The sequence below is a fragment of the Carcharhinus amblyrhynchos genome, chromosome 27, assembly GCF_965287045.1.
Source record: "Carcharhinus amblyrhynchos chromosome 27, sCarAmb.v2.hapA, whole genome shotgun sequence".
Taxonomy (NCBI): Eukaryota; Metazoa; Chordata; class Chondrichthyes; order Carcharhiniformes; family Carcharhinidae; genus Carcharhinus; species Carcharhinus amblyrhynchos.
This window is the reverse complement of record NC_137350.1, coordinates 24,419,863-24,564,041: the sequence shown is the minus strand read 5'-3', so window position 1 is coordinate 24,564,041 and position 144,179 is coordinate 24,419,863. Positions and strand designations below refer to the sequence as shown.

Sequence of the window (144,179 nt, the reverse complement as noted above, 5' to 3'; positions counted from 1 at the left end):
TGAATACTTCGATTTGCTTGCTGGTATCACTGTTGCTGCACAGAGGACAACCCCTTGCCTTGGTGCCAGCTTTAAACTCAATTGGGATAGGAGAACTGTATAGACCAGAGGTCTTGGTGAGCGGCTTTCTTCAAGGTCAGCAGCAAGGATCACCGTTTTGCTGCTGATCACAAAATGCAGGCCAATATTTATCTATTGCATGCAAGGTGTCATGGTGAATGTTTAATGGAAACATTTTTTGATAGCATTGTAAATGGAGGAAAGCACATAATCATGATCTTATTTCCATAATTTCTGTCATAAGATTGTTTCTAACTCTTCGTAACTTCTCTGCGCCTGCCATTTTGCCTGCTTCTGCAGGATCGTGTTGTTCCATGACCTGTCTTGCTCCTGATATCATTTGCTTTCCAGGATTCAGTGCAATGCCTTCCTTTCTCACTTCCCAGTGGGAAGAAATGTAAGATAAGCACGCTATTAGTTCTATTTATACACGTCAATGCTTGTATTAGTGGAAACTATTCTTATCTAATTTTTTCTATCACCTGTGACCATGGTGTATCTACAAACCTCAAACCAGACAGGGAAAAGGGTTCTCCTGTCGTGGCATTTTATAATTAGAAGAATGAGGGGAGATCTGATTGAGGTACACAAGATGATAAAAGGTATGGATAAAGTAGACGTGGAGCAGATGCTTCCTCTTGTGGGGCATTCTAGGATGAGAGGTCACAGTCTTAGGATAAGGGTAGCAAATTTAAAACAGAGTTGAGGAGAAACTACTTTTCCCAAAGCGTTGTGAATCTGTGGAATTTGCTACCCCTAAGTGCGGTGGATGCTATGACATGAGTAAATTTAAGGAGGAGTTACACAAATTTTGATTGGTAATAGGTTGAAAGATTATGGGGAGGAGGCAGGAAAAAGGAGATGAGGAGCTTATCAGCCATGATTGAATGGCGAAGCTGACTCGGGCCGAATGACCTAATTCTGCTCCTATATGTTATGAACCTAAGAACATACTGAGCATACATGTAGCTTCATGATCCCCAAGAAGAATGAAAGACAAATAATAAAAAAAAGTCATGATAAGGTAAAGCAATTGCTATTATAAAATCATAGAATCCCTACTGTGCAGAAGAAGGCTATTTGGCCCATCATGTCTGGCCCATCATGTCTGCACCAACCACAATCCCACGCAAGCCCTATTCCTGTAACCTCACAGCTTTACCCTGCTAATCCTTCCAACACTAGGGTCAATTTAGCATGGCCAATCCACCTAACCTACACATCTGTGGAGTGAGAGGGGAAACCGGAGCACCCAGAGGAAGCCCACGCAGACACGGGGAGAATGTGCAAACTCCATACAGACAGTGACCCAAGCTGGGAATCGAACCCCGGTCCCTGGCGCTGTGAGGCAGCAGTGCTAAACACTGCCATCATGCCGCCCTATAAAGTACTTTTTCTATGAATGACCATATTTGTTTCAAATAATACTAGTTGTGCTCTAGATTCTGAGTGAGCACCAGTTTCATGTACTAGAACTGACTTCCTGATTAAAAGACGGGTACGATATATTGAAGGAAAATGTTGTCGTGTTGCAGAGGAGTTGGAATCGTTGTGAATCTAATGTTGGCTGTGCTTACAAGGTGATAGTTGACTGTACCACATTATGTGAGGGAAGCAAGCTTACTTATAAAACACTGGAGTTTCTACTTGGTTCCCAGGTATCAACCTTATCTATCTAGGCCCAATCAGCATATTTAACGCGGAATTTAAAATGTAAGTGAGTCACACAAATAGACATCGATGCTTGAATTTTCACAACCTTTTACAGTCCCAGCCATAAAACAGATCCAGGTAAGGAGGCTGAATTTCAGCTGATTGCACCTATCCTGGGGTGCCCACCACAATACTCCTGGAATTTTGGACACATGGCTTCTGTAGTCACATTCCTTCATTGTTAATGCCTTGCAGAGTCAGTGACCAACAGTTAATTGAAACCTAATTCATGCTAGTACCTTAAAGTCAGTTCCCAGATCTCCGTATCTTTTGTCAATTCAATAGGCTTGTTTCCGTGCTGTATTGCTGTATGACTCTATGAATGTGTTCAAATTCAGCCACTTAATCTGTCCTTGGCACATATGCCCTGTGATGAAACACACACTGGTTTGTTCAGTTTCTTCCTTTGAAGAAATTTTCAGTCAGTTATTTCTGTTTAGTAATCCTGTTCAGTAACCCACTAATATATTCCAGTTAATAATCGATCATGATTGATAATGCTGCTTGATTTCACTCATTTGTGGAAAATTCTATGTTTGGGCTTATGAATGGAAGCCGTTCTTCTGTGAATGTTGCTGCCAAGGCCAGAATATTTTGCCCACCCATAATTGTCCTTAACCACCTTCTTGAAGCCCTGCACTTCTTCTTGTGTAAATACACCCACTGTATTGTTAGGAAGTGAGCTCCAGGTTTTTGTCTCAGTGACTGAAGGAGCGGTAACAGTTAGAACATAGAAAAACTACAGCACAAACAGGCCCTTTGGCCCACAAGTTGCGCCGAACATTTCCCTCCCTACTAGGCTTACTTGCAACCCTCTATCTTACTAAGTCCCATGTACTCATCTCTTAAAAGATCCTATCGAATCTGCCTCCACCACCACCGCCGGCAGTTGATTCCACGCACCCACCACCCTCTGAGTGAAAAACTTACCCTTGACATCTCCTCTGTACCTACTCCCCAGCATCCTAAACCTGTGTCCTTTTGTGGCAGCCATTTCAGCCCTGGGAAAAAGCCTCTGAGAATCCACTCGATCAATACCTCTCAACATCTTATACACCTCTATCAGGTCACCTCTTATCCTTCGTCTCTCTAAGGAGAAAAGACTGAGCTCTCTCGACCTATCTTCATAAGGCATGCCACCCAATCCAGGCAATATCCTTGTAAATCTCCTCTGCACCCTTTCAATGGCTTCCACATCCTTCCTGTAATGAGGCGACCAGGGTCTTTTATAGCTGCATCATTATCTCCCGACTCCTAAACTCAATTCCTCGATTGATGAAGGCCAATACACCATACGCCTTCTTAACCACATTCTCTATCTGTGAAGCCGATTTGAGAGTCCTATGAACCCGGACCCCAAGATCCTTCTGATCTTCCACATTGCCAAGAGTCTTACCCTTAATATTATATTCCGTCATCCTATTTGACCTGCCAAAATGAACCACCACACACTTATCCGGGTTGAAGTCCATCTGCCACTTCTCCGCCCAGCCTTGCATCCTGTCTGTGTCTCGTTGCAACTTTTGACATCCCTCCAAACTATCCACCACACCTCCAACCTTTGTGTCATTAACAAACTTACCAACACATCACTCCACTTCCTCATCCAGGTCATTTATAAAAATCACAAGAGCAAGGGTCCCAGAACTCCACTGGGGACCGACCTTCATGCAGAAAAAGACCCATCTACAACCACGCTTTGCCTTCTGTGGGCAAGCCAGTTCTGGATCCACAAAGCAATGTCCCCTTGGATCCCATGCCCCCTCACTTTCTCAATAAGCCTTGCATGTGGGACCTTAAGCTATGTGGCTTTGAGGGGAACTTGCAGATGAATTTTTGATGTGTCTGCTGCCCTTGTCCTCTTTAGTGGTGGAAGTCATGAGTGTATGATGCTCTTCAAGGAGGCTTGATGAATTGCTGCAGTGCATTTTGTAGATGGTATACACTGAACCATTGCGTGTGGTGGTGAAGAGAGTGAATATTTCACGTAGTAAACGTGGTACTGATCAAGGGGGCTGCTTTGTCTCGCATGCTGTTGAGCTTAAGTGTTGTCGGAATAGCATTCATCCATCACCCTCTTGACTTGTGCCTTGTGGATGGTGGGCAGGCTTTGGAGAGGCAGGAGGTGAATTACTCACTGCAGAATTCCCAGCATCGGAACTGCTCTTGTAGCCACAATATTTATGTGACTGGTCCAGTTCAGTTTCTGATCATTGATGGGGGGTATTCACTGATGGTCATGCCATTGAATGTCAAGGGGGTGATGGTTAGATTCTCCTCTTGTTGGAGAGGGTTGCTGCCTTTAGGCTGTTGCTTACCAGTTATCAGCCCAAGTCTGATCATTGTCCAGGTCTTCCCACACAAGGACAGGGACAGCTTCAGCATCTGAAACACTGAACACTATAACCATCAGCAAAACATCCCCATTGGAAAGAAGATCAAAGTCAGTTGGGCTTGACTTCATAGAAATTGACATTTTGAGCACATTTTCCTGATTTTCCCCAGGCCCGACTATTTGACCATTGCTCCGAATGCTTCCCTCGGAAAGTACTGGGGCAAAGGGGTGAGTTGACAGGTTCCAGGAACTGTTAAAAAGATTGCTGTTTGCCCATTAACTTTTGTCTTTTTTTGAATAAAATATTTATTTTGAATCAAGGGTAAGCTAGTTTAACACATTGGACTTTAAAAGCCATGTTACAGCAGATCTTTCGATGAAATGTGGTCCTATGTTGTAGATGCGAGCCAACAGTTTCTCATCAGGCCTCAAACAGGCACACTTCAATTGCTCTGTGGAATTGTTATTGATAACATAAGATACAAGAGCTCTATGATCCTTTTACACAGTCTGCCTGCAAAGCATCGACCTATGTTGTCAATGTACATTGAAAAAGGAACGCAGAGTGAGTCTTCCATACTTGATAACATGAACTCTAGTACTTAAAGAGCTGCTACTCGAGCATTGTTGTGTTGAGAAGAATATTAAAAATCACAATCGGTTTTTGAAAGACCCAAGAAGAAGACATCTTAAGGTAATGGCAGTTGAGGTCAACTTACTGTGTTTGTATGACTCCATGTAAAAGGGGAAATTGGGTGAAACATACACAAGTTCTGCATCTTTGTTAAGTAGATGCTGCTTTGTCTGAGGCCTGGTAGTCCTCCATTTTTGGCTAACTATTTTTCTGGCTGTCCTTTCCTCTCTTATTCACTTGGCCATTCAGTACATGTCACCGTGAGTTTCAAAGGCCTCTGAATTAAATTTTCAGTTGCTTTTCTGCATATTGCTCTCTTGATTCTAATAATGAATTTGGGGGAAGTCAAAGGGCATGGAATGCCTTAGGATAAGGATTTAACAAGTTACATCTGATTCATGTTTAGGATCAGTTTAAAAATTCATAATATTTTAGTTAACTTATTAGAATCAGGAAACCTGTGATGAGAGGTAATTCCTTCATGGAATCTGGGTATCACTGGCAAAGCAAGCATTTATTGCCCATCCCTAATTCCCCTGGAAAAAGTGGCGGTGAACTCCCTTCTTAAACTACTGCAGTTCATTCAACTCCTACAGTGTTGTTAGGGAGAACGTTCCTGAATTTTAAACCAGTGACGACAAAGTAACAAAGATATATTTCCAAGGAAGAATGGTGTGTGACTTGGAGGTGGTGGTGTTCCTTTAGGTCTGCTGCTCTTAGCCGTCTTTGTGATTGTAGAAACATTAATTTCATCAAAGGTTAATTTAAAATCAATCTCTAACACAGCCAAGGACCAATTTGAGGCAAGTGTTTGCAGTCAATCACTTATCCCAGTAAAATGCTTCAATATATAAAAAAAATGATTAGAGCAAAGCAAAGTAACACGTTGATCATTTGATTTGGGTCTTTATGTTATCAGGATTCAAAGTTTAACAATCATTAGAGCTTATTCATTGTATGGATGACATACAACATTGGATCTTTCTTAAACCTTGCTAATCTACATCTCAGTTCAGTTCACTTCTTTGAGTTCTGTAGCTGGTAGCCACTTTGAGATTTGTCTGCCAGGTGCACGTCATGAAGTTTGGAGATTGATGGCAATCTTGTGAAAGAATGGCAGAGTTTCTCGTCAGGTTTGAGTGGAACTGCCAATAAAACTTTGGCAAATTGCTGCAGCTGGTCTTGTGGATGGCACCTGATGCAGCTCTGGTGGATGGGACGTCCAAGTAGTGGGTTGCTTTGTCCAGGATGGAACTGAACTTCTTGAGTGTTGTTGAAACTTCACTCATCCTGGCAAGTAGAGAGTATTCTATTATACTCCAGACATGCACTTGGTTGATGGTGGAAAGATTTTGAGGTTTCAAGTGATGAATCTCACACTGAACACTAAGCCATTGTAGTGGTAGTATTTATGTGATGGGTCCAGTTATGTGTCTCACCAATGGTGACGCCCCAGAACATGTTTGATAATACCGTAAGTGCATAAAAGCTGCATTAGGTTAAATATAAAAGTTCTTTGTGAGCACAAAATCTGTAACTGATATAGTGTGGATTTTCACTCCTTTGTCTTCTTTCATAGAAACATCCATTTACCAAGTATTCATTTGCTGAATTAACTCTGCTTATTTTGATAGGAAGTCCCCATGAAAAAGGGCAATATTGAACTAGCCAATCTTCTCATGCTAGAAAGACTAGCTAAGGTAATGGCTCCTACTCCAGGTGGACCAAGTTGGAAGGACTATGAATCAAAAACGTAGGACATTGTTTTACATTGCTTCTCTCAATATGCACTAAATTAGCAGAAAATTATTATTGTTTTCATTCTTTGATATTTAAATTTTTTGAAAGTACTTGCTGATGTTCTTTTTAAACATGATTCATTGCCAATCGGCTGCTGGCAGTAACAAAATTCAAAATAATAGAGTTTATTTTTCCAGTTTATTAATTCATGTAACGTAGGTATCACTGGCAAAGCTAGTATTTATCGTCCATCCCTAAGTGCCCTTAAGAAGATGGTGATGAGCCACTTTATTAAACCACTGTAGTCAATATGGTAGAGGTAACCCAAAATACTGTGGGGGAGTTCTGGGATATTGACCCAGCATTGAGACCTGTTTCCAGGTCAGGATGGTGTGGTGACTTGCAGGGAAACTGAGAGGTAGTGGTATTTTCTTGCATCCACTGCCTTTGTCCTTCCAGGTGGTAGAAGTCACAAGTTTGAAAGGTGCTATTGAAGAAACCTTGGCAAGTTGCTACAGTGCATATTGTAGATGGCACAAAGTGCAACTCCAGTGGGCCAGAGGCTGAGGCAGGGAATGTGTAGAATTGTGACGGTGGATATAGTGGCAACCAAGCAAACTGCTTTGTCCTGGGAGATGTTGTGCTTCTTGAGTGTTGTTGGATCTGCATTCATCCAGGCAAATGTTGAGCAATTCATTACGCTCCTGACTTGTGTCTCATAAGTGGTGAAAAGGATTTGGGGACTCAGAGGATGAATCACTGTCTGCACTATTTGTGAGGCTGATCTAGTTAAGGTTCTGGTCAGTGATGGCCCCCAGGATGTGAACATAAGAAATAGGAGCAGGAGTAGGCCATCTAGCCCTTCGAGCCTGCCCCGCCATTCAATAAGATCATGGCTGATCTGTCGTGGCTCAGTTCCACATTCCCGCCCTCTCCCCATAACCCTTAATCCCCTCGCTTATCAAAAACCCATCAATCTGCGTCTTAAAAATATTTAGTGAGGCAGCCTCCACCACCTCAGCGGGCAGAGAATTCCAGAGATTCACCACCCTTTGAGTGAAGAAGTTCCTCCTTAACTCTGTTCTAAACCACCCCCCCTTTATCTTGAGGCTGTGCCCCCTAGTCCTACTGTCCTTTCTGAGCGGGAAGAGTCTCTCCACCTCTATCCTATCCATCCCATTCATCATCTTATACGTCTCAATGAGATCTCCCCTCATTCTTCTAAACTCTAACGAGTACAAGCCTAGTTTATTCAGCCTCTCCTCATAGCTCAACCCCCTCAACTCCGGTATCAGCCTAGTAAACCTCCTCTGCACTCCCTCCAAGGCCAAGATATCCTTGCGTAAGTACGGCGACCAAAACTGCACACAGTACTCCAGCTGCGGCCTCACCAATGCCCTATACAGCTGCAGCAAGACCTCCCTACTTCTATATTCAATCCCCCTTGCTATGAAGGCCAGCATCCCATTAGCCTTCCTGACCACCTGCTGCACCTGCAGGCTGGGTTTTTGCGACTCATGCACAAGGACCCCGAGGTCCCTCTGCACCGTCGCCTGCTGCAGTTTTTCGCCACGTAAGTAATAGTCCTTCCTACCATTATTCTTACCAAAGTGGACCACCTCGCACTTGCCAACATTAAATTCCATTTGCCATTTCCTGGCCCATTCACCCAGCCTATCTAGATCCTTCTGCAGACTCTCCACCCTCCGCGCAATTTGCCGTTCCACCAATCTTGGTGTCATCAGCAAATTTCGACACCATACACTCAGTTCCCTCCTCCAGATCATCTATATAAATGGTAAATAGCTGAGGCCCCAGCACCGACCCCTGGGGCACTCCACTAGTCACCAACCGCCAATCCGAATAGCCCCCATTAACTCCCGCTCTCTGCCTCCTATTTGACAACCAATCCTCTATCCACGCTAACACCCTACCCCCAACTCCATGCCCCCTTACCTTCTGCAATAACCTCTTGTGAGGTACCTTGTCAAACGCCTTCTGAAAATCAAGAAAGACCACATCCACCAGCTCTCCTCTATCCACCACCCTAGACACATCCTCATAGAACTCCAATAAATTTGTCAGACACGACTTCCCCTTAACGAAACCGTGCTGCGTCTGCTCTATCAAGCAATTCCCCTCAAGATGCCTTGCTATTTCCTCCTTGATGACGGATTCTAACATTTTACCTACAACAGATGTTAAACTAACCGGCCTATAATTCCCTGCCTTTTGCCTGGCACCCTTCTTAAACAACGGCGTAACATTAGCCGCTTTCAAATCTTCTGCCACTTCCCTGGAATCCAGCGACGGCTGGAAAATAACCACCAAGGCATCCACTATCACCTCCGCCATTTCTTTCAGAACCCTCGGATGCATTCCATCCGGTCCTGGGGACTTGTCCACAATCAGTGGGGTACTGGGCAATGGTAATGCCATTAACTGTAATGGGGAAATAACTAGACTCTTCCTTGTTGGAATTGGTTATTGTCTGGAACTTGTCACATTTGAACCCAAACCTGAATATTGACAAAATCTTGCTACATGTGGACACAAATGACAAATTTTGAATGAAGATGAATATTGTCATCAACATCCCCACTTCTGACCTTGTAAGAAATAGGAGTTGTAACAGACCATTTAACTCTTCAAGCTTCATATCATTTGTGAGTGATTGAATCAAGCAAAGGCATTCAATGAGATGCTGCAGAATATGGAATTGGGGAAGTGAAATATACAATCAAAAATATACACAGCTAGTACAAGTGAAGTCAGTCACAACCAGAATAAATCCAGTAAGTATCCCATTGATCATGCAATCTTCGCAACATAAGCAGTATTCCAGAAAGATCCTGTTCCATATTTGAGTTTCTTCACCCTGATTGTAATATACATTTATTATTTTTATTCTTTGTTGCCCATCCCAAATTTTCCTTGAAGTATATGGTTCACTACAGGATCTGGAGTCACATGTAGTGTTAAGGATGATAGATTCCCTTCCCCTGAAGGACATTAGAAAACCAAATTTTTTTTTTCAACAATTGAAGGTATTTTTATGATTACTAGCTTTATATTCCTGATTTATTAATTAAATTTAAATTCCATCAGTTGCCGTGGTAGGATTTGAACTGTTGTCTCCAGACTCTTGTCTGGACCTCTGGATTACTAGTTCAGTCATGATGTGGGTATGCCGGCGTTGGACTGGCGTAAACACAGTAAAAAGTCTGACAACACCAGGTTTTAGTCCAACCTATTTATTTGATAATATACTCACAAGCTTTCGGGGTTAGCCCCTTCGTCAGGTGAATGGAGAGTTCTGGCCTCAGACAGAGCTGTCTGTGCTTTATATGCTCTGTCTGAGGCCAGAACTCTCCATTCACCTGACGAAGGGGCTAACCCCGAAAGCTTGTGAGTATATTATCAAATAAATAGGTTGGACTAAAACCTGGTGTTGTCAGACTTTTTACTGTGTTTACTAGTTCAGTGACAATACCACTATACCACTATCACCTCCTGTGGTAATATTTGCAATATCAGGTTCCTGGAGGTGTTCACAAATGTAAAGGGTCTTACTAGAGTGTATGAGAAGAAGAGTCATTCACAAGAAGGTACAGATTTAAGATAATTCTAAAAACAATGAAAGATGTGGAAAATATTTGATACAAGTTACAATTTAGAAGGATGGTGGAAACAGAACAATTACTTCCAAAACTATATTTGACCAATATTTGAAAAGGAACAAAATGCAGGGCTGTAGGGAAAGGGTAAGCATGTAACAGTAATTACATAGCTCTTTCAGTGGATAGATTTAATGGTCCAAATGGCCTCTTGAATTGTATTAATCTATAAGACTTCTTCTGACCTTAGATATATTCAACTCCTTCCTTCAGCACTTTTGTAGCATGCTATCATTGCCCATCAGAAAGACAAAACATTTGACTTCCTGGTCATTATATTGATTTGTAACCTCTCATGAGAAGATCATCAATTGGGCCATCATAGTCACATGCTCATTGACTTTTTTTTGTCCCCCTGTCCCTTGATGCTTTCTCCAATGACTGGTCTATGTTTGGCAGATGTCATACAACCATTGTCCATCATTCACACTGGATACCAATGTATTACACCCAATGCCCCCAGTTGTTTATTGGAGAAAATGGATGAATTTGCTTTTGTTTTTGCCCCACCAATTCATTTCCCAGCACTGCCGTTGGGGGTCTCCTCCACCACCTCTCCCACTTGCCGCTTCCATGACCCAACAGCTTGTTGTTTCCTCTCCTTCCCCAACTTTCTCACTTGTCATTTCCCTGACCCTCCTCACTGCCCCTTCCTCAACCCTCCCCTCAACAATTCACCGACCAACCCACTCCATCCCTCCTTTTCCGAGCCCTCGATCACAGCGTAACTTGGCTAATGTGAAACTGAACTGTTTCATGGACTGAAAAATATCCAGGGCTGGTTCTGAAGAGAAAGGTCTGTGTTTCAGAATTTGAATGTTAGAATGCAGATAATTCCCTTGTGTAATTTTTATTCAGTTACTATGTGAGCTTTCTTACAATGTAATGTGTAGAGTAATGGGTTAATGGTTCTGTTAATGAGACCATGCTACCACTCTGATGGAAATTAAAGCCACCCATTGAAGCCAAACTGTTGGCCATAATTATTTCAGGAATTGTTGCCACTGCAAATGTTCATATCCCCCAGTTAAATATTTGAGACTGTCGATATAGGTTGATTGAAGTGCTCAAATCTCTGGTGTGGAATAACAAGTAAAAGGGTAATTGTTAGCCTTGTCATATGTTATTCCCATTCATGTCACACATTAGAGTGTAATCTTCCATTTAGGATACATGGAAACTACCTGAGTTTAGATGTAGCGGCATTAACATATAAAACTCTGTTTCTCTTTCCACAGATGCTGCCAGACCTGCTGAGTGGTCCTAGTGTTTTCTGTTTTTTATTTTATATTTGTATAAAGTGTTAAGAGAAAATCTGAATATTTATTAAGTGTTATAGTATACCAAAGAATCTGATAAAAGGCAACATTTGATTAGGAAGGCAAATGTATTGATATTTGTTGCAAGAGGAATGGAATATAGAAGTAGGGAAGTTTTATTACAGCTTTGCAGGGTCTTGATGAGACCACATCAGGAGTAATGCTTGCAGTCTGGTCTCCTTATCTAAAGAAAAATATATGATTGCTTTAGGAGTAGTTCACTTTAGAGAAGATTCACTGGACTCATTCCTGGGACAAAAGGTTGTCTTATGAAGAAAGGTTGAACAGGTTAGGCCTTACCCATTGGAATTTAGAAGCATGAGAGATAATCTTGTTGAAACATGTAGGCTGAATTCTCTGACCTCACCCGCGGCTGGAATTCTCCGATCCTGCTGCAGTGATGGAGTTTTGGCTGAACACCAAATTATCTGTTCTCGCTGGCAACGTTGGTGGGGGGAGATTGAAGAATTCCAGCCATAATATCCGATAGGGTGGATACAGAGAGAATGTTTCCTCTTGTGTGAAGGGCAACTAAAACTAGGAAGTGCAGTTTAAAAATAAGAGATCTGTCTTATAAGATGGAGACGAGCCCCAAAAAAAGCCATTTCTCGCAAAGGGTTGTTAGTTGTGGAATTTTCTTCCCCAGAATGTGGTGGAGGATTCTTTTAATCAGGGACGAGTTAGATAAATCCTTGTTATACAAAGGAATCAAGGTGCAGACAGGAAAGTGGAGCTGAAACCACAGCCAGATCAACCTTGATCTTATTGAATGATGGAGCAGGCTTGAAGAGCCAAATGGCCTACTTCTTCCCCTGTGTTCCCATGGTCAAAAATCATTGCACTTTGCACAGTGGTATGCTATCAGGTGTTGGCAATGGGCCGAAACATTAATGTGCAATAATATATGTATCAGACTCACTTTGAGAGGGGTATTAACTTGTTTGCTGAACACAAACTGCAAAGACCAACTCAAGAGGTTACTTCATTTGTGATTCTGGGTGATTGTCTTATAACAGTGTTAGATGTTCAGTTTGGATTTTAGGAGCTCCACATATTACTTTGTAAGTTGAAAAATGGCTATTTTAATAAATCACGACTTGAATTGTATGAAAATAAATGAAAATGGTTTACTGTAATTTATAACATTAAAACAATCACAAATAAGCTATTTCCAATATCAAAGCTTCCCTTTATTATATACCCGACAATGGTGCATTCTTCATAAACATTTGTGTATCACATCTTTGTTTATAAAAGCTGCATGTTGATTAGGATAGTGAAGACGACAGGGCTATATTTCCATGACGTCACTGAACTGTGTTATTTAACCACATCATTTCCTTTAGTTATGGGACGACTCAACGATCGACGGAGTTACCTAGCATTCCCAAGGACAGGGGTGGAATGAGACAGAAGAAACAAAAATATAGCACAGGTGACCAGAATGAAAAGTGGAAGGTACGGTCCACCTCTTTTTTGCATGTAGTTCTTCTTCAATTTTGACCTCTCTCCTTCACTGAAGCTCGTGACTGGGTGTAACTCTTTAAGAACCTGAAGTCCTTTGGTGTCTTGTTTCTTGTTTGTGAGCCTAAGGGTTGTGTGTCATGGTCTATTACAACATGGCTATATCACAGCTTTAAAGAAAGTTTATTTATTAGTCACAAATAGGCTTACATTCACACTGTGATGAAGATACTGTGAAAATCCTCTATTCCTAAATTCCGGTGCCTGTTCAAGTCCACACAGAGAATTTAGCACGGCCAATCAACACAACCCGCACATCTTTGGACTGTGGGAGGAAACCAGAGCACCCAGAGGAAACCCATGCAGACATGGGGGGAGAATGTGAAAACTCCGCACAGACAGTGGTGACCCAAGCCAGGAATCAAACCCGTGTCCCTGGTGCTGAGAGGCAGCAGTGCTAACCACTGTCACCATGCTGCTGTGGTGTATTAGAGCTAAGCTATACCCTGTCTTTAGTAAATGTTCAAATGTACAATCTGTAACAGCGACCACTGAACAACAAGTAGATTTGAAAGCTATGGTGAGTTTTATTAGTTGGTGCGGAACTAAGTAATCAATTAAACATTATTTTGAAGCATAAATCCTCTCTGATGCCATCTGCAAAGTGAACTTGCTATTTTGTAGATATATAGATTTTTTTAATTAATCAAGTCGAATATTCTTTTCCAGGACATCAACCAAAAGCTCCCTCCTGTCGCCGCAAACCGTAGGAAAAGTGAAAACTAAAAGGTCAACATTAAGGATTTGATAAGCTGGAGTGATAGTACAGTGACAGACATTTGCTGCTATTGGAAGTGCACTATTTACATTCTGTGATGATCATTGTGCCTGTTTCTCTGTGGGGTAAATAAACTGCAGTTAATAAAACTGTTCACTATTGTGATTAAGTTGTCTTTGTGTTCAGTGCCATTTATAGAATCAATCAAACACATTTGTCTTTTCCACTTTTAAATTGGGAAGGGACTAATTTGGGCAACAGTTATACAAGAACAAAGTATTGCAGATGCTGGAAATCTGAAACAGAACCAGAAAATGATAGAAACGTTCAGCAGGCCAGAGAACATATATGGAAACAGAGTAAAGTTAGGATGTCAACAATTTTATGTAATCGGAATGGGAGAGGGAGATGGATGAAAAAGAATGAAAGAGAAGTTCTGTGATAGAGTGGAACTCGAGAGACTAAATGACAAAAGAGTTGATGGTGGAGAAACAAAGGGAGTGCTAATGGGATAGATAAAGAAACAATCGATGTGCCTAGATCCCAGAGGGCCGAAACAAGGGGAAAAACAAGACTACAACTGAAACCAGCAAAGAGATGGAAGCCAGAAATGTAATCAAAAATTATGGTCTGATATTGTTGAATTCAATGTTGAGTTTGAAAGGTTGTGGAGTGCCTAATTGAAGGTGAGATGCTGTTTCTTGAGCTTGTGTTGAGCTTAATTGGAACACTGCTGGAAGCTGAGTGGTCAGCATGACAGCAAGGAGGATTATTAAAATGACAAGCAAATGGAGACCCATTGTTATGCATGCAGACTGAAGGGACGTGTTCCATAGAACAGTCTTCAGGTTATTTGGATAATGTGTCAAAAGGGCTCAACAACAAGTTGTATTTCTAGCACATCTTCAAGGTTAGGAAGCATTCCAGAGCATTTCACAGTATAATATGACACCAGGCCAAAGAAGGAGCTATTAGTACAAGTGTTGAACTTTTTGAATATTGAAGCTACATTCATCTAGGCAAGTGGAGAATATTCCATCATACTCCTGACTTGTGTTTTGTAAATGGTCAACAGACTTTTGGGAATCAGGAGGTCAGTTATAGTTGCAGAATTCCCAGCCTCTGACCTGCTCTTGTAGCTGTTTATATGACTAGCTGAGGTCAGTTTCTGGTCACTGGCATCCCCAGGGTATTGATAGTGGGGTATTTAGCAATGGTAATGCCAATGAGCGTCAAGGGAAAATGGTTAGATTTTCTCCTGTTGCTGAAGATTATTGCCTGGCATTTGAGGCACGAATGTCATTTGCCACATAGCAAGAGCCCAGCCAGAATATAGTCCAGGTCTTGCTGCATTTGGACATGTTCTGTTCGGTAACTGAGGAGTTGTGAATTGTGCTACAATAAACAACAATCAGCAAACATTCCCACTTCTGACCTTGTGATGGAGGGAAAGTCATTGGTGAAGCAGTTGAAGATGGTTGAGCCTAGGACACTACATAAGAAACATAAGAAACATAAGAAATAGGAGCAGGAGTAGGCCATCTAGCCCTTCGAGCCTGCCCCGCCATTCAATAAGATCATGGCTGATCTGTTGTGGCTCAGTTCCACTTTCCCGCCCTCTCCCCATAACCCTTAATCCCCTCTCTTATCAAGAACCCATCAACCCGCTTCTTAAAAATATTTAGCGAGGCAGCCTCCACCACTTCAACGGGCAGAGAATTCCAGAGATTCACCACCCTTTGAGTGAAGAAGTTCCTCCTCAACTCCGTTCTAAACCGCCTCCCCTTTATCTTGAGGCTGTGCCCCCTAGTCCTACTGTCTTTTTTGAGTGGGAAGAGTCTCTCCACCTCTATCCTATCCATCCCATTCATCATCTTATACGTCTCAATGAGATCTCCCCTCATTCTTCTAAACTCTAACGAGTACAAGCCTAGTTTATTCAGCCTCTCCTCATAGCTCAATCCCCTCAACTCCGGTATCAGCCTAGTAAACCTCCTCTGCACTCCCTCCAGGGCCAAAATATCCTTGCGCAGGTGCGGCGCCCAAAACTGCACACAGTACTCCAGCTGCGGCCTCACCAATGCCCTATACAGCTGAAGAACCCTGTAGTAATATCCAGGGACTGGGATGATTGACCTTCAACCACTGCAACAGTGTTCCTTTGTTCTAGTTATGAGTCCGACCAGTGGAGAATTTCCCTTGATTCCCAATGCCTGCTCCTTGATGCCATATCCGGTCAAATGCTGCCTTGATATCAAAGGCTGTCACCATCACCTCTGGAGTTAAACTCTTTCGTTTATGTTTGGCCAAGGCTGTGATGAGGTTAGGCCCTGGCAGAACCCAAACTGAGTGTCAGTGAGCAGGTGATTCCTTAGTAAATGCCTTTCCATAATTTTGTTGATGATTGAGAGCAGACTGAAGGGGTTGTATTTAACTGGGTTGGATTTGTCGTGCTTTTTGTGAATAGGACAGACCTGTGCAATTTTCTATACTGCCAGATACATGCCAGTGTTGTACTTGTACAAAGCAGCTTGGCTAGCAGTGCAGCTAGTTCTGAAGTGCAACTGTTCAGTCCTATTGCCAGATTGTTGCCAGGACCCATAACCTTTGCAGTACCCAGCACTTCCAGCCATTTCTTTATCACATGGAGTGAATCACATTAACTGAAGACTAGTCTTTGTGATGACGGGGAACTTGTGCCATGATCCATCTTGGTCTCCACCCATTCGGCTGAATATTATGCAAATATCAAAAAATGTAAACTGACCACCTAACTTTCAGGAAATATTTAAATTGATGATTTAAGTGTAGAAATTGCTCTTTATTTTGAACATTGATTAACAAGTCTGGATAAAATTTCTGAATTAGCAACTTCCGCATCCCAATCAAACTGAACTAATGATCCTCTTCATCATAAAGGCCATCCACATAATATCATCTACCCTCTCCCAGCTCAGCCATTGAAGCACTCATCTTTTGTCATCCCTAGGCTTGACTATTCCATTACTTCTCTTGCTGATTTTAAAACCTCCCACAAATCTCAAATTATCCCAAACTCTGGTAACTGTATTCCATCTTGCCCCAAGTCTCTCTCACTTACCAACCCTTTCCTCACTGACCTACATCAGCTCCTGGTTCTCAAATTATAATTGTCATTCATCTTTAAATTCCTTCAAAACTTCCCTCTTAGAACCATAGAACCACAGAATCCCTGCAATGTAGAAAGAGGCCAACTGGCCCATCGAGTCTGCACCAACTCTTCAAACAAGCATCTTACACGAGCCTACCTTCTACTTTATCCCAGTAACCCTGCGCATTTATCATAGCTAATACATCTAACCTACACATCTTGGGACACTAAGGGGATATTTAGCATATCCAATCCACGTAACCCACACATCTTTGGACTGAGAGAGAAAACTGGAACACCTGGAAGAAACCCACACAGACATGGGGAGAACATGCAAACTCCACACAGACAGTCACCCAAGACTGGAATTGAATTCAGGTCTCTGGTGCTGAGAAGCAGCAGCACTAACCACTGTGCCACCATTCTTACCGAATGTTGTAATTTTTTTCCAACCTTGTTAATCTCCTGTACACTCAGTCCCTCTGACTCCAGTCTTGTGTGTATTTTGTCTTTGCTGCAGCATTGTGGATATGTTGGGATGGCGGAATGTAGGGACATCAGTCACAATGAGCCCTCAATCTAAAATTCCTTTCTTAAATTCTGCCCATTTAATTCCTCACCTTTTAGATGCTTCTTAAAATTCTCAGCTTTGACCAAACATTTGGACACCCCCACCTGCTACAATTTCCACTTCAATACCTATTTTTTGACACTGTTATTTTGGGACTTGTTCTGTGTTTAAAGTTCCTATATAAATGCACACTACAGTTCCTCTACTTATCTCATGTTCTTGCCAAGTCTTGCAGTATTTCAGTTTCTTCTACCATTCAGATCGAATATTAAAGAGAGTTTGCTCAGGTAATTCAAATTGAAAGTGAAAAGTTTTTTTTCTCAGTTGCACTACTCACCATCCTGTTATTGCTTAAAAATATAAAATCCCTACGGTGCCGAAAGAGGCTATTCAGCCTATCGTGTCTGCACTGACCACAGTCCGACCCAGGCCATATTCCGTAACCCCCCACATTTACCCTGCTAATCCCCCTGACGCTAGGATCAATTTAGCATAGCTAATCTACCTAACCCACACATCTTTGGAGCGTGGGAGGAAACTGGAGCATCTGAAGGAAACCCACACAGACACGGGGAGAACATGCAAAGTCCACACAGACAGTGACCTGAGGCTGGAATTGAACCTGCGTCCCTGGTGCTGTGAGGCAGCAGTCCTAACCACTGTGCTACTCTGAAATATGATATGGATTTTTGCTGGGATGATCTCATTGGATCATGCAGGAATTGATAGTGCAGGCATTGAACATGTGCAAATTGGAGTCAGTGGCACCTTGGGTCAGGTTAGGAGATGATATTTAAAAGGATCTTGAGATGCTTTCAGGGGATGCAGTGTGGAAGTTTTAAGAATTCATTTTCTTGCTTCCCCTAGAGCTTTTTTATTTTCAAAGAATTTAAAAGCATGGAGTTCCTGCTATACGTTCTCCACTTGCATCGTCTACTAACTGACACTTCTGGTTCTCTCTGTGCTACATAAAAAATAGAACTTTCCATTAACTTGCTGCAAAACACTCTTTTTGACTTCATCTCTGAGCTACCATCAGTAAATCATTAAACTGTTCAATGGGAGCATGGCTTTGGCTGGTATTTCTCCGATCTCCTGATAATGAAGAGGTGATCCAGAAAATCTCACACTCCCCTTGCCACTTCTAAGATAAAGGCAAAATATCGTGGATGCTGGAATCTGAAACAAAAACAGAAAACACTGGAAAACAGCAGGTCTGGCCGTATCTGTGGAGAGAAAATAGAGCCAACGTTTCGAGTCCGGATGATCCTTTGTCAAAGCATTTTTTAAAATTCATTTGTGGAACAAGGGCATCGCTTACAGGCCAGCATTTATTGATAGAGTCATCTGGACTCAACATCAGCTCTTTTCTCTCCTTACAAATGCCGCCAGACCTGCTGAGATTGTCCAGCATTTTCTCTTTTGGTTTTGTTGTCCATTCTGGTTGCCCGAGGGCAATTGAGAGTCAACCATATTGCTATGGCTCTGGAGCCACATGTAGGCCAGACCAGGTAAGGATGGCAAAGATGGGTTTTTCTGACAATCAACAATGGTTTCATAGTCATCAGTCGATTCTTAATTCCAGATATTTTTTATTGAATTCAAATTCTGCCATCTGCCGTGGCAGGATTTGACCCTGGGTCCCCAGAACATTAGCTGAGTTTCTGGATTAATAGTTAGGAATGATACCATTAGGCCATTACCTCCCTTGAATGAAGGTCCTGACAAAGGGTCATCCAGACTTGAAACATTAGTTCTACTCTCTCTCCACAGATGCTGTGAGACATGCTGAGACTTTTCAGCATTTTCTGCTGGTGGCCACCCCAACCCCCCAGATGTTTATAGCATCAGTGAAAATTGACCCAGGCAGCAAAATTGTTATTTCAAATATCATAGAAGTACTAATTCTAATAAAACTCTTCCCAATAGCCCTGCAATGCAGGAGGATCTTGAGAGAAGAGCATTTCTATCAAGTATCTCCTTTAGTAAAAACATTTCACTTTGTGCCATAGTATTTTAATGTAAGTGCAGTCATGGAATATCACTGGTAATTTAGTGTTGGGAGTTACACGCCAATTACAGTTCTTCAGATTTATTTGAAAGAAGGTATGCTAGCTAGAGAGTTCAGCAGGCACCAGGTTGGACTTTGATGTGATAGATGATATCGTGATTATTCAAGCTCTAATACACTTCCAAGGTAATCAACGTGAAGGGCCACTTACCAATCTTTGCCATCTATTGTGAGGACACATGCTGCTGCTAGCAATATGTCTGCATGGGAGTGATTGGGAAGCCAGCTAAATATGAGAGAGTGCTAGATCTAGAAGACGTGTAACATCTCATTTCTGAGCTGCCATCCAATGCAGATAATTTACTTAGCATTTTGAGCCACTTTATGGAGAGAATTCAAATGCTTTAAATTGAAAGAATGTACACGTTGATGGCCAGCACAATGCTTAGCACTGCTGCCTCACAGCACCAGGGACCGGGGTTACATTCACGGATTGAGTCACTGTCTGTGCAGAATCTGTATGTTCTTCCCATGTCTGCATGGGTTTCCTCCAGGTGCTCCAGTCTCCTTCTACAGTCCGGTTAGGTGCATTGGCCATGATAAATTCTCCCTCTGTATACCCAAACTCCCAGCCACCTGACAAAGGGACAGGCTGTCCCAAAGCTTGAGGCTTTTGCTACAAATAAACCTGTTTGGACTTTAAACTGGTGATGTGGGATTTCTTTGTGTTTTACCCAAACAAATACAGGATTGTGTGACTAAGGGATTCATAGTAACTTCCTTGCAGTGTTAAGGTAAGCCTACTTGTAACATTAATAAATAAACTTAAACTAATATCCAGCCCGCAACGCATCATGAAGTGTTAGTGTGTTTTATTGCATTTTCAGAATACTCTGAGTGACATGGTGGCACAGTAGTTCGCACTGCTGCTTCACAGCACCAGGGACCCAGGTTCGATTCCTGGCTTGGGTCACTGTCTATGTGGGGTCTACATGTTCTCCCCGTGTCTGCTCCGGTTTCCTCCCACAATCTAAAGATGTGCGGGTTAGGTGGATTGGCCATGCTAAATTGCCCCTTTGTGTCAAAGGAACTAGCTAGGGTAAATGCATGGGGTTATGGGGATAGGACTTGGGTGGGATTGTGATCGGTGCAGACTTGATAGGCCGAGTAGCCTCCTGCATTGTAGGGATTCCAGAACGCTTCACAAGCAATTAATTATTTTTGAAGGCATTTTCAGGTAAGTGATGTTGGTAGCTAATGTAATTGTACTCTATTGCTTCACACAAGAAGTGAATAACATAAAGGTTCTGTTAAGTTGTTCTGTTTGTGCTGGACAGATCAGTTCTAACCATCCACTCTGTGAATATACAACAGGAACTTTTACATGCATTACAGTCGAGGGGCATAACCTCCAATAGAATAGTGCAGCACTTTCTCCAGTCCTGTCCTGTCTTATATCAGTCTAGGCTACTCAAATCCTGGTGTGAAGCCCAATGCACAATATTCTGCCTGAGAGGTGAGAGTGCAAGTGATTGAAATATTCCCGAGGTTAAAAATAATTGTGTTGTTGTGATATCTAAATGAATTTCATTTGACTAAAACCTAACTGGCAATGACGCTTGCATGCTGTGATTATCAACACAGCTAGGCTCTCAAATGTAAACAGTTTATTTAAATATGTCTTAAGTGCATCACAAATATATATTTATGACATCGGTGTTTCATATTCAAGTAAGCTGTGCCAGTAACAAGTACATATTGAGCTTAACAAATAAATTACATGAGCACTTTGGACAGCAAACAGTGAGGGTGAGTATTTTTCTATATGAAATAACCAACTCTAGTTACTTTGTTATAAGTTCCTTATTTTGTACAGTGTGGTTCCTTTAATAAGACCAAAATAAACCCATATCAGTTATAGATGCACTCAATGTTCTTTGGCAGGGCTATATTGAAGGAGTGGCTCTCTTAACTGGCCATTCCGTTGGCCTACTTCCAGATCAGCTCCCATTTTCCTGTCAGTTTTCTTTCTCATCCTCCTCCTGTCCCAAATGTTGACTCCCTGATGAAGAAGATGTTTATCGTCCTCATCCTTCGGTATCTCATCCCAAGTGGGCAATCTTCATGTCCAGTTGAGCAAAACTACTTGAGAACAAGTGGCATGATAGACAAGATTGATCATTTCTCCAGCAGCAGATCATGTTCTCACCTAACATGTCCACATACACATTTCCATTGAGAATTATTGACTAGCAATCTAACGTTGGAACCCTGTCTGACTTATCCCTCCAGAATTTTGTGGAACTCGGGTTAGATTTTACTATTGCCACTAGTATGGCTCAGATCAGAATCTCCAATGTACTCTATTGTTTTGTTCCTAAGTGATCCATGACCTCCTTGAATAACTTTGAGATAAAATTTGATCCTTGATCTGATCGTATTTCTGTGGGTAGTCGATATCTGGTAAAAAATTGAAGTAACTCCTCTACATTCCTTTTAGCTGTAATATGAAATGGAGTGGCCTCTAGAAACCTAGTAGACACATCCATTATAGTCAAAAGATACCGATTCCTCCTCTCTGTTTTAGGGAGGGGTCCTATGCATTCAATCAAGACCCTTGTAAAAGGTTCTTCAAATGCTGGAATGGGTATTAAGGGTACTGGTTTTATCACTGCTTGAGGTTTCTCTATTAGTTGGCATGTGACGTGCTGGACAAAATTTAACTACATCTTTATGCAGTCCAGGCCAATAAAATGTTTTTGTATTTTAGTTTGAATTTTCCTTACTCCCAGATGACTTCCTACTGGTACCTCGTGCTATTTGCAACACCTCCTATCTATACCCTATCGGCAATGCCGCTGGATGAACTTCTGCCCACTTTTCGTCCATCTGAATATGTAAAGGTCTCCATTTCCTCATTAAGACATAATTTTTAAGATAATAACATTCTGATATGTTATTACCTTAAAAATGATGTGTTAATGAGCATTCTAGTATACATTCAGATCCCTCTTCCGTGTATGCTTTCTGATACATCTGTTTTATTTCTATACTTTTCTGTTATAACTTTGCCAACGTTTCCAAACTAAAAATATCCACCTCATCCTCCTCCCGTTCATGTTCTTTTCTAACCCTCCAATCAAAAATCGTTTCTGATAATTGAACTTTCTTATCTTCACGCTTTGATTTCTCCTCTTGTCTTAACATGTGACCTTGTTACTACACACACACAGGAAAAATCCCAGGATATGCTTCCTTCAACAATTCAGTTGTTTGATTCTCCACTAGCTTTTCAACCACAGTAGCATCACGCTCTCTGATCCAGTTATCGTTACCCAAGATAACCTGTATTCCTGGACAGGACGCTTTCTCTATTACTCCTACTACCACTTCACCACCCTTCACTGGACTCTCCAACCTTACCTTGTATAATGGAACACTGCTGTTCTTGAATTCCACATATTACCACCTTTTCTGGCAATACTCCTTCCAGACTACATAACTTCTCATCTCATCTCTTACCATCAAAGGTTGACTTGCTCCCGTATTTCTTAAAATTTTAACTTCTTTACTTACTCCTGCTGGTGCACATGAGTAGACTTTACCCTCGCAAATAAATTCTTTAAAGAGATCTGGCACTTTCTTATCAATCAGCTCCTGCCAGGCTGTATATTCTTTTGCACTTCTTCCATTTCAATTGGATTTTCATTTACCACTTTAACAAACTCCAGTCGCTTATCCTGTTTTACCACATCAGTCTTCCCAGTGCTTTTCTTAAACTACTAACACTGAGAATAATTTATTACAGTGAAAACATCTGAGGCTTTTCATTTTTCTTCCACTCTCCTGTATTCCTTTTTAACCTGAGATACAATGTCTTTGTCATCTCCCACAAGATCTCCTTTACCTTTGCTACCTGAGAATTTCTCTTTTCCCCAATTACTATCCCTCATGGGCTGAAACTCATGTTGGAAACCAAACTTTGATTTATTAACTAATTCATAATCATCTGCCATTTCCGCTGCTAATCTCGCAGTTTTAATCCTCCGTTCTTCCACATGCGTTCTCACAACAGCAGGAAGTGAATTTTTAAACTCTTCCGAAATAATGATTTCTCTAAGAGCTTCATACGTCTGGTCTATTTTCAAAGCCCTATCCACCTATCAAAATTATTCTGTTTGATCCTTTCAAATTCTATGTATATTTTATCCGGTTCTTTCCGTAGATTTCTAAACCTTTGTCTGTAGGCTTCAGGCACTAATTCATATACACCTAAGGTGGATTTTTTCACCTCCTCATACTTCCCAGGTATCTCCTCTGATAGTGATGCAAACATCTCACTAGCTCTACCTACAGTAAGTAGTCTCATAACACTAGGTTAAAGTTTAACAGGTTTATTTTGTAACACAAGTTTTTAGAGAGCTGCTCCTTCATCAGGTGACTCACCTGATTAGGAGCAGCAGTCTGAAAGCTCGTGCTACCAAATAAACCTGTTGGATTTTAACCTGGTGTTGTAAGACTACTTACTGTGCCTACACCAGTCCAATGCCAGCTGTCATAGCACCCCCTACCAACTTTGTTTGAATCAGTAATACGCACATGGTCGGTGGCCATTTCATTTGTTTAGCCACTTTCTGAAATGAAATGAAAAAAAATCTTCTAAATCCTTCTCATCAAACCTTGGCAACCCTTGAACATATTTAAATAGATCCTCAACAAACCTTTGACTATGAAGTTGTTTTTCCTTCTCACTGTCCACATCACTATACTCAATGTATACTTTTCCCTTTACCTCCGCCGATTTAAACTGAATTCACTTTTTATTGCCAGTTTCTGAAGTTCAAATTTTCTGTCTCTTTTTCCCTTGCCTGCAATTCAAGGAGTCTGATTTCCTTCGCTTTTTGTTTCTCCCTTTCTCTGCCACAACAGCCTCCCTTTTGCCTTTTCTGCTGCAATTGCATCCCTTTTTTTGGCTTTTTGTTCTGCCTGGGCTATACTTTTTCTTTCGCTACTCTCTCTCTTTCCTTTATTTCGAATTCAAGCTGTTTTAATTGTTTTTCATGTTCAAACTGTTTCATTTGTAATTGAACTCTAGCCATTTCCAATGATTCTGATTGTTTCTGGCTGTTTTAAATACTGAACTATCACCACAATTATCTCCCCTTTCCATACACTGTCAGGCAATGTCAACTGCAATGTTTTTGCCAATTCCAAAAGCTTTGTTTTTGTCACCTTTTGCAAACTACCTTGTATGACTTCCTTTACCCTCAAAGACTACCAAGCCTCTGAAAGAGCTATTATTCCACAAGACATTCCCTATTTAAATATGAATACAACACCTGAAAAGCAAACACCATTATGCTCACCACTCACTGTCTTTGAGTTCAATAATCCCAAATCAATGAAGAAATATAAATTTTAAATCCGCAAGTGCCCCCAGTTGTTACGGTTCAGGTCAGAAACTCCAATGTCTTCTATGGAGCCCACTTGGATCATAACTTTTTCATCTTGAATTTGGCTAGGATAAGCATGAAATGTTTCACTTCAGGTGTGATTCAAAAGGCACACTAGGGAATTTTTATCAATCAAAGTTTAGTTAAGAATATAGTTAATATGCATAGTAAGAAAATTAGCAAGAACTTTTATCAATTACAAACAAGAAATAAAACAACCACTATAATGTATAACCCTGACATTTCAGAATCCATTTCAGTTCTCCCCAAGACAGAGTGAACTGCAAAACTGATTATAACAACTGCGCTTAAAAACAGATCCCTACCTATGGACCTCTGTCCAAATCAACATCACAGCTTATATATAACATGAAAGAGCAGGTCAGAATTTTAACGAACAGTCCAGTAAGATATCTAATGTGTTCCAATCAAACCAAAACCCCTGCCATAGACCAAACCCTTTAAACGGGTTCAATGCAGCACAGACCACTGCTCACATGATAATGGAAATTGAGTCCTTTGGTTGACGTTTGCAGTTCTCTAAGAACATAAGAAATAGGAGCAGGAGTAGGCCATCTAGCCCTTCGAGCCTGCCCCACCATTCAACAAGATCATGGCTGATCGGAAGTGGATCAATTCCACTTTCCCCTTCTCCCCATAACCCTTAATTCCCTTGTCTATCAGAAACCTATCTACCCGTGACTTAAATATATTCAGTGAGGTAGCCTCCACCACTTCAATGGGCAGAGAATTCCAGACACTCACCACCCTTTGAGTGAAGACGTTCCTCCTCAACTCCGATCTAAACTGCAGCCCCCCCCCCCACCTATTTTGAGGCTGTGCCCTCTAGTTCTGCTATCCTTTCTAAGCGGGAAGAATCTCTCTACCTCTACCCTATCTAGCCCCTTCATTATCTTGTAAGTCTCTATAAGATCCCCCTCAGCCTTCTAAACTTTAACGAGTACAGACCCAATCTATTCAATCTCTACTCATAGGCTAACCTCCTCATCTCCGGTATCAGCCTAGTGAAACTCCTCTGCACTCCCTCCAAGGCCTTTCGCAAATGCGGCGACCAAAACTGCACACAGTACTCCAGTTGCGGCCTCACCAGTGCCCTGTACAGTTACAGCAAGACCTCCTTGCTTTTATATTCTATCCCCCTCACTATGAAGGCCAACATTCCATTCGCCTTCTTGATCACCTGCTGCACCTGCAGACTGGGTTTTTGCAATTCGTGCACAAGGACCCCCAGGTCCCTCTGCACCAGAGCATGCTGCAGCTTTTCACCCTTTAAATAATAATCTTTCCGACTATTATTTCTACCAAAGTGGATAACCTCACATTTGCTAATGTTTTCCCCATCTGCTAGGTCCTCGCCCACTCACTCAGCCTATCCACATCTCTCTGCAGACTTTTCGTGCCTTCCACATAATTTGCTTTTCCACTCATCTTCATGTCAACAGCAAATTTCGTTACCCTACACTCAGCCCCCTCCTCCAGATCGTCTAAGTAAATGGTAAACAGTTGAGGCCCCAGCACCGATCCCTGCAGCACTCCACTAGTCACCAACTGCCAACCAGAATAGCACCCATTGATTCCAACTCTTAGACAACCAATCCTCTATCCACGCTAACACCTTACCCCCAACTCCGTGCACCCTAACCTTTTGCAGCAACCTTTTGTGAGGCACCTTATCAAACGCCTTCTGGACATCTAAAAACACCACATCCACCGGTTCCCCTCTGTCTACCGCACCAGTCACATCCTCATAGAAGTCCAATAAATTAATTAAACACTACTTCCCCTTCACAAATCCGTGCTCCGTCTGCTTGATCAAACCGTTCTTTTCTAGTTGCCTCACCGTTTCTTCTTTGATGACGGATTCTAGTATTTTTCCAACTACGCAAGTTAAACTAACCAGCCTATGATTCCCTGCCTTTTGTCTGCCACCTTTTTTTAAACAGCGGCGTAACATTAGCCGTTTTCCAATCTTCCGGCACTTCTCCAGAGTCCAGCAAATTTTGATAAATAATAACTAAGGCATCTGCTATCACCTCTGCCATTTCTTTCAGAATCCTGGGATGCATTTCATCCAGTCCTGGGGACTTGTCTACCTTCAGTTCCATTAGTCTATCAAGCACTACCTCTCTAGTGACAGTAATTGCATTAAGGATCTCATCTCCTACCACCCTTCTATCTTTAATTTTCGGTAAGCTATTTGTGTCTTCCTCCGTGAAGATCGACACAAAAAACTTATTTAAATCCTCAGCCATTTCCTTGTCACCCACAGCTAAATCCCACCCCCCCTCATCCCCCAAGGGTCCAACATTCAGTCTAGCCAGTCTCTTCTTTATATATTTGTAAGAACTTTTACAATCATTCTTTATTTTTAGAACTACTTTAGCTTCATACTCTATCTTTCCTATCTGGATTCACTCCGAACAGTTTGAAGACAAGACAGCTTCCCAAAACACCAGAGAGACTGGTTCAGTGCCCAACAACAACAGATTTTTACCCTTCAGGAAAACAAGATCTTATTTTTAGCTAACCGGCAACAGCAGATTCTTTCCTACAGGAAGGCAAAACCTTGCTTTAAGCTCACCAGCAGAATTTCCAAATAGGGAGAGGGAAACTTATTTTCAGCTTGCTATCCTGTTAAAACTCAACTGCAGCTCAGAACTGAAAATGAAACCGTAAACTCACTGGGAAAAAAACCGTCCAAAAACACTTGACCGTCCTCTTAACAATGCAGGATCATAAAACCAACCCCAGAGTTAACGTAAACAACCCTACTTAAACCACTTAAGTATCAATAAAAGGATTCATCGTAGTCAGCCTGACAACATAATAACATCAGCTGAGACTGTGAGCTGAGGAACACTGACTGTGAGAGCTGCAGAGATCATGATTTTAAAAAAATCTCTTAAAGGTACACAAATGTCACACTACAATTACCCCAGTGATTCTATTCAATTCCCCTCAGAGTATGGGCTGCTACAATTGACTTCAGGGCCAATAGGCTAAGGAGGGACAAGATGGCCAATGGGATCAGATCACAACTGAGCGCCTGCAGAGATCAGATATGTTGTTTTACCATCATTATCAACGACCTGGACAAAGCCAATGTGGGAGCTGGTTGAAAGTTTGTTGCTGATGCAAAGATGAGTGCAGCTTTAAGGACATGAAGTGAGAAAAATCAATTGGAGGCAGATCACGGGGGTGGGGAGGGGGGGTTGGTGGGGGGAAGAGATTTTACCACCTTGCACAGGCAAGGCTCATAAAATCCTGCCCGAGGCCGACAGGGAATTCCAATCTGCGAGTCTCTCGAGCCCCAATTCTGGGATGAGCAAGGCAGTAAAATTCCGGCCCTAGAATCAATAGGGGACCCTTATCTGTCAGAGATCATCAATCAAGTAGGGAGGAACTCCAAGCATGTGTACATCAAACAAAGTTGTGTCAGCTCAAAGGTGCTGAACAGGAGAGAAATGTGTGGATCGTTATATTAATTATTGAAGATTTCTCCATGTGTTAAAAAAAGCATTAGGACATATTGCCTGGACAAAAACAAAACAAAAAGAAGTACTATTCTGACTTTGTTAAAGGATACACAGGCAGTCGTACAGCGGTTTTGTGCAGGACCAATGTTTAGGAGACTTTACTTTGAATCCCATCACCAACTGAGGAACTTAAATTCCATCTACAAAATGAATCTGGAATAAAAAGCTGGCCTCAGTAATGGTGAACACAAAGCTATTAAATTGTCATTAAAACCCATCAGGTTAAGGAAGGAAATCTGCCACTGTTACCTGAGCTGACCGACATTTGATTCCAGATCCAAAGCAATGTGACTGACTCTTACCTGCCCTCTGAAAAAGCCTAGGCAGCCATTCAGTTGTATTAAGCCGCAACAAAAATAATTGAATAAGAATAAAACTGGATAGACCATCCACCATTGACTGAGATGCTGGGTTTAACAAAGGCATACCCAGTCCAGTCGACCGTACAATGTTCTCCTCATTAGATCTGGAGGTTTGTGCCAAAATTGGTCAACCAGTGAAGATGCAACCCAGAATAATATGCATGCTAAACAGCAGATACTGCTTGCTCTAGACACAGGTAAGTGATCCCACAAGCTATAGATCAAACCAAAACTCTGTAGTTCTACTGCATCCAGTCATGAATGGGACTAGACAATTAACAATTAACAGGGGGAAGTGACACCACAATCATCTTCATCCCCAGTGATGGATGGAGTCCAACAAGTCAGTGCCAAAGACAAGGCTTTGCAACAATCTTCAGCCAGAAGTGCAGATTGGGTGATGAATCCCAATCTTTTCCTGAAATGCCCGACATCACAGATACCAGTCTTTAGTCAATTCACTTCACTCCATTTGATATCAAGAAATAGCTGAAAGCACTGAGTGCATAAAAAGTTTTGGGCCCTGTTAACATTATCAACTGGCACTTACACACGAATAGCCTGCTCACTAAAGCTCAGTTTGGGTTCTGCCTGGAGCACTCAGTTGACCTCATTAAAGCTTTGGATCTAACATGGACTAAAGTGCTGAATTCTAGAGGTGAGTTGAAAGCAATTATTCTTGACATCAAGGTAGCATTTGACTGAAGTGTGGCATGGAGATGCAGCATCCGTGAGACTGAAAACTATGTGGATAGCATGTTTCTGGATGTGGTCACCTAGCAACTAAAGATGTGCAGGCAGAGAGGGAACAGCTACACAATCAAGAATAATCAAGCAGGTAGTGTTTGACGCCCCGGGGTGATCCTATTCTGCAATCACTATTTTCTTTGGAAAACTGGTGAAGGTGATGTTCCTTACGGGTGCTACAGCTGGAGCCAGGTCCACAGCCATGTGCTGGCATGGCTGTATGTGATAGAAGGAGGGGGATTGGGAGATCAGTGGTGATAAGGGATTCTATAGTTTGGGGAACTGTTGGGTCTTTCTATGGCTGCAGATGTGAATCTTGGATGGTCTGTTTACCCCTCTGGTGTTAGGGTCCAGGATGTCACTGAGCAACAGCAGTGCGTTCTAAGGGACGAGAGTGAACAGGCAAGTGTTAGCAGAACAAGCTGCCTTTAAGGAAAAGATGATTTAGGCCCAGGTGGACTAATTACCTGCATTTTAACTGCCCAGACTCCACAAGACTGAATGGAGAATGGATGCTAAACACAGGGCCAATTTATTATTGATACAGTAGTTACAATGAGTGCAAAGCAACCACATATTCAGTTTCAACAATTTTTGAGTTTAGTGAGTGACTTCCTAAAATACCTTTGTTGTCTTTAGCAGAATTGCTCAACAGCCCTCCACAGGGATCTTACATCAGGGTGTCCACAGTACAGTTGCAGAAGTGAGGAGATCCTAAGGTGACTACATTTTTAGAATTTCAATAATCGTTTGCTTAAAGTGGGGTTTTGTTATAAAATTTAGATTGGCCACAATCTGGCGCTAAAAATATAATTAGTTTGATCATCACTTTGATTTCATTGCAGGGAAAGAAAGCATTAATGTTGGTACTTCTCATTGCAGACATCATAATTATTTTAGTGAAAGTTAGAGTCATACCACCTAACTCAGAATTACAGAAATGTTACAATGCAGAAGAAAGCCATTCAGTCCACCATGTCTGCATTGGCCCTCCAAATAAGCATTATGGCCTGGTGTCATTCTCCTGCCTTTTTCCCGTAATCCTGCACATTGTTTCTATTCAAGTAATCATCTAATGCTGTCTTAAATGCCTCAATTGAACCTACCTCACCACCCTCCCAGGCGTTCCAGACCCCAAACCATTTGTTGTGTGACATCACCTTGTTTTTTCATGTCACATTTTCTTCTTATATCTGCACCCTCTCATTCTCGATCCTTTTACGAGCAGGGACAGTTTCTCCCTATGTAGTCTGTCCAGCCCCCTCATAATTTTGAATCTCTATCAAATCTTTCCAAGCTTTTATAAAATGCTGTATGACTTCTGCTACTTTTCCTGTGCAAATACATTTCATTATTTGTCTGAGGGTTTGGCGTAGACCATTTAGGACAGGGATGAGGAGACATTTCTTCACCCAAAGAGTGGTGAACCTGTGGAATTCATTCCCATAGGAAGTAGTTAATACTAAAACATTGAATGTATTCAAGAGGGGGCTAGGTATAGCCTTTGGAGCAAATGGGATTAGAGGTTATGGAGAGAAAACAGGATTAGGCAATTGAGTTGGACGATCAGCTATGATCGTGATGAATGGAGGAGCAGGCTCGAAGGGCCAAATGGCCTCCTCCTTCTTCTGTGTTTCTATTTCCACAAAGAACCCATTAGGAGGCAATGTGCTTATTAATACTGGCTACTTTGATCAATGCATGTGACAGCACATTTTAACTAGAAATTTAAGTGCACTACTGAAGCACTTTGTCAGGACCATATACCGTGTGTGAAATGTTTATCAGTGCTGCTTTGTGAGTGAACTATTTGAAGATTAGACTGATTATATTCCTCATTCTTACAGCAATAGAAATGATTGACAACAGACCATCAACATTTGTAAAGCGACAAGGAAAATCTCTTCGGATTTTACAGGTGAAATTTTCATGTTCGTGACCGAAAAAGTAAAATTTATGGAATGGTTCTCTTTCTGCCCAGCTGTGGAGGTGATGCCACAGTATTACAATAAATAAACACTATTTTCACTGATGGTTATTGAAGGCAGGTTATTTGATCTGGCATTTTATAAAAATGATCTTCTTTTTGCAAATTCATTGATTGATTTTTACAATGTTTGATTCATTGTGCACATTGCTTACAGTAGCTTAGAGATTGGTCATGCAATGGCAAATTTTCCAGTACTGTATCCTCTCTGAAGTCTCCAAATTGGCAGTCAGGAGGTGAATACATTTCCAAATGAGAGTGCGCTGTCTGTCATATTTAAGCAAACAATGTATCATTCAAAGCTGGGTAGCACGGTGGCACAGTGGTTAGCACTGTTGCCTCACAGCGCCAGGGACCCGGGTTCAATTCTGGCCTTGGGTGACTGTCTGTGTGGAATCTGCACATTCTCCCCGTGTCTGTGTGGGTTTCCTCTGGATGCTCCGGTTTCCTCCCACAGTCCAAAGATGTGCAGGTTAGGTGGGTTGGCCATGCTAAATTGCCCCTTAGTGTCAGGGGGATTAGCAGGGTAAATACATGGAGTTACAGGGATGGGGTGTGGGTAGAATTACTGCCGGTGCAGGCTCATTGGGCCAAGTGGTCTCCTTCTGCACTGAGCTATGATTCTAGATACTATGGGCCCTATTTTCCCACTTTGATTCTAAATGCTGGGGGGTCTTGAAACTGGGAGTGTTTCAGATCTGATTTTTAGATCCATTCTCAGGCGGTCCCATTGGCACTCTGCCTGAAGAAGTATCAGTGAGTCCGAATTATGCTGAACAGCCTATTGGTGGGGCTTAACCACCCAAAATCTTGCAGCTCCAATCAAAGCCTCCAACTGCGCAAGCACAGTAAAACAAAATGATAGAATGCTTCTCCCTTGCCACATCCCTCCTGGGCTAGATAATGCCCCCACAGACATCATCCCACCCCCAGAACATTACTGACTCCCCTATCCCCCAACTCCCCCACTACCCAGGCTGATCACAGGTCCCTCCCCATCCTTGCCCCCACTAATCTCAAGTAGAGAGCCATCGGATCCACATCCCCCCCCTTCCTCGCCGATCACAGACAGAGTGGCAGTGGACTCCCTTTCCCTCCACTGATCTCATGCAGAGTGGCAGCACACCCCGCTCCCCCCTTTTCCCCCTACAGATCTCGGACAGAATGGCAGCGGACCCCCCCCTTCTCCCCACCGATTTCAGGCAGAGTAGCAGCAGAACCTCCCCCACTGGCACCGATCTCAAATAGAGAGCCATTGGACGCTTGGCACCTACCTCCTCACTAACTGTTGCGCCCGAATCGGACTTTTATGCGACATGGCTGTTTCGTGCCAATTCTGAATGGGCAAACACGGTGGTAAAGGGGGAAGTGCTGGTAAAGTTGGGCAAGCAGCTCAACTTAAATGCATGCAAGTGCGGAGGCGGGCACTGATTGTGCTACTCGCCTCACGCCCGACTTTACCAAGTTTTCACGCCCAAAAACAGGCACAACAGTGTCTGATTGAGGGACCCAGCAGTAGAAATTGCCATAAGCCACCACCTTGCCCTTGTTGCTGACCCCTTTTGCCACCCTACCTCTCATGAATGAGCCCCTTCCTGACATCACTCACCTGGACCTGCGTCCCTCCATGGTCTGTCATCATGGATAATAATTCATAGCAGCCATCTCCACCACACCCACCGCACCCCCCCCCACCACTACCCCCACTCCCACCACAATCCCTATTGCTCATTGCCCCCTCCGCCAGGAAGGAAAAGACAAATCAGACTAACATTCTTTTCCTCCAGTGTTCCAATTTAAAGTATACAAGATGAGTCCAGTCCTTTCAATTTTACTTTTTTTTAATGGTTCCCTGGAGAGCTTCCAGGGTCCTTGATCCCAGTGATCGGATGGGGTGGGGGGGATTGGCAGAGCTGTTGGGTGGGTGGGGTGGGTGTGGAGGCTCACTGTTGAGCTAATAGGTGCCCCGGTGGCAGAAAATGCAGCGGGTCTTTTCAAGAAGTGATGCGGGTGTCTTGTTAGCTCTCTAGCTGGTGGCTGTGTTCTCCATTGCTGCTCCTAGAATTAGGCCCAATAACATTTTCTCTCATGATTTCTGCCTGATCACTTGAGCATTTCCAGCATTTTCTGTTTGTTTCTCTTCCAAATTTCCAGCATCTGCAGTGTTTTGCTTCTGTAAGACTGGGGTCAATGTTCCCATCGGCGTAGCTGTTTTAAGATTCCAATGGGAAAAGGCTCTTTGGTTCATGAAGCTGTAAGATAACAGTATAGATCATAGAGTCTGCTCTGCTTTTCACAATATGTATTTGTGACCTGTCAGTTAGAAACAACTTCTATTGAATAACTAGATCATTGAAACATGGGGTGTTGACAAAGATAATGATATGAAAGTAAATCAGGAAACTGAGAGAATGGATATATATCTAAATGAGTGAAAAATAAACTTAAGGCAAATATATAAAAACAAATGTACTGAAGAGGTGATAAATGTTAGGTGTAATTTATGGGGTAATGCAAACAACTTTATTAGGCACGTTCGATATTTAGCCACATCAGAAAATTAAGATCATAGAAGGCTGTTCTTTGGATTGAATTTCCTTTTCTTGTCTTTGTTTTTTCTTGTGTTAATATTCATAGAATTATGGAATCCCCACAGTGCAGAAGGAGGCCATTCAGCCCATCAAGCCTGCAACATCAACAATCTCACCCCAGTCCCTATCTCCATAACCTCACATATTTACCTCACTAATCCCCCAAACCTACACATGTTGGGACACAGGAGGCAATTTAACATGGCTAATCCTCCTAACCCGCACATCTTTGGACTGCGGGAAGAAGCCAGAGCACCCGGAGGAAACTCATGCAGGCACCTATGTGCAAACTCCACACAGACAGTCACCTGAGGCCAGAATTGAACCTGGGTCCCTGGCGTTGTGAGACAGCCGTGCTAACCACTGTGCTATCATGCCACTGTTGACTTTATATTTTCATAAGTGACCTTTCATATGGAGAGTGAACTACATTTGAGGAATGAAGCGTCTTATACATAATTGTAGCTAATTTGCCTTAAAGTTTGAACCCAACTGATAAGTGTTTAATTTTTTCCTTTTGTTGTAGCTAGAAAAAGAGAAAGAAGAAATTAAAAAAGATAATCTGAAGATGGTACACAAACTGTTCCAACTAATGTACACTCCATCGGTCGTAGATTGCTGGAATAACATAAAGCGTGAAAAACATGGAAGGTATGTCAATTGCTCTGATTCACTTCTTTATCATTACCTCAATTAACAAAGTTTATTATTCTCCAGTTGAGTTTGTAATGGCTGTAAAGGGTTAAATGGAAGTCAGCCAGGATTTCAAGATTGTTGTTTATTCCAAATTTAGTGATGAGTCATGAGTAATGAGTGACGAGCCAGGAGCACTTACTGCAACTTTAAGCACCCAAGCGGCTGCCCATTTTCTTTCTGTTTTTAATGGTTGGAAAATTATGGATAGTGCATGCTTGAGTTTGCAATGCAGGTAAAGTGCTTTCACTGCACCAAGTTGTCTCAAACAATGGAACTAACGTGAGGAGCCCTGAGAATCACAGATTCCCTACAGAGCAGAAAGAGGCCATTCGGCCCATCGAGCCTGCACCGACAACAATCCCATCCTACTCCCATATTTACCCTGCTAATCCCCCTGATACTAAGAGGCAATTTAGCATGACCAATCCGCCTAACCTGGACATCTTTGGACCATGGGAGGAAACTGAAGCACTCAGAGGAAACCCATGCAGAGACAGGGAGAACATGCAAACTCCACACAATCAGTCATCCAAGGCTGGAATTGAAACCTGGTCTCTGGCGCTGTGAGGCAGCAGTGCTAACCACTGTGCCACTGCGTTGCCCGTGTTCCATCAAACCGGCATGTCCATTTAATTGATGAAAGTGTATCTTTAAAACGTACGTATAAACAAATTTTGCTGGTACTTCTAAGTTTATTATACCTGATGAAGCACCTTCTTACAGTTCACACAGGAACAAAAGAAATTACAGACTGAGAGAAATTGCAGCTGAAAACTTGAATTTTGCAAAACGTCTGCACGCCATTGTACAGGAACCAGGAAGATACTATTTTGATGTTGTGACACAAAAGGTAGTGCCTTATGTCACTAAAAAATCATTGCTGTGCTATATGTAGTCATTATTTAACTCACATATTTTAAGGTACTTGAAATTAACACAGAGGATCCCCTCTCAAATTATCTTGATTTATAAGTCTCCAAACTAATGTTAACAAGCTGCCTGTGAAAATTATTGCTTTTCACAGTTTGTGCTCTGAGAGTAAAGAGTATGAGGCATTCCTTAGTTGAACCATGGGAATCTGCTAAGGAGAAAAGTACAGCTATCCAGCTATAATGTACTTCACTCTCTCTGGAGAAAACCAGATGAAGATATTTGGAGTTTCAGACAATGTCTTTATGACAAACTATAACATAGGCTGGACCCAGTGCTCTAACTTAGTGGTTCACCAGGGAGAGCATTGATTCAAAAACTAGTTTCTAGTTAAGATTCAGTTACAAGAAATTAGCATATATACCAATCAAAAGATGTGCATTAGCGCAGGCGTTTATCTATATCCACTCACAATTATTGATTAAGTTTACAACATGTGCAAATACAATTGACCAATTACGACATGTGCACATCTACTTGATTAAAATATCCAATCAGTGTAAGGACCATGCATGTTATTTATTCTGATTTACTACCAGCTACAATTGAGTTTTCACATCACAACGTGTGTCTGGCTTGTGGAGATCAATTATGTTCTCTTGTCCAGTTTTCCTAGTGCTTAATGCATTCCATAATGTTATTTCCCTGAATTATCTCTGAACAATTTAGCTGTCAGAGTAGGTGCTAGAACAACCCCACATTAGGCCTTGAGATCTAGCACCTATGAAGCCCTGCCTGGAACTAGCGCCTGGCTGATTGTATCTTTGAGGTGCCTCCTTGCAGCTGACAACTTGCCTCTTACAGACTGAAGATTTTCAAACCTTTTAGTAAATAGCAGAGATGATAAACATATATTTGAGTTTTAAATTACTTTTTTTGATATAATGCCCAACATCTGCTTCCCCCACTGTTTAAAATCAATATCTGAAGCTATCTACGCTGCATATATGTGGTCACCTGATTGTACAAATCATCAAGGAGTTATATAAACACGAAAATTAAAATTGGGCAGAGTGACATGCTGGAAAAACAGAGCTCTTAGTTGGCCAGTTTCAAGTCTGTGCATTGAATCTAACAAGTAGGGGAGGCACGGTGGCACAGTGGTCAGCACGGCTGCCTCACAGCGCCATGGACCCAGGCTCAATTCTGGCCTCATCTGTGTGGAGTTTGCACATTTTTCCTGAGTCTGTGTGGATTTCTTCCGGGTGGTCCGCCTTCCTCCCACCATCCAAAGATGTTTGGGTTTGGCAGATTGGCCATGCTAAATTGATCTTAGCGTCAGGGGATTAGCAGTTATGGAGATAGGGACTCGGTGGGATTGTGGTGCTGGTGCTGTCTCAATGGGCTGAATGGCCTCCCTCTACACTGCAGGGATTCTATGTTAAGAAAAATGCAGAGGTGTGCTGAACTGTGTTCAGTTAACTGAACTGAATTGCATCAAGAACACAAAGGGCAACCCTGAGATAAGGGGTCTGGGATTATAGAGTGTGGATTTTGCTGTATTCATAATAATGAGGCTACCAGTGACTGCACTAACTCTACAAGGTAAATGTACTAGCAAAGCTTGCCATCTGCATATGTGCAGTTAAGTGCAGAAATATTAAAGTTGTGGTTGTTCCTCCATACCTGTGCTGTAGCAGTCCTCACTGCTCAGCATGGGGATAGATCACTGCAATGCTGTGAGTTTGAAATACCTGCCAATTATTTCATAGAATCCCTATAGTGCAGAAGGAAGCCTTTTGGCCCATCAGGCCTGTACCAACAACAATCCCTATATCCCTGCATACCTAAACCCAGTTTTCATTCCTTTAGTCAAAAAAACCCAGGAGACCTTTTTCCTTTGTAAACAAGAGTCCATTATCCCTCTCCTAAGTATACACTATATGGCAAAAATGATTAATTATCCTGCTTTCCCAGCATCTGAGCTCTATTCCTGCCCAGGCATACTGATTATTTACAGAAAAAATGGAACTTTAAAATAGTCCCCTTAAACACAAAATATATCAATAGCATTCTTTCATCACACAGTAAAGAGAACAATAAAAACCTTGCCTTTGTGGCTGCGAGCAAAACCTGAGCCTGTAGTTAAACACATACACACACACAGATACATATACACACACACACACACACACACACACACACACACACACAGATACATATACACACACACACACACACACAGAGATACATATACACACACACATACATACGCATTCACACACACACACATATATACACACACACACATATGCATTCACACACACACACACACAAACACATATACACACACACATACATATGCATTCACACACACACACACACACACACACATATGTACACACACATACATATACATATATATGTAGGCTGGAATTTTTCATTTATTTTTTCAAAGTTTTACTCGGGCAGGAGAAGAGGAGGGCAAGCCCGGCAGCTGTTTTGTTGGATTTTCCCGTCATATTATGTTCTGCCATTAAGTTAGATTGTGTCTGATTTGTACCTCAGCTTCATTTATCCGTCTTTACCCTACATCCTTTACCGAATGAAAGCCATCAATCCCATCTTTGAAAAATGGCCTTCTTGTTACCGCGAGTTACTTTTCAAAAATATTTTCGGACTTTATGTTGAGGAAACATGTTGTGTCTTTACAGATGGCTGAGAGTGCAATCTTTTCCTAGTGAGAACTGGTAAGTTCTTGAATACGCTCAGATGTATTCTCAGTAAAATTAATAATGTTGAAGCTCCATTTGTTATGAATTGCTGCAACAACATGGCAACAATGCATTAATTTGACACGCACTCCATCATCTAGTAGGCTAAAAGTCTTTTGTCTTGTATTATTGCTACATACTTGAAAAGCAATTTGACATTAGATACAGTTATTTGCAATTTTATACATTAATGGGCCGATTTGCCCATCCCACCGCCCTGCCTTTTTAACCCAGGAGGCTGAGAGACTCTAACAGTGGTCGATTCGTGCTGGGCGCCTGGGTCTCTGCGCATCCCCCAGCACCAGACTTCCAGTGCCATCAGCTCCACACTGGAAATCATCACGGGGCTGCCTAATATATGCAGCAAGTAATTTTAGTATAATTTAAATGCCTGTAGCAGGCCCGGGACTGAAATCTCCAGGCCCACTAGCCTCCCTCTACCCCTGCCAAGAGCGGTTTATTACTGCGGGGTTTACTATAGCTCCCCACCTGTGGGGACCTGGTGGCCCAACTCTGCTGGAGTGAAGGGGGGGGAGCAATCAAGGCCCCCCACCAGGGTCAGGCGCCAGGGTGGGCTGGCCACTGGGTATTCTCTCCTTGGCAGTGTCAGCCTGTGCCCCCGACACTGCCCAATCGACAATGCCCAGGGAGCATTTTGGCTCTGCTCATTGTGCATGGACAGTGCAAAGTGGGCAGTGCCTAATGGGGGTCCAGGCTTGATGGGGAGGGTAAGGCCTCCGGGGAGAAGGGGGGGTGTGGGCGATCGATGGGGGTGGGGGGGGGTCCCGCTGTCATTCTGCAGTTGGGATTGGAGACGGGGTTGGGTCTGGCTGGGCAGGGACCTGTTCGGGGGGGCCAGTGAATGGGCCATGGGGAGTGTTAGTAGGGTGGTGGTGTGGGGCCCCAGTTGCTGGCCAGCCCCAGATTGAGCTGGCCAGCCATCGGGAGGCCAGCAGACGGGATCCACTGCGCATGTGCCTATCTTGGCACTGACAAATGCACCATGTAGTTATACAAACAATTGGATAAGATGTTTAGCTTTTATTCAAATCAGACGTATATTTGCATTTCACCATCTGTGATACAATACTCATTGAATTAAGTTGTTCGCACGTTTTTGGTTTTATTTATGTGATTAATACCAATCTCTATTGCTATAGATAATCACTGATTGCGCTGAAGATGCTGGAGAACAGCAGGGGAGATGTGATGTTCCAACTTCATTGAAAAGAAACATCCACATAATAAAGAGCGCATCTCTCCATTGTGAAACTTTCCAGTCATTCTTTGTATCATGGGAAATATTTTTACATCTGCGATTGTTGTGAATGGTGGGCTTTTGCATGCTTCTAAAATTAACCTCTCAGGTAGCAGAATGGTTAGCACTGCTGCCTCACAGTGCCAGGGACCCGGCTCCTGGCTTGGGTCATTGTCTGTATGGAGTCTGCATGTTTGCCCCCTGTCTACGTGGGTTTTCCGAGTGCTCCAGTTTCCTCCCACAATCTGAAAGACGTGCTGGTTGGGTGCATTGGCCAGGCTAAATTCTCCCTCAGTGTACCCGAACAGGTGCCATAGTGTGGCGACTTGGGGATTTTCACAGTAACTTCATTGTTAATGTAAGCCTACTTGCGACGCTAATAAATAAACTTCAACTTAAGCTGCAGTACACCATTTATACACTAAATGGGGGAAACTGTAACAGTGAGTAATAGCATGTTCATTCAAAATAAAGGTCAAAATTCTCTGTTCTTGTTTGTGGCTGGGATTTTCGGGTGCTACTAGAAGCGAATGGAGTTTTGGCTGGAATGTCAAATTCTCCATTCTCGCTCACAGCAGACAAGACTGGAAATCCTGCCCATTTAATGAGCTGCTGCCATATTGGTCATTCTGCCCAAAGTCAAACCTAACCCCTCTAGGTGAAATTTCCGCTGTTTGATTAGATGGTAACTGTACAGAAAGTGACAGTAGTTTGCTGCAGATATCATTTGTTGGCTATGTTAAAGGATACATTTCAATGTTGCCTTGAAAATAAGTAGCTCCATAATAAGTAGAATATCGTACGGTGTGTTGCGCGGCTTATTCCAAGCAGTCACTTTTCCCAGAGTGCTTGTGGTTGATTGGTATTAGTACTAGTCGAAGAACTTTTGAACTGATACTTTCTCAATCATAGAATCATACAGTGCAGAATCATACAGCCCATCAAGTCTGCACTGACAATTAGAAATACCTGAACACCCACCTAATCCCATCTGCTAGCACTTGGCCCATAGCCCTGAATGTTATGGTGTGCCAAGTGCTCATCCAGATACTTTTTAAAGGATGTGAAGCAACCCGCCTCTACCACCCTCCCAGGCAGTGCATTCCAGACTGTCACCATTCTCTGGGTAAGAAAGCTTTTCCTCACATCTCCCTAAACCTCCTTCCCCTCACCTTGAATCTGTGGCTCCTTGTGACTGACTCTTCAACTAAGGGGAACAGCTGCTCCTTATCTGTTCAGTCCATGTCTCTCATAATCTTGTACACCTTGATCAGGTCGTCCCTCAGTCTTCTCTGCTCCAATGAAAACAACCCAACCCTGTCCAACTTTTCCTTATAATTTAGATGTTCCGTCCCAGGCAGCATCCTGGTAAATCTCCTCTGCACCCCCTCCAATGCAATCACATCCACGACCACTTCCATTTAGAAGGACAAGGGCAGCAGAAACATTGGAACACCATCGCCTGCAAGTTCCCCTCCAAGCCACTCATCACCCTGACTTGGAAATATATTGCCGTTCCTTCGCAGTCACTGGGTCAAAATCCTGGAATTCCCTCCTTAACAGCATTGTGGGTCAACCCATAGCACATGGACTGCAGCGAATCAAGAAGGCAGCTCACCACCACCTTCTCAGGGGCAATTATGGATGGACAATAAATGCTGTCCAGACAACGATATCCATGTCCCACAAATGAATAAAACAAATCCTTCCAATAATGTGGCAACCAGAACTGCGCATGGTACTTGAGCTGTGGCATCACCTAAGTTCGATACAACTCCAACATGACTTCCCTGCTTTTGTAATCTATGCCTCGATTGCTAAAGGCAAGTGCTCCATATGCCTTATTCACCACCCTATTAACATGCCCTTCTATTTTCAGAGATCAATGGACAAACACAGCAGGATCTCTTTCTTCCACAGAACTTCCTAGTGTCTTACCATTCACTGATATAATGATTACAAGTGTTTGCTGTAAAACATCGACACTTATTGTCGATAAGCCCTGTGATATCATCCTGATGAGGTACTAACTGTGGGAGCTTTGTATATTAATCATAAATGGTGGCAGTTAGTGCTGCGTATTTTACTGCAGTGCTTCATCTGTGTGGAATTTAGTTACACTAGCTCACTACCACTGCTGAAATATCTTCTTTATTCAATTACCGACAATATTAAATTGTCACATTTGCCCAGAGAGACTGTTAAAGCTTAAAATTCCAATCCCAGATTTTTTTTTAAATGAATGTATTTTCTTGCATGCGGTGTGTAGAGAAAATGAGAACTGTATTTGCTATCCTGGATTGGACCATGTACAAATCTTCAACCTAACACCAGATTGTCCTGTGCAGTAAAAGCCTCCCAGCTATAGGTAAAGGGTGGGATGTGTACAGAAGATAGTACATGAACCACTCACTACTTTAAAGAATTATTTGTGCTCATTATCAAATTGAGCACCAGATTTGACCTCTGATTCAAATTGAATCATAATGGATTTTTTTTAACCATGAGATCTTTATACAAGTTAGTCTTCCACTGGGATTAAACGTAAGATACTGGTGAGGAGATGAAAGGTTGTTGTGCTTTTTATACCAGATCTGAATCAGTAGAGTAGGTTCTGGCGTTGGAATCACTTCCCACCAAGTATGTCACTGGAGGTACCTTCTTGCATATTTCAGCTGGCCCATCTTATCTGTTTTTGGCCTGGTATGGTTCTGGTTGCCACTTTATTGGAAGGATTTTTAAAATTCATTTGTGAGACATAGGCATTGCTAGCTGGTCAGCATTTATTGCCCATCTCTAGTTGCCCTTGAGAAGATGGTGGTGAGCTGCCTTCTTGAATCGCTGCAGTCCATGTTTTGTGGGTTGATCCACAATGCCATTAGGGCGGGAATACCAGGATTTTGACCCAGCGACTTTTAAGGAATAGCAATATATTTCCAAATCAGGGGGATGATTGGTTTGGAGGGGAACTTACTTGCAGGCATTGGTGTTCCCATGAATCTGCTGTCCTTGTCCTTCTAGATGGAAGTGTTCGTGTTGAAGTTAAAATGTTCAGATTGAAGTTTCATAGTATGGAAGCTAAATTGTGTGAAAGTTAAAATGTTCACATTAAAGCTTTGTGCTTTCTCTGTACAGTAATGGAAAGTGTTTATCAGACCTTCAAAAAGGGTCAGTGTCTGCTATTCAGCGTCAACAGGCTAATCTTCATCTGTGTAGGCCCCATAACGATCTGTTTCTCAGCCTTCACCAGAGGGTGAGCAAGACAGATCTTTCCATAACACACACCAAAGGCGAGATATGGGAACACTCTATGCAAATGAAGGATTAGCCAGTTTTTCGTCGAATGAGAAAGACCGATAAACCAGGATTTAATTGGTGAATATGTAAGGAAATGAAGGATTAGAAAAATTGCTTGTTTCTGATTTGCTGTAATTGCCAAGTTGTTTGTTTGTAACTTCAGAAAATACTTGCAGGACGATTGCAAGCTGGTTTCTCCTTGTGCACAGGTCATTAAAGGCCTCGTATCAGATTATGTATGGCATCTAGTGCTGTTTATACCCAAGTCAACTAAGGGCCTGATTTTACCATTTTTATTCTAAGTGCTGAATCTGGATGCAGTTCAGATCCAACTTGGAAATCTTCAGGTGGCCCCATACGCATGTAGCCTGAAAAGAAAATCGCCAGTCTGAATTGCGCTCAGGGTGGGGCTTAGCGCCCCTGAAACGATTGGAGCTTTGAACTGCGCTTGAATAGTTAGAAAACAAATTTGAAAATTGCACCGCTGTTACATCGCTCCTGGACCACAAAAAGTGGGTAAAGCGGCCCGGGAGCAATGGCCCCCAAAGACATCGCCCCCATCCTTACAACATAACTTTCCCCTTATTCATCCACCCCCACCCCCCGCTGCCAAGACCAATCGTGACCATCTGCCCCCTTTCCCCCAGCCCCCCACCGATTGCCCACAGAATGGCAGCGGACCCCCACCCATCTGGCCTCCCCCCCAATATATTTCACATACTCACAGCTGGGTACTTTGACAGTTTTACTCATTAAGTGCACTTGCACTATTATAGCTGTGGAATCCCTTCTCCCTGCTGCCTGTACCTCCAAAATCCACCAAGGTACATATCCAGACCTTTATTGAAGTTGTGTAATGAAACATTTACAAATAAACGTCACTTGATTCAACAACCTTTGCAATTGTGTTTAACAACAGCCAATCCGTAGTAACTTCTAAGAGCTGCATTTCCAAGTTTGGAAGATAGTTTGGGAAATGGTAATAAGATAATTTCTGATCCTTCTGAACTTGCTGGTGTAAGGGAAAAACAACAACATTCATGGCAAGTGAAATATAATCTAAGTAGCATTTATAACAGAAATGATCAGAATTAGAAATGTGATGGGATAGGATTAATTTCCCCACCCCGAGAATGATTGGGTCTTACCCCTCCCCCAGAGAATGATCGGGCCTCCCTTTCCCCCCAGAGAGCAATTGGGCCTCCCACCCCCCCCAAAAGAATGATTGGGCCTTGCCCCCCGAGAATGATTTTGCCCCCCACTCCCCCGCCAGACAATGATCGGGCCTCCCTCTTCCCTCACCCCCATCCACCAGAGATACATCTGATCCGCCTCCCTCCCCCCACCAGAAAGTGACCGGGCCTCCCTTCTCCCGCCCTTCCCCTCACCAGAAAGCAATCTGTCCTCCCCCCACCTTTTGCCGAGCATGTCTGTTTCGCGCCCAATCTGGACGTGTGAACACGATGGTAAAGGGGGAAATGCTGGTAAAGTTGGGCGGGCAGTTTGTTAATTCAATTTAAATGCATGCAAATACATGTAAATTGCCATTGTACCCATCTGGGCGTGAATCAGACGGCAGCCATTCTTGGACCTTGGTAAATTGGGCATCTGTGTAGGTGCGGATCGTGTTAATGGCTTCTCACCCAACTTTACCATGTTTCCGTGCCCGAAAACAAGTGTAACACAATGGTAAAATCAGGCCCTAAGAGTGCCTGAGGTTTGTACCCAGGATCTCTGACAATCGATGCCAGGAAGCTGCATGGGTTGAGGAGCAATAAAACTTACAACGTGGCTAACCAGGACTCACCTAAAATAATACTCACTTTGATTCCCTTCAGAGAATTAAGCACCATTAATAGGCCCATTAATAGCACAGATTGTAAATCAAGCTTTATTTAGTGGCAAGCACTGGAATTTAAATAAAAATTAAGTGCAGTTCATTGATTGTACATGTGTTCAGTTCAGGATTCTGAAGGACTGATTTTGTAGATTTCAGAAGCTTTAAAACAAGTATTTACATGCAATCAGAAAGACTCAACTACAATGGAAAATGATATGCTTTTGTGCGTAGTTTGCAGTGAAAACATTAATTCCTTGGTTAATTTTGACTTTTATTGTACTGTATTATTATTCTAATAATATATTCAAATAACTAAATGCTGACATTTGTGATTTTCCACAAGGGAGGATGAAATTTACTGTGGAAAAGTGCAATAAGGAATGTGCTACTCAATTGTCTATTGATGGAGTGATGTACAACTGATTAAAATGCTGATCACTTCAAATTGACTATTAGGTGGTGGTTGGCTGGGGAGGGGGACGAGTGCTTAATTCCAAGGGGGCTGGTGGTCTTCATTGGGCAATCTGTCATACAACACTGACGCTACACCCAGTTGTTGTAACAATCACTAGGTAAAAATTTCTAGAATCATACAGCCATCAAATTCCTACAATATAGAAGGAGGCCATTTGGCCCATTGAGTCTACACCGACAACAATCCCACCTAGGCCCTATCACCATAACCCCACACATTTATCCTGCTAATCCCCCAGACACTAAGAGGCAATTTATCATTACCAATCTGCCTAACCTGCACATCTTTCGGACTGTGGGAGGAGCACTTGGAGGAAACACACAGTCACGAAGAGAATGTGCAAGCTCCACACAATCACCTGAGGCCGGAATTAAACCCAAGTACCTAGTGAGGCAGCAGTGCTAACCACTGTGCCACCCCCTTTAATGGAATTAATTTCAATTCTGCAGGTGTGAATTGTTGTCAAGTTGTTTGCATTTCTCCCAGAGAAACCCTTTCCAAGAAGGTTCATTAATGACTGGTCTTGGTAACAGCAGAGCTTTCAAAGACAAAGTGACGGTTTGGCATTTTGCTTTGATCCAGATCCAGATTGGAAACAAGGTAAAGTAAATGTAGAAAACTGCAATCTCAGCTGATTTAGCCTTCCACCATTTTAGATCTTCGCCTCTCATCGTTTTTCTGATCCTCTTGGAAAGGAAACAGCTTATCTCGTCATGATGAATACTTTTAGCAATGTCTTCCCTCAATGCCAAGTTCTCTATTGACTGTGGCCAGAGGGTTTTGCTTTTCATAGGAAGTATTTTATGAATGGAATGACTGTTAGTGACCTCTCATTACAAAATATCTGCTCACGAATATTGCAGTTCAAATTTTAGCCAAAATATGGGTGTAACGGAATTAGAACTGGTTGGCGGGCTTTGCTGGCTGCAGAAGTAACTATCGAATATAGATAATTCTTTCGGAAGCCTCCTTAACTCAACGATTTTTCATGAGTGAAGATGCCCAGCTTCAGCTGCAGGGAGGAATTCCTTTTAATTGGGATAGCTAATTATGAAGGGAGATTGTACATGTAAAATGCAACTAACTATTCCCGATACAATGGAATGGTGTAGAGGCAAACAGGATTTGGTTAAAAACAGGGGATTCACTGAACCCTAAAAATATTTAATCTTCTAAAAATTACTTGGTTGTCACAAAGATTCTTCTTAACAAAATTGGCAACATGCATAGTGCCTATCTGATAAGTTGTGCCTGTGTGTGTTTCAGCAATTTTACTTATGTTTTACTTACATTCTCTTTGTAAATATTGATCTTATGAGTGCACACCCAATCCATCTCACAAACCAGCCTCCTATCAGTGACTCTGTCTACACTTCTCGCTGCCTCGGCAAAGCAGCCAGCATAATCGAGGACCCCACGCAACTTTGACATTCTCTCTTCCATTTTCTTCCATTGGGATAAAGCTACAAAAGTCTGAAGTCATGTACCAATCGACTCAAGAACAGTTCCTTCCCTGCTGCCAATCAGGCTTTTGAATGGACCTACCTCGCATTAAGTTGATCTTTCTCTACACCCTATCGATAAGTGTAACATTCTGCATTCTCTTGTTTCCTTCTCTATGAATGGTATGCTTTGTCTGTATCGTGTGCAACAAACAATACTTTACGTTGTATACCAATACATGTGACAATAATAAGTCAAATCAAACATGCCCGATGGGATGCCTTACTTGCTGGTAGTGCAAGTTCATAAAATCCGCTCTATTGTCTTTGACTTGATAGGATTCAGCCGGAGGAAGATTTCTCTGGGTGCTGGGTGGAGTGAAAGTCACAAAGTCTTTGCTGAAGAATATACTCTGCTACTCCAGGTACACACAGCGAATATCCCTCACCAAAGTCCCCCAAAGGTTAGTATTGAAGTTAAAATGAATCCTCAGCATTATCATCAGAACTACTGTTTTTGCCATATGAATTAATTTGTGTTCTTGGTTCTGTCATTTATATAGATTCCTTTACAGCATATATCTCAATAAGCAAAAGAATGCAGAAATTCAATTTTCAGTTCTTGAGTGGAGTACACTGCTGTTGTACATGTGCTCATCCCGTGCATAAACTGTCGCCAACTTCAGCAATTAAATTTATCTCAAACCACCCCAGTTGCACCTGTTTGAACATCAGAAGATGGTGCCATGTTCTGCTGCTCATGTTGGCCTGGTACAGCTACGAACGGACCCAGTTTGCAGGTACCCAGAACGAGTCCCTTTCGATGCTGTCCAGAATTGTTTTCAATTCACTGCATGCAGTCTGAAGATCACCTTTCACCAGGACTTTATCGATGAGGTGTCCGTACTGCTGTTCGATATTAGCCGCTGACTGAACCATTTCCTGATACTTGTCTTCCTGCAATTGGAGAACAGATCTTGTTTATTGTTTTTACCATTTCGAATACAGAAATTGAATTTTAAAAAATATAGGGAATCTCACTGGAAGTGGAGGTAGAAACATAGAAGGTAGAAGGAGCAGGAGGAGGCCATTTGGCCCTTCGAGCCTGTACTGCCATTCATTACAATCATGACAGTTCGTCCAACTCAGTAAGTAGCCTAATCCTGCTTTCTCCCCATAACCAGTGATCACATTTGCCCCAAGTGCTAATATCCAGCTGCTTCTTGAATACATTCAATGTTTTGGCGTTCAATCCTTTAGCAAGTACAACCATATAGGTACCACAGACAGTTATTAGAGGCCAGGGTTTGCTATAGAAATAACAGTGAGGCTGACAGCAATTCTGTAAAAATTGGACAGCAAATTTGGTTCACCACACATCTTCCCCAAAATGGGAATTTATTCATTTGTGGGACATGGGCATCACCGGCTGGCCAGATTTATTGCTCATCCCTAGTTGCCTTTGGAGGGAAGTTGACAGTCAACCACATTGCTGTGGTCTGGAGTCACATGTAGGCCAGGCCAGGTAAGGACGGTAGATTTCCTCCCCTAAGGAGCATTAGTGAACCAGATGGGTTTTTCTGACAATGGTTTCATGGTCATCAAGATTCTTAATTCCAGATAATTTTTATTGAATTCAAACTCCACTATCTGCCATGGTGGAATTCGAACCCGGGTCTCCAGAACATTAGCTGCGTTTCTAGATTAATGTCTAGTGATAAAGCCACTAGGCCATCACCTCCCTGTTCGAATACATTAAACAGCGTGAAGTTGTTATACTAATATCGTAGGTACAGACTAAACTTGGCCGGAAAACTTAGGGCCTGTCTAATCATATGTAAAGATCTCTTTAACATCTCACCATGATTAGAGTGATTGTTATTGTCTAGCAGGCTGCTTTCCAGAGAGGTGCACAGAGAACTTATACCTTATCATACAAAAGGATTGCAGCTCAGTTGTGGTGGCCCTTCTTTTGGAGGTGGACCTCCTGGCTGAGTGTTCCAGCCAAGGGCAAGATTTAGAGACTTAGTGGCAATATCACTTGCCTTGTAATTCCAAGGCCCATCTCTGGTGACGTAAGTTCATATCCCAGCCTACATGAGACTCCCGACCCATGGCAGTAATGTTGACTCTTAAATGTCCCCTGAAATGGCCTAGCACAGTGGCACAGTGTTTATCACTGCTGCCTCACAACGGCAGGGACCTGGGTTCAATTCCAACTTTGGGTGACTGTGTTGGAGTTTGTGCATTCTCCCCGTGTCTGCGTGGGTTTCCTCCGGGTGCTACGGTTTCCTCCCACATTCCAAAGCTGTGTAGGTTAAGAGAGTTAGCGGGTGAATGTGTGGGGTTCTGGGGATAGGGCCAGGGTAAGATGCTCTGTCGGACATCTGCATGGACACACCTGCAAGACGTTGTGCTATCCGAGTAATGACTTTGCAAAATAAGCTATCGGGGAATACTTTAAAAAAATGAAAACGCCACAATTAAATAAGTTTTCAGCAATCTTGCCACCTTAGTGACATTTCTGTTAATTCTATTCCCCCATGCTCAGGAACTCATTCACATTGTTAGCAACACGAGTATATTGCCATTGCCACAAAGGGTAGTGAATGATTTGTAAACAGTGAAGAATATTGCTTTACACCTGGGTTTGAAATCTGACTGAATACTGGAGATTAAATTAATTGAATCATCAAGTGATTCTTTTATATGGATCACATGCAAGTATCTTACAAACATCGCTTTAGCCTGCAGCAAGCTTATATTCTGGAGTTAGCAGCGAAATGCACGCTTGACTTTGATGGAATGAAAATTAAGATAGCTTCCTTGTTTCTTTCCTCTCCCATTCTTTTTCATGTCTATGCACAAGTTTTGAAGTTTTTTTAAAAGTTTGTTTATTAGTGTCACAATGTACTCATGGTACACTGCAATGAAGTTACTGTGAAAATCCCCTAGTCGCCATACTCCGGCGCCTGTTCGGGTACACTGAGGGAGAATTTAGCCTGGCCAATGCACCTACCAGCATGCCTTTCGGGAACTGTAGGAGGAAACCGGAGCAGACGGAGCAAACCCATGCAGACACTGGGAAAACGTGCAAACTCCGCACAATGACCCAATCAAAGCCGGGTCCCTGGCACTGTGAGGCAGCAGTACTAACCACTGTGCCACCATGCAAAAGTTAATGTAAAATTCTTGACAAAAACACCTTTAAATGGAACTTTGAACTGATTGGACTTACTTCCAATTCTTTAAGACTGTTATTTGCTGATGTTTCGGCTGTTGATGCGTTGGCCTTTGGTTCTTGAAGAAATGGCTTGATGAGTATCACAAATGGTTTAAATTCTGCAGTCCTGAGGTTTTTGATTGTCTGTAAATTCAGAAAATAAGCATCTTCCTTACACTCAAATGAGAATTATAGAAGAGATATAACTGTGCGATGGATATTATATCCATGCAAAACATCCTTCTATCCAAGATGTTAAGACAAAGATCTTATCTTTATTTAGCAGCTTACCAATTCTCTCTGAATGAAGTTAAAATGCTTAATAATGAATAACTCTGTTATGCAGCATCAAATAATGCAGCTACTTTCCACACTGTAAGATCCAACAGATAACAATGAGACAGATAACCGATAGATAATCTGTTTTTGCTTACACTAATTGGGGATAATGTTAGCCAACAAACCAGAAGTAAAAGCAAATTACTGTGGATGCTGGAATCTGAAACCAAAAGAGAAAATGCTGGAAAATCTCAGCAGGTCTGGCAGCATCTGTAAGGAGAGAAAACAGCTGACGTTTTGAATCTGGATGACCTTTTGTCAAAGCTGTGTGCGCACAGAACTTATACCCTGCTCCCTACTCTGTCTGTTCGCTTACCTTAAACCCTCCCCTGAACAGGACTGTTACCAACTGAGACAAGTTGATACTTATAAATGCCCTGTGATAACACAGAGATAATGACTGAAACACATGGTTTGGAATTTTCCTCCTGCCAACAGGATTTTCCGCTCCGCCAAGGCCAATGGACTTTCGGATGACTTGCCACATTTTATGGTCCCTGCCTGCTGTGACGAAGCTGTAAAATTCCGCCCTCAATTGAGTTTGCTTCTGCACTAAGAAAATCTTCCTTAACAAAACTGATCATTTAGATTAGAATCAAAGAACGTCTATAGTGCAGAATGAGGCCATTCAGCCCATCGAGCCTGTACCGACAACAATTCGACCCATGCCCTATTCTCATAACCCCACATGTTTACGCTGCGACTCCCCCCCCGACACTAAGGGGCAATTTAGCATAGCCAATCGACCAGCCCGTCTTTGGATTGTAGGAGGAAACTGGAGCACCCGGAGGAAACCCACGCAGACCCGGGGAGAACATGCCAATCCCACATAGATAACCACCCAGCGCCAGAATCGAACCTGGCTCCCTGGCACTGTGAGGCAGCAGTGCTAACCACTGTGCCACTGTGTTGTCCTTAGATTTAACTTCCTGTGTAATTTAAATAATCAGATCACATCGGTCACTTGCGATCTAAAGGTACATTTTTTTCCCATCTGTCAGGTTCTGCTTCAGGGCAAGTCCTAACTCACATCTTGCATGAGATTCTTCAGGCACTTACTAAAGGTGATTGGCTCAGATCATCTTCTCTTGGCTTCTTTCATGGTTTTTAAGCTCAAAATATCTTCTTCCAACAGAGGCGGTGTGTACTTGATGGGCTGAATGGCCTCTTCTGCACTGCAGGAATTCCATGAGGGTAAAAAGCCCCACCTACACTTCATAATGAAAGGATCGGGGGGAGGTGTAGCTTTTGCACTCATCAGATTAGAGTCATAGAATCCCTAAAGTGCAGTGGTGATGGTCCGGAATGCGCTGCCGGCGAGGATGGTGGAGACGGAATGCCTCACATTCTTTATAAAGTACCTGGATGAATATTTGGCCTGCCATAACATTCAAGGCTATGGGCCAAGTGCTGGCAAGTGGGATTAGGTAGGCAGGTCAGAGCATTTCATGTGTCGGTACAGACTCGATGGACCGAAGGGCCTCTTGTGCACTATAATATTCTGTGATTCTGTGATCAGTATTGAGTACCTCCTCTGGACATCAACCCAGTATTTAAAGACTATTGACAGGGTTTTCCCAGGGGTTTTGGAGGCCTGATGATGGGACCAAATTGGGGTCTTGAGCCCCTATTTGCCAGGCATGGGGTGGGGGTGGGGGTGGGTTCACACAGAAGAGCTGCCTTCTTGAGGCCTGATCTTTCCCTCTTTCAACTCCTTCAATGGGGTATTGGCCCTCAGGGTCACAGCCTCCTTTGAGCTGTTGACTTCCCCATGTGGTGAGGTGCCACTCTGGCACTGGCAAGATGCCAGCCAGCCTGAAAGTTTGCCCCTAACTGTGGTCTTAATTGTTTGAATTGACTACCTGCGTTTGTGGAACAGGCAATGAATCCATACCCTGGTCTGCCCCTGGGAATGGGAATGTGTAGGGGAGCCATCAGGATATGGCTCCCCCCTCTGCTATTTTCCTGGCAGCCTCCCACCCCACAATCCCTGACCTCCACGCATGTCTCCATGGAGGCCACAGATATTCAGCTCCATAGTCTAATCACTAATTGGCCTGCTTGTCGCAAACCCTTCACCTTCAAATGGAAATGCTATTGCTGGTCCATAGGCTCACTCCCAGGTAGGTGCACAGCTTTAATACTGGTTGGGGTGCCCTTGCTCTTCCTGCGCGTAAATGGAGTGAATGTGAAACATGATAATTATAGAGGTGGCTCTCCAATGTAATAAGCTCCTTTACAATAAAATGTGTTTTCAAGTTTCATTGACTAGGCAGATATATTTTCACAGAGCATTCTGAATTATTCTGCCTCATTCTAATGGCTTTGGTTGTAATGGAAAGCAACAGTCACCAAGGAACTTACTTGAGGATTTGCATCCAGTAAGCAAATCTTTCTTTTTAGCATAACTGTACGAATGGAATCCACACTTATTCCATACAGATTGTCTTTGTATTCTCCATGTTCAACAAATCTAAAATAAAGAGCAAAGAGTCACAATTTAATGTGCTGGACTCAACTTCAACCCATGTGTGACCTTGGTGGGGATACCCCGACTATTGTGTTTCCCTAGACAACATACATAGGATACATGGTTCAGAAACAGGTCATTCAGCCCTGTATATACTAGTGTTTATGCTTCACCTGAGCCTCCTCCCATATTTTCTCATTTAAGTCTACCAGCATAACCCTTTTACTTACATGTTTGTTTAGTTTCTTCCTAAATAAGCCCATACTACTCACTTCAACCACTCCACTATTAAATCAATTGGTTTTGATGTTCATTGACACGTACTAAAACATGTGATAAGATGAGGTATCAATACAAAGATTTGTTCACCAGACAAAAAAACACCATGCTGTTAATGGATGGCACTGTGGTTAGCACTGCTGCCTCATAAATCCAGGGACCCGGGCTCAATTCCAGCTGTGGGTCACAGTCTGTGTGGAGTTTGCACATTCTCTCTGTGTCTCTATGGGTTTTCTCCAGTTTTCTCCCACAGTATGGGGAAAATTCAAAACTCTTAAATGGAAAGAGCGTATGGCCAGCACAGTGGTTAGCACTGCTGCCTCACAGCGCCAGGGACCTGGGTTCGATTCCCGGCTTGGGTCACTATCTGCAGAGTCTGCACGTTCTCCCCGTGTCTGCGTGAGTTTCCTCCGGGTGCTCCAGTTTCCTTCCACAATCTGAAAGACATGTTGGTTAGGTGCATTGGCCATGCTAAATTCTCCCTCAGTGTACCTGAACAGGTGCCAGAGGGTGGTGACTGGGGGATTTTCACAATAACTTCATTGCAGTTTTAATGTAAGCCTACTTGTGAAACTAATAAATAAACTTTAAAGGTGTCTAGGTCAGATGGACTGGCCATGTGTGGGGTTACGGGGGTAAGATTGGACATTCGGCCTGGATAACATACTCTGTCAGCTCGATGGGCTGAATGGCTTCTTCCGCACTGCAGGAACTCTATAATTGTATGATTACAGGCACGAGCTGCTCTTGGAGGTGAAGATAATTTTTCTTACTGAGTTGTAACTTAAAGCATGGGCACAGATATCAGTTGCGCTTTCAACAAAATTGCAGAGGAGCAATTGAGTGAATGCTTTTGCCTCCAGAAGCTTTATGATGTGATTGAAGTTAGTGTCTTCCTCCAGTGATGGTTGGAAGATATATTATACTTTCAAACATTGCCATGTTCTTGAGCTGCCAGCAGGTGGGGTGGCTCTCTCTTTCTATATTGTAGTAGCCTTCCTCATTCAGTGGGCAAGTGCAGCGTTTGTGTGTTGTCACAAAGCGACAGAATCAGAAATGATACAGAGCAGACTGTGCAGCATTAAAACCATCAATTTTTCTAATGCAGCATAAATGTCGCATTATTTCTGCTAAATAGAAGCACAGCGGTTAGCATTGCTGCCTTGCAATGCCAGCGACCCGGGTTCAATTCTGGCCTCGGGTGACTGTGTGGAGTTTGCACTTTCTCCCCTTGTATGCATGGGTTTCCTCCGGGTTTCCTCCCACAGTCCAAAGATATGCAGGTAAGGTGAATTGGCCATGATAAATTGCCTCTTAGTATCCCAAGATGTCTAGGTTAAGAGGATTAGTGGGGTAAATGCATGGGGTTAAGGGAATAGGGTGGGTGGGTAGGCCTTGGTAAGATGCTCTGTCAGAGAATTGGTGCAAACTCAATGGGCCAAATGGCCTCCTTCCGCACTGTAGGGATTCCATGATTGGTTCTAAATTAGATGCAAGATAAGAAATTAAGACCACAGTTTAACCCATTATAAAATGCTCTTGAATGACAGGAGATGTAACCTAGATTAGCAAGTTTAGCAGAGAGTGAGTAAATACTCAAGGGGCATAAACCAACAAAATCACTATCAATATGTTGGTTTAAAGTTGATTCTTTAGGAACATAAGAATTGCTGGATGATAAAAAGAGTAATACCAGCTGTCATAGCCACTACGTGATCCAGCAAAGGGAGTTGCTAACTCATAGAAATAATGAAACATTCACTAGTGCTGTGGATTGGTTAACACAGAGTCCCAATTAAGATTGAAATCCATTTTGCTGGAATTCATTATTAAGGAGGTTATAACAGGATACATAGAAAATCAAAAAGGGATCAGGTAGAGTCAACATGGTTTTGTGAAAGGGAAATCATATTTAACTAATTAGTCATAGTTCCCTGAGGAAGTAACAAGCAGTGTGGATAAAGGATAGCATGTAGATGTGATGCCCTTGGGTTTCCAAAAGACGTTTGACAAGGTGCCACATCAAAGATTGCAACATAAAATAAGAGCTCATGGTGTAGGGGGGCAATATATTAGGGAGCAACATATTAGCTTGGATAGGGAACTAGTGAGCTAACAGGAAGCGGAAAGTAATAAAAAATGTGTCATTTTTGACAAGCTATAACTAGTGGAGTGCATAGGGATGAGCATTGGGGTCTTAACAATTTACAATCTTTATTGATGATTTGGATAAGGGTTTGGATGTATGGTAGCTAAATTTGCCCAAGATGGAAAGGGCAGTAAGTTGTCAAGTGGAAGTAAAATGTCTACAAAGGGATATGGATGGGCAATATGAGTGGCAACATAAATTGGCAGGCGGAATACAATGTGGGAAAATGTAAACTTGTCCAAGTTGGCAGGAAAATAGAAAAGTAGCATTTTATTTAAATGGAGACTGATTGCAGAACTCTGGTACAGAAGGATCCGGGTGCCTTGAATCACAAAACTTCAGTATGCAGATACAGCAATGATTAAGAAAGGGAATGGAATATAAAAATAGGAAAGTTTTATTGTAGTTGTACAGGACATTGGTGAGCCCACATCTTGATTACCGCATATAGTTTTGATCATCTTATTTGCAAAAGGATATAAATGTGTTAGAAGCAGTTCAAAGAAGGTTATCTTATCTCAAGGTTGGGTCTTTTCCCTTTGGAGTTTAGAAGCATGGGAGATGGTCTTATTCGAACAATATTGAAACTTCTAAGGGGATTTGATTGGATAGATGTTTTCTCTTCTGGGGGAGACTAGGAGACATAGGCCAGAATTCTCCAACCTCAAAGGTGGCTGGGGTTCTCCAGTCCCACAGCAGTGAATGGAGATTTGGCTGAGTGTCAAATTCTCCATTCTCGCTGGCAGCAGTAGCAGAACTTGAGAATTTTGGCCACAGTTTAATAATAAATGATCTCACGCGGTGGCATAGTGGTTAGCACTGCTGCTTCACAGCGCCCGATCACTGTCTGTGTCAGTTTCCTCTGGGTGCTGTGGTCTCCTCCCACATTCCCAAAGATATGCTAGTTAGTTAGATTGGTCATGCTAAATTCTCCCTCAGTGTACCCGAACAGATGCTGGAATGTAGCGAGAAGGGTATTTTCACAGTAACTTCATTTCAGTGTTAATGAAAGCCTATTTATGACTAATAAATAAACTTTTACTTTTAGGTTGGCTGCATTGGTCATGCTAAATTCTCCCTCAGTGTACCCAAACAAGTGCTGGAGTGTGGTGATTAGGGGATTTTCACAGTAATTTCTTTGCAGTGTTAATGTAAGCCTATGTATGACACTAATAAATACATTTAAAAAATTCCCTTTTAAGACAGAGGTGAGGAGAAATCTTTTCCCTCAAAGGGTCATTTGTTTTGGAATTCTCTTCCCCGGTAAGTAGACGAGTTGGGGGTCATCAAATGTATACAAGACAGTGTTGGATACATTTTGGGGATCAGGAGTTATGATTAAAAGGCAGGAGAATGGAGATGACAATAATATCAGCCATGATTGAATGGTGGAGCAGACTCGATGGGCCGAGTGGCCTAATTCTGCTCCTATGTCTTATGGTCTTATGATAGACAATCGAGAGTTATGGGAAGGACAGACAGGAAGTGGAGTTAAGACCACAATCTTGATCTTCTTGAATGACAGAGCAGACTGGTTGGCCTATCGCTCCTCCTCAGGCCTATATTCCTATAATTAACCATTTTTAATTCCTCTACTAAAATTAAATTGATATAAAGGACTTGGTGGATTTTTTGTTGCCTGAATGCTAATTCCATCACTACAGTGAACTTACCTGTTTTTTTGAATCTCTGCTTCAAACGTTACTTTAGTGACAAAATGATACTCCAATCCTTGTCTCTCATGGGCTTTCTTTTGCCGAGTTGTTGCTGCATGTAAGTACAATGAGCAGTTAGAAATACTTCTTCGAATATAAATCACAATGTCACTTGCCCATGGCAATCGCAATCTGTGAACAAGTAAGATGTGGGTATTCGCACTCGGAAGCAGGAGGTTTAGGGTTCAAATCCCATCAGGATTCACTCGCCTGTTTTTGTTTTTCTGAAGGATAGAGTGAATACATTAAAGGATGTGGAACAGGTAACGGCACACAGGCGGCACAGTGGTTAGCACTGCTGCCTCACAGCATCAGCAACCTGGGTTCAGTTCCCAGCTTGGGTCACTGTCTGTGTGGAGTTTGCACACTCTCTCCATGTCTGTGTGCGTTTCCTCTGGGTGCTCCAGTTTCTTCCCACAGTCTGAAAGACGTGCTGGTTAGGTGCACTGGCAATGCTAAATTCTCCCTCAGTGTAACCGAACAACAGTGTGGTGACTAGGGGGTTTTCACAGTAACTTCATTGCAGTGTTAATGTAGGCCTACTTGTGATGATAATAAACAAACTTAAACACCATGAAAGCCACATTGTCCCAGTATCTGTCCACAAATACTCTGGGGGCAATCATACTGGCTCGTCATGCTGGTTGATCGGCATGGCAAGCTGCTAAGATCAGGTCAGAGGTGATTAACCGGATGCCCCTAGGGCTCAGAAGCTGGCTTCCTGGCATGAATAGGCTCTGCCCACTCCCCCTGCTGGCGAGAATCACATCCGGACTCTTTTCTCTAAGTGTGTACAATTGCATCTGGGATTTTGCCCAGAAAGTGGGCATGATTCTCTCCTGTTTTCACACTCATTTGGCACTTAAAACTTTCTTGGTAAGATCGACCCCTCTTAATAGCAACACTATGGCAATTTGGCCATGGTAAATAGCCCCTTAGTATTCTAAAATTTATAGATTAGCGGGTTTAGCCATGGTAAATGCTTGGGGTTATAGGGATAAGGTGGGGGAGAAGGCTTGCGTAAGATGCAGTGTCAAGAGTTAGTGCAGACTCAATGGCCTCCTTCTGTACTGTAGGAATTCCATGAAATGCATACTTACAAGGAATAGCGACATTGTAGCGGTTTGGATTTTCTGCTACTAGTCTTTGTCTCATCTCATTAACCTTTGCTCCTATAGAACCTGCAAATACACACAAAAGGCAGAAGATACAATGTGATGGTTCCTATTAGGTTTGATCATGACATTACTTTGTGCTGTTAATGTAACTTTAGACTTTGATTAGTACGCAAGAGCTCTGTTTTTAACCAGTTTAGCCCATTAAAATCTTATATTAGCGCAACACTGAGCTGTAATATCAATAAGCTTGATGCAATCATGTTTTTTTTCCTCCTTGTAGCACTCTCCATCTCTGCCACCAATTATGTGGAATTGTCTAATTCTGGAAGTATTCATGTAATTAATTATGGTGATACTTACCAACGAGGACCACCAATCTGTGCAAGTCATTAGGGCGGTGGCGATAGGCCACTACTTCCTCGTAGGTTAGATATTCTATGTCCTTCTGCTCAGTCTGTTTCTCTTCATTTTGATTTGCTTGTCGGTCTTTCCTACTGAGCCGAAAACTTCTCCGTAAACCCGCTGAAAGGTGACATCAAGAGCAACTTAGAAAGGAGCAGTAGCACAGTGTGGTGCAGTATATCCAACCTTAATACCATACTTAATATGACTCACCGCAGGATGAAGTAATGTGTAAGTAATGTAAACTACGATCAAAGTAAGTGCTGTGAGTCCACTGGACAGACTACAGAGATTCATTGAGGTGAGAAAGCCCAGTGCTAATGTCACCGATTCTTCCACAAATGGTGTTTTTGTATTGTTCCGACAATTGTTTGCAAATCCCTTGCCCTTCCCTATCTCTGTAATCTCCTTCAACCCCACAACCCTCTGTGATGTCTGCACTCCTTGGTTCTGGTCTCCTGTGCATCCCCAATTTTAATTGCTCCATCAGTGGTGCTTGTAGTGACTTCAAACAGGCCATTGAAGTTGGCCATTGGAATCCAAACTCCCTGATTAAGGGGCATCCTCCTTGTAGGGAGCTGCCCCTTTTGAATTGTTTCCAAGTTAATTTGATTTTGTTTATTTGGTTGAACACTAAAAGATGTCCCTGATTAACCGGCCAATTGATGGGCCATTCAGGGAGACTTTATGTTGTCTATAACCATTCCTCTGCCACTTCTGAATGTAGACTGCTGGTTGATAGCACTCTGTGTACTGCTGTTGGAATTGTAAATAAAGAAATCCTGGTGAAGAGACTTCTGGTAGAGGAATTCACCAGAATTCCTTTATCTACAATTCCAACTCTGTGAACATATTACAGTGCCTTCATCTGATTAGGTTCTAAACTCAGTAATTCTCCCTCATATGTCACTGCGTCTTGACCTCTCTTTCCTCATTTAAAATACTCCGTGAGACCTGTCTTTAAGTTTATGGACAACTGCTGTAATATTTCCTTAAGTAACTCAATGTCAGATTCTCATTTATGATGGTCATGTGAAATGCCTTGGGACATTTCATTATGTTAAAGATACTACGTAAGTACATACTGCTGTTGATAGCGGAAATGCATTAAATTATTCTTACATTTAAAAATTCTTGCATATTCGATAGAGGAGGCAGTGGGGTAGAGGTATTGTTGCTGAATATATAATCCAGAGAGCCAGGATAATGCCCTGGGGGGCCCAGATTCAAATCCCATCATGGCAGATGGTGAAATTTGAATTCAATAAAAATCTGGAATTAAAAGTGACTACAAAACCATTGTCGATTGTCGTAAAAATCAATCTGGTTAACATCCTTTCAAGAAGGAAATCTGCCATCCTTACCAATCTGGCTTACATGTGACTCCAGAGCCACAGCAATGTGGTTGACTCTCGACTGCCCTCTGAAATGGGCCTAGCGTGCCACTCAGTTCAAGGGCAACTAGGGACGGGCAATAAATGCTGGCCAGCCAGCAAACCCTTGTCCCAGGAATGAATTGAAAAGGTTTTACAACTGTGCAGTAAATGTAAATCAGATTCAGCACATATCATTAGAAATGTTAATCCTTTTTATTGGTACTTGGGCCTTATCTTAGCAATGTTTCAATTTCCTGTATTCTTCTACAAAAGCTTTAAAATGTAGACCACTGGCAAATGTATCACCAAAAATTGCAAAGTAAGTGTGTTTTTGGAGTCAGTTTATCAGGGGGATGTAACCTAAATGACCACAGCCTCCAGTTTGATCTTTGAAAAATGTTCAGCAACAAAGTGCTAAAGGGTGCTCCAGAACTCAGGGATGTGAATATTTAATTTCCAATTACAGTCACTTAAAAGCCTCTGGAAACATGAACCTGTGAACTGCAGAAAAATGGTGTTAGCATTAGTTATTGATCAGGATTGAGTTCCGCCAAGATAGCCTATCTAGGACGTCTCACTATTTAAGTCCAATTCTTCGATTTGATATTGCCCATCCCTAATAGCCTTCAGAGGGCACTTGAGAGTCAATCGCATTGCTGTGGCTCTGGAGTCACAAGTAGGCCAGGCCACGTAAGGATCGGCAGATTTCTTACCCTAGAGGATCTTAATGAACCAGATGGGTTTTTCTAACAATCGATAATGGTTTCACGGTCATCAGTAGATTCTTAATTCCAGATATTATTGAACTTAAATTCCACCATGTGCCTTGGCAGATCTGCCTCGGGTCCAGCCATAATCTATAGATTAATAGTCTAGTGATAATATCAGCAGGTCATCACCTCCCCTATTTGGAGATTAAATTTGATGGTCTCCCTATGAGAATCATAAATCTGTGGTCTTGAAAAGATGCATGAGATGGTTTAGCAGAATCAAGATTCTCACCTATGTACTGCCCATTCAAGTACCCATCACAATCACAGTCCTCTGAAGAGACAAGGAAGCAGTTAATAAAAGGAGAAGGAATGATAAAGGTCAGAAAGCAGAAAGGTTTGCTCATGAAAACCCATCAGTGTTTGACAACAGTAAGTCAATAACAATTACACATTAGTCATATACAAGAGACGAAAATAGGAAAAAAAAACACTTCAGGGTGAATAAGTCACAACTCATATTTCCTGGAGTTGTTCAGGCGTGAACAGAACAGTAAATCCTTGAGTAATTTAATGTGTTTCATCATGATTTTACAGTCAGAGTAATGATAAGGATGGACTAAGGTGACTGAATCTGGTTAATCTTTTCATTATCTACTTTATTGATGGATAGTTAATGCATTATCAGGGTTAGTATTGGAATTGTCGACCTACTTGAATCAATATTAATTCTCAGTACAGCTCAATATTTAAAAACAGTTCTTTGTGAGATTAATTTGTCACAATTCCAAGATATAGGAAAATTCTCTTTTTAAACATAATTTATTTCAGATAGGAGCAGTAACCACATCTCTTAATTAACAAGCATCGTGATCTGTTGGTTTGCACAGGCTTACTCTGTCTTAGATAATACTGGCAAAACATTAGTGCTCTTTTATGTCACTTAGCAAGCTGCTTTGATCAGGAATGACTGGTTGAGAGGGTGGGAGAAGCAAATATAGCATTCAAAAGTAACTGGATAAAGATTTTAAGAGAGAAAAAGTTAAAACCAATGGGGTAACAGCAGAGAGAGCTGAAAAATTGGATGGTTTTACACAGACACATAAGCCAGAATTTGATTGGCCAATAGCTTTCTAAGGTGAGACTTCTGACCAACGGCGGACAGAATTCCCACTGGCTGCCACTCAACGCTCAGTGAGTGAGATGGCAATGGAAATGTCATCGGCAGTGATGTGTTCCCCACTGACTCTCAGGGTGGTGGGTACCGCACGCTCATCCTTCTGAAAATCCTAACCATAATCTCCGACTGTGCACTTCATTCTAAGATTCTGTGAACTGCTTACCAGAGCTATTATGAGTGCTGTGTAGTGAGACTAGATCCAGAATTTCAAATGGGAGGTGTATAGATTGAGAGAAGAACGAGACACTGAATTGACTGGGTTGGAGAGAACAGTGACAAGGGCCACATGGAGACGATGCGATGCAATGTCTCAACTTGTCAGCTTGGATCTTGTTTGTTTCCCTTGCGGGGACCTTGAATTGGATTCCATCTGATTTTGACTTTGGTTTTTGGAGCAAGAAAGGAATGTTGCATATATAAAAATAAGTTTTGCATGTGCTGTGCACAACTGATCTCTTGCTCATTTCTATAATTAGAAATGTTATAATATCGCAACTGTTTGATGGCTGCCATTTTTGACGTACCACTATTTGAGTGTTAAAGTATTGATTTAACATCATGATTTGGGAACATTGAAGTATTAATGCCAAAATCACAGCTTTCAATAGGGACTGTCACAAAATAAAGGACCTCAAATAGCCAGTTCCCTCCTTCTGCACAAATCATCCATCTCCATTGCAATATAATGCCTGGAGGAGACTCAACTGCATAAAAATTGATTCAAAAATCCAGGCTCATTAACAATTTTTGGCTTGTAAATCAATATTCTGTTTCTACAAATGGCAAAATGCTTTCGTTTTGGAGAGAGTTATGCAGTTCAATGAAATCAAAGACAGCTATTGTGATTCTTATAATATATATCTTTTCACTTGCTGAAAAATGAGAATGAACTAACAACTGTCTATGGAATAGATTTTAAAACTGCTTAGATGAAGGAATTCAGCTCTGACTTATCAGCAATGCTCTGGTTACTTTCCCAGTTTGGTGGGAGACATTTAAATGACTACATTTTTTATTTGCAAGTCAGAAATTAAAATTTTATATAACCCATGTCCATTTCCTGTTTGCATATAGTAGAAAAAGTTACTTAATATTTAACACAATTCTGTTATAGCACACAAATTGTAAATTAAAATATTACAGTTCATGCCTTAATTTTTGTGGCTTAATCCACATGTAATCTTCCTGAGTTACATAGAAATTTTAAATATTAGTGTATGAAGATGTCCAAATATTAACAATACTGATGATTTACAACCATTACAGTATTTTCGTATGATTTTGCAGGTGATTTAGAAGACAATATATTGCCCACCTTTCTCACAGCTTTGGTCATCTGAGGGTAGCATTAATAGGAAAAGAAGAAAATAGAGTCACAGAGCAATACAGCATGGAAACAGGCCCTTCAGCCCAACAGGTCCATGCCGACCATGGTGCCCTCCCAGCTAGTCTCAATTGCTTACATTCGGCCCATATTCCTTTAATCCTTTCCCATCCATGTACTTCTCCAACTGCTTTTTAAATGTTGCTATTGAATCTGCGTCACTTGAATCTGCTGCAAGCAGCAAATCCTTGATTAATTGAGGGATGGAAGGGGCAGAAAACAGACCACAGCCCCTGTGGGTGGAATGTCAATTCAGATCATTAATAAGGCAACTGGAATCCACTATCCTTGATCACCCTGCTAGTTAATGGTTGCTCGGGGATTAGAAGGGGGCGAGGACCCACATCCTTTTCCCACTCCTTCAGAAGGTTCTGTGGGATTTGTCAGTGGCTGCCCGGGGGGATTCCTCACGGTTGGGTACTCGGTGCTTGATTGAGGGTCCTGGCAGCAGGAAGAGGAGGGGATGCTTAGAACCTCTTGCATCACCCTCCCCATCCCATCACCCCACATCCCTATGATCCCAATCCATGATACCCAATCCACCTCACGCAGCTTTGGTTTGGGGCCTCACCATGTTACTGGACCTTTAGTGGGTGCATTGCCAGCAACTACCACCACCCCAGCTGGCACTTGTGCCTGAGTAGCTGCTGTCCTCTGGCTGGCAATTTTTCTGGTGAGACTCCTGCTAACAGATTTGTGATGAAGGGTCAACACTGGCCCACTTTAAGTGCTTGAAAGTCACTTGCTTTCTACAGACCTCCAACCTGAATCTGATGATTCTCCATCAGTGAGGAGACAGAAACCTGGAATATGTTTTGGCATTGCCAGTGCTGATCGTATTTATGAATGATCTATTCTTGCTGAAACAATGGCAGCAGAGTGGTTAGCACTGCTGCCTCACAGCGCCAGGGACCCAGGCTCGATTTCTTGTGTGGAATTTGCATATTCTCCCCATGTCTGCATGGGTTTCCTCCAGGTGCTCCAGTTTCCTCCCACACTCCAAAGATGTGCAGGTTAAGTGACTGGCCATGCTAAGTTATCCCTTACTGTCCCAAGATGTGTGGGCTAGCAGGGTAGATAAGTGGGTGGGATTATGTGTCAGTGAGCTGGTGCAGACTCAATAAATTGAATGGACTCCTTCTGTACTGTAGGGATTCAATGAGTCTATGAATGAATATGGCAATTATCATAACTGAATCCAATTCTGTCCTCACCTGAAGCCCACAACCAATCCCTTTGGGCAATGGTGGGTAACAGTGGCGGCAGACTTGTTTTTTTATTCCTAAATTGAGGACAATGGCATCAATTATGTTTCCCAGTTGCCACTGACTGACACCGACTAACTCAACAGAGACTAGGTCTAGGCTGCTCACCATTTAATCAGTGGAGGTACTGTAGGTATTTTTAATCTTTCTAGATTAGTCTTTATATGAATCTTCAATTGCCTTCATGAGACAAAGATGAGGAGAATTTGTTTCCCTCAGAGGGTTATGTGACTTGGAACTCTCTGCCTCAGAAGGCGGGATCACGGAATATTTTTAAGGCAGAGTTGATAGATTCTTGTTGGATAAGGGAAGCAAAGGTTATCGAGGGTAAATGGGGTGTCTGGAACTCAGCAGAAATAGATCAGCCATAGTCTTATTGAATGGCAGATCAGGCTTGAAGGGCCAAATGGCCTACTTCTGCTCCTAATTAGTATGTTCATGTTGAGTTTGTGAAATCAGTCCTATTGCAGTTAGGGCTGGAATCTCCGATCTCACCTGTGACCACCCACTGCAAACAAGGACAGATAATATTATCCGAAACTACATTGAACAGAACCGGACAATCTCAGCCACGAATGAAATGAAGGTCATTGTCCTTAGATTTCCCCTATCTGTGTACTCTGGACAGCAGTTACAGCAAAATAACTTGACAATATAGATTGACCAAGTTTGGAACTGCGTCAACTGGTGGCTGCTATGGATAAATAGAATACTTTCATCTTGAAACTGGATAAATAAGTTTGGGTAGATATTAGAAGAATGCTTTTATACTAAATAAGGGTTATTTGGAACTTTGCAGTTTCCATCCATATTTTTACGGGTGGCATGGTGGCACAGTGGTTAGCACTGCTGCCTGAAAGCGCCAGGGACTCGGGTTCAATTCCAGTCTCGAGTCACTTTCTGTGTAGAGTTTGTACATTCTTCCCGTGTCTGCATGTGTTTCCTCTGGGTGCTCCGGTTTCCTCCCATACTCCAAAGATGTGCTGGCTAGGTTGGATTGGCCATGTTGAAGTGTCCCTTACTGTCATTGGGATTAGCAGGGTAAATACCTGGTGCTACAGGGATAGGGCCTGGGTGGCACTGTGTCAGTGCAGGCTTGACGGGCCAAATGGCCTCTTTTTGCACTGTAGGGATTCTATGATTTTAAAAACAAGTTTAAGCTAATGTTCATCTTGTATAACTTTTCTGAAATGAAAATTCTGACAATGTTTTGATTCTTACCTTGATCATGCTTACAGGATATGTGCAGCAACGTGGTGAGGTAAGCATGCTGAGGTAAGTAGATCTCAGGAGCAGCATCACTGCTGCTCTGCCAATCTCATAAAATTCAGAAAATGGCACTTAAATGGAACAAATTAATTCCCTCCAGCAAACCAGCTGGGATCCAAAATGAGGCAAAAGTGCTTACATCAAAGATATTGCTGGGACTCAAACTTGACAATTCAGCTGCTTAGAACTTCTACCATGCAGAAATAGAATTTCTACAGTGCAGATAGAGGTCATTCAGCCCATCAATTCTGCACTGACTCTCCGACAGAGTATCTTATCCAGGCCCTATCACTGTAACGCCGCACATTTCCCATGGCTAATCCACCTAACCTGCACATCTTTGGACTGTGGAAGGAAGCCGGAACACCCGGAGGAAATCCAGGCAGACACAGGGGGAATGTGCAAACCCCACATAGTCACCGGAGGCCAGAATCGAACCCGGGTTGCTGGAGTTAACCACTGTGCCACCGTGCTTCAGCAGCTGGGATTGATGTACTGGAACCACAGCATCAAGAACCCTGCACAAGATTGCTCAATGAACTGCATTAGATAGCAAAAACATAGGCAGCTGAAAAGAAAACAGAAGTAAATTGCTGCCTCCTTACAGGAAGATCTTTTACTGCTTTTCTCTTGTTCCAAGGCAGCGTTCTTCTGCCTGTAGGCAAGTCGTCTGAAAGTAAAAGAGAGGATTTTTAAAGAGAAGGCATTTTACCAAGATTTTCAAATTACACCAACGAGAAAGGTATCTTTGAGTACGAGGGTTGTAAGTGCTCAGAGTGTGGGAGATTCATTTCAAAAATCTCGCTTAAAAAAGCCCAACAGGTGGTACTCCCATTTTTACGTGAATTCGGCACAATCCCAAGATGTGCAGATTAAGGGGAATTAGCAGGGTAAATGCATCAGGTTAAGGAGATTGTGTTGAGACTGGGCTTGGTTAAGATGCCACATCGGGAATTGGTGCAGACTCGATGGGCCAAGTGGCCTCCTTCTGCATTCTTTGGTCCTAAAGGCATATAGGATTGTGTAGAATTTCCAAATAATTCACTTATAATGTAATCTTACAAGTGAGGCCTGAGTGAAAACAAAATCTAAGATTTACAATTGCCCTGATGACAATTTAACGGGTCAGTGTTTTATAGGCGAATCATTTCTGATTATTATTCACCAGAAGAAGTAAATTAAAGCTACATGGAGCGTGTTCAACTTTAATTTCAGCGCAGTATGAGTTAAGAGGAGGAACGATTGAGGTGCGTTGGATAATATCTGCATTGTATTGTTGGTGAAGCAGGACTTTTGTCATTTGAGAATCAATCTTTAACTTGCCCATTTCACTGGATTTCCATTGCTTAGCCACTTGACTTGAAATGTAAGTTGGACATTAACGGGCGGCATGGTGGCACAGTGATTAGCACTGCTGCCTCACAGAACCAGGGACCCGGGTTCAAATCCCGCCTTGGGTCACTGGCTGTGTGGAGTTCGCACATTCTCCCTGTGTCTGCATGGGTTTCCTCCCACAGTCCAAAGGTGTGTGGGTTAGGTGGATTGGCCAAGATAAATTGCCCCTTAATGAGAGGGAGATCAAGAGGATAAATGCATGGGGTTACGAGGATAGAACCTGGGGTGGGATTGTAGTCAGTGCAGACCTGATGGGCCAAAATGACCTCCTTCTTCACTGGAAGGATTCTACGATTACTATTGGTGGTTTCTAGCCCATCCTTGACCTGTAAGCTACTAAGAACAAATACTTACTTTTCTTGAAATTTTTTTGATGGAATAAGGCCTGCTCGGAGGTTTGCATCTCCCACACGCTTCGCTTGCCACCACACGGAATCATCCTGGCTCACGACTTGAAGTATGTCCCCCTTCCTGAAAGGTAACCCTGCCTCCTTACAGGGAATTGCTTTATCCTCACTTGGGTCATAGTCAAACAAGGCTCTCACGTGAACCTATGGAAGAAAGGATTAATTTAGAACCAATTGTCTGATAGTATTGCTGTGGCTTTCCCAGGTAACCTATTCTGCAAAGCTGTCATTCTTTTTAGTGAAAAAGAGTTGTCTGACTTCATTATTTATTCATTTTTAATTTGTGTTCTCTGGTATTCAAAGCACTGTGACCTTGGAAACTTCCATCAGGCCACCTCAGTGAGTTTTATTTTGCCAAGAAGCCCATGTTCCTTAATGATTACTTAACTTTCTGATACCTGAAGTGATACTCATTTCTCACCTTTGTACTCTGTCAAGAGTAACGTCCTTCCTGTGATTAGGTGACCAGAACAACATACAATGCCCTAGATGGAGCTAACACTCTATAAAAGTATCACCTATTTTAATTTTCACTCAGCAACAGGAATCGCTCATTTGTTTACTATTGCACCCCCCCGACCCCCGTTGACAGTTTTGCGTGCTTATATGCTATGAATCCTTGAACATTTTGCTGAGCGTCGTGACTCACTACTGTCTCATTTAACCCCTACTATCATTTTTTGGTTCCTTGTCCCGTGCCAGTTAATCGTATTAAACTGCATACGCCACCAACTGGTCCTGTTTCCTAAAAGGTTTAAAAAAAGTAAGGCGTCCGATTCAAACCCTGGATTGTCTCATTACTAATCTTTCTAGCCTGAAGACCCCCATTTGAGGCTATCTTATAATCCTAATTTTCAGCCTATTGTTTAATCAGCGGCATACTTTACCTCCTATTCCGTGCCTCCTTACCTTAGCCCTTAATCGTCGCCGTGGAGCCTTGTGAAAAGCTTTCTGAAAATCCAAGTATAAAATATCAACTTATAATGCTGCTATACTTGAATCTTCTTACATCTCTGTTCACAATCAAGAGAGTTATCTTATGACTTTATATTATTTGACTATAAATTCAGTTCGCATTAATTTTATCTTGCGTAGCCTCATGCTTTCAACTAACTCCTTTCGCCAAGGAACACATCTGACCCCCAGTCAACACTTAAACTCAGTCCACTGAATTCACTGAATGCAGAATTCAGCTCCACAGCTAACGATTTAAGGAATTACTGACACACGGATCGACTTCTGGTTTTTCACTCCCTGCATCTTCTCTACGTCTTGCACCACCATTTGCCTTCCATGGCCTGAACTTGACACCTTTCCTTCCGCCGTACATTCAAGATACAAGAGAGCAGAAGCATTCAACATGGTACAGCAAGGCTTGAGCTTGTCGTACACTGTAGAACCAGCTAGATCTGTCGTAACAATGACAATAACACAATGCCGTAGCATAAAGTTTGACATTTTGGGACTAGTCAGCCCCTTCCCAGTTGGACAACCACCCAAGTGGTACCAAGAATCAAAACAGAGTTTGTGGAATGCTACCCAATTAACAATGTTAGAAAATATACACCAGCGATTAACTGCATTCGAAAATCTGACTGGTCTCATACAAGAATGAAATTAATCAGAGCCCTTGTTCTTCCTGGCCACTCACCCCAGGGCACAAAACCAAATAGGTTGTATATAGATAAAGGCAAAATACAAAGGATGCTGGAATTGGAAACTAAGATCATTACGGAGCATGGTGGAGATACTCAGCAGAATACAAAATCCTGGCAACAATGTTTTAAAATGACATTAATGATTATTATTAATATGTGATGTGTATTATTATAATAACAAACTCCTTCTGCATTCCAGTGAAATATTAAATAGCAGAAGGTCCCTGTGTGTCTGAAGATGATAATAGCAAAATAACTTACAAGTGCTGCATGGTCCTGAACACATTTGTTCTGTACAGGATAAGCTTTCATAGATTGAAAGAAACTAGATCTGATAGCATTTAGACGATCGCAATTACTTGTCTTTGATGTGTAGCGCGTGAACAATTAGAGTTGTAATGCTAGAACGCACTGATAATCATTTGGCCCATCGAATCTGCACCAGCCACAATCCCGTGACTCCATTTACTCTGTTAGTCCACCTGACACTAAGGGACAATTTAGCATGGCCAAACAACCTAACCCACACATCTTTGGACTATGGGAGGAAACTGGAGCACCCAGAGGAAACCCACACTGACACAGGGAGAATGTACAAACTCCACATAGAAAGTGGCCCAAACTGGGAATTGAACCCAGGTCCCTGGCACTGTGAGGCAACAGTGCTAAGCACTATGCCACCATGCCACTTATTGATAACAAGAGATAAACATCAGCCTGTACTAGATTGACATTTATTTTACTGAGAAATTAAGGTAAAGTATCAAGGTCCACAACGCAGGACACCATCAATTTTGAAAATGAAAACTAAAGCAAATCAAGAAGCAGTAATTTGGGTGGCATGGTGGCACAACGTTAGCACTGCTGCCTCACAGCACCAAGGACCTAGGTTCAATTCCTGGCTTGGGTCAGTGTCTGTGTGGAATTTGCACGTTCTCCTCGTGTCTGCGTGGGTTTCCCGTCTGAAAGACATGCTGATTAGGTGCATTGGCCATGCTAAATTCTCCATCAGTACACCCGAATAGGTGCCAGAGTGTGACGACTAGGGGATTTTCACAGTAACTTCATTGCAGTGTTAATGTAAGCCTACTTGTGACACTAATATATGAATAAGTCAAATTTTGATGATCGTAACTATTTGCCTTTGGTTTGTTGCTCAGAAGCAATTAGATTTGTAATGCTCGAATGGACTGATAAGGAGAGAAAAGCATCAGCCTGTATTAGATTGACATTTATTTAACTGAGAAACTAAGGTAAAGTATCAAGGTTAGCAGCACAGGACACCATCAATATTGAAAAAAAAACTTAAGCAAATCGAAAAGCACTAATTCAAGCTCGAGCTTTAAAAGCCTAATGATTAAAGGAGGAAGAAAATAATGTCAGAAATTCCACAATTTTAAAATTGTGGAAAAGAGTGTGCTAAACTTAGAGACTGAACTACATCTTGGCTTCAGCGCAATGAGAACATAATGAAGATTGATTGTCTGGAACACAAAGAGCAGGTTCAATGTTCATTTCCTACGAGTGGTGATCCTCTGAAATGCATTACAAGTTTACACAGTTTGTGCCGAATCTCTGACTGCTTTCAAGAGCGAAATTGAGCAGTTTTTAATTGAGGGAGGCACAGAATCATCGAAAAAGTAATTAGATCAACAGTTAATAAGTTCTGGTTTGGCTCCAATTGCTTGAGAGAGTCTGAGAAAGAGAGTTGGGTTTTTTTTTCCCTTATTGATTTCTTTATAGCTGCCTCTTGGTTTGCAAGGCTGGAGAGGGGAAACATCAATTAATGCCAATATATGATGCTCCAGCCTTCATCAGTGTTGGATGGGTTCAATAATCTACAGATCTTCTGTCCATTACTTTCACATGTTTATGTGTAGAGTGGAATATTTGGGCAGGGTATGGGCCATAATCATAGAATTCCAGTGCAGAAGGAGGCCATTCAACCCACTGAGTCTTCACTGACTCTCTGACAGATCATCCCACCCAGGCCCTATCCCCGTAATTCCAGCTATTTACCCTAATCCCCACAATCTACACACCTTGGGATGCTAAGGGGCAATTTAGCATTGCAATCCACCTAACCTACACATCTTTGGACTGTGGGAGGAAACCAGAGCACCCAGAGGAAATATAGTTACCCGAGGCTGGAATTGAACCCGGGTCACAATGAATATAGAATCATAGACTCCTACAATGCAGAAGGAGGCCATTTGGCCCATCAAGTCTGCACGCACCATAATTCCACCCAGACCCTATTCCCACAACCCCATTTGCCCTGCTGGTCTCCCTGACATGAAGGGGCAATGTAGCATGGCCAATCTATCTCGCCCTCGCATCTTTGGATTGTGGGAGGAAACTGGAGCACCCAGAGGAAGCTCATGCAGACACAGGGTACAAATTCCATACAGACAGTTATACAAGGCTGGAATTGAACCTGAGTCCCCGGCACTGTGAGGCAGCAGTGCTAACCACTGTGCCTCCATGCTGCCCTTGAAACGTAATGATGAAAAGAAGAAAGACAAGAGATTGAAATGGAGAGAGAGGTTGGCGGCTAAAAGGTAAGAAAAAGATCATCAGTCAAAATACAAGCTTTTTTCTTGCAGTCTAACTCAGGAAGGTTAGCAGGCCTTTAGAACATCTTACTCAGACATGAATGCATGTTACATGCCTTGAAGAGATGAGGTCAAGTGAAAGTTCAGATTAGAGGGGAGAAAAATGTATAGCGCGAAACAGCAATCAAACTTGTTTTGAAGCCAGCTTTAGCAAGGGAGAAGATAGGAAAATACCATCTGTGACTGGGGAGAGGTGAATGAGATCAATAATGATAATAGAAGCTAAAGGTGAGACCACTGTAAATAAGAGCTTTAAACTGTTGGTTGGACTTATTTGAGACATGAAGAATCTATGTAGGCTTGAGAGAAATAAAAAAAATCATCATCCCTTTAAAAAGCACAGAAGAGTTCAAAATTGAGTTACTGAAACATTGGCCACTGCACCAATTACTGATTGTACACCTTCAGTGTGTTCAGTCTAGAGAAAGCTGGTGACTGGAATTATCTGCGAAGAAAATAGATAAGCTCGCGTTGTCAGCTGAATCGCTCATTTCATTGAAGAAGGTGGGGTAGATGCTGAGAGGTTGGGGAGGGATTATACAGCCTCGCTCATCCTGAAATTGTAAAATCCTGCCTGAGGTGGAGACATTTCTTCACCCACTGTGTGATGGTCCTGTGGAATTCATTACCACAGGAAGTAGTTGATGCCAAAACATTGAATGTGTTCAAGAGGTGGCCGGATATAGCACTTGGGGCGAATGGGATCAAGGATTATAGGGAAAAAAGCAGGATTAAGCTATGGAGTTGGACAATCAGCCATGATCGTGATGAATGGCGGAGAAGGCTTGAAGGGCCAAATGGCCTCCTCCTGCTCCTATCTTCTATGTTTCTATGTGGTCACTGGAGCTTTCCATTGTCCACCCCCAGCTCTGTGCTTCTGGCCTCTCCAGCAGGAATAGGCCCCACTCACTGCTTTTTAATATGTACCGCTAATGATCTCTGCAGTGCACAGAGTGTGGGAGATTCTTCTCCCACTGAATAAAGCCGAAGTGAACTATTGCAGTTTTCATGTGAATTTGACACTTAAAAATTTTTTGGGGAGAATTCCAGCCCCATTCTTTGGAAAAAAACTAGCAATGGCACATCAGAATGGAAAATACATGGGAAAGATATTCATCAAAATTCTAAGATTTATCTTCAGTGGGAGTGAGAAGACAGAAAGAATGAATAGAGCTCCGCTTTCTAAAAATGCACTTATCAGCGTTAATGATAAAATTTCATGCCCTATGATTAGAAATCAAGATGCGCTCGGAATTTTTGGATTGTCAGAAGGCTAGGTGAGACTGTGAGGAATTTTTGAAGAACAGCGAACTAATTGAAAGCGAGATGCAATACTATCTCTGACAGAAAGGGATGAATCAGGATTCGACCTGCCAGGCCAGGTGGGATACATCAAGGGTGCAGGTTGATGAATGTTAAGAATAGGATTCCAAGAGTAAGGCCAATGGTTGGGCCAATTCTTTTGCTACAGGAAGGTGCCAAGTATCTTAGTGACATTTTTTGAAAAGCACCAATTATTCTGAGAACATAATCATAGAATCACAGAATCCCAGAATCCCTACAGTGCAGAAGGAGGCCATTCAGCCCATTGAGCCTGCACTGTCAATAATCCTACCCAGGCTCAATCCCCGTAACCCCACCCTAACCTACACATCTTTGGACACTAAGGGGCAATTTAGCATGGCTAATCCCCCGAGCCTAATAAGAAACTTTTTTAGGAAATATTAGGCCTAACAGATATCACCTACTTTCGATAATTTAAACCCTATCCTTCTATCTTCTTCTGAACACACTCCTCGAACCTCATTTCTCCAATAAACCATTATATCTCCTTAAAAACAATCCACTTCTTTCCTGGTAACATATTCCACATTTATTGACCTATTGATGAAATAGTTCCTGATATTTCACTTCTATCCATTGGTATTTGAATTATCTCTTGCCACAGCTAACAATGTATCCGGATCAACTTTGTAAACTCCCTTTCCTTTCTAGAAAACCACTATTAGATCATCTTTTTTACTTTTCCTTCCCGTTTCACCATTGGACAAATAGTCAATGATTCAAGACGAGTGTTTGTGACATTTCACTACTCCAATGATCTTTTTCAAAAGCTTTGGTCCAGCTATTGACACTGCAGCATTACCTACCAGATTAATAAACACAGCATCTGTTATTTCTATTTCAGCAAGCGTATGGATCACAAACTCTCCTTACCTTTCTTTCATTAAGTTGATCTTCTTCTTTCACTCCTGGGATTAGCTTTAAGGTTATTGAACCCTGGCACTGAGCCTGTGCAGGTACAATGCAAAAATGTTAAACCACTACTGTACCAGTGGAAACTTCACTCATAGATGGAGCTCACAGCTTTGGTAAATGTCTCATCCATTTGGGATTAAAGTTAGGTCTCATTCAAGATTTTACAAAGGACTCTAGCTTCACTTTTTTGATGCTGTTAGAAATAAGACAATATAGAATCACAAAAACCTACAGTACAGAAGGAGACCATTTGGCCCATAAGGTCGACCACAATCCCAGGCCCTACTCCTGTGACTCCATGCATTTACCCTGAATCCCCCTGACACTTGCTGATGTGAGGACACAAGAGAAGGTGCAGAAAACATTCTTAAGAATAGTCCAGGATCAGATGAACTTCGGTTACATTAGTGGATTGGAGAAACAGGAACTGTTCTTCTCGGAGAAGGGAATTAAGATCAAAAGGAGATTTGATGGCGATGTTCAAAATCATGAGATGGTCTAGGCAGATTAGGTAGGAAGAATTTCTTCCCATTGGCAGAAAGGTTGAGAAGCAGAGAAGATTGATTTAAGATAATGGGCAAAAAAAGCAAAGGCAACATGAGGAAAAGCTTTTTTTTATGCAGCACATGGTTAGGATCTGGAATGCACGGAGAACATGGTGGAGGAAGATTCAATTGTGGATTTCAAGAAGGAATTAGATAATCTGAAAAGGGAAAAAATGCAAGATTATGGGGAAAAGGCAGGAGAGTGAAATCAGATGAGATTGTCTTGCAGAGTACTGGCATAGATATGATGGACCGAATGGCCTCCTCCAATGCTGTAACTATCCTACGGTTCTATAATTTATAACAGTTATTTCATCAACACCAAATTCTTATCTTTGTAAATTCAGGTAAGGAGATTAGCACATAAAAATATATTGAGGCCTCTCTCAATTTGACGGGGAAAGGAATTTGCGATAAGGAATATAATTATTCATAGCTACAGTCATTTTCAATGTTATTGGTAAGTAATCTATCACATAAATTTGTATATTCAATTCTAGTTTTTCATTTAAACTTTGAAATCTTTTCATGTCAGATTTACATGTTAAAGCTTCATACAGCTGGCTTATCATTCTTCTGCCTGGCTGATATGCAATTGCTTTGCTCTGCAGTTCCAATCAGGGAAAAGAAGCACAACTGGTTTCCTTCAGATGCACTTTCCCAATCGATTGATCACAGTTCTTCATAATCTGACAAAAGGACTACATTTCTTGGGCTATTATTTCAAAGAGAAAAGTTTAAGATTGTTAGGCTTCTTTACTGAGTGTCGAACTAACAGTTAAGGAAGCCAATACATGCATGAATGACTGTAAATAAAAGTTGGTCAAAGTTGAGGTCTGAATCTCTAGCCAAGTCGCTAGTAGAGGGGTTAAAATACCTCATAGTAATTATATAGTCCACGTTAGCAATTGCTTCACAAATGTGGGGCAGGGTTTTCTGGCCTCTGGATGGCATGTTTCCCAATGGCTCGCCCATTGGGCACCAGCGTGACCTTCTGTTCCCGCTGACGTCTGTGGCGTTTTGTGTGGCTCATCCATCCCACTGCCGGGCAGCCTGCCGCAGAGGGTGGTCTCCGCTTCCTGGTCTGGAAAATCCCACCAGCAAGAAAGGCTGGAAAATCCTGTCCCTAGGCTTTCTTGGTTCTGTATTTAATTAATAAAATAATTTAAGCATTGCCCTTCAACAGAGTGACTTGCAAGGCCTTCCAGAGGGCAGTTAAGAGTCAACCACATTGCTGTGGATCTGGAGTCACATGTAGGACAGACCATCAAGGACCACAGATTTCCTTCCCTGAAGAACATTAGTGAACCAGATGTGTTTTGTCAACAATTGACCAATGGTCAACATGATCATCAATAGACTTTTAATTCCAGATTTTTTATTGAATTCAAATTTCACCATCTGTTTTGGTGGGATTTGAATCTGGGTCCCCAGAGTATTACCTTGGGTATCTGGGCTACTAGTCCTGTGATAATAGCATAATGCCACTGCCCCCCCTTAATGCTTACGCAAAAGAAAAAAAAATCACATCCAGAAACAAAACCTTAATTAAAGGCTTGTGTACAAAGTTAAATTATATACCAGAATCTGACTGATTTCCTCAGGTGTCTTGTGCTCAACTGGGATTTCATTGACCTCTCTTAGTTCATCACCGACGTGAACTAAACCTGCAGAAACACATACAAAACAAATGCACATCTTAATAAAGGAATGGTTAGTCAAAGGGAGTGGCAACCTGGGACACCAGAGAATCATACAATCCCACAGTACAGAAGGAGGCTGTTTGGCCCATTGAGTTTGTACCAATTACAATCCCACCCAGGCCCTATTCCTGTAACCCCACACATTTACCCTGGCACTAGGGTCAATTTATCATGGCCAATCAACCTAATCCACACATTTTTGGACTGAGGGAGGAAACCAGAGCACCCAGAGGAAACCCACACAGACATAGGGAGAAAGTGCAAACTCCACACAGACAGTGACCTGAGGCGGAATTGAACCTGGGTCCATGGTGCTGTGAGACAGCAGTGCTAACCACTGTGCTACTGTACCACCTGTCCCCACAACCCCACCTATTTACTCACTAATCCCTCTAACTTACACATCTTGGGAGACTAAGGGACAATTGAGCGTGGCCAATCTACCTAACCTATACACATTGGGACACCAAGAGGTGATTCAGCATAGGAAATCCACCTAATCTGTACATGTTTGGACTGCGGGAGGAAACCAGAGCTCTCGGAGGAAACACTTGCAGACACAGGGAGAACGTCAAAATTCGCACAGATAGTGACCCAAGGCCAGAATTGAACCTGGGTCCCTGGCGCTATAAGGCAGCAATGCTAACCACTATGCTGCCCACGTATAGCTTAGTTGTGGAAGGAAAATGTAACTGAGCAACACAAGCTAGAAAGATTGAAGTTCAATCCTTGGTCTTTGATGAGTTAGTGATTCTTACTTGGGGTAGAAGTTATGGAGGCTCCAATGGCCTTGGACAAGTGAGGAGAAAACTAGTTATGGCTTCCATTCATGTTTACTATCAGGTGATTGCTGGGGTGGCTGTCAGTGTGTAAATATCAAGTGAGGATAGTGCTAGGCCCAACTCTACAGTCAGACAGTTTAACAGCACTGGTTCTCTGGCCTCACAGAGACAAATGGCCACCTGAATATTAGGTCTGATTTTACCATCACATTGCGCCCATCTTCAGGTGCCAAAACCTGGTGAAGTCGGGCTTGAGGTGAGTAACATGATCTGCACCCGCTTCCGCGCCCGTTCCCCCTTTACCAAGGCCCGAAAATATCTATGATTGGGACTGCACCCGAAACGAGCGCGATAGCCATTTGCATGCATTTAAATTGACTTAATGGACTGCACACCCAACTTTATGGGCACTTCCACTTTACTGCTGTGTTCGCCCGTCGGAACCAACGCTAAACAGACATGCCCCACAAAAGTCCAATTCGTGCTGCAAGAATGTCAGTTGGTGTGCCAGTGCATCCCTTTACATTCAAAAAGCTCCCTCCTTTTCCCTAACCCTGTCTCATGTTATAGAAACCCCCAGAAATACACACACATACCTAAGGTCCAATGTTTCTAGGATGTGAATACTTTGGATGAAGATTTCCCTTGATTTGGATGGTTTTAGAATACAAATAACCTCAAGAGAGTGGACATATTTTATGTCTCCTGTCTTTTCCGTCAGAAAATCTACAAGTTTTAAGTTAAAATTTATTTATTTGTCACAAGTAGGATTACATCAACACTGCAATGAAGTTACTGTGAAAATCTCCGAGTCACCACACTCTGGTGCCTCTTCGGGAGACAGAACTTAGCATGGCCAATACACCTAACCTAGCATGTCTTTCGGACTGTGGGAGGAAACAGGATTACCTGGAGGAAACCCATCCACACAAACAGTAACCAAGCTGGGAATCGAACCCAGGTGCCTGGCGCTGTGAGGTAGCAGTGCTAACCATTGTGCCACCGTGCCACCAGTTCCTTAAGGTAGCAGGCCATCTGGATAAAATGGTTAAGAAGGCATATGGTATACTTGCTTTTATTTGTCAAGACATTGGGTTTAAGGGCAGGGAGGTTATGTTGGAATTATCTCAAATGTTGGTTAGGCTGCAGCCAGAGTGCAGTTCTGAAGGGAAACGATAGCACTGGAAAGGATGCAGAGGAGATTTGCCAGGATGTTGCCTGGCTGGAGAGGTTAAGTTACAAAGAGAGATTGCATAGTCTGGGGTTGTTTACCTTGGAGCACAAGAGACTGAAGGGGGCGTGATCAAGATGTATAAAATTGTGAGGGAAATAGATAGAGTGGATAGGAAGAAACTTCTTCCCTTTGTGGAGGGATCAATGACGGAGGCAATAGATTTAAAGTAAGAGACAGGAGGTTTAAAGGGAAAACAGAGGGTAGTTGGAGTTTGGAACTCACTGCTTGAAAGGGTGGTGGAGGCAGAGATCCTCATAACACGTAAGAAGCATTTAGATGGGCACTTGTGATGCCAAGGCAGACAAGGTGATGGGCCAATGCTGGAAAATGGGATTAGAATACTTAGTTGGCTTGACTTTGACTGGCACAGATGCAATGGGCCAAAGGGCCTTTCTCTGTGCTGTAGACTTCTATGATTCTATGGGGGGATTTTACATCATCGCTCGGGCGAGATTGTAAAATTCCCGCCTGAGTCCAATGGAGATTTCCAATTCCGGGGCAGATGAGGTGGTAGGGTTTAGGCCTATGATTCTAAAATCAAGCGAAACTAATGGATAACTCTTTCAAAGACCTGGCAGAGGCAAGATGGGCTGAATAGCCACCTTCAGTACTATTTCTGTGACTCTATAACAAGCATGCTTTCTCAGGGAGAGAAGCAGTCACCATATCAGTATAAAGGGCACTTACCACTTCGGTCTGCAGCCCCACCTCGCATGATTCTTGCAACAACAACTGTGCCTGTTTGTTCATCCAGCCTGATTGTAGCTCCCTATTGTGAAAGAAAGAAGACTTGCATTTGTATAGCACCGGTGGATTTCTCAAAGTGCTTTACAGCTAATGAAGTACTTTTGAAGCGTAGTTTTTGTGGCATGCTAGTTTGTCCACAAACAGCAGTACGCGAATGATCTGATTTTTGTGATGGTGACTCAGGTATAAGTATTGACAAGAGTCCTAGGCACAACTGTCCTCAAAGAATTCCAATGGTACAGAAGGAGGCCATGCGGCTCATCGCGCCTACACTGACAACAATCCCACCCAGGCCCTATCCCCATAACCCCCCACATGTTTACACTGCTAATTCCTCTTGCACTAAGGGGCAATTTAGCATGGCCAATCCACCTAACCAGTACAGCTTGGGAGTGTGGGACGAAACTGGAGCAGCCGGAGGAAACCCACGCAGACACTGGGAGAATGTGCAAACTGCACTTAGACAGTGACCGGAAAAGAATGCGGGTCCCTAGCGTGGTGAGGCATCAGTGCTGACCAATGTGCCACCATGCACCCTGATCTTTTAAATTCTGCCATGGAATTTTTTATGTTCATTCATCCAGACAAGGCGTAGCTTCCATTTAATTTCTCATTTGAAAGGTGACAGCTCTGACATTGCAGCATTCTTGCTGGTTGTATCACACCTCCTGCTCTGTCCAAAATCTCAAGAAACTACAAACTAGCCTTCCATCCATTGACACTCTCTAGACTTCCTGCTGCCGTGGGAAAGCAGCCAGCATAATCAAGGACCTCACACACCCTGGACATACTCTCTTCCACTTCCTTTGGGAAAAAGATGCGAAAGTCTGACAACACGTAGCAACCGACACAAGAACAGCTTCTTCCCTGTTGCCAACAGACTTTTGAATGGACCTATCCTATATTAAGTTGATCTTTCTCTGCACCCTAGCTATGACTGTAAGGCTACATTCCGCACTCTTTCTTTTCCTTCTATATGTGCGGTATGCTTTGTCTGTATAACCCCTGCAAGAAACAATACTTTTCACTGTACACTAATACATGTGACAATAATAAATCAAATCAAATCAAAACTCTTTCAGTAGAGCATTGAAGTATCAGCCTCGGTCTCTGCAGTGGGCCTTGAACTCAGAACCTTGTGATTCAGAGGAAAGAGTATGAAAAGCTGCAGTTGTGAAGATTGATGTTTGTCTTGGCATTTCAATTTTCTTATGAATCTGTCACCCATATTTCTTTCCATCAATTAATCAAACTGTGGTTTAATCACAACCTGACATGTATAAAAGGCTTTTGGTGCTTCTGGGTAAACTCATTTGGTTATTAAGCTAAAGAATGACAGGACTGTATATTAAAATGTCTTCCTTTTTATATTTCATTGTAATTCCACCAATGTCAAATAACACTTTAAGGTCAGGTTCTGACGCAATTTCAGAATCTCTCCAAACAGCAATAACTATATTTATCAAAACGACCTTTTATGCTTTGCAAGTACGTTGTCGTCAAGAAATGATCAGTTGGATCTGAATTTGATTATATCCTGAGATATTACTCTTGCTATCGGCAGAAGCAATTCATCTGCCCCCAGTCTAATTAAATGCATTTAATGGTTATATAAAATCTATAATGAAAGCAGTTTGAAATAAGAAATAGCCGTATTGTATATTGGATGTTGAAGATGTTAATTTCATGTTTATTCCGCTCCGCCAGGAATGAGTTATGCAGTTGAGTTCCCTCGAGGAGTAAAAATTGTTCTGAACACTTTATGCTTTACCTTATATGGGAGAGAAGCTTTCATTTCCAGTAGAATTATAGCCCATCCAATTCCCCTGCTTTCTGTTAGGGTGCCATGGTGGCACAGTTGTTAGCACTGCTGCCTCACAATCTCACATTGTGAGTTAAATGCATGACTGTATAAAAATGAGCATGCTCAAATGTGATATGTTCTGTTCAGGAAGCCAAAATTAAGATCCCAAGCACAAATGTAAATAGAAATGAAGAATACCAGTGGCTCTTTAGTCTTCTCCAGCTCCAGGGACCCAGGTTCAATTTCAGCCTTGGGTGACTAACTGTGTGGAATCTGCACATTCTTCTCGTGTCTGTGTGGGCTTCTTCCGGGTGCTCTGGTTTCCTCCCACAGTCCAAAGATGTGCAGATTAGATGGATTGGCCTTGCTAAATTGTCTCTTAGTGTTTCAAGGTACGTAGGTTATGAGGGGGTTAGGGGGGTTACAGTGATAGGGATGAGTTAGTGCAGACCTGATGGGCTGAATGGCTTGCTTCTGCACTGTTGGGATTTGATGATTCTATTCTATGTTACTTTCTGAGCCAGCCTGCTGAATTAAAGCTGAGGGTGCTAAAGGTGAGGACTATTTAAACAGGAGGCCATCGACATATGACTTAAATTAAAACTCCTCCAATCCATTTCAGTTAGGATTTTTCTTAAAGACTTTCACAAACTGAAAACAGGCCAATTTCTTTGTACACCACCCAATCCCCACCACACTTGCTGCTTTCATCTTACTTTGGCACCTCCAGATGCATTAAACATTTATGTGGTTATAACTTTTTGCAGTTGAATTATTAACCACACTTAATTATTCAGTATGATCTTTTTTTCTTGATTCACTGAAGAACAAAAGGAGAACAATTGTGGCCAGGAGACAAAGGAGCAAGATATTGTTAATGAGATGCAAGTCGGGCCCACGGCTGTTATGGGGCTTGAGTCAGCCCTCCCGAAAATTACTTATTGAGGCCCCAGGTTCAAAATTACAATAAACTTACAATCACACCATGAAACAATTAAATGCATGACTGTATTCAAATGAGCATGCTCAAATGTGATATGTTCCGTTAAGGAAACCAAAATTAAGATTCTAAGCATAAATGTAAATAGAAATAAGGAATACCAATGGCTCTTTATTCTTCACCAGACGGACGATTTTCATAGACTCCTCCTCCTCCTCAACTTCCAGGTCATCGGGCATTGGTGGCAACACAGGATCAAAGGCCTTGCGTGCGACTGTGTCATGGGCTGACAGCACTGCCTGTGGTTGTCAAAACAAAATTGAATTTCTTATTAGGTGATCTAGCATTCCTACATCTTTATGTTCATGCATTTCGGCTCAGTGGTTAACACTGCTGCCTCACAGCGCCAGGGACCCGGGTTCGATACCTGGCTTGGGTTACAGTCTGTGCAGAGTCTGCACATTCTCCCCGTGTCTGCGTGGGTTTCCTCAGGGTGCTCCGGTTTCCTCCCACAGTCCGAATGACATGCTAAATTGACCCTCAGTGGACCCAAACAGGTGCCGGAGTGTGACGACTAGTAGATTTTCACAATAACTGCATTGTAGTGTTAATGTAAGCTTACTTATGACACTAATAAATAAACTTGATAAATTTTAAACATTGCTTCTCCTTCGTAGAATCCTAGAATCCCAATAGTGCGCAAGAGGCTATTCGGACCATCAAGTCTGTACTGACTCTCTGACAGAGCATCTCACCCAGGCCCTCTTCTCCCGTCCTATCCCTGTAAACCCATACATTTACCATGGCTAGTCCGTCTTGGGAAACTAAAGGACAATTTAGCATGGCTAATCCACTCTGTGTGTGTGTGTGCTGTGGGAGGGTCACTACCTAAATGAACATTTTAAAATCTTTAAAATCTTATATATAAAATTCATAGAGAGAGAGTAATTTGTAGTTTAAAATCATCAATTATTGACTCTAAGTTAATTAAGTCATAGTGCATTACAGCCATTACAACCATTAAAACTTTCCTCCAGGTCTCTGGTTTCCTCTCACAGCCCAAAGTTGTGCAGGTTAGGTTGATTGGCCGTTCTAAATTGCCCCTTGGTGGCAGGGGGATTAGAAGGGTAAATACGTGGGGTTATGCGGATAGGGCCTGGTGGGATTGTTGTAGGTGCAGGTGCGATGGGCCGAATGGCTTCTTTCTGCACTGTAGGGATTCCATGATACTGTGGTTCAGTAACAGTGATATCACAGAACTTTCTGGCACTCATCATGATAATTGCTGTAAAAAATCTATTGGTTAATTAGAATATTCCACCTATTATGAAAATAATAGATAGACTCTGGCCACAAGGTATTTGGACCCTGCTCTTACAAACTAAACTTATAGATAGGGCTATTGATGTCTGCTGTCTTTGTCAGATAAAAGTCCGCAGATTATGAGACAGCGAAGAAAGCTATAGAAAATACTTATGAGCTAGTACTGGAGGCTGACAGACAAAAGTTTTGAAATACAAGTCTGTTCAGACTTATATTGAATTTGAAAGGGTTAAACAAAGTGTTTTTTTGGATAGGTGGGTGAGGGCATTATAAACAGAAGAAATCTATGAGCCTTTTAGAGAAGTAATTCTGTTAAAAGAATTTAAAGACTTGTTACCTGTAATGATACGGACTCATGTGGAGGAACTAAGAGTTGAAACAAGACCTGCAGTAGAACATGCTGATGATTATGAGTTAGTTCATAGGTCAAAACCTTTCTTTTGACACTCTTTTAAGTCTGAGAAAAATAGAAAATGGGAAGGGGCAAGAAAGGACTGTCGGGCAATAAAGGAAGTGGTTCAAAATTCCAAGGAGACTTTACCTCAAAATAAAAATGATTGTACAGATAGAATAAGAGATATGAGGAAAGTTAGATTCTTTCATTGTAATAATCTGAGCCTCACCAAGTCAGTATGCTGGGGATTAAATGAAAAATTGAGTTTCCTCCCACAGTCAGAAAAACATGCTGGTTTGGTGCATTGGCCATGCTAAATTTTCCCTCCGTGTACCCGAACAGGCGCTGGGGTGTGGCGACTAGGAGATTTTCACAGTAACTTCATTTCAGTGTTAATGTAAGCCTACTTGTGACACTAATAAACAAAACAAATAAGGGTCGAGGTATATAATTCAGGGAATAAGAAATCAGAGACAGGAGAAGCTAAGAGGATTTATACACTGAGGAAAAGAGAGAACAATAGGAATGGAAATGTGTATACAAACAGTACAGAGGGAGAGTTACCAGCAACTGTGTTTAAGGATCTTGGTCAGGATCCTCCCAAAAAAACTTAAAGTTCCCATTGTGCGGGGAAAATGAGAATAAATCCTACTGTTTTTATCATGTGATTTCCACAATGAATCTCCAACACTCTGTGCATCACAAAGTGCCTCAGTGAGGTTCACTCTGGAAAGTGGTGGGTGGGGTCTATTCCTTCCCGAGAGGCCGGCAGCATCGTGCTGAGTGGGCAACTGCACATGCGCCAATCTGTCAGCGCAGAGATTGGTGCATGTACAGTGGCCCCCACCCCCACCATTGCTGGTCTCCAGATCGCTGGCCAGCCCCACATCACCCCATCTCTGGCCTTCCGACCTCCCCACTGTCCCAACTGTTGGCCTCCCCAATTTCCCCGGGCCAGCTTCTAAGTCTGCCCACCACTAATCCCCTACACCATCCACACCCCCCCCCCCCGCCCCAGACAGTATTGACACCTCCCTCCCCGCTCCCGTTGACCAGCTCAGATGTCTCCTCGCCCCCGTCCCAGCTAACCCCGATCTCCCCCCGACAGTCCCAACCCCTCCCCTCCTCTCCCCTACACCACCGCAGCCCCATCCTGGACTCCTGCAGGCCGCCGCCATTCATTGGCCAAGGTCTGGCCTGAACTGAAGGCCCGACTGCCAACTCGGAAATTCCAGTTGGCATCAGACACTGACTAACAAGAGGTTCATTATGGGGTTTAATTGGCTAGCCACACTTATGAAAAAGGTAGCTGTCATTACCTGCCCCACCACTCCTCATCCCGTCCCTGCCAACAGGCATGTATAAAACTGGCTCCTCAGCAAGAAGATGCCAGAGAACTGGCATACTGGCTGGCATCAGCAAATTCCAGATCCACTTACCGCCATGCTTGATCACTGCATTCCTTGGTCTATATCTATATACCATGAATGCTGTACAATAGCATGCATACATCTGGCATTCCTGGGCCCCAGATGAACTCCAAATATTGTTGCTTGTTAACATATTTGTTGCGTTAGTTTCCAGTCCGGTGAGGTTACTAATAGATTCCCAGATGAATTGGTGGAGTGGAACAGCAAGAAATGTCACTACATTGTGCAATATATTTGGATGAAGTTATTCTGGTGTTCAGGGGTTGTGAAAAACACTAAACAACAAAACTGAATGCAAACAATTGCTTATATTTACAGAAATGATGGGAGTGAAAATTTGCAGTCGATAAAATATACAAGTTCATATGATGCTTTTATCAGCTTTAATGGTTTTTCTCAATGGTTGCCCTTTATTGCTTTGGTGTACGATGTATCTGATTAAATGGACATGAACCTTTGAAGTTCAAGGTTATTTATTAGTGTCACAAACAGGGCTTACATTAACTCTGCAATGATACTACATTCAACCAGCAATCATTCACTGATAAGGTTCAGAAATAAAGAATGGCATGGAATCATGGTGGCACAGTGGGTAGCATTGCTGCTTCACAGTGCCAGGGAGCCGTGTTCGATTCCAGGCTTGGGTGACTGTATGGAGTTTGTACGTTCTCCCTGTGTCTACATAGGTTTCCTCTGGGTGCTCTGGTTTCCTCCCACAGTCCAAAAATGTGTGGGTTAGGTTGATTGCCCATGCTAAATTGCTCCTTACTGTTAGGAGGATGTCACGGGGATTAGTCAGGGGGTAAAATATGTGGGGCTTGCATGGGATTGTTGTCGGTATAGGCTTGATGGGCCGAATGGCCTCCTTCTACATTGTAGGATTCTATGACATCTCCTTTTGTTGTTGATACCTTTTAAAGACTTCATTTGGGGAAGTGCAGGAAGAGGGAGGACGGGAAAGGGAGGAGGAGGGAGGACAAGAGGGGGGAGGGGAAGGGGGTAAAAGGGGGAGGAGTAAGGGGGGAGAAGGAAGAGGGGTAAGAGGAGAGGGGGAGAGGGATGGGAAAGGGGAGGGATGGGGGTGATGGATGGGAGCAGGGGCGAGACAGGAGGGGGAGGAAGGACAGGAGGTGGCAGGGGAGGTGGAGGAATGGGAGGGGAGTTGGGGGGATAACTGGAGGGGGGAAGGGGAAGGGAAGTAGGAGTGTAAATGTTATTAATGTTAATTCTACTCCAATATCTTGATCTGATGTTCATTGCATGAAACTTCTGTGGCTTTAAACTTATCGTGCTAAGAAGAAAAGAAAGACTGCGAACTTATAGTTTTTTATGACCGCAGTTGTGTTTGAATGTGCACCTGTGCCAATGAAGTATTTTGAAGTATTGTTACTGTGTAATGTTAGTGCAGCAATGAATTCATGCACAATGCAGTTCCAAAAACATCACTGAGTGGAACAAGCTATCAAATATAAAAGCAAATGACTGCGGATGCTGGAATCTGAAACAGAAACAGAAAATGCTGGAAAATTTCAGCAGGTCTGGCAGCATCTGCGGAGAGAGAAAAGAGCTAAAATTTCGAGCCTAGATGACCCTTTGTCAGAAATAACCAATCAATGTGGATGGAGTGCTCCCATTTGGGAGTAGTCCTGTGGCGGAGATGGGGAGTCTTTCCCGCTGTGGGGGCCAGAAGGAAACAACACCATATTTTCTGTCCCCAGAATAATTTTTCTGCATCTGAGAGTTTTGTGCCTTCATTTGTGTTGAGGATGCAGCTTGATGGTGGAATTCCACCCATTATATCCAGGTGGAACATTGAAAAGGTGCTTGATATCACTTACCTACCATTAAAGAAAGAAAATGAACCTTCCTGCAGACCCTGAAACTGGAAGATTCATCTGATAGATTCTCAACCACACACTGCTTAGGTGTTCCAGTATCACTGGCAGTTCCATCCCCAACTCCAAAGGCAGTCCCAGGCCTTCTTCAAATAAGTCCCAACTTTTGCACACTACATTAATGCTTTTAGCGGGATTCCTGATCCGCTGTGGCGTCCAACATCAGAATATCCCGTTATAATTTCGCACAGGCATATAAACAGTTTTTGGGCCTCATCACCAAATTCTCACCACTGCTGTGGGATTGGGAGAATTCTACCTTCTGTCTAAATAAAGCTAGTTGAAAGATAAACTAGTTGGATGGGCATCACCCCTGCTGCATTTGAACAGTGCCATGGGACCTTCACACCTATCTCAGGGGTTGAAAATGCTTTGGTTAATGTCTCATCTGAAAAGCAACACTTTTTACAGCATGGCATTCCCACAGCATTACGTTAAGTATCAGCCTGGATTATGTGCAGGAGTGGGACTTGAACCTATGATTTTAGGACTCCGACAAGAGAGCGTGATCACTGGGCTAAGGCTGAGAGCTTGCTCAAGATCTAGGAGCCAGTTTGGCTCTCTGCACTTTGAAACTTTATATTAGTACATTGTTATTGTGGGGCAACACACATAACACGGACTGCAGCGATTCGAGAAGGCAGTTCACCCCACCATCTCAAGGGTAACTAGCGATGGGCAATAAATGCTGACCTAGCCAGCGACACCCATGTCCCACAAATGAATGAAAAAAACACATAATCTGTGTTGACCAATGATATGGGTGGATTCTACTAGGGATTCTTCACATTCCCATAAGATTAATCAAATAATCTAAAACTAAAAATAGTGCTTATTTGCCTACATTTTAATGAAATAATGTTATTGTGTTGCATTGCTTTCTTACCTGGAGATGTGGTTTGGCCAATAACTGCATCAGTTCCCTTATGTCACTATTGTTTGGTCCATTTTGCAACTCTTCTGAGATCTACAAGAGGTTAAAAAAAAGACATATTTTTATGCTTCACCTTAGCCCAATTGTTAGCTATATCTCAATGGGTTGGCATGGTGGCACAGTGGTTAGCACTGCTGCCTCATGGTGCCAGGAATCTGGGTTTGATTCCCAGCTTGAGTGACTGTCTGTGTGGAATTTGCAAGTTCTCCCCATGTCTGCGTGTGTTTCCTCCGGGTGCTCCGGTTTCCTCCCACAGTTCAAAGATGTGCCGGTTAAGTAGATTGGCCATGCCAAATTGCCTCTTACTATCAGGGGGACTAGATAGGGAAAATGTATGGGGATAAGGCTAGGTGAGATTGTGGTCAGTGTAGACTCAATGGGCTGAATGGCCTCCTTCTGCACTTTTGGACTCTGTGAAATGCTTGACATGTAATAAACTAGAAATGCATTGGCCGGAATTCTCCCATCCCACCTGCCATTGGAATTTTTGTGGGTGGATTGTGGACAATGTGAAATCCCATTGATGGTGGGGTAGGAATTTCTGGTTTTTAGACCAATGCAGCTGGAGAATTCCACCCATTGACCCCCGTAGCGGGCCAGGTAACGATGCTATGCTACAAAAATGCTTGCTGAAGTTTTCCAAAATTGTAACTAAAAAATACATTTTTACAGTTCTGAATGTTGCCTAATCACTACTACTTGCTTTAACTTCTCACCTCCCCATCTATGCCAGTTTAGCTTCAAAGTTTATTTATTTATTTATTAGTGTCATAAATAGGCTTGCATTAACACTACAATGAAGTTACTGTGAAAATCTCCAAGTCGCCACACTCCAGCGCCTGTTCGGGCACACTGAGGGAGAATTTATCATGGCCAATGCACTCAGCCAGCATGTCTTTCAGACTGTGGGAGGAAACTGATGAATCTGGAAGAAACCCACGCAGATACGGGGAGAACATGCAGACTCTGCGCAGACAGTAAGTCAAGCTTGAAATTGAACCGGGTCCCTGGCGCTGTGAGGCAGCAGTGTTAATCACTGTGCCACCGCGCCATCTATCATTCCCAGCAATACTTTCCCACATTTCTACCAACATCATTCCCAGAGATAATATAGATATAGATATCCCAGAGATATAACAGGTCGTAATAAAAAGGCTAGTTTGCTAAGATTGTGCTTCTTATACACTTGTCAAAAAGTTTAGATTGAGAGCCACTATCAGAAGCAGAAGATGGCTGACACTCCCAACAAGTGTAATGGGCTAGCACGTCACCTTATGAGGAAGCCAGTTTGGAATGTTGACAGGCAGAATATTACTTTGTCTTCCTGTTTGATGTGAACTCCCCCAAAGGCGTATTCCACAATATGGGCGCAGTAAGTGGAGAAAAAGGACATCAGTCACGTCTTCTTATGACAGATCGAAGCTCAGTATTTTTGATAGGTTTATTTACTATGTTTCTGAATTTAGCTTCAACGTAATCTCTGCCAGAATTTTCATCAATATGAAGGTAACAAAGAGAAAAATTGAGAGCTGTCAAAAAACCAAAAGGCCACCTGAAAAATGAGCAATCTCTTGGATAAAAATAGCATGTTTGCCCACAATAATAATTTTCAGATTTCTGCCCAGTGGCACGATGGTTAGCACTCGCTGCCTCACAGCAGCAGGAAACCAGGTTCAGTTCTGGCCTTGGGTCACTGTCTGTGTGGAGTTTGCACATTCTCCCCACGCCTGTGTGGGTTTCCTCTGGGTCCTCTGGTTTCGTCCCACAGTCCAAAGATGTGCAGTTTAGGTCAATTGGCCATACTAAATTACCTCTATTGTCAGGGGGATTAACAGGGTAAATATGAAGGGTCACCGCAATAGGGCCTGGGTGAGGTTGTGGTCAGTGTAGACTCGATGGGCTGAACAGCCTCCTTCTGTAGAGATTTTATGATTTGATGATTCTTATCTTGACAACAGCTGTTATCACTGAAGTTTATTGCTTTTTGCCAACTCTATAGACCAGTGTTCACACAAAGTCAAGGCAAACGGTGGAGAAGAGCATGGTCTCCTATAATGACAGCCACGAAGGATTGTCAATGTATCTCCCCATGGGCCTCATTGAGTACAATCTCCCCGATTAGGAGAATGGAAACTCACCCAACAGGGAAGGAGCAGTGGGGCGGCAGGGGGTTAAATCTAGGTGGTTTCACTCAGGATGGCAGTGGAAAAACTTCGGAGCTGACCTGTACACCACAGTTGTTGAATGGCACTTTGAACGTGCTGTAAATAAACGGTGATAGTGATGGAAGACTGGCTTTAGTAAGGTTATTACATTTCCCAAATGATTTCTCTAAAAATATGTCTTTCACTACTTTTTCCATCAAATTCTAACCCTCCATAATCCATTGACTGGGGACAATTTAAGGGAATGGCAGCACAATGGTTATGTTACCGGATTAGTTATTCAGTGGCCTGGGTTAATGACACGGAAACATCTCACCATGACAGCTGAGGAATTTAGGTTCAGGTAGTGTGTAAGAACTAGAATCAGTAACTAATCACAACACAGGCAGACACGCAATAAAATACAGCGCTGCAGTGTGGGTCTCAGCCAGTGGAAGGGTGCCATACTGAGAACTGGCTGTGAGAGCACCAATCAGAGCCTGGTGACTCTAAATTTGCACAGATTTTGGGGTGACTCAACCAGGGCCCAGGATTGAGGATGAGATGGCTTGGTGGCACCCGGACTGGTAAGAGTGAAGCGGCCAACCGAGGGCAGGAGAAGAGGCCAAGGCAGGGCCCAATAAAGCCAGCAGCAGCTGGCCAGCGATCATCATGACCCGAGGCCCGGCCATCTCAGTGAGGGGTGAGAAGCTGAAAGGGTTGAGGACCAGGCAGGCGGTGGCATGGATTTCAGGGCACAGTGCGGTGACTCATCCAGAGGCCAGGGCTGAGAGTGAGGAGGGCTGGATAGAACAGAGGCTAGGCCAGAGAGCCAGCAGCAGTCAATGAGCTACCAGGGCATCTGTGAGTTTAGGTCGCCAAGGGGAGAGGCTGCAGGGGCAACATGGCCCACAGGCCAGGGATGATGCCTTCGCTTCAAGGCAGGCTGTCATGTCATCAATGGTGAGGTGTGATGTCATGGGGGGCCCCCTGCAAAGAGAGAGAGAGAGAGCATGGGGCCCCCAAAAATATAAGTCCCTCCTGAACTGTGATGTTCCTGGATTGATGTAAAACATCATCCGGTTCACCAACAGGGAAGGAAATCAGATGTCCTTACCCTGTCTGGTCTACGTGTGTAAGCAAACCCACAGAAATGTGGTACCAATCTGAAATGTCCAGTTATAGTGCAAATATGGCAACCTTAGTCTTTGTAACTTACTAGAATCCATGGAATAAAACCTCAGGTCAATGGAAGCAATGCATTCAGTCATTAAGTACTCCACTCAGCTTGCTATTTACTGCATCTGGGATTGTGGTCAGTGCAGACTAGATGGGCCAAGTTGCCTCCTTCTGCACTGTAGGGATTCTATGATTCTATGAAAGTGTTCTCCACAGATTTAGTTCCAGGAAGAGGTTAACCCTCCTTGCAACCCAGACTCAGCTGGCTATTTCTATCTGATCTTTTGTACTTCTGCTCATTTCTGAATAATTTTCACAATATTCTTCCTCCTCCTCCATCATTTCATATTAGACGATGTTTCTGAGGCCAGAGAAAACAATCTCATTTTGTTTTCTTTTCAGCTGTCATGAGAACTGTGTGATTTGAGCGGTGATTCAGCTTTGTCCTAGATCTGTCTCTAATTTCATTTCAAATCCCCACACCAACCATGTTCACTTCCTGACTTAATGGGCCTCCTGCTGCAGGTACGTTATTTAGGACAAATTAAATTTTAATTTAAGGAGGTTTTGCTGCAATGCTGTACAATTTACTGCTAAAATGATCAATTTTCTATCTTTAATCTGTGGCACAAAAATATGATTGCTGTACTTTAACAAGTATTAAAAAAAGGTCTTGTGATTTCCTACAAGTACTAAGCAGCAAAGGTGGTCCTGGGTAGCTTAATTTTGCAGGTATAATTCCAACGTTCTCAACAGGACATTGGATTTATATACGTTGTACATATAGGATGGCACGGTAGCACAATGGTTAGCATTGCTGCCTCACAGTGCTAGTGACCTGGGTTTGATTCCTGGCTTGGGTCACTGTCTGTGTGGAGTCTGCATATTCTTCCCCATGCCTGTGTGGGTTTCCCCAGGTGCTCCGGTTTCTTCCCACAGTCTGAAGATGTGTGGATTGGCCATGCTAAACTCTCCCTCAGTGTACCCAAACGGGTAACGGATTATGGCGCCGAGGAGATTTTCACAGTAACTTCATTGCAATGTTAATGTTAGCCTACTTGTGGCACTAATAAATAAACTTCATTTGTCTGGTTGCCTACTGATGATGTCACATCCCATTGACCAATGGCAAATGCCGTGCAGGGGATTGTCACTTGCAAATGGGGGATGCTGGAGTCTGAAACAAAAAGAGAAAATATTGGAAAATCTCAGAAGGTCTGCAGCATTTGTGGAGAGAGAATCCAGTCTTGAAACATTGGCTCTATTCTCTCTCGACAAATGCTGTCAGACCTGCTGAGATTTTCCAGTATTTTCAGTTTTTGTAAGTAGTCTCACAATACCAGGTTAAAGTCCAAAAGGTTTATTTGGTATCATGAGCTTTCGGAGTGCTGCACCTGCATCAGATGACTGCATTTTCTGTTTCTGTTCGGGGAGGCAATGGCCTAGTGATATTGTCCCTAGACTATTGAACCACAAACTCAGCTGATGTCCTGGTTCGAATCCCGCCACGGCAGATGGTGGTATTTGAATTCAGTAAAAAAAAATGTGGTATTAAGAATCTACTGATGGCCATTGTCGATTGTCAGAAAAACCCAATCTTATTCACTCATGTCTTTTAGGGAAGGAAATCTGCTGTCCTTACCTGGTCTGGTCTACATGTGACCCCAGAGCCACGACAATGTGGTTGACTCTCAACTACCTTCTGAAATGACCTAGCAATCCACTCAATTCAAGTGCAGCTATGGATGGGCAATAAACGCTGGCCCAGCCAGCGATGCCAAAGTCCCATGAACTAATAAAAAAAGGGGCCTGTTTCCTATAGCAGATTTATTTCTCAATGTGGTCATGTACACAATGTTTCCCTGATGATCAATGGCTGGCTACGGCTCTTTGTAGCTACTTACATTCTCCGCTAAAGCTGCTGCACTGTGTAGGGCAGGAGATGGTCCTTGTCTGACAAACTGCTGGAGCTTCTGATGAATCTGTAATGGAAGCAGAGACTTATTTACCCAACTCCCACTCCATTCACTATGATTAGGCAAACTGCACAGAAATAGCCAGGCTTCTGGGGTTACTGCTCAGATATGGGACTGGGATTCAGTGATGAAGTGCATATCTCGGTAAGGGTATGCAAAAAATGATGACTTGTAACTGAAACAGACAGATCAAAATTACAGAGGATCATTAAATCTAATTGTTACTGTAGATCGATTCACAGATTTGTTGCACTCAATATTACTCTGTATTAAAACTTCAGTCAAGTTTATGTGAAATTAATGCCAGGTTATTCAATCTGGTCTCCATTATTCACACAAATCAAATCTAAACTAGCTCTCCCTGAAGTCAGGGCTAGCAGCGTATTTTATGTCACAACACAACATAGTTAAGTTATAGCACTAGGGACTGCACTACACCATTTGCAATAATGTACCTTCATGAGCGAGTTGAAACTATGTTCGCTGAAGACTTCTGTCAGGAAGCCAATTTCTGCGGTGAGATTGGCATCTGGTCTTAGTTGTGCTGTCAGTAGAGCCAATATCTCATGCAATCCTGTACAGAAAACACCACAAAGTACACATGGGGCTGTTAATGAAAACAACACAATGATTCCCATGAGACTGTTACAGAAAACATCGCAATGATACCCTATGGGGGAGCTGAGTACTTATCTTCAGTTTCTTGATGGTTGTGCATAATTCTGAAAGTTTTGTTATTTGGCAGACTGAGTGAAGAATTTGGCACAATTTTCTTTCCCTGTAGTTGAAAATGTTTGATATGTTTGCATATTTACCCAAAACCTTGACTCAACAAATGTTCTACTGGTTAGGACATTGAGTGTCAACAGACATTTTGACCTTAAAAATCCATGGACCACAATCCATGTGGTTACACTTGTGTCCCTTAATTCCCTCCTTCCAGGCTTTGTATGATTGGCAAGTGGGAAACTAAATGGCAGAGGGCACCCTACCATTGTAAACTTCGGTTACAATTTTCATAAAATTGCACAGAGTGCTGGATCAGCCAAGAAAGGCCGGTGAAACTTGCTGGCTTCACAGTGCTTTTTTTCTATCTGATTTAACAGCAATTTCTGAGTGTTGGCAAGAGTCACACAGCCAGCTGGAGGGGTGGGGCCTAAACATGCTGACAAAGCCAGAATTCTGAGATTGGGGTGCCAATTTAAAAGTTAAATTTAAGGACCCCCCTTCTCTGCTCCCAACAGAGATTGGGACACCCCCAAGGAGATTGGGCGCTACACCCTCCACCTCCTGCTTACAGGCATTGGGATCTCTAACCCTGCTCCCTCCGCCCCTCCACCCTGCAGACATCAGGGTGCCCCTCATTCTATCTCCACCACCCCACCACACACATAACGGTAACCTCCCCTTGCCAGAGCTCTATGCCAGAGTCCCCATGGCACTGTTCCTTCATGTGACCCCCTTGTCATGCAAGTGGACACTGCCAGGGTGCCAGGGACCAAGCCCAGCTTTTTCCCTCAACTTTCAAGGCCTACAGATGCCTTCACATCCCCAGCATGGTCACCAAAACTGGTTTACACTTTTGAAAACCAGTAGAGACATGCACTGGCATGACGTCATGCCACAGTGGTTGGGGGAGTGGGGGGAGGGGGGGAGGGGGCAGTGGGTGGAACCATCACGGGCCGAAACTGCAGTGTCAAACCAAGTAATTACATTTAAATTGGCTAAAATGTAGGGAAATCAGATTCATGCCCAAGAAGGGAACTGTCACCCTTCACATCACTGGCGGGGTGGGGGTTGGGGCGGGGGATAAGGGAAGTTGGGGGGGAAGGGAGGGGGAGATCTCAAACTGCGAGCTTGCTGGTGAAAATCCCATTTCTGGACACTTTGTGCCTGCAGCTAACTTGCCCACTAAATCGAGCCCATAACTCTAGAGTTTGCCTCCTCCTCATGACCAGAAATTCAGGCACCCACTGTCAGTTGGGGATGTCCATGCAAAGGGTTTGAAAACCATTATTTCCTCTGTTCCGTTCAAGATGTCTTCTCCAGTCTGAACTCTGTCCATCCTCAAATCCTCACCACCCAATGATCCAGAAGCCTTGGTACACCCATCAATTGCCACATTCCTTATAATCTATCACACCGAATCTTGAATTAGCTGGGAAATAAAATCTCGACATGTAGGGAGTTCCTGTCCCCCAGGCAGCGACAGCCTTGTCAGGAGCATAAGGAAGTTCCCCCCTATAAGAGTCCAGTTAGGAACTCCCAGAATCAATAGTCCCGGAGTAACTGAATCCCCTCTTTTCCAGCAGGATCTATTGGAGATATGCCAGAATGCTGGAAAACATGGGCCATTTTTTGTGTCTTGGAGCCTCTTCTTGGTAAGAACATACATGGATGACAGAATTCGTAATTGCCTCCAATGTACCAATTCCACCTTCAGCTGGCTGGGAAAAGAATATTTGACAGCCAGAATCACAAACACAAGAGACTAAAATCATGTTACTATATGGGCACCAGTGATCTCTATGCTCCCATGCTTCAGAGGCTTGGACAACCTACTTCAGACATCTGCTGTGGTGAGATTTGAACCCAGATTCCCAGAATATACTCTGGTCTCATGGATTGTTAGCTCAGTGATAATACCATTACACCACTATTACTGCATGTAATGAGAGAGTAATAAATGGAAAGAGCACAGGAAGAGGTTTTGACTGCACTGCTCCAGTTGATGAACGGCACAGTGATACATGGGGCAGCATGGTGGCACAGTGGTTAGTACTGCTGCCTTACAGTGCCAGGAACCTGGGTTCAATTCGGCCTTGGATCACTGTCTGTGTGGAGTTTGCACGTTCTTTCCATATCTACATGGGTTTCCTTTGAGTGCTCCAGTTTCCTCCCACAGTCCAAGGAAGTGCAGATTGGGCTGATTGGCCATGCTAAATTGACCCTAGTGTCAGGAGATTAGCAGGGAAAATATGTGGGGTTATGGGAATAGGGCCTGGGTGGGATTGTGGTCAGTGCAGATCCAATGGACTGAATGGCCTCCTTCTGCAGTATAGTGATTCTATTCTATTTAATTCACCCCACAACTTATTCTTACAATTTTTTTTCTTAACAAGGTTATCGAATTCCCTTTTGGATATTACTATTAAATCTGTTTCCACCACCCCACCACTCAACACATTCCAAATTCTAACTATTTGTTGTATAAAAGAGTATTTCCTTTTATTATCTTTGGTTCTTTTGTCAATCACTTTCAAGCTGTGCTGCTTGCTTATCGACCCTTCAGCCAATGGAAACAGTTTCTTGTTATTTATTCTTACCTTAAACTTTCCTGATTTTAAACACTCCAATCAAATAAACTAGGCTTGCACTCGTTAGAGTTTAGAAGAATGAGGGGAGATCTCACTGAGACGTATAAGATGGTGAATGGGATGGATAGGATAGAGGTGGAGAGACTCTTCCCACTCAGAAAGGACAGTAGGACTAGGGGGCACAGCCTCAAAATAAAAGGGGGGCGGTTTAGAACAGAGTTGAGGAGGAACTTCTTCACTCAAAGGGTGGTGAATCTCTGGAATTCTCTGCCTGTTGAGGTGGTGGAGGCTACCTCGCTAAATGTTTTTAAGACGCGGGTTGATGGGTTTTTGATAAGCGAGGGGATTAAGGGTTATGGGGAGAGGGCGGGAATGTGGAGCTGAGCCACAACAGATCAGCCATGATCTTATTGAATGGCGGGGCAGGCTCGAGGGGCCAGATGGCCTACTCCTGCTCCTATTTCTTATGTTCTTATGTTCTTAAATATCCTCTTAGTCTCTTTTGTTGTAGGGAGAACAATTGACTGACATGAATTAAGGAAAGGGTCTATTCTAATGTTTTAACTCCTAAATTATGCAACTAAATGAAATAACATTGCATTCTTTATTTTGAATGAATTCATTTCAGTTTAGTTACAGGAAGCTATTGGTAATGTTGCACTTTTTTTTGTTATCTATTAAGTGTTGGAGATCTATCTCTGAGCCAGAAGTTCCAGGTTCAAGTCCCACTCCAAGGGTGGGAATCATAGAAATCATAGAATCATCGAAGCCCTACAATGTAGAAGAAGACCATTAGGCCCATCAAGACTGTACCGCCAAAAATCCCACCCAGGCCCTATCCCCATGGGGCATGATTGGAAATTTCTGCCTGAACTAATTTCAAAACATTACTCTGATTTCTGATTTGGGGTGGCACGGTGGTTAGCACTGCTACCTCACAGCGCCAGGGCCCCGGGTTTGATTCCTGGCTTGGGCCACTGTCTGTGTGGTGTTTGCACATTCTCCCTATGTCTTTGTGGGTTTTCTCCAGGGGCTCTGGTTTCCTCCCACAGTACAAAAATGTGCGGGTTAGGTGGATTGACCATGCTAAATTCTCCTTCCTTGTAGCTGGAGTGTAGCGACTCGGGGATTTTCACAGCAACTTCGTTACAGTGTGAACGTAAGCCTCTTTCTCACTAATAAATAAACTTTAACATTAACTTGGCTGGTCTGTCAAATTTTCCATCCAGCCGGTGATGGTCCCCGCTATGGGCAGGACTGGAAAATCCTAGACTAAGTTTGACGAGCATGGAAGGTGCATTCATAATGCAGCCAAACAGGTCGAGTGTTAACCTGCAAATCCTTCCAACACACACAGTAAGAATGGGACAGACTCCTGGTCAACCATGCAATGGAAAGAAAATTGGAGCCTCAACAATCACTGTTCATAGCTACAGACTACACCATGCATGTAAAAGCAACTCAGACCCCATGGAGGTCAGTTTGGCTTAGCTGGCCAGATAGCTGATGTGGATCAGATTGGTGCCAACTGTACAGGGTTTGATCCCTAGTCTGACTAGGATGGATTGGGGATCTGTCTCCACGTCCTACCTGCAGTGGAGGTTGTGATGCTATGCGTCAGACCTGCCTTTGGCAGAGAACTGAACACTTGTTAAATATGTTATTAATTTTTGATTGAGTTCTCAAACCAAAACACTGCAATCCAAAGGATTGGAGATACCTGAAATCATTCTTTGAATCAAATAATGCATCAATTTTCTGTTAAACTTAATGTTTAACTTAACTGAACTGGAACTTACTGCTTTCTTTATGTTATGATTTTAATCAGGCAATAGAGGTTGGCCTGCATGAATATGAGATCCCTGATTAAGGGTCAAATTGATGGTCCAATCAGGGAGCCCTATGCTGTGTGCTTAATAAGAGTGTCAATTCCTTTGGCACTCCAGATGTAGACTGCTCACTGAGAGCACTCTGTACAGTGTTGTTGGATATTGTAAATAAATGAATTCTGTTGAAAGGGCTTCTGCTTCCGAGGACGTACTGCACTTTATTACATTCAGGGCTTAGTAACATTGTTTTGGTACCAGTGAAATTTAGCTTCAGCGAACAAGATATGATATAAAGATTTGTGGCAGCTCTTTTAAGTGTATATAAACATTATACTGGATAAACCCATAGCAGTGTTGCTGAGCTGCTACCCTGGCTGTGCTCCTTGTGCACGGTGACATTGCAGTTGGTTGCAGTTGGGATGGCTGCTTAATTGCATATCTCCACATCATCCTCAGTGGGATAACTGACCTTTCATACTCTGCACACTAATTAGATCATTTAAGCCCCTCAAGCTATTAGCAATGAGCTCCAGCTTAGTCAATGGGAAGAAAATTACCGAAGTGTATCAAAAGCCCTGTGTCTACTGCTCAGCACACCTCAATACCCATCGAATACAACTGCTTTGGAACATGAGCAAATTTATTGCTGAGGTGTTTATTTCTGTTAATATATGAAAACACATTACAGCAACAAATGCACATTTATATAGCACCATCAAGAACCTTGGAATACTCCAGGAACTTCACAGCCAGTGAAGAACTTTTAAGATACAGCCATAGTAATATAGCAACCAGCAAGGTTCCACAAACAGCAATTAGGTAGATAAACTGACCAAGAGAAATCCCCTCCTCCCTATCAAGTAGTGACAAGGATCCATTATTAACCAAAAATGGGCCTTGGTTTAATACTCAGTGGTTAGCACTGCTGTGTCACAGCACCAGGGACCTGGGTTCAATGCCTGCCTTAGGTCACGGTCTGCCTGGAGTTTGTAAGTTCCCTCTGTGTCTACAGGGGTTTCCTCTGTAAGCTCCAGTTTCCTCTCACAGTCCAAAGATGTGTGAATTATTAAAGTTTGTTTATTAGTCACAAGTAGGTTTATATTCTCACTGCAATGAAGTTACTGTGAAAATCCCCTAGTCACCACACTCTAGTGCCTGTTCAGGTACACTGAGGGAGAATTTAGCATGGCCAATGCACCTGTAGGCTAATTGGCTATGCCAAATTGCTTCTTAGTGTCAGCAGGATTAGCAAAGTAAATACACGGGGTTAGTGGAATAAGGCTTGGGTGGGATTGTTGTTGGTGCAGGCTTGATGGGCCAAATGGCCTCCTTCTGCACTGTAGAGTTTCTATGTCTCTATAATCTAAAAGGCAGCACCTCTGGCAGTTCCACCCTACTGTGCCAACCAAGATTGTTTGCTCAGTTGTCTGCAGTTGGTTTGATGCCATGACCTTCTAACACAGAGGTTAAGAACCCCATGTCAGCCTTGGGTATAAGAAACCAGGAAGGAAAGCTAAGGACTTGAAAAGTCCCTCATAGAATTACATTCCTAAAATTGTTTTGTGGTACTTATAGAAGCATTTTCGATTGAGCCCATCCGTGCCATCATACTGATAGGCCGGAATTTTCCCACCTCTCCCACGGTTGAGATTCTCCAGTCCCGCTGCAGTGAATGGGGATTTGGCCAGTTCTCCATTCTTGCTGGCAGCAGTGGAGGGGTGAACGACATTGAAGAATTCCGGCCATAATGAATGCGGCCCTTGGGAAAATTTGCATGGTGTTATATTAATTGCCTGACACAGACTGACAGATCTTTTGCTTGGAGCTACTCTATGATTTGCACCCAATTATTTATCCGTGCAGTGTGAAGATGACATTCAACATTCAAACATGTTGAAGTCAGTCAATGGGAGAGTTTCTTTTGTGTAACTAACTGCACAGTGGAGATTAAATACCGGGCAAAATGTCAGCTACAAATTTATAACAGAATGCACTGTCCTATCTCACTGTAACCAGTAATATGGAAATACACACACATTAGGCTGTAATGGATTCATTATTTCAGGTAATGTAGTGCTCCTTGCTGCTCTCCAGCTGAGTTCAACCACCTAGATCTAATGCTAGCATCTATCACTTGCAGATAGTGAAGGAGAAATGGGAAATTCCATCATAATGGAAAATTTATTCTGATAAATGTCCTTAAATGTAGTGCTGATCTGGTAACTGAAATGGACTTTAATTATTAGTTCAAACTCAAGGTATAATTATATTTTGTAACTAAATAGTTTTGAGGCAAACCTACACTTTTGCATCGAGAATATTAAAATTTGTTCTGGGATTAAAGTCTCCATATATAATGAAAGATTAGGGCAGCACAGTAGTTAGCGCTGCTGCCTCACAACACCAGGGATCCAGGTTTGATTCCAGGCTTGGGTCACTGTCTGTGTAGGGTTTGCATGTTCCCTCCGCGCTTGCATGGGTTTACTCTGGGTGCTCCAATTTTCTTCCACACTGTTAAAAAAATGTGCAGGTTGAGTGGATTGGCCATACTAAATTACCCCTTACTGTCATAGAATCCCTTTTGTACAGAAGGGGGCCATTCGGCCTATCAAGTGTGTACTGACCACAATCCCACCCAGGCTCTATTCCCATAACCCTGCACATTTACCGTGCTAATCCCCCTGACACTATGGTCAGTTTAGTATGGCCAATCAACCTGTGGGGGGAACCTGGAGCACTCGGAGGAAACCCACAAAGACACAGGGAGAAAGTGCAAACTCCACACAGAGAGTGACCCGAGCCTGGAATTGAACCCAAGTCCCTGGTGCTGTGAGGTAGCAGTGCGAACCATTGTTCCAATGTACCACCCTTGTCGGGGGGATTAGCAGGGTAAATATGTGGGATAAGGCTTGGCTCTCAGTGCATGCTCGAATGGCTGCTTTCCGCACTGTAGGGATTCTATAATTATTTACATTAGTTCTTTCTGCAGAACATGTCTCCAACTTTGAAATTACCAACATTCTGCAGTTGAAGAGTTAATAACTCCTGGCTTTAATAGTCAAAAATCTGAGGCTCCTGCATGCATCCAATCAAATCATATTGGTGTATTAATGCATTACTACATTAATCATTTGGAACTGTTGCAGTCATTATCAACTGACCTTACTTCTTGTACTTTGATAATTGGCTGATCTAATTACTCTCACCTCCAAACCCCTCTAGGATGCCATTCCAATGTAAAAGTAAAGTTTATTAATGAGCCATAAGTAAGGCTTACATTAACACTGCAATGAAGTTACTGTGCAATTCCCCGAGTTGCCACATTCTGGTGCCTGTTTGGATCAATGTACCTAACCAGCACGTACATCAGACTGTCAGAGGAAACTGGGATAGCTGAAGGAAACCTATGCAGACGTGGGGAGAATGTGCAACCTCCACACAGGCAGCAACCTAAGCTGGCAATCGAACCTGGGTCCCTAGTGCTGTGAGGCAGCAATGCTAACCATTGTGCCACCATGTCTTTGAGTAGCTTTTATACATTGAAAGTTAAGGTTTTTCTTTTATTATTTTCTGCATTTAGATTTTTTTTAAATTTTGAACTCCTGTTTTAATATATGAAGCAATGACCCTTTAACTTTGGAAATTGTTTATTCATTCTATTTATGATGGTTTTTGTGGACTTTTTTTTGCTCATTGTTCTCCATTAGTGTCAACTTGTCTCAGTGGTAGCAGGCTTGTTTCTGAGTCTGAAGTCTGTGAACATGCCCACTGTGGACCTCAATACATATTCTATTCTAATGAACTAAGAATTGCTTGAATGTACTTCAAACTCTGACCCCACCTGCTCATGCCCACACAAATAGGCTTGATGCCCTACAACAGAAAGTACTCCTGGTACTTTAACCAAAAACTGATTATTTAGCCATTTTGCCTATTTGTGGTATTTTGCTCTGCATTAACTGGCCTCGACAACATTGATGGAAGTTCAGAGGTGTTCTATTGGCTGTAATGCACATTGTTGCATTGTGAAGGGAGATATATAAATGAAGATCCTTCCAAACAATGGGTGGGATTTTCCAGCTCCCCTGCGACATGTTTTCAATGGTGGAGGTGCCTTGCCATTGACTGCTGGCAGAATCTTATAAAATCATACAATCCTTTTAGAGCAGAAGTGGCCATTTGGCCCATCAAGTCTGCACCAACTCCTTGACAGAGTATTTTACCCAATCCCTCTCCCTCACCCTATCCCTGTAACACCACACATTTCACATGGCTAATCCATCTAACCTACACATCTTAGGACATCAAGGGACAATTTACCATTGTCAATCCACCTGATCGGCACATCTTTGGACTGTGGGAGGGAACACACACGGACACAGGGTGAATGTGCAAACTTGACACAATCATCCAAGGTAGAAATCAAACTCCGGTCCCTGGTGCTGTGAGGCCACCGTGCCGCCCTGTCCTGCTGGTCTGCCAGTCCTGCCGAAGTTTATGGCATTTTGTGTGACCCTGCCACCAGAGAAGCCATTGCGAAGGGTCACCTTTGGCAGAGTTGGAAGATCCCGCCAGACAATCCCGCACATCTTTGCACTGTGGGAAGAAACTGGAGCTCCCGGAGGAAACCAACGCAGGCAAGGGAAGAAAGTGCAAACTCCACACAGACAGTCACCCGAGGCCGGAATTGAACCAGGGTCCCTGGCACTGTGAGGCAGAGTGCTAACCACTGTGCCACCCTTGTTGATGTATATTTGGTAGTGGTAATCAAACCGACAGTGGACGGAGAAAAATGGAAATTTTTCTAACGGACCTTCAACCCATAACACCAGATTTACTTTCCAGAGGTTAACTGGAAATGAACATGGCACCCTTCTCAGGATTAAGTCGAAGCCTTGCTCCTAGGATGTGATACAAGAATGTAGCTAGTGTGCCAACATCAATCACTGCCTTTAGAATGAAAGTGGGAATGTTGCTTGTTGGTGTGTCAACTCTCACACTTTAGTGTAGTTTTTGATTACCTGTTTGTCCTTATATTGTCTACATATACTGTCTACATTTGTGCCTGCCTTAGTGCTCGGTAGTGGTGGTTCACTCAGAGCCCCAGCTTGGTGCGGCAGTGTGCATTTTACATCTATGAAGTAGCCAGGGGCAATGAATTGTGATGATGGATGTTCCATTTTCTCTTTCACATCATTCCTGGCTGACCAGGAATCTCTCGTTCTTTACCACCTTTGGAAGGATGTGCAACCTGATATTCAAACTAGTTGACTTCATTAGAGGGCGGCATGGTGGCGCAGTGGTCAGCACTGCTGCCTCACAGCACCAGGGACCAGGGTTCAATTCTGGCCTGGGGTCACTGTCTGTGTGCAGTTTGCACATTCTCCCAGTGTTTGCATGGGTTTCCTCTGGGTGCTCTGGTTTCTTTCCACAGTCCAAAGATGTGTAGGTTAGGTGGATTAGCCATGGTAAATATGCGGGGTTACAGGGATAGGGAAAGGGGGTTGATCCTGAGTAAGATGTTTTTTCAGAGAGTCAGTGCTGACTCAATTAGCCAAATGACCTCCTTCAGCATGTAGGGATTTTATGATCATCAATCTATGATGACCAACACACCTTGACCCAGAGCATCTAGCTCAGAGGCAAGGATGCTATTCAGCATTGCACCGCCGAACTTCCACCCATAATGCTTACCCATATGTACTTTCTTTATGTACAATTCATATTTACTGCTTTCTACTTTCATTCACTTCCCATGAATGTATTTGAAAAAAATCTAACCATTGCCAAGAACCCAATAAGTAATATGTGGATAGCTTAATATTGGTACTGGGGAAATTGCTGGAGTCTATTATCAAGGATTTCATAACTCGACATTTGGAAGCTAGTGTATAATCAAACAAAGTCAGCATGGATTTACAATGGGGAAATCATGCCTGATGAACCTACTGGAATTCTTTGAGGGTGTAACAAGTAGAGTTGACTGGGAAGAATCATTGGATGTGGTTTATTTAGACTTTTAGAAGGCTTTTGACAAGATTCAACCTAATAGACTACTATGTGAAGGTAAAGTGCATGGGATTGCAGGTAATGTCTTGAGATGAATAGAAAGCTGGTTAGCAAATAGGAAGTAAAGAGTTGGCATAACTGGGTCTTTTACTGATTGGCAGGCAATGACTAGTGGGGGTCACCAGGGATCTGTGCTAGGACCCCAACTGTTCACATTATATATTAATGATTTGGAAGAGGGAACTAAATGTTTATCTTCAAGTTTGCAGATGATGCAAAGTTTGGTGGAAGGATGAACTGTGAGGAGAATGCAGAGATGCTTCAGCATGGTTTGGACAGGCTGAGTGTGTAGACGTAGGCAGGGCGTACGCAACATAATGTGAATAAATGTAGGTTATTCACTTTGGTAATAATAATAAGACAGATTATTATTTGAATAGGTGGAAATTGAGAGAGGTGGATACTCAGAGACCTTTGTGTCCTTGTGCATCAATCGCCTGAAAATAAGCACATAGGTACAGCAGGCAGTAAAGAAAGCAAATGGCATATTGGCTTTCATAGTGAGAGGATTTGAATATTGGAATAGGGATACTTTACTGCGATTGTGTAGGGCATCATCCTAAGGCCACATCTGGAGAATTGTGTCTAGTTTTGGTGTCCATTTATGAGGAAAGATGTCCTTACTGTAGAGGGAATACAGCAAAGGTTTACCAGGCTGATTCCTAGGATGGCAGGTCTGTCGTATGAGGAGAAACTAAGTCAGTTAGGATTATATTCACTGGAGTTTAGAAGAGTGAGAGGGGGTTTCATAGAAATTTATAAAATTCTAACAGGGTTAGACAGGGTAGATTCAGAAAGAATGTTCCCGAGGGTGGGAGAGTCCAGTGACAGGGATCATAGTTTGAGGATGAGGGAACTGAAGTGAGGAGAAACTTCTTCACCTAGAGAGTGGTGAATGTGTGTAAGTAGTTGAGGCCAAAACATTGTCTGATTTCAAAAAGAAATTAGATATAGCCCTTGGGGCTAAAGGGATCAAGGGATATGGGAGGGGGCGGGGAGGGAGGGGGAATCAGGATATTGAATTTGATAATCAGCCGTGATGATAATGAATGGCGGACACGGTTTGAAGGACTGAATGGCCTACTCCTGCTTCTTGTTTCTATCTTTTTATGTTTCTATGATAGCTATGCCAAGGGTTAAGGTCATCAAACTAATAAGCAACTGAGAGTATGATCGTTGGCTTTAAAGTGGATTTTCAACAAAAATTAAGTTCCTGTGTATCAAGGCACAATTCAAAATCTGGTTAAAAACGGAGTATTTTGCCATAGTGAAAAAGTAATGCTTGTTTTTTGAGAATTAAGCGAGGAAGTAATTCAGAGAATTGTAATCGAATTCTGTTTAAATTGATTTCAAACATCTCGAGTACAAACATGACTGTTGTACCTGCTGCTGTTGACAGAACTGGCATGGTGTCCACGTTTCACGTTTTGAGAATACTATTGCTTCAGTCACTGGGAGTCCTGCAGAAGAGGATACAGATCATAAGAAAATAGGTTTGAAAACAGCCAGTTGCAACCATTCGTCATATAAATCCACTGAATGTGCCAGATTAGTTCCCAGTGTATATTTTCTGATTCTCAAATTCACAATAATATAATGGGTATGCATCCTTGGCTTTGAACCAGAAGTTCAAGTCCCACTACAGGAATTGATGGCCAAGGAAGATACGTTTCTAAGGCAACTGAGCAGGTTGACTATTAAACTGCAAATCCTTCCATCTCATGGCAATGGCAGGCATTAACAGGTTCCTGGTCAGCCTTATGTAATGGAAAAAATGTTGGAGCCAACCGCCACTACCCATGATTCCAGGCTACAGCATACATGTTAAAAATGTCCACGTTGCTACGGCTACTTGGATTCCCTGAGTGATCTGTAATATATCACCAGCACAGATCTGGCTACCCCAAGGGGGAGGAAGAAAGAAACTCAGAAGAATCATGGAGTTATAGAGGTTTACAGCATGCAAACAGGGCCTCTGGCTCAACTTGTCTATGTCAGCCAGTTTTTACCACTAAATTAGTCCCAATTGCCCTCATTTGGCCTATATTCTTCTATACCCATCTTACCCATGTAACTGTCTAAATGCTTTTTAAAAGACAAAATTGTACCCACCTCTACTACTACCTCTGGCAGCTCATTCCAGACACTCACCATCCTCTGAGTGAGAAAATTGTCCCTCTGGATCCTTTTGTATCTCTCCCCTCTCACCTTAAACCTATGCCCTTTAGATTCTCCTACCTCTGGGAAAAGATAGAAAAATGCAACAGATGCCTTAGGACAATTTCTGTTCATTGATTACAACAACAGTCAGCGACAGACTGATCTACCAAGTGTATATTGACCTCTGTTTTTGGAGGGAATTTTCAAGACTTCACATGTCAATTTGTACACTAACAACTGTGGGTGTGTGTATTCCTAAGCTTTTACTGGATGTCCTGATTCGGATTAGCAATTCTGATTTTATATGAAGATAGTTAATTAGATTTTAAAAATGCAATGTTGAGAGGGGCAATTCCATCTAAACAAACTTATACTCCACACAAACTGGAATCCAAATCCCATGTACCAGGATCCAAATCCCTTTATTCCCATTTCTTCTGCTCTATTTAATCCATTCCAATCCCTACAGTGCAGAAGAAGGTCATTCGGCCCATCAAGTCTGCACCGACAATAATCCCATCCAGCCCCTATCCCCATAACCCGTCGTATTTGCCACACTAATCCCCTGACACTAAGGGGTAATTTACCATGGCTAATCCAGCTAACCTGCACATCTTTGGGACTGTGGGAGGAAACCAGAGCAACTGGAGGAAACCCACTGGGAGAATGTGCAAACTCCTCACAGACTGTCACCCAAGGCTGGAATTGAACCCGGGTCCTTGACTCTGTGGGGCAGCAGTGCTAAGCACTGTGCCTCCACCATCAATAATTGTTAACATTGCCTCAGAAAATGTTATGTGCTTGAGTGGTTGCCTGGCCAGAGACGAATGCCCCTTCTATTACCATGGAAAAAACTGATTAGACAGATGCGAGGCTGGTGACCATGTAATTAATATTATTGATGACATTAAATGCATTGGAGCTAAATGAGAGGAATTAAATGTCTGAGATGTTCAATCATAGATTCAAGCCCGTGAATATCAATAAATAGCCCTGCATGTGGAAACACCATTTTCAGCATTCATGTGAAGTAAATTTCATCTGTATAACGATGCTCTGAATTATTCCCATTGCAACCAGAAAATGTCAGCTGCGGCTCAGTTGGTTGTCTCTGAATAGGAATGCTATGGATTCAGTTCCCACTCCAGTCACTTGAGCACAAAAGTCCACATTGATATTCCAGATAAACAGGAGTCTCTCTTGTCTGCTGTGGTGGATGGAAAACACCCCATTGCCCTATTTCAAAGACGACTTGGGGAGTGCGCTGGGTGTCTTGACAAATATTTATCCTCAATCATAGAATCCATAGAATCCCTACAAAGCAGAAGGTGGCCATTTGGCCCATTGGATCTGCCCCAATCCTCCAAAAGAGCATCTTGCATAGGCCCAACACCAATTCCCACCCTATCCCTGTAACCCCACGCATTTAGCATGGCCAATCCCCCTAGCCTACACATCATTGGACACTAAGGAGCAATTTGGCACTGAAATGGATGATCCGGTCATTATTGCTGTTTGTGGGAGCTTGCTGTGTTTAAATAGATGCCAAAGGGTGGCATAGTGATACAGCGGTTAGCACGGCTGCCTCACAACGCCAGAACTTGGGTTCGATTCCTGCCTTGGGTGATCACATGGAGGATTCCCCATGTCTGCGTGGATTTCCTCCAGGTGATCCGGTTTCCTTCTACAGTCCAAAGATGTGTAGGTTAGGTGGGTTGACCATGCTAAATTGCCTCTTAGTATCCCAAGAAGTGTAGGTTTATTGGATTAAGAGGGTAAATGTGGAGGGTTATGGGGTTGGGACAGAGGAGAGCGTCTGGTAGGATGCTCTTTCGGCAACTTGGTGCAGACTCAATGGGCTGAATGGTCTCTTTCTGCACTGTGGTGATTCTATATTTCCTACACTGAGACTGATAATTCAGCAGTACGTCATTGGTTTGAAAGTGCTTTGGGATGTCTGGGGACCATGAAGGGCTTTGGATAAATAGTTTTGTTTTCACAATGAGAACAGTATGATTGAATGGTTCATTTATTTCTTTCTCTTAATATTTATTCATCTCAATCTTTGGATGTCTCATGTGCATTGTCTTCTTCCCTTGTTCTCAGCGAATGGGCAGACAAGCACATCCCCGAAGAATAATCCACAGAATCCTTAAAACAACTGTTAAGATTGGTAAGGATGGGACAGACGGATGTTACCGGCTCTATCCTGTCTCTAGCTCTCCAAGAAACAGTCTGTCTCTGGTGATTCACTCAACTGACTCAAGGAGCTGTGCATTTCTGAAGAGATCACAGCAGTTAACCCTTGGTTTAGCCACTGTGTGATGCAACATTTCACTCTACGAGAGGCCACCCTTCCCTCTCTCCCGGCTGTCTTTAATAACCCGTATTTTGTTGAATTATGGACTTAACAATATGATATGCTTGAAATTATTTGCCTGTATAATGTGCAAGAAACAATACTTTTCGTGTTAGGTTAACACACGTGACAATAATAAATCAAATCAAATCAAAAAGACTTGGAGTAAAACGTAAAAAAAAATATAATCAATGATATTAAAACAAAGCATGCAGTTTTCCCAAAGGAACAATCTAATGATTTTTGCAATGTTAAATATGGTTCCAAATGTCTTATGCTATTTACGGCACAGGTAAACTTGCCAAAGCTACCTACTGTGTAACAAGAATATAGGCCATTTGATATCCATCCTCAGTTGGCCAGACGTTTCGCAAAGGAGTTAAGGATTACCCGGAAGCAACAAGTAAATGATCAAGAACTTATCTATCTCTGTCTTAAAGACACTCAATGACAAGATCATAAGATATAGGAGCAGAATTAGGCCATTCGCTCCATTAAGCCTGCTCTGCCATTCAATCATGGCTAATATGATTCTCATTCGCTTTCTCCTGCCTTTTTCCCGTAACCCTTGATCCCCTTATTGGGCACTGAGAGTCCACTTTATAAAGCAGTGACATCAATTAATCACACTGATTAGATTAATCATTCTACTGTCACGACAACCTGGTAAAATGGTGACAATTTGTGGTGATCTTAAACAGTTTCACATACAGAGAATTCTAACTGTGTTTTGTGAATATGGTTCTCAGAAAATGGAAAGTTAACAATGGTTCCACAACCAAAAAATAAAGCTTCCTTTTTCTGATATGATTTCAAGCAAATTTCACTAGTATAAAACTAAGCCCTTTTCAACTGCCCATAACAGGTTAATTACTCATGCTTTCCATGAAGTTTAATGACATGTTATCCCTTTGACATATTTAACAAAAGGGGGAAGATTTCCATGCACACAATGTGGGACAATTTTGCCACCGAGTAAGAATCAGATTATTCAATCGCTTCCCCTCATGCCCTTTCTTCTCAGGAAATGTTCCAACCAGATTTTGATATGATTGAGCACTGCATATTACCCTGTAGTTTGAAGCAGTGCTGCTATTCTCACGAGCAATATCGTGTTTAATGTCTACAGCACACTCCCTTTGGTGTTTGATGTATGTCAGTTCATTCAGTTCACCGAACAGGAGTTTAAAATTATACTATTGATTGTGTTTTATATGGAGATCATTGGATCTTATTTAATAGATCTGTTATGAAACAAACATTGCTTTGCAGAAACGGATCACAGTGTTCTTTGCCATAATAATGTGGAGATGCCAGCATTGGACAGGGGTGGGCCCAGTAAGAAGTCTCACTACACCAGGTTAAAATCCAACAGATTTATTTAGCATCACGTGCTTTCGGAGTGCTGCTCCTTCATCAGGTGAGTGGAGAGTTGCGTTCGCAAACATGGCATGTACAGATAAAGGCGCAGTTGGGTAGAATTAAGATAGAATTGTGCCTTTGTCTATATATGCCATGCTTGTGAAGGGCTTCAATTGTCTCAACTGTTAGATGGGCTGCCTGATGACACCCCTACCTTGATAAAATTGTGGTGTGGCAGGGACGTGTGGGTATTGGCTGCCCGCTGGATTTTGCAAACCCTTCCTGCCTTCAAACCCACCGACAGGGAAATGTAAAATCCAAGCGGTAATTTTTCGTGTACCTTGTGTAAAAGGAGACACTAGTCTTTCTCAATCAAGACCCAAAAATTACAGAACCTAAATATAATCATGGAGATAAAATGCATAAAGCCCATATTGTTGTGAAATAAAGCAATGTTGTATGAATTTTTTAACATTGTTGGTTTTTACTTTATTCCATTGTGACCCAGTTCTTTTTTGGATTTTGTTTGGACCCGAATCAATCCCTCGAAAAAATTATCCATGCCTTCTGGCCTATAAGATTGGCCTCAAAATTCAACTTTTACACAAGTATCCAAATTTTTTTCTTGCCCATCCCTAATTGCTCTTGAGCTGAGTTGCTTGCTGGACCATTTCAGAGGGTAGTTAAGAGTCAACCACATTATTGTGGGTCTGGAGTCACATGTAGGCCAGACTGGGTGAGAACAACAGATTTCCTTCCCTGAACGATACTAGTGATCATCATTCATAGAGTCATAGAGATTTACATCATGGAAACAGACCCTTTGGCCCAACTTGTCCATGCCGCCTTTTTTTTAAACCCCTAAGCAAGTCCCAAATACCCGCGTTGGGCCCATATCCCTCTATACCTATCATACCCATGTAACTGTCTAAATGCTTTTTAAAAGACAAAATTGTACCGGCCTCTACTACCACCTCTGGCAGCTTGTTGCACTCACCACCCTCTGAGTGAAAAAATTGCCCCTCTGGACACTTTTATATCTCTCCCCTCTCACTTTAAACCTATGCCCTTTAGTTTTAGACTGTCCTACCTTTGAGAAAAGATATTGACTATCTAGCTGATCTGTGCCCCTCATTATTTTATAGACCTCTATAAGTTCACCCCTCAGCCTCCTACGCTCCAGAGAAAGAAGTCCCAGTCTATCCAGCCTCTCCTTATACTCAATCCTTAAAATATCGGTAGCACCCTCGTAAATCTTTTCTGCACTCTTTCTAGTTTAATAATATCCTTTCTATAATAGGATGATCAGAATTGAACACAGTATTCCAAGTGTGGTCTTACCAATGTCTTGTACAACTTCAACAAGACATTCCAACTCCTGTATTCAATGTTCTGACCGATGAAACCAAGCATGCCGAATGCCTTCTTCACTACTCTGTCCACCTGTGACTCCACTTTCAAGGAGCTATGAACATGTACCCCTAGATCTCTTTGTTCTGTCCAACGCCCAACTATTAACTGAGTAAGTCCTGCCCTGGTTGAATCTACCAAAATGCATCACCTCGCTTTTGTCAAAATTAAACTCCATCTGCCATTCATCAGACCACTGACCCAATTGCTCAAGATCCCGTTGCAATTGGAGATAACTTTCTTCACTGTCCACTATGCCATCAATCTTTGTTCATCTGCAAACTTATTAATCATGCCTCCTATATTCTCATCCAAATCATTAATATAAATGACAAATAACAGTGGACACAGCACTGATCCCTGAGGCACACCGCTGGTCACAGGCCCCCAGTTTGAAAAACAATTCTCTACAACTACCCTCTGGCTTCTTCATCGCTATCATTAGACTCATAATTCCATATTTTTATTGAATTCAAATTTCTCCATCTCCTGGGGTGGGATTTGAACTTAGTTACTCATAGCAGTGTCTTGGATCTCTAGATTACTCGTCCAGTGACAATGCCACTATGCCACTGCCTCATGTAAGTAAATATGATAAGTCATGCCTTTAAAAATAGTTTTGTTCCTAACAAGTTTGGGAAGTGATGAACTGACATCAAACAGAAGAAGGTGGCAGCTTGGGATTTAGAGAGCTGATATTGCAGGAATTCTCTGACCTCACCCACAGCTGGGATTCTCGGTCCTGCTGCAGAGAATGGAGATTTGGCTGAGCACCAAATTCTCCGCTCTCACTGGCAGTAGCTGCGGGGCATGAACGGCTGGAGAATTAGAAGTGGGTAGAACGGTGACACAGTGATTTGTATTGCTGCCTAACAGAGCCAGGGACCCAGGTTCAATATGATCCTTGGGTGATAATCTGTGTGAAGTCTGCACCTTCTCCCCGTGTCTGCGTGGGTTTCCTCCAGGTTTCCCCCCACAGTCTGAAGATGGGTGGGTTAAGTTGACTGGCCATGGTAAATTGCCCCTTAGTATCAGGGGGATTTGCAGGGTAATAATGTGGGGTTATGGGGATAGGGTCTAGGCGGAACTTTTGTCAATGCAGGCGTGATGGGCTGAATGACCTCCTTCTACACTGTAGGGATTCTATGATTCTATAGTTCTGGTCAGAATTCTTTGTGTTTAAGTTTAGTTGCTGCAATTGAGTGGAGAAGACAAGAACTAGGAGGATAATGTGTGGTCATCCAATTTGTATGTTTATCGAGGCTCAGGAAGGAAGTGTCTGTGTGTGAGGCAGCCTTGGGCATTACAGGAGGAACTTGCAGCCCTGCCACAAACTGAAAATGTAGTATTATTCATCATTAGCTTTATCTGAGTGGGTAGGGGAAACCATCCTATCATTGAAAGAATCTGGAAGAAAGAAAGATGAAGGGCTACCAAAACAAGAAGGTATTGTACTAGATTATCAGACAGCATTTCTTTTTTTTAATATAAAGCGAGATGATGTGGGTTAACAGATTTATCTCTGGAATTTGAGACTGAGTTAAGATTGAATTAAGATTAAGAGAAGAGAAGGCACTAATGCCTTGAAAGTCTCATCTGATTCTGTTTTCGATTTCTATATAAGGTGAACCTGGGGGAGACTTGACCCAGTTCCTCGTGAGGTTCAGGCCCACATCACAAAGCTGCCTCTAATTTGGGCAAACTCATTCAGATAAGCTAAATAATATCTTGTTACAGGGAATGGATCATCACACACTTCATATAGAAACAACAACATGGAAACAAGCTACTCAGTCCAACAGATCCATGTTAAAATTATTTAAAGTTTCAAGTTTATTTGTTAGAGTCACAAGTAGACTTGCATTGACACTGCAATGAACAGGGAGAAAAGTACAGCACAGGAATAGGCCCTTTGGGCCTCCAAGCCTATGTCAATCATGATGCCCTAACTAAAAGAAGAACCTTCTGCACTTACTTCATTTTGGTGCCAATTGGTGCACAGGCAAATCCCCCCCTCTTCATCAGCAAAGCATGACAGATAGGGAAGGGGTTTCCAGCTGCACTCATCCCAAGACCAGAAAATCCCATGAGGTCAATGGACCTTTGCATGGTCCTGTCCTGCCTGCCACAACTGGTGGGCGGAATGGGAAAATTTTGCCATTGTGTTACTAAGCCTTCCCGCTAAATCCATCTCTGTCATTGCCCACACATTCTCATCTTCAATCCAAAGTCACTGGATAGCATCCAGGAGTGTGAACCCTAATGTTTTGCCATGCTGCACATTCATTACCTTTGCTACTTGGTTTTGTTTCCTCATGTAGGGAAAGAAAAGATACCAAATGCATTTATATACTGCCTTCGACTTGTAAACTATCTTGAGGTGCTTCACAAGAATGACATCAAACAAAATGGGACAGTGACATGATGAGATATTAGGACAGATGACCAAAGGGTAGAAGAGGAAGGTTTTAAATGTTTATTTTAAAGCTTTAAAGAGTGCACGAGACACCAAAAGCTTTAGGAAGCGTAAGGTAAGTCTAACCGGCTGGAGACATGGCTGCCAATGCTGGAGCGATTTTTCAATTATGGATAGAGGCCAGAATTGACAGAGTGCAAGTGATTGCCAAGGTTTCCAGGGCAGGAGGATGTGACAGAGATAGGGAGGGGAAAAGGCTGGCATAGGTCAACGAGCCGCAGGGATAAAGATAAATGGGCGTGAAGAGTAAAGTGAAGTTTATTTGTTAGTGTCACAAGTCGGCTTACGTTCGCAGTGTAATGAAGTTACTGTGAACATCCTCTAGTTGTCAACTCCAGTGCCTGTTTGGGTACACTGAGGGAGAATTTAACATGGCCAAAGCACCTTGCCAGCACATCTTTCAGACTGTGGGAGGAAACCAGAGCACCTGGAGGAAACCCACACAGACACAGGGAGAATGTGCAAACTTCACAGAGACAGTGACCCAAGCTGGGTATCGAGCCGGGTCCCTAGCGCTGTGAGGCAGCAGTGCTAACCACTGTGCCACTCTAGGCATGAAGAAGGATACCTATAACAGAGTTTTGGATGAAATCTAGTTAATGAAGGGAGGGAGATGGAAGGCTGGGCAGGAGAGCATTGGTAAGTCTAAAGGTATTAAAGGCACTGGGCGGAATTTTCCGCAGAAGTGGCAAAGTGTCACATTCTGACTGAAAACCAGTCCAGAAACATGGCCAGGTTTACAGAGCAGTGGCAGGGTGGGACATGATTTTCTGGTCCCTTCCGATGCACATGCAATTGCCGCTGTGACCGGCGAGGGCCATATTGGGATTTCTGACAGGAAGATCTCAGAATGAGATCTTTCCCAACCCTGGCCAGTGGCTTCATCAGGTTCACATCCTTGTCATGCCCAGTGAGAGTGGAGACCTGATCACCATATATCTGAATACACTTACATATTCAAAATCACCGTTTTACCATAGTTTCCGAGCGCATCAGATGTTCCCATTTGCCGGCATGACATCACGCTGGCGGGAATCACGACTGATTTCCAAAAACAGAGATCAGAGGTGATGACCTTGCCTGGGGCTTGGAGGCCAATGTAGCACCCAGGTGGTCAGGGAGATGGCAGAGTAGTGACCTGGCACTGTCAGTGCCAATCTGTTAGTCTGGCAGTGCCAATGTGGCGGTGCCTCATTATTACTGCCAGAGAACAGGGCCTGGAGGAGGCAGGGCTTATAGGTGAGCATTTAGCGGGAGTTGCTCATGTAGCGGGGGTGCCAATGATGATGACGATGTGTGTGGCAGGGAGGGGGTGGGGCATTCTTCAACATTGATTTGAGTTGGATTGATCTGAGGAGTTTGACTTGCTGGTATCCTTAGGCCAGGCCTCTCCCAGTGAGGGCGCAAAACGAGCTCCATCCCCACAAAAAAGTGTTGGAAGATAGCGATTGGGATTGCTGCAACTGAGCCAATGGGAATGGCATCAGATTTCCTGCCCAAGATGACATTGTTTTTTTTGGGAATTCCGCCCTAGATCTTCTGATGCTCTGTCAAAAAATAAAAATCGGGGGTCATGGTTTATGCCAACGCTCTGGCAGGGCAGAGCCTGATAGAGCTCCTCAGATCAGGGTACCCTTAGCAGTGAAAATAACAAACTCCCCCACCCCCGCAAGGCCATGGAACACTACCCTGCACCACAACCTTCAGGGTGACCCCTCCCCATGCCATGGAAGTATTTGGGGGGGGTTGGAATCTCATCCATCTCCAACACCCATGTTGATGTCAGCACACAACCCTCTTCCACACAACTCCCTCCCAACCACAAATAAGGGGAAATCCCCCAATAGTGGAAGGTAACCCCCTCCTGGCAGTGCCCCACTCCACTGCACCCTGCCTGGGGGCACAGCCAGAGTACCAGGGGACAATGTCCAGCCTAAGCCCTCAACCATTGGAGCCTCCAGGCCACTCCGCATCCTGGTGTGTCCGGCTGGAACAGTTTTGAAAACCGGTAGTGAATCCCATCGGCGTGATGTCACACCACCTGGGGGGAGCATTCCACAGAGCCAGACAAAATATTTAAAGTATACAAATCAGGTCCACGTCTTTTCTGATTACGTCACTGGAGAGGACAGGGAAGCTCACAAACCAAAATCTCGCCAGTACAAATCCTCTTAAGGCCCTCTTGCGAAACTTAGCAGCCATAGTGGGTCCATCCTGGGGAAAGGGCTCACTAACTCTCATCCACTGATGAGGAGTTGAGCAGCAAATGAGTTGCAGAAAGATTAGTTGGGCCATCTCACAGAGGTGGGTCAGGCATCCTGGCGATGAAGTACATGTGTGGCTGGAAGCTTATCTTGCTGCCAAGCTTTGGATCAGTCAGAAATTAAACTGAAGACCAGACTTGTCTGTGTTACCCAATACTGCATCAGGTGGTGGAGTGTTAGGGATCTTTTCCCTCTGTTTACTGCAGGAGGGTCATACAATAGTTAACAATTATGGAATAATATGCACTTCTATTGAACTTCAGCTTATGAACCCCCTCTTTATTATCAAGCAGAGACCAACACGGGAAACATGACAAGCTACCGACTGTCGTCTTGAAACACGAAATGTACCCACAACAATTGGTAGACAAATTTAACAAGCTAAACCAGACCCAAGAACAAAGAACAGTACTGCATAGGAACAGGCCCTTCATCCCTCCAAGCCTGTGCCAATCACATTTACCTATCTAGATCAATGGTTTATATCCCTCTTCCTCATTGTTCACATGCCTATCAAAGTAAATCTTAAATTTGGCTAATGTAACTGCCTCAACCACCTCACTTGGCAGTGCGTTCCAGGCCACCACCACCCTCTGTGTAAAAATCTTCCCCTGCACATCTCCACTGAACCTTTCTCCCTTTATCTTGAACTTGTGCCCCCTTGTAATTGTCATTTCTGCCCTGGCAAAAAGCTTCCAACTGTTCACCCTTTCTATACATCTCATAAATTTATAAACTTCTATCAGGTCGCCTTCAGTCTCCGTCTTTCCATGGAGAACAATTCCAGTTTATTCAATTTCTCCTAATAACTAATACCCTCCATACCAGGCAACATCCTGGTAAACCTTTTCTGCCCTCTCTCCAAAACCTCCATGATATATTAAATATAATATTAGATTCGATTCAAATTTCACAGCATTAATCTGACCTGGAAAAATTACTCATGCCATCCTCTCGTAGTTTAAGTTGTTATGCGTTCCATCATGTTTACAAGATAACAGCTCTGCTGAGAATTAAAATCTTTGAAAATGATGCTTTTCTAATGCTATTATGGCTGAGTTTCCCCTCCTGTACATTTCCCATTCTGAAACATCTGCTCTTTAAATTGATAATACTGACTGCACTAAAAGCTGAATTAAGGGAACGTCTCAGTAAACCATTCCCATTCACGTTATTCCTTGAAGAAAGCTCCCCACACCTTGCCTGCTGGTGTTTTTTCAGCCGTTTGCCTTTACCTTTTAAAAATATACCTGCTCAACCAAAAGCACTGTACCCAGGGATTAAAAAAAAGCAATATTGCTGACAGTTGATAGAATTACACGGCAGAAGGGCCAACAGCAGAACTTTTTAAATCTCGTAAATGATGCCATCTGTCACAAACATCAAGGAATAAAACAAGGATCACAATATTTACCGGAGCCGGATCAATTACAGCATTTTGATGAGAGCAACAGAGATGCAGCACATTTGGAAGTGGGGCCTCCTCCCACTTCCAATTCACTGGCTGATTTTATTTCTTTCTTGGATTCATTACTTATTGCAGGATTTAACGCTGAAGAAATTCAAACAACTACTACGGCTGCATTACAGTCCTCACTCTCCCTCTTCCACCCTAATAGAAATTGATGCGCTGCAACGCAAGCCACAGCCAAATAGGTTCGGCGAGCATTTAACAATGCCACTGCATAATTAATCACCGGAGATGTAGCACTTAGGACCGGCCAGCACTAAAACACAGGTTGCTAGATTTCTAGTGGCACTCCGCCTTGCTAAGAAATCCCCCAAAATGAAAACAGGAGGAGATTGTGATACTCACAGGACCCTGTGGTAGCTTCAGCTGTAATCGGTCTGAGGTTTCAATAAGCTACGTACATCATACAGCCAAAACACGAGTGAAATAAATCCTCCTGTGTATCCATTCTGGGTAATTAGTGGAATCTCTCTGTTTTCCTACAGCAAGGCAGCCGCTGGACTCATTGACTGGGGATGTGGGTATAAGGACAGCTAGCAACCATACAATTTGACTTATTGTGCCAGAGCCTAATGTAACATTGCTTCTGTCTGCTGCTTACTGTAGAAGATTTAGCACTCTCACAGCCAGTGTTAACCCTTTGAGGCCCACAGTACTTCTATATTGAACCTCTCTGTAATGCACGAAAAAGGCCAATTAACTGTTTCACTATAGACAGGCTCATGCATATTTTTTCAGTGACTATTTTGCATCTGAGTCTTGTTATGAATCTGCACCTAGAGCGGAATAGTGGCACAGTGGTTAGCATTGCTGCCTCACAGCACCAGAGATCCGGGTTCAATTCTTGGCTTAAGCTACTGTCTGTGTGGAGTCTGCATGTTCTCCCTGTTTTTGTGTGAGTTTTCTCCGGGTGCTCTGGTTTCCTTCCACAGTCCGAAAGATGTGCCGGGTAGGTGCATTGACTATGTTAAATTCTCCCTCAGTGTATCCAAACGGGCACTGGAGTATGGCAATTAGGGGATTTTCGCAGTAACTTCATTGCAGTGTTAATGTAAGCCAAGTTGTGACACTAATTCATAAATGACAATTAATTTCTCAAGTACAGATTTACAGGAATCACTTTTTCTGGGAATATGTTTAATAGAACAAAGAGCAGCACAGCACAGCACAGGAACAGGCCCTTCGCCAACCCCACCCTGGCCTGCGCCGATCATGATGTCTGCCTAAACTGAAACCATATGCACTTACAGACTCCATATTCTTCCGTTCCCACCCTATTCATGTATTTGTCAAGTTGCCCCTTAAATGCTGCTAACGAGCATGTTCCCTTAATAGTTATTTTGCAAACTGGAGTGGGAATTTGTTTTAAAGCCAATGTTTTGCTTGTCATAATTCTTTTTAATTCAAAATATTTAAAAAAATTTATTCAAAGGGGTGTGGGTTTGGTTGACTGGGCCAACATTCATTGCCCAGCCCTAATTGCTTCTTTTGCCTTCCTTTCCTCTTCCTGAAATTCAGATGTGGGTTCATGCGCAGCAGGGTGGCACAGTGGCGAGCGCTGCTACCTCACAGCGCCATGGACCCAGTTCAATTCCAGCCTCAAGTGACTGCGTAGAGTTTGCACCTTCACCCTGTGTCTGTGTGGATTTCCTCCGGGGTGCTCTAGTTTCCTCCCACGCTCCAAAGATGTGCTGGTTTGGCCATGCTAAATCACGCCTTAGCATTCAAAGATGTGTAGATTAGATGGATTAGCCACTTGAAATGTGTGGGGTTACAGGGATAGGGCAGGGGAGAGGGCCTGGGTAAGATGCTCTGTCAGAGGTGCGCAGGCTCGATGGGCCAAATGGTCTCTTCTGCACCGTAGGGATTCGTACAATCCCTACAGTGGAGAAGGAGACCATTGAGCCCATCATGTTTGCACCGACCACAATCCCACCCAGGCCCTATTCCCGTAACCCCACATATTTACCCTGTTAATCCCCTGACGCTAGGGTCAATTTAGCTTGGCCAATCAACATAACCACATATCTTTGGACTGTGGGAGGAAACTGGAGCACCTGGTGGAAACCCACGCAGGCATGGGAGAACGTGTAAACTCCACACAGACAGTGACCCGAGGCCGGAATTGAACCTGGGTCCCTGGCGCTGTGAGGCAGCAGTGTTAACCACTGTGCCACTGCGCCGCCTCTAATCTAGAATCTATGATTCTATGGACAGCACTCCAGTATGTTCCGGCTTCTGAGTGAAAGTCAGCATTTGAATGGGGAGTGGGTGTGGGGGTGGGGAGAAGAAGCAATCACCATCAAGTGTGTGTCTTGCAAACATCCCTGGATAATGATAAGTTGACCTTGCCTGCTGCTGTAGTTGCGAATCCCCAGTTTTGCTTCTCCAGCACTCCACCACATCAATGGAGTGCTTCCTTGACCATCTGGTCCCTCCCTTAGGAGCAGCACCAGCACACAGCTCAGAGTGGCTGAGCAGGTGACCTGCTTGGATTCGCCTACACTGCTTTTATGACTCATTTTCTGCAATACTAAGAAATACAGAAAAGATGTGTCTGCAAATGCTGGGGATCTGTGATCTGAAGATGCAGGAACTGTACACAGTAGGCCAGCAGCAAGTGAAAGTAGGAAGATTGGGTAGCATTCTGGTATCGGCCTTTCATCAGAATTGGCTCCAAAACCTTACAACAGTGGATGGTTCTGGGCCCAGAGAAGGATAAGTCCGAGGGGCAGTAAGCTTTCCTGCTGTCCAGTGTCACACTCCCAGATGCTGCACTCTGACAGGGTTCTGAGGCAATCAGACTGGGCCTGTGTATTTTACCATTTTTAAAAATTGTACCAAACGTGAGTTGACTGATGTCTCGTTTATGGTCTTATTTTGTATTAAACATTAAAGACGGCAAAAGGTCAACTGAGAAATTATCTAGCCTATTTATAACTTTTCTTTTTTTGACTGATGTGGAGGAAATGACTGCCCGAGCGTCCCCCGCGCTCCTCCCCACCCATTCCAGCTTGTACTGACCACCTCACCCACTCTCCCGACCCCACTTGCTGCTGTAATCTGTGGGGGAAGATCACTGAATCAAAGATTTGAATCCCTATAATACGGAAGGAGGCCATTCAGTCCTTCGAGTCGGCACCGACAACAATCCCATCCTGTATCTGTAACCCTGCATATTTACCCTGCTAGTGCCACCTGAAGTTAGGGTCAATTTAGCATGGTACATCTTTGGACAGTGTGAGAAAACTGGAGCACCCAGAGGAAACCCACGCAGACACAGCGAGATCGTGCAGACTCCACACAGACAGTGACACAAGCCGGGAATCTATCCTAGGTTCTTGGCGCTGTAAGGCAGCAGGGCTAACCACTGTACCACAGCGCCACCCATCAAACAAAATATTCAAACAATGAGGCGGCACAGTTTGATTCCCGGCTTGGGTTATTGTCTGTGTGGAGTTTGCACGTTCTCCCTGTGACTGCATGGGTTTCCTCCAGGTGCTCCAGTTTCCTCCCATAGTCTGAAAGGCGTTCTAGTTAGGTGTATTGGCCAAGCTAAATCCTCCCTTGGTGTTTCCAAACAGGTGCCGGAGTTTGGCGACTAGGGGATTTTCACAGTAACTTCATTGCAGTGTTACTGCAAGCCTACTTGTGACACTGATAAATAAACTTAAACTTAAAAATTAAAACTGACAGCCCAATTCCAAAAGTTCAAGAGAGAAATTTAGGTACCAGTAAATAGCAAAAGTGCTGGAAGTGCAGGAATCACTGGGAAGTCTTGGAACATTCTGGGTTTGCAGTGGTCATCATTTTACGTTGCTACGTTTGATGCTCGGCTAACAAGATCAAACTGTTGGTGTGGAGATATTTCTGTGGTTCGACGAGTGAAACTACAAATCAACAGACTGACTTTTAGAAGTACCTCTGCACATATGAATACAGACACCAGAATGATATCTAAATTATTTATGCAGAAACAGCAGCAGATAATAGTAGCTGTAGCACCAAGAACTGAACTAGGTTGGCTTGCTTCTGAGTTTTCCCCTGCCTTTGTTCTCTGGGGCCATTAATCACGCACCTTCACTCTTCCCCAGCAACGAGACTGACACATGAAGAAGTAGGGATACAATTCAACATGGTAGCATTCACAACATTGGTTCATAGTTATGCTGCATTTATGGACTGGCCCAATCGCCTCAGGGGAACGAAAGAGGTCCCGGGGCACCATTTTGAAGAAGAGCAGGAGAGTTTGCCCTGGTGATCTGGACGATATTTATTTCTCAATTACCATCACTTAATGATCTTGTCATTTATCAGCATTGTTGTTTGTTGGGCTAACTGTATGTGGTAGTATGTTGGTTGTTACCCACAGATCCGACCAAAGAACACACTCGTCAACTCAACAATCTGATCAAGACCTTTGATCCGGACCTTCAGAGCACCCTCCGTGCTCTCATTCCACGTACTCCCCGCATTGGAGATCTCTACTGCCTCCCAAAGATACACAAGGCAAACACACCTGGCCGTCCCATCGTGTCGGGCAATGGAACTCTGTGTGAGAACCTCTCCGGCTACGTCGAGGGCATCCTGAAACCCGTAGTATGTTGGCACAGTGGTTAGCACTGCTGCCTCACAGCACCAGGGGCTCAGCTTGGGTCTCTGCCTGTGCAGAGTCTGCATGTTCTCCCTGTGTCTGCGTGGGTCTCCTCCGGGTGCTCTGGTTTCCTTCCACAGTCCGAAAGATGTGCTGGTTAGGTGCACTGGCCATGTTAAATTTTCCCTCAGTGTACCCGAACAGGCGCCGGAGTGTGGTGGCTAGGGGGTTTTCTCAGTAATTCCATTGCAGTGGAGGTATGCTAACACCTAGCCTTATTGCACTGGGGGGGTTGTGCTGACACCTAGCCTATTGCACTGAGGGTGTGCTGACACCTAACCCTTTGCACTGGGGTGTGCTGACACCTGCGATGGTGGTTTGCCCACACTAGGTTAGAGTAAAGGATCAGGCTAGCCAATGAAGTTAAACCAAGTCTTTACCTGATGCAATTTTTCAAAGCAGTCTTGGCCTTTTGATTAAGATGAAGCATTAGATCATGCCCTGGAGGGGGTGCGATGCCTCAACCAATCAGTTTGGATCTTGATCGACCAAGCCCAAACCAGGATGCAACATCTTGTCTCGTCAGCTTGGATCTCATTTGTCCCTCATGTGGGGACCATGATTGGACTTAATTTGAATTGACTTTTGTGATTAAAGTACCGAAAGGTACCAAACAAAAGGCCGAACACCACGTCTAACACTACTTCTGCTCACTTCATTGTGACATTCTGTCATCTTGAGATGACTCTTGCATGTTGGAGCAGGTTACTGTTAGTTCTGAGAATTTCTTCATAGACTAATCTACAAACCAGCGATGATGCCAACCTATTGCCGGAGTATGGAGATAGTTCCTGGATCTGTGCTGAGGTGCATTCTGAAACAATAACCAGAGTGGATTCTTGGGTAGAATTCTCCCATGCCCTGCTGACAGGCTGGCGGGGGAGAGGGAAAGAATGTGGCAGGAGTGTAAAAATCATTTTCACGCTGGCGTGAATATCCTACGATGTTGTCTGCTACAGTGGATCAAGAAATCAGCTGGAGTCCAGCCTGAAACTGATTAGCATCCCGCGAATTGGATGCAGATGAAGGCCCTACCAGAATTTTCCAAACACGTCCGATTCTCCACAGCGCCTGTGGGAACCAACACTGGAACAACATCATAGAATCATACAGACCCTATAGTGCAGAAGGAGGCCATTCGTCCTAATGAGTTTACGTCAAAACCAATCCTACCCTAGGCCCTAACCCCACACATTTACCCTGCTAATCCCTCTATTCTACACATCCTGGATACTAAGGGGCAATTTAACATGGATAATTAACCTAACACACACATCTTTGGACTGTAGGAAGAAACCAGGGCACTTGGAGGAAACCTACACAGACACGGGGAGAATGTGCAGACTCTGCACAAACGGTGACCCAAGCCAGGAGTCGAACCCAGGCCCCTGGAGCTGTGAGATAGCAATGCTAACCACGTGCCATCATGCCTCCCACGTCATTCAGTTGTCAATACTCAGCTGAACAATGTCTTCCGCTGCCTCAAGAGTTCAGAATGGAGGCTGCCATAACCCTGGATTCTGGAACAGCACAGCAGTAAGTGGACAGGTGGATGTTCTGGATTCAGTGTCATCGATGATGTCCATCTTCCCACTTCAAGTGTTCCTAGAGATCCATCTTCATTTTCAGGATGTCCATCTTAGTTCTTTTACAGCGAGTCAGTGGTATTGGATGCCTTTTCATTATGGCACCCAAGTACGATGGCGGATTACACTCCATCAAGCTTACCCCATCATAGAATACAGCACGAAACACCCAATTGCTTAATTAATGACATTGGGATCAGAACCATAGAATCCTACAGTGCAGAAGGAGGCCATTCAGCCCATCGAGTCTGCACCAACCATAGTCCCACCTGGGCCCTATCCTTGTAACTCCACTTATCTATCTTACTAATCCCCCTGATACTAAGAGGCAATTTAGCATAGCCAATCAACCTAACCTGCACATCTTTCAGACTGTGGGACGAAACCAGAGCACCCAGAGGAAACCCACACTGATACGGGAAGAGAACATGCAAACTCCACACAGGCAGTCGCCCGAGGCTGGAATTGAACCCGGGTCCCTGATGCTGTGAGGCAGCAGTGCCTAACCACTGTGCCACTCTGCTGCCCAAGAAGATGTGGTGTGTTTTCCAGTCGGTCTCTGCAATGGGAAACACTCCGTGTTCCCATCCTCATCACAGGACTTAGTCCCGGATGTGGGAATTCTGACCCTTGTTTCAGGAGAAGGCTCAAAACATGAAGGAATAGATCAATTCTGAACAGGATAGTATGTCTCTGTCTCTGGTTCCTTTCATAAGCAATTCTTGTTGACATCAGCAGAACCCCCAAGTTAAAAGATATTAATTATTTGAAATATTAAAGAAGATTGGATACTCTATACAAAAAGGGATCTCTCAATTTATCATCCTCCTTTAATTTTAATGTATTTTTATTTGATAACTTGGCTAATCCCACCTTCCAAGGGATGGGAATAAATGTTGGTCTTGACAGTGACATCCACGCCCCTACAAGAAAAAAAATAAAACAAATATTTTGAAAACTGATGGCTGATGGGATCGTCAGGGGCACTAACTTGGAGGAATTAATGAGCTGAGCGATGTGTAGGAGTTGCATTAAGCATACTCGGTGCAGTCATTAGTGTAGGGTGTTTATCAAATGTGTCATCACCACAATCTCTGTGTTTATTGAACTATCTCCTGTTAGGATCTGACAATTCTCAAAACCAGTTCTCTCAATTATACAACTGGTGATGGCAGTTGTGCGGGTCAGTAAGGGGGAGTTAGGTAGGGGGAGGTGAGTGGGGTGGGGTGTAGAATGAATGTAAGTAAGGGGGAGGTAGGGGGAGGTGAGTGGGGGGTGGTGGGTGTAGAATGACAATGCCAAGTTGGGCAGCAACCCATCCTAAATTTGATGCAGTGAATCAAGAGAGATTTGAAAACCATGGTTGGTCATGGAATCATAGAGGAATCATAGGATCCCTGCGCCGGCTCTCTGACAGAGTACCCTACCCCTCCCATAACCCCACACATTTATCAGAGCTAATCCCCCTAACTGACACATCTTGGGACTCCAAGGAGCAGTTTAGCATGGCCAATCCACCTAACCTGCACACCTTTGGAGTTTGGGAGGAAACCAGAGCACCTGGAGGAAACCCACGCAGGTACGGGGAGAACATGCAGACTCCACACAGTCGGCTGGCAGCACGATGCTGCTGCTGGCTGGGAGGGAGTGCAATGTTGGACATGCATTGGCTACTGCCTATGTCACCCCATTTGTGAACGTAACCCCTCCTCCCACCGCACGCCCCTCACCATTCACAGGGCCTGTGGCACCTGCAGCCACTTGTCTTTCTTTGCTTTTCCAATGCTGCTTGTGTGTTCACTGCATTCTTTTGTTCTCATTTCAGATTCCCAACATTTGCCACTTTTATCTGTACTTCTTTGTCTGTGCCTGTTTTGCTGAAAATACCATTAAAGAAAACTACACCACCATATATCACACTGGGGCTGTGAAATCACGCATCCTGCAGACATACACGTATTACTGAAAAGCAATCTAAATGCACATAAGTTCCTGGAATAAAAGATGCCTGTTGTATTCTTGGTTATTCATTGTGAGTCTACAGCATAATTTGCCAGCTGCTGCCATTCCGGCATACACAAACCACTGAAATATTATTTGATTGTTGTTTTTTTTTGAAAAGGCAGGTATTATGGATGGAATTTTCCCACAAAATCCCTGAGGCTGGGATTTTCCAGCCCTCACGCCCGCCACTGCTGCAAGCGAGGATGGAGAATTTGGCACTCCGCCAAACATCTGTTCACTTTGCATAGTCCTCCCTTGCAGAGACCCCCTTGCTGTGCCGACCCCATACGTAGCACCCCCCCCGCCCCCACTTTGCAGATTGCCTCCTCCCCTTCACTCCCCTGCATAACCTCCCCATCATTGTGCATTCTGTCCTCCCCCACCCCTGATCATAACCCCACCCCTGTTCAGGCCTCATCCCCCTTACGCCCACCCCCTCTGAGGCCAAACCACTATGTAGACCAATCAGAGAGTAAAGGTTATTCCCATTTTAACGTCAATTGCAGTTCTGTCTTGGTCAGTGGCACTCAAATGCTGAGCATACAATAGCACTGTCAACCCATACAAATCTCAGCTTGCACAATTTTCCAGTGCATGCTTTCATGGGTAAGGCCTTTAATTCTGTGAGCATGAAGTTAAAAAACTATCCTGATAAATTTACTCTTCAATCACATCTGTGCATTCAAATCTTCAGCACGTTTTAAAATGGAGATTGAAGTTTTAGTGCCAAAATCACAGTTTATGACTTTGCTTTCTAATTAGCATTTAGAAGCTCAACGGTTATGCAAATATCTATTTTATTTAGGAGTGATGGTTGTTTTGAAGCATCATCTTGGCTAAGTTAAAATAGAAGAGGAAAGGGAACAGATCTGATGCCAATCTTGTGCCACGTGTGATTGAACACTTTAACAGGTCAAAGGGCAATTGAAAGCCAGCTGTGAGAAAGTTGACCATTCTAGACCCTCTCTGCAGCAAGGTAAAATATCCTTGTGAAGCGTTGGCTCTTGGCGTACCATCTGAATTGACAACTTCTGTATGGGAATTAGCAGCAAGAATCAGACGACTACAGATACCAGATGGTACCACTGTTCAGTAACAAGCCCAACACGTACACAATTAGGCCTTTGCATTTGGGTATAGAATTGAGGTCATAGTCATTGAGAGCTTTTGAGGTGTCTTTATCATTCACCTTACCACTGGAATTTGGGGCCTGATCATTAAAGAAAGATTAACTAAAATTATGTTGAACCTGGGACTTGCAATTCCAGGATTGCCAGCTTGTACAATCGCTTGCTGTTGTCATATTAATGCAATTCACTTTAATAAACTTATTCTTTGTACCGAATTTTGCCATTGGCCTTTTTGCTCAGTTCTTGCACATTTACCCCAACAGTATAATTTTGGTCTGTTGGCTCCACATCACAGTAATTAAATATCCATTTCACAACTGCACTGATGTCTCATTCAGACTAAATGAACATCCTATAAAAACATTTTGCAGTTGGAAAGGAAGAAAGAGGAGTGTTATTCAATGGAAAGGCAAAATTGGTGTTTTGTATACTCAGTGACCAACTCGATTCCATCCATTTCACACCATACCTGACCTCTCTCCTCCTTAGAACCCACATCCACTTACAAAGGCCCCCAGGGTTGGAAGTTGATCAGCCAGCCTCATGAATATGCACCTCCTGGGTCCAAAAATGCTGTTTTTGATTTTATTTACTACTGTCACACGTATTGATATAGAGTGAAAAGTATTGTTTCTTACATGCTATACAGACATAGCATACTGTTCATAGAGTATATAGAGGAGAAGGAAAGGAGAGAGTGCGGAATGGTTAGTCATAGTTAGAGTGTAGAGAAAGATCAATTGAGTATAAGGTAGGTCCATTCAAAAGTCTGATGGCAACAGGGAAGAAGTTGTTCTTGAGACAGTTGCTACGTGATCTCAGACTTTTGTATCTTTTTCCCGATGGAAGAAGGTGGAAAAGATTATGTCAGGGGTGCATAGGGTCTTTGATTATGCTGGCTTCTTTGCCAAGGCAGCAAGAAGTGTAAACAGAGTCAATAGATGGGAGGCTGGTTTGGGTGATGGATGGGGCTATGTTCACAACCCTTTGTAGCTTCTTGTGGTCTTGGTCAGAGCAGGAGCCATACCAAGTTGTGATATATCAGGAAAGGATGCTTTCTATGGTGCATCTGTAAAAATTGGTGAAAATTGTAGTGGATGTGCCGAATTTCCTTAACCTCCTAAGAAAGTAGAGTGCTGGTGGGCTTTCTTAACTATAGTGTCAGCATGGAGGGGCCAGGGCAGGCTGTTGGTGATCCGAACACCTAAAAATTTGAAGCTCTCGATCATCCCCATTGATGTAGTCAGGGGCATATCAAACCTATTTGGTTTTGTGGCTTGTTCTGGACTCCTCTCATAACTGAAGAGCCAAGGCTGTCAATTTGGTTGACTATCATGTGGGGAACCTGTCAGGGCTAAAAAATGCTAGTTATGGATTTAAAACTGTTTGAAATTCAGCCCCTGTTACATCTAGATTATTCAGAGCATTTAATGCTCAGCACCTCTTTTTATCTGTTCTCAGATTTGACTGTTTTTACCGAGGGAGAAAATGTTGCTAAATTCAGCTATCAGCCCTGCTGTTTCCTCTCATGAAATAATTTGGTGGATGACAGTGTACAGAACAGCTTATTTGGTTGTCTGTTTTTGGGCACTTTTACAAATCGGATATGCCACAATACAGTGCATTGAAACACCAGGCCATTGAATCTGCTCAGAAAGAAAGGTTTTTTTGTTGAATCTCAATGAAATCATACAGTGAATGTATGTGCTTGACGTGGTTTTCTATTCTGGTGCTCTTTTCATTTCTTCAGATCATTCAAGAGAGGAAGAAAAGGGCTCCATTTAATGATAGCCTCAGAAAAAGGAACATTTTAAATTGTGTCTACACAATTGGATTGCCATTTTGAGAGGTTGCAGAGCTATTTGTGCGAAATGTGCATTTTTGCATAATTTTTCAATCTGTGTATGCTGTAAGAGCAGAAGATGAACAGGGACTCACTCAGAATCCATTACTGCTCACAAATATCTACTTGTAGACAGCAAAGCCACTTAGTCTTTGAAGCTTTATCCCATGGGTTTTGGTCTTAGAGAGCGGGTCTAATTATTAACATTGTGTAGTCAGTCATGCAGAACAAGTGAATGCAGCTACAATGATCTTTCATCAACTCAAATTGTCATTCTATTGCATCTGTGTTATAGTTTATTTATTAGTCACAAGTAGGCTTACATTATCATTGCAACAAAGTTACTGTGAAATTCCCCTAGTCGCCACACTCTGGCACCTGTATGGTACACCGAGGGAGAATTTAGCACAGCCAATGCACCTAATCAGCAGGTCTTTGAGTCTATGGGAGGTATGCAGAGCACCCGGAGGAAATCCACATAACACGGGGAGAACATGGAGACTCTGCACAGGTAGTGACCCAAGCCGGGAATCTAACCTGGGTCCCTAGCACTGTGAGGCAGTAGTTCTAACCACTGAGCCACCGTGCCACCCAATAAGTAAAGTTGCTTAATTATTTGATGCCACAGAATGATAGTAGTAAATTATCATTTTTTTTACGTTGCTTCATGTCAATTATTGAGCTATTCAAATGTTTCCAGTGCAAAAAACTGACTTTGCATTATCAAGATTGGATCATACAGATTTTGTCTCATTACTTATTGCTGTATTTGATTGGAATTAATTTCACTGTTCAGAAAGCAGGATGTAGGGGATATTTATCAAGAGATGCATAACCCTAAATCAGGCACCAAGCATGTTTTGGAGGTATATAGACCCAATGATATATGGAATTCTTTCATTAATCTTAACTAAATTCATTGGAATTGAACCGAGACCCAATAATAAAAACAGCATTTTAAAAATAATATTTATGGAAATGGTGTACTTTTTGGTATTTAAGAAGTAGAATCATAGAATCATAGAATCCCTACAGTGCAGAAAGAGGCCATCTAGCCCACTGAGTCTGCACCGACCAGAATCCCACCCTGGCCCTACCCCCATATCCCTACATATTTACCCACTAATCCCTCTAACCTACGCATCTCAGGACACTAAGGGGCAATTTTACCATGGCCAAGCAACCTAATGTGCACATCTTTGGACTATCTATCATCCAAATTCCACACTTTATATTCGTCCTATGATGGAGAATGCAATTGGGAATCACAACACTATATTGGGGACGGGCTGCTAAAGTCTTTTCCATTGCTGAATAATCCTATGGCCATGAATTACTTCCTGTAAAAAGAACAATCAAACAGCTTTGAATGGATCAGATAAGCTAAACTAACACACTCAGCCTAGAAATGATTGCTGCTGACTCTCAGATAGTCCAGTTCAAATACAAAACTCAGTTGATGATAGATTAATACGTGGAGATTTCTCGTGGAGATGATTGGAGAGCCCTGGCTACCAGCTGGAGAGCCGGTGAAACCCTCGCGTTGCCTCTTTTCAAGAGGGCCTGTAAGATCTTGGGCATTAACAGGACAGCTGCGAGCCTTCAAGGACCCGAGGGTGAATGCCCTGTCTGCCAAGAGTACCGACCAGTCTGAGGCAGGCAGCTTTTCTGTGCTCAGTGGTGCCTCTGGGAAGGCATTGGCTGCTGCCACTCTGCAACCATTCGAGAACTTGGATTGAGAAAGGTCCTGGATACAATTATGATAGAGGGAAGGGAATCTGGGGTGGGGGGGGGGGGGGGGGGGTGGAGGAGAGGATTCCACAGAAAGAGTGCTTTACAGTTCCTCACACACCCTCACCTATCTTCCAATGTTGGGTCCCCCGATTAGGAACTGAGTGCCTCTGAACAAGACACCATCCCCCACCCCTACCCCCCCCCGTTCCCCCCACTCTGAGAATTGGCAAGCAAATGCCAGTTAGCCCATCATGGGGTTAATACCAGTGCTGGTTGGATGAAATCCTTAAGTGGGTATTAATCACCTCAATTGGCAGTGCCACCCGGGGCACAAGATTTTGCTCTGTGTGACATTCTTTTGCTATTCAATGAATTAGTGACTTCACTAAAACATTGCACAGAAGAATGTCATCTGAAGACATTAACGTGCAGGTTCCTGGTCCCTCTCAGGCAGTGCTACTCAGGAAATGATGTGCTTACTGCCCTGATACTTCATCCATTTAGATGGATATCTGAAAATGAAGGCCTTTGGACCAGCAAACCCCAGGAATATCTCTTCTCTCTTTCCAAATGGGGCACCAGCCCTGAGCTGGTCATAATATTTTCCAAGGTAATAGATGAAAATCATTTGTTCACCGGAGGAGAAATGAACTGATTTATTTTCTAAAGTATTAGTTCCATGCAGGATACCTCATGGAATAATTATTTATTTATTGCCCTGGCAGTTATTCCCTCATTAATATCCAAAGTACAGTATTAACTTTGCAGAACTTCACGCTGCAGTCAATGAATACTATTAATAACATTATTATCCCATCCGACGTAATATATATCAAAGGTGATATGTACGTTTGTGTGTGTGTGTGTGTGTGTGCACGTGGATGTGCTTGTTTGTGTGTGCATGTGCATGCGTGCGTGTGTGCATGTGCGTGTCTGTGTGTGTGCACGTGTGCGCGCATGCACATGTGTCTTACACCACTTGCCTGAGCCCAGCTTCACTGTTCAGGCGACGCTTCAGAACCGTCCCGCATATTGTATAATTGCCTGCAAAAGTCACTCTTATCATAGACTGACACTGTCTAAGTGAAGAGCATGGATATGTGGAATTGCTTTACCAAACAATATCAATCACAACCATCAAATTAAATCTTACAATAACTTGTGGGCAGCATGGTGGCACACTGGTTAGCACTACTGCCTCACAGCATCTGAGACCCAGGTTCAATTCCCAGCTTGGGTCACTGTCTGTATGGAGTCTCTCACATTCTCCCTGTGACTGCGTGGGTTTCTTCTGGGTGCTCTGGTTTCCTCCCATTGCCTGAAAGATGCACTGGTTAGGTACATTGGCTATGCTAAATTCTCCCTCAGTGTACCTGAACAGGTGCCAGAGTGTGGCACCTAGAGAATTTTCACAGTAGCTTCATTGCGGTGTTAATGTAAGCCTACTTGTGACAAATAATAAGTAAACTTATCCATTTCCATATTGGTGTATCACTCCACGAAAACTCTATTATATTGCCTCCATGAACTGTAAAGTAGAATATTCTCTTCATAAAATTAAATTTATGCCTTATATGGATAGACCCACTGCTCTAGAATTTTCTCTACAATCTTTCCTCTAAAAGCCTCTCTTGAGGGACACAAGGTAGCTTTAACTGCAAAATGAAGTAATATTAATGTTCACAGTATAAAATATTTGTGATGCACAGGCATTCTCAAAAGAGCTACCTAATTTCAGAATCTTCCTTGAAAAACATTTTCTCTCTTTCATACAGAGCGTATTCATTCCCTAACTATAAAATAACAGGGGCAAAATAAAAGGATGTTCAAAGAAAGAAAATTCACTGGTCTTCCAAGAGCAAGGGTCCATTAATCAAGCAGGAGCTTTTTGATGACATCAGTGTTTCTTGCCTGTTGGAGAAACAACATGATTCTCTTGTGATTTTGAGGCCATTAATCTAATTCAGTGAAGTGTGTAAAGCTCATTTTGACACTAATACAAGCATATACTTGTCAACAATGGTTAACTCAATAAGAACAGTGAGCTATTGCTTTCTACCAGTCATAGTGATACTCAGAGCAGATCTCCAGCTTTGCTTTTTACCTCCACGTCTATTGATCTGGTGGCACTTTGTATGATGTGGGGATGTGGTGGCGTAGTGGTTTTGTCAATAGGCTAGTTATCCAGAGACCCAAGGTAATGCTTTGGTGACCCAGATTCAAATCCCACCAAGGCAGGATAGTGAAATTTGAATTCAATAAAAAAATCTGGAATTAAAAAGCCTACTGATGACCATGAAACAATTGTCATAAAAACCCATCTGGTTCACTAATGCCCTTTAGGAAAGGAAATCTGCTGTCCTTACCTGGTCTGGCCTACTTGCGACTCCAGATCCACAGCAATGATTGATTCTCAAGTGCCCTCTGAAATGGAGGGCAGTTAGGGATGGGAACTAAATTAGCAACACCCACATCCCATAAAATGAATTTAAAAAACATAGTGAACTATTATGTCTGCAGTCAAAAATTATTTCTCTACATTTTGTCATTGGTATTAACTCCAATTAAGATCAGTATGCGTGGAGTCTCAGTTCCACTCTCCTATTCTGGATTAAGGCTAATTACTTGATCTTTTCTCTTAATTAACTTCACAGGTATCATCAGTGATTCTATCCACATGCCTTTTACAAACATTTGAGTAAAACAGGAGCCATCAGTCTTGACTCAGTTCTCACATCTGAGACAAAAGGTTACGGCTGCTGGGCCCACTCAGGGATTTCAGCTCGAAATCTGTGCTGACACCTCGCTGAAGGAGTGCGGTACTATCAGATGTGTTGACTTCTGGATGAGAGGTTAAATCAAATTTCCCTCAAGTGAAAGTGAAAGATGCCATGTCACTGCTTTTGAAGAAGAGAAAGGGGATTCTCTCCAGACTCTTGGGAAATATTAACCCCTCAACCCCCAACACATCGATGTTAGCAAAATGAAGGAGATAGTCATTGACTTCAGGAAAAATAGTGGAGGACAAGCCCCTGTCTACATCCACGGGGATGAAGTGGAAATGGTCGCGAATTTAAAGTCTCTAGGCGTCCAGATCACCAACAATCTGTACTGGTCCCTCCATGCTGACGTACAGTTAAGAAAGCTCACCAATGTCTCTATTTTCTCAGGGGGCTAAGGAAATTAGCACACATGAGTCAGTGGACTGATCAATATTTAAAAACTCAGTGACCAACTTGAACGAGTACCCCACTGCAGTAACTGACTTCATTAGTAAATGTGTAGATGACTGTGTGCCAGAGAAGCAAATCTGTGTTTGCCAACTGGAAACCATGGACGAACAGAGATATCCACTGTTTGCTGAGGTCCAGCTCTGAGGCGTACAAGTTAGGTGACACTAGCCTATACAAGTAATCCAGATATGACATACAGAGATTCATCAAAGATGCCAAAAGACAGTACTGGACCAAGCTAGAGGCCCAGGCTAGCAACATAGACTCTCATCAATTATGGTAAGGTCTGCAAGACATAACAATAAGATGAAGGCATCTGGAATCGCCAACGCACCCCACCCTGATGACCTCAACACATTGTATGTTCGTTTTGAGCAAGAGGTCAGTGAGAGCAAGCCCTCCACCCTGGAAGCCTCAGACTAACTTGTATCCAAGGACACCATCGCAGACGTCAGTGTAGCCTTCTCAAAAGTCAACCTGCAGAAAGCAACTGGTCTGGTTGGAGTATCCGGACGAGAACTCGGATTCTGCATGGGCCAGCTGGTGGGGGTATTCACAGTTTCTTTAACCTCTCTTTACACCAATCTGAGGTCTCTGTCTGCTTCAAAAAGACGACCATCATCCCGGTACCAAAGAAAAGCCAAAGAGCGTGCCTTAATGACTATTGTCGGTGGCTCTGACATCCATCATTATGAAATGCTTTGAAAGTTTAGTCATGGCATGAATCAATCCTGCCCTCCCAGATTGCCTAGATCCACTGCAGCTCACCTATCGCTCCAACAGGTCCACAGCAGTTGCCATTTCCCCAGCCCTAGCCTCAACCCTGGAACACCTGGATGAAAAAGACACCTATGTTAGACTCCTATTTATTGACTACAGCTCAGCTTTCAACACCATCACTCCTACAAGACTCATCTCCAAACTCCATGGCCTGGGGCTTGGTTCCTTCCTCTGTGACTGGATCTTAGACTTCCTGACCTACAGACCACAATTGGTAATGATAGGCAACATATCCTCCTCCATGATCATCCCCAACACCAGTGTCCCACAAGGCTGTGTCTTCAACCCCCTACTATACACTTTATACACCTATGACTGTGTGGCCAAATTCACCTCCTACTCAATTTTTACATTTGCTGATGACATCACCACAGTGGGTTGGATCTCAAACAATAATGAAACAGAGCAGGAAAGAGAAACTGGTATGATGACAATAATCTCACTCTCACAGTCAACAAAATGAAGGAGATAGTCTTCAACTTGAGGGAGTGGGGTGGAGGGTACGGCCCTGTCTACATCAACAAGGACAAAGTGGAAATAGTCGAGAGCTTCCAGGTTACCACCAACCTGTCCTGGTCCCTCCACACCGATGCTTTAATTAAGAAAGCCCACCAATACCTCAAGAGGCTAAGGAAATTTGGCATGTCCATTACAACTCTCACCTATTTTTACAGATGCACCATAGAAAGCATTTTTTCCCAATGTATCACAGCTTGATATGGCTCCTGCTATGTATGACCATCCATACTGATCTCAAGACCACAAGAAACTACAAAGGATCATGAACAAAGCCCAACCCATCACACAAACCAACCTCCCATCTATTAACTCTGTCTATACATCCCGCTGCCTCGGCAAAGCAGCCAGCTTAATTAAGGACCCCACGCACCCCGAACATATTCTCTTCCACCATCTTTGATCAGGAAAAGGATACAAAAGTCTGAGGTCTTGTACCAACACATACTGTATTAGTGGTATCAATCTTTTTACAGATGAAACCTTAGCTTTCAAATCAGGCTGGAAGTCTTTTTAAAAGATGTTTTAAAAATCTCTTGATTCCTAAAAGGCAAAGATAGTACAACCTTTATCTGCAACTGTTGTCTTGTTGATGTTATTCTACAGTCTGGCCTGGCCTTTTGGACAATAATGACTTCAGAATCAGAGAACGAGTTTCGGTCACATGGTAAAAGGTCATTGCTGTGCATTAGAAGGTAGGTTGTGCTCTTTGACAGTTAACTTGCTGATAACTGGTCTCATCAGTTTTTGATTGTGGCATGGCAAATCTGGAAACATAAGTCAGTATTTTTAGGATGTCAGCATTTCCTATCTCACCATGCGAAAAGTTAGTAGGGGAACACATTCCCACAGACACTGTCAGCCCCAGAGCCATTTCACGCTCTAACAAGCAGGACTTCAATCAGATTGACTGACAGCTCCCCAGTCCCTTCAGCACCAGAAGCTTCAGTGGAGAGAAATGGAACTGCATGAAACTGCATGAACTGCATTCTGCAGAGCGGGATTTTATAGCCTCGCTTGGGTGTGATTGTAAAATCCCGCCTGAAGCCAACGGAGATTTCTCTTCGGTGAACCTCAGCTGCTCTGATTCCCGGGTGCGCGAGGTGGTAGAATTTCAGCCTAAGTCTTAGGATTTCAGGAAGAGGTCGGTTTTGGGAGTCTCAGGACAGCGAGGTTAGGGGAGGACTTGGGGTTTGGATAGTGGGTGTTGGGGGAGAGGGCGGGGATGGAGGGAGGTCTTGAGGTTATTAGATAGGTGCCCAAAGTTAAAAGGGAGCTTCTGAAGGCAACAGCCCCACCCTTCTCACCCGAGGCCTGAACCTGAGGCTGGATGGGAAATAGGCAATAATTCATCATTTAAGGATTTCAATTGGAGTATGGTCAGGTGGCATCTAAGGCCATGCCCACCCCGGGTTGGGAAGCCCACCTGAGAAAATTTACACCCCACTTACAACCTCACTGGCGGGAAGTGTGAAATTCATACCATATAGTCTAGGAGCCTATTGACTCTGTGGTTGGGAATTTTTGGTGCCACCATATGGGGACCTACAGCAGGGAAACCTGCAGGCCAGCCAATAGTCCATTGATTTTTAGCAGGATTAGAAAAATCCCAGTGGAGGGTGATGCTGGAAAGTCCCAGTCTGAGTTTTGGAGTAGGCTTCAAACAATGCCAGCTGAGAATTCCACAAAAGAATGCAGTCTAGGCATGTCCTTTCAAAGGAGGGGCGGGGGGGGGGAGGGGGGGGGGGGCGGAAATCACCCTATTATGATTCAATTTGGAACTTTCTCAAAGCTGCATAATCTCTGCTAAAGCTGTAAAGGGCACCTGGCCCCTTTGGCAGCTATTTTAACAGTTCATTCCTTATACGAGTAAAGGCAGTTCTTGAAGCTTCCATACAAGTAGCAAGGTAGCATAGTGGTCAGCACTGCTGACTCACAGCACCAAGGACTTGGGTTCAATTCCGGCCTTGAGTCACTGTTTGTGTGGAGTTTGCATAACTTCCCTGTGTCTGCATGGGATTCCTCCAGGTGTTCCAGTTTCCTCCCATAGTCCAAAGATGTGTGGGTTAGGTCAATCGGCCATGCTAAATTGCCCCTTAGTGTTAGGGAACAAGCAGGGTAAATATGTGGTGTTATAGGGATAGGGCTTAAGTGGAGTTATTGTCAGTGGAGACTTGATGGGCTGAATGACCTCTTTCTGCAGTGTAGGGATTTGATGAATTTGTATTCATGAACATGACATGCTTTTTACTGGATATATCATTCTGCAGATAGAAACTAACGTGGCCTCTATTGTTCCCTGTTCAGTAAATTCAAACTGGTAACAAGACATCACAAAGCACTTTATACAGTGAAGTACTGATGTATACACACTGCTGTAACGTGAGAAATGCAACAGCCAAGTTCAGCACAGCCAGTTCTAACAAACTCGCCTAATGAACAGATAATCCATTTATCTGATGTGAACTGATGGTTAGGACATCAGGGATAACTCCCTGCTTTGCACAGAAATAGCACTGTGGGTTCTTTTATATCCATCTGAGAAGGCAGATGGCACCTAGGTTTGAGATCTCATCTGAAAGATGCCGCCTCCAACTGTGCAGCACCCCCTCAGTACTGCACTGGACTCTCAGACATGGATGATCATCTGTCTGTAACACTGAATTATATTCTGTACAGAAATGGCTGAATATTTCTCCTCCAAGAGATAATTCAAGATTCCCAAAAAATGTTACAGTGTTTTGAGAATTTTTACCTTGGGAAAAAAAGTAACCCTTTCTAATTAACCTCAATGCTGGTAAGTGATGCCCCCCACCCCACCCCACCCCACCACTCTCACATTCTGAAGGAAGGGTGTCTTCAATGCTTTTATTGCTGGACTGACCTGCTGGGAGTGGGGAATGGGTGTGTGGTGGTGGGAATGGGCCTCCTTATTGTGCCTTTGCCCGGTGAGCACTCATAGCTGATAAAGCAGGAAAGCCTTGGAGCATCTTCGACCGGAACCTGGAATGCAAAACCACAGCTCCTGAAGTGTCTGCTTTTTCAAACCCTTTGATCACCACAGGACCTCAGCTGTCAAATAGCCCTGGCTTTGGCAGATAAACTCTATAAAATCAGCCTTTAAAATTTCTGTCTGAATATCATTGCTTAGATATTAAAGCGCGTTTAAAATAAATGATCCAAATAGCAGTGGATTTTATGCTGAAATAAGCAAAAAAAATTCTTCCTTTAAGTGTACTGCTCCTGCCCTCAGCTGTAGAATACATGGTTTGAGGCTCCCATTATAATATTTTGTTTTTTTTTATTCACAGAACACAAGCGAGTTCTGGGCTAAGCACTGCTATTTTAATATTCCTACGGTGCTAACTAAATGCCCTGCCCCTATTTTACATAAAAACAATATGCTTCGCTCAATTATTAATCAACCAATTTTGCAACCCAATGTTAATCAGTAAATAGCAGAACCAGAGGATAAAATAGATGTGAACAAAATAGAATATTTCCAAAAATTACTAGCTGAGAACTGGGACATTACCATGGAAATATCATTGAATATTGAATTAATCACCTTTGGGGTGGTGTGTGGGTGTTTCTTTTTAATGATGCCACTTGTCGACAGGTTAGGCAGTTAATTAGCATTTGGTATAGAATTCCATTTACAATATCCATTTTTCTCTCTTATCAGAGGCCGCAACATTATTGTCCCATTAATCGCACTCAGGCCCTTCCTGTTTGAAGTGGGCACCCTGACTTCCTTCATCTTCACAGCAATTCTGTTAACGAGTACATCTCTTCTAATTGGGCGCATCCAGCAAAATCATGAATAGGAATTAGTGTCCGGAGGGAATCTTCCCACATGCTGTTTGTCGCTGTCCTAGCAACGAGACTAAATCCTTCTCGAGGGTGGAATCGCTGCTGCTTCTGTCGATCATCCCACTATCTCTTCAAACAATAACCAGTTGTAGTTATTGGCCAGTATTCTCTGGCCATTCACACCCCACTGGCCTTGCTCTTGAGAACGGAGGGTTTGGCAGCTGGACCGGAGACTCCCAGCCACAGGCGAGGTCGGAGAATTCTGCCTTTCTAGTGAAGCTAGAAGCTGCTTGCTTTGCATTGCTTTGATCTGGGAGATATCCAGTATTATAACTGGGGTTTAGCAAACTGGTTCTTTCAACTCTAGAATTCCAGTGTTAAATTTAAAGGGCTGGGGGGGGTGGGACTCGATTGCCTGACCCCTTCAGACGGACGGGCGGGAACCCTGATCAATGCAGCACAATAGAAAATCAGGATTCCCAGTGGGTGTGAGGGTTCTTGGAATTCACCCGAACTGTCCTCTCGGCCTTGATCGGTTCCTGCCCAGAGAGGGCAGCAAGTCACTAATTATCTATTAACCCACTAACCTGAATGTCATTTGCGGGTTTGACAACCCATACACTGGCCCGCCGGCAGGTACAGCACCGGGCAGGCTTTACACTGCTGCCCACAAGTGGGGATGTGGCAAGCTGGACCCCAAAGGTGCGGGGAACACCACCAGCCTCTCAGAAAAGAGGGGCATCCTCCCACCCACCACTCAAATCACTGGTCACCAAGTATCCCCCCAAACCACGCCCCCCCCCGTCCCCCATCCCTGAACACCACGCAGGCATGAGGTTGGTCTGAACTGAAACCACCCCTGCCCCCAACCCCCCTCCCCCACCACCTCCCCAGCTCAGCCATCTTTCCTCTCAGACAATCCACTCAGCCTCCCATCTCCCATTAGACACGCCAGTCAGGATTCCTTTAGGCCACCTTCCACTGCACCCTAGCACTGACACTCTGAACAGGTGTCTTGGGCCCCCGGGGGACACAACGTGATATGTCCAGTTGCCATTTGACCCTTAGCTTTTCCAAGCTGCAGGGGAAGGATCCCTCAGGGGTCCGGGAAATTGGGTGGGCTCAGGCTTGAGGCAAAGGGTTGACCACGCCACTCTCTGCCCTGATGGGGTTGCCGTGGCTGGATGGTTCCCGGCAGAACTGAAGATCACCCCTGTGATCAATATCTGCATTCCTGTCAGTCAGCTGTGAAAGCTCTGAAGTGGCCAGGCCATTTTAATCTCCACGTTCCCTAGTCACCTGGCAGGATTTTGATTCATTGCAACACTCCATTTTGTATCTTTTTTCCCTGTCAGGAGCTGCAGGTATGAGCAGACTTCTCTAAAGTCCTATGGCAAAGAAAAGATGTCAACTTCCCGTATGCTGGGTGGGGGGTTGTGGGGGGTTGGTGAGTGTTTTGGAGGGGTGGGTACAGGTGGAGTGGGGTTCTGTCATGGCTAATCCACCTAACCATCTTGGGACAATAGGCGACAATATAGCATGGGCAATCAACCTGGCCTGCACATCTTTGGAGTGTGGGAGGAAACCGGAGTATCTAGAGGAAACCCACGCTGACACGGGGAGAAACTCCACAGAGACAGGCACCCAAGGCTAGAATCAAACCTGGATTCCTGGCACTGTGAGGCAGTACTGCTCTCTTCCAATATCTTGTAGACTAATCTCATATAATTTAACTACAACCACAATCTAAAGTGTTTAAGTCATCTTCATAACCTATATACTTATTGTTTTTAATATCAGGACAAGGCTAACCCCAGTTTCTTCCAACAATAAATGTTAGCCATGTGTTAAGTAGAATGGTATGCGTATGTGCTTAAGCACACGTGCAGAAAGCCCCATTGAATTCCATGCAATTCACAGCTCTCCGTACAACTTCATCTGCAATCTGCCCAATGTTATTTTGCAAATATGCTATCGACTACGCTATCTGACAGCCATCTGAGACAGACTTGATTCATCCGTGGTACTTTAGCTTCTGAGTCAGGAGGTCATTTGTTCAATAAAAACATAAGTTGAAGTTCCACTTACAATATTGGAGGAATGCCAAACACTGTCGTCCTCATTGCCTGAGTATCTTTGAGCCTCAGTAACTTCCCACCTGTTAGATGGTGGTTATACAGTGCCTGATCTCCACAATGTCCCCTTATGTGGGAAGCTTGCTCCTCACCCATCTTCCCATTGACTCGCTGATATCCCAGACTGGCAATCATAGAAACTACTTTACACAGGGCTTCAGTTTGTGTGATATCTAAAAGGTCACAAAATCATAAGTATAGAAAAATGAGAGCAGGCTACAAATATCATTGAATCATAGAATCCCCTACAGTGCAGAAGGAGGCCATTTGGCCCATCAAGTCTGCACCAACTCTTACAGATCCAATCCCTGTAATCCCATATATTTACCCTGCTATTTGTCTAACCTACACATCTTTGGACTCTAAGGGGCAATTTAGCATGGCCAATGCACATATCCAGCAAATCTTTGGAGTGTGGGAGGAAACCGGAGCACTTGGAGGAAACCCACACAGGCATGGGGAGAAGGTGCAAACTCCACGCAGTCACCCGAGGCTGGAATTGAACTTGGGTCCCTGACATTGTGAGGCAGCAGTGCTAACCACTGTACTGGCCTTAAACTATTCATAGAATCCCTATAGTGAAAAAGGAGGCCATTTGGCCCATTGAGTCTGCACCAACCACAATCCCACCCAGGCCCTATTCCCATAATCCCACATATTTACCCTGCTGAATTCTCTGATATTAGAGTCAATTTAGCAGAGCCAATCCACCTAACTGCACATCTTTGGACTGTGGGAGGAAACTGGGGCACCCGGAGGAAACCCATGCAGACACGGAGAGAATGCGCAAACTTCAACAGATATTGACAGAAGCTGGGAATTGAACCCGAATCCCTGGCAGTATGAGGCAGCAATGCTAATCATTGTGCCACCGTGAACCCTAGTTATAAAGTATATATAAAACTATCTAACTATATAAAATTGTTTATTGTGTAGATGTGAAACAGCATGTATGGGAAGTACCTCTCGAGCTAAGATTGGAGTGCAAATATGGCATAATTAATTTTCTGTGATGGCTTTGAAATATGCAGTGATTTATTTTCTAACTGTGAGAGGATAACGCTGGGATTTTTCAATTGCCTGCGGGGGCACGAACAGGAGTGTGTGTGTTCTGAAATTAGGGCTCGTAGAATGCGTGTCACGGTACTGATGCCTGTGGGACACAATGACATTCTCAAAGTGAATGTCAGGGGGAGGAACCAGGAACCTGCTCGCCTCCAATTAACTTCTCATTAAGCTTCTCTAAGGGGTTGCGGAAGACCAGGGGGTGATTTTCAAAGCACAGATCACCAAACCTGAATAGCAGGGTGCCCAGCTGTTGGGTCCAGTGTGCACAGGAGCAATTAAGTCATTTTTGTACTACAAGGGCAGATTTTTGATGCTGGTAGCTTTTGTGAGAGATCACGCGCAGTATCTTCTCATTAGCTGTTTGGCCGATTATCTGTTCAGTGAGATTGCTGATGCTCCTTTATTTGGCCTCCTCCCCTCTGAAAGGTAAATGCAACGCAAGCCCCATCATGGTTGCCATCAACCTTTGAGAATGACGTCAGTGTTTTGATATGAAGTACACATACTTTTCAGGAGGCATACCTTAAACTGCTGTCCATCACTAATGACTAGAAAACACAATGGGATGGAATATCCCATGACCCTGTAGTCAGAATACAACTGCATTCCTACAGGTCAGATGTGTCTACAGAGTTTCCCAATTACTATTCTATGTATATCTTTAAATGAAGAACCTGCATGATTGTTTTATCAAGGTATGGGGATGTCGCATGGCTGGCGTTCTGGGACCATGCGGCAGGCCAGCGATTGGGCTGGCCAGCAATTGGGAGGCTGGCAGACAGGGACTAAAGTGCATGTGCCAATCTCAGCGCTCACAGATAAGTGTGTATACAATGGCCCGCTTAGCGCAATGGTGCTGGCTCTCCAGTAGGAATAGGCCCCGTTCACTGAATGTTAACGTGATTCAGTTCAGTACACTCTGCGGTTCACAGAATGTGGGGGCTCCTTTTTTAAACTCCTGCTGAAAGAAACAACAGGATTTGCTCCAGTTTTAACAAAACTTCGACACTTAGAATGTTTTGGGAGAAACCCACCCAACAATGAGAAGAATAGATATCCAAGATCACGGTGGTGAAGGCATGGTGGCTCAGTGTTTAGAATTACTGCCTCACAGGGACACGGGTTCGATTCCAGCCTTGGGTGACTGTGGAGTTTGCACATTTTCTTTGTGTCTGTGTGAGTTTCCTTCAGATGCTCTGGTTTCCTCCTACAGTCCAAAGATGTACAGGTTAGATGGATTGGCTAAATTGCCCCTTAGTGTCCCAAGACGTGTAAATTAGGTGGAATAGCCATGGTAAATGTGTAGGGTTACAGGGAGTTTGGACCAGATTAAGATGCTCTTTCAGGGAGACAGTGCTGACTCATAAGTTTATAGTATGGATACAGGCCCTTCGGCCCAACTTGTCCATGACGCCCTTTTTTAAACCAATTACCTAATCCCAATTGCTTGCATTTGACCTTTAATCCTCAATACCAATCTTACCTATGTGACTGTCTAAATGTCTTTTAAAAGACAAAATTGTATCGCTTCTACTGATACCTCTGGCAGCTCGTTCTAGACACTCACCACCCTCTTTGTGAAAAATGATCCCTCTGGACCCTTTTGTATCTCTCTGCTCTTTCCTCCAGGTGCTCTGGTTTCCTCATCGAGCAGCATTACCACGATTATCGGTTCAAATTTAGTAAAGCCATAGAGGTTTAAAGAATGGAAAACCCTTCGGTCCAACTTATCCATGCCATCCTTTTCTTTAAACACTAAGTTAGTCCCAATTGCCCACATTTGGCCAATATCCCTCTATACCCATCTTACCCCGGTAACTTCTAAATGCTTTTCAAAAGACAAAATTGTAGCCGCTTCTACTACTATCTCTGGCAGCTTGTTTCAGATGCTCACCACCTTCTGTGTGAAAAAATTGTCCCTCTGGGCCCTTTTGTATCTCTC

General features: G+C 43.2%; 1 protein-coding gene across 6 annotated transcripts; it reads right to left on the bottom strand.

Annotated features, from left to right (window-relative positions):
• Nucleotides 1-44,919: 44,919 nt before the first annotated feature.
• Nucleotides 44,920-118,289, bottom strand: mpp3a (MAGUK p55 scaffold protein 3a). 6 transcript variants are annotated; one of them, XM_080213568.1, is made up of 20 exons: nucleotides 118,087-118,289; nucleotides 105,623-105,699; nucleotides 93,480-93,598; nucleotides 92,953-93,030; nucleotides 87,678-87,758; nucleotides 81,911-82,048; nucleotides 78,946-79,027; nucleotides 76,121-76,206; nucleotides 73,953-74,027; nucleotides 68,372-68,413; nucleotides 67,410-67,606; nucleotides 66,266-66,330; nucleotides 63,058-63,078; nucleotides 60,855-60,896; nucleotides 58,435-58,596; nucleotides 58,057-58,137; nucleotides 56,915-57,008; nucleotides 52,708-52,816; nucleotides 50,020-50,148; nucleotides 44,920-47,738 (listed from the first exon to the last, which is right to left on the bottom strand). In XM_080213568.1, exons 2-20 carry the CDS (start codon nucleotides 105,645-105,647, stop codon nucleotides 47,559-47,561), a joined length of 1,806 nt encoding a protein of 601 aa, XP_080069694.1. In that variant the 5' UTR covers nucleotides 105,648-105,699; nucleotides 118,087-118,289; the 3' UTR covers nucleotides 44,920-47,558. The 6 variants fall into 6 exon arrangements, with proteins under 6 accessions (XP_080069694.1, XP_080069695.1, XP_080069696.1 ...); XM_080213569.1 differs by lacking the exon at nucleotides 118,087-118,289 and adding an exon at nucleotides 117,685-117,771; XM_080213570.1 differs by lacking the exon at nucleotides 118,087-118,289 and adding an exon at nucleotides 106,352-106,428.
• Between the last annotated feature and the right edge of the window lie 25,890 nt (nucleotides 118,290-144,179).

What these genes read in the sequence shown, in the direction of transcription:
- mpp3a (XM_080213568.1), bottom strand. Translation starts at nt 105,647, where the DNA reads ATGCCAGTTCTGTCAACAGCAGCAG. An exon ending in TGGGGCTGCAGACCGAAGTG is followed by an intron (nt 76,207 to 78,945) that starts GTAAGTGCCCTT and finishes GTGTTTCTGCAG; the next exon opens with GTTTAGTTCACGTCGGTGAT. An exon ending in ATCAACTTAATGAAAGAAAG is followed by an intron (nt 68,414 to 73,952) that starts GTAAGGAGAGTT and finishes TTGGATTTTCAG; the next exon opens with AAAGCTTTTCACAAGGCTCC.